At 29.7% G+C, this 101,814-nt stretch overlaps 3 protein-coding genes across 4 annotated transcripts; all 3 read left to right on the forward strand.

Moving 5' to 3' along the window:
* Positions 1-14,587: 14,587 nt before the first annotated feature.
* On the forward strand, positions 14,588-56,829 carry LOC123293381 (probable multidrug resistance-associated protein lethal(2)03659). Of its 2 annotated transcripts, none has more exons than XM_044874184.1 (18): positions 14,588-14,696; positions 37,272-37,382; positions 38,875-39,009; positions 43,453-43,657; positions 48,092-48,317; positions 48,399-48,555; positions 50,544-50,793; positions 50,857-51,318; positions 51,385-51,651; positions 51,715-51,864; positions 52,276-52,466; positions 53,674-54,002; positions 54,912-55,142; positions 55,208-55,438; positions 55,533-55,834; positions 55,968-56,213; positions 56,277-56,437; positions 56,534-56,829. In XM_044874184.1, the coding sequence occupies exons 1-18, from the start codon at positions 14,623-14,625 to the stop codon at positions 56,802-56,804; spliced, it is 3,999 nt and encodes a 1,332-aa protein (XP_044730119.1). In that variant the 5' UTR covers positions 14,588-14,622; the 3' UTR covers positions 56,805-56,829. The 2 variants fall into 2 exon arrangements, with proteins under 2 accessions (XP_044730119.1, XP_044730120.1); XM_044874185.1 differs by lacking the exon at positions 43,453-43,657 and adding an exon at positions 45,456-45,657.
* Positions 56,830-60,366: 3,537 nt separating this feature from the next.
* LOC123293382 (probable multidrug resistance-associated protein lethal(2)03659) lies at positions 60,367-74,267 on the forward strand. Its single transcript, XM_044874186.1, has 18 exons — positions 60,367-60,449; positions 63,928-64,038; positions 64,241-64,375; positions 65,842-66,043; positions 66,629-66,854; positions 67,142-67,298; positions 67,455-67,704; positions 67,774-68,232; positions 68,510-68,776; positions 68,840-68,992; positions 69,587-69,777; positions 70,698-71,026; positions 71,252-71,482; positions 71,543-71,773; positions 72,629-72,930; positions 73,312-73,557; positions 73,642-73,802; positions 73,899-74,267. Exons 1-18 carry the CDS (start codon positions 60,376-60,378, stop codon positions 74,167-74,169), a joined length of 3,996 nt encoding a protein of 1,331 aa, XP_044730121.1. The 5' UTR covers positions 60,367-60,375; the 3' UTR covers positions 74,170-74,267.
* Positions 74,268-77,459: 3,192 nt separating this feature from the next.
* LOC123293017 (probable multidrug resistance-associated protein lethal(2)03659) lies at positions 77,460-88,730 on the forward strand. The gene is made up of 16 exons (XM_044873733.1): positions 77,460-77,533; positions 78,978-79,179; positions 79,978-80,203; positions 81,439-81,595; positions 81,697-81,946; positions 82,016-82,480; positions 82,583-82,849; positions 83,140-83,280; positions 83,860-84,050; positions 84,745-85,073; positions 86,060-86,290; positions 86,350-86,580; positions 87,269-87,570; positions 87,900-88,145; positions 88,209-88,369; positions 88,433-88,730. The coding sequence occupies exons 1-16, from the start codon at positions 77,460-77,462 to the stop codon at positions 88,704-88,706; spliced, it is 3,747 nt and encodes a 1,248-aa protein (XP_044729668.1). The 3' UTR covers positions 88,707-88,730.
* Positions 88,731-101,814: the final 13,084 nt, after the last annotated feature.

Consider the following 101,814-nt stretch of genomic DNA (forward strand, 5'->3'; position numbering starts at 1 on the left):
ACATAGAATTATAGCGGGAAGAGTGGCCATACTAGATCGGAATATATGTATATTACACTGCCTGCGCTTTGGTTCGTCATTCTAAGAAAATATCACATCGTACTGGTGACACGTATATTCCTAACGAAGAACTATCACCTACATATTGCACTTCTCCGTATGATATATTCTAAGAAATTTAAGCTTACAATGACCTAATATATCCAAATTAACAAAAAAATATGATAAAATTTCCTGGAACTCCTAAGTGGAGTACAGGGTTTTCATGAACATTCGTCATTCAAATCAGTTCTTGGTCGGTTTTAGGCCGTTCTACGTTTTACTCTTCTTTAAGAACAACACCTCATGGAGTTTTTTAATTGAACGGTTTTACGAATCAAATTAAAAAATACAGATAAAGAGTGCAAGGGGGGGGGGGGTGTGGGTCAAAACCCACCCCATTGAGAATCTATCACGACTATATTATTGAACTATTAATATAGTCGTGTAAATGCACCCATTTATGAGACTCATTTTCACTGATGAATCAGATATCCATGCATATTTTGAGCTCGGTACATCCTTTGACTTTGTCTTTGAGTCAAGTACTTCAAACAGAATCCTGTATCTTGGCAAGGCTATTGAACTAGCTGATGTTGCGAAACATACTTTGATTGCAAGAAGAGGAAACTTTGGAGTAGAATTCAGGAAGATTTTTTAAAACCATAAGCGGTATTTGCGATTAACACGATATATAAGTGCGGCAGCCAAGGTTTTATCAAATTTAGCTTGTCTGTTTCTCAATAAAATGAAAAATTTTGATGAAAACCCTTGCTCCACCTTTTTTAACTAGAATATTAAATTTATACAATGATTCCCGTGACATCAGGGTCTACGAAATTCAACTTTAACAAAACGCATTGCCAAGCGGGTTGCCGAAAATACACTCGAAGTTTTTCCTGTGACAACAGCGACGAATGAACGCTCCTTTTCAACCTTACGTCGTCTCAAAACATACCTCAGATCGCAAATGTTTGAAGATCGGCCAAGTCCTCTCTCAATATACTTCGCATTTTGTCAGTACTTCTCAGAATTAACTTATTGAAAAATAGTGACTGAATATCACATTTTGATTTAATTAAATGTTCTCTTACTTGAAAAAAGAATTTCTTGTTTTTATTGACCTCATGGTCTAGCATGGCGAACAAAAGTTTGAACCCCTCTCTTGAATAATTTCTGTGCACGGGCCTGATAACTAATTTGTCCTTATATACAGGGGTTTCTTGGTTTACCCCCTAATACGTAGTGTAGAAAATTCGAATAGGAAAAGGATACTACTGGTTTTTCGTCGGGTTTTAATAGTCTGATTAGTTTTGAAAATTTTATTTCTGATGTACTGACGAAAAGTTGATTGAAATATTATTAAAAGTAAACAAATAAGTTTATTAATATTTTTATCATACCTATTATAATGATTTAAGAAGTTATTTAATTGATTATCAGTAAATAGTAAATGATTAGCTGGTAAATAAATACAAGGTAATGTGTGGTACCTAAGTAAGATTATTTGTACCTTGGAATCATTCTTAAGTTCTTCAAAGATATTAGTATCAAAGAGATATATAGGAACTGTATATGAAGAAAAAGTTTATTTATAGCCATGTGCATTTGTTTACAAGTAAAATAGAAATAACAATTTCTAGTTTAGTAGTGAAAATAAAATCAAATTTTTAGCTTTTACACTTCATTTATTTACGTAGACTATTACATTTTAAGTTTAAATTACATTCTATCTAAATCACTGCTTTTTGGTGAATATTTTGTTATGAAATATTTCAGTCCGAACAATCAATAAAAAAAAACCGTTAAAGCTGTTACAGAACGGACGCTCGGAGAAGACGATGCCTGTAGCAATTTTAAGGGTTTTCAATGTTTCAATCACATTTATTATTCAATTTTCTCTAAAGTGGATTGGAAATATTGCTTGTTGAAGAGAGCACCTTTAGATACAAACGGCGGAGAGGGGATGATTTTAGATACAATAGGGTGTGATCCACGGTACATTTTTATTTCGAGTATCGTGGTATTTATTTCAATAATTATGTCTCAACTCGAAGTCAACAAAAATTCATACTTATATGATTATATATTCCTATTAATATATTTTGAGTTTAACATAAATTTGGAGATCCGGTACTACACTCTCTCTTATAGTAAAATTTTATTTGAGCGAAGGCTAAATAATTTTTTACAAGTACATTTTACATAAGAAATTTGTACTAATTTCTGGGAAGAATTGTTACAATTATCTTATTCATTAAAACTTCGGTTATCTTGTGTATGTATTTATGTAGGTATTATCGATTTTATATAAATATCATAGTAATTTCGAATCATTGCTGACGATTGCCAAAATAATCATGAACAAAAGAATTTATTGTTCAAATTATTTTGTTTGAATTGAATCGGTATATTTCGTGGTTATTACCGAATTATATGGAACAATAAACCGAAAGATAGATCGTTCGAAAAGGTATTTCCTTTGATAAAAGAATTTGATTTAATTTAACATTGGTGATTTTGTTCTTTTGTTAATTTGCCTTTCTAGAAATTCATGCAATCAATTAAATCGAAAGGAAATGATTCATTTCGATGAGTAAATTTAAAGAATAATTAACAATCTGGGTTATAAATTGAATCAAAATAGAAAATATTTCTTAAGGATTTACGGTCGACGTGAATTTGGTGGCTAGCACTCCACCTTAAATTCTGTGACGTGGATAATTTCCCTGGCATTTGCTTAGAAAAATAATTGTTACCTAATTACTCTCTCTTATAGTCTAAGTTGTAGTAGCTTCATGATTAAACCAAGCTTGAGTTGTATACAATGTAGATTCTTGGGTTTATTGGATTATTGCTAGTTCATAACTTCAGGATTGCTCGGATAATTGTTTCTGATTTCTCTTCAAGAATTCTAGATGTATTTTCACTTGATTTGAGTGCCACTCTTGATTCTTTCTTATTATCTAAGAATATATAAAGAATAACTTCAAAATACACAGTTCTTCTCCTATTCTATTCTATTCCTATTATTTTTCTACGATTTTATTCTATCAAAGACAAGTAAGTATATTTATTGATCGAACAAAATTAAATTTTTTGAATTCTGATGACGTCATAATGATAAAAAATTCGATTTTTTGATAACACAGGCAATTGATGAAATTTAAATTTCATCCGATTTATCGGAACTTTTTTTTAAACCCACTAATTTAGGGTCATTCTTTTCATCTTCTATGTCAGTTTTTCGCTAGCTATCACTTATGTGCTTAATTCCGGGGCCAGGACTCCACATTCATGAAAGCTATTAGAGCTAGGTTAATTTTGGGTCATTCTTTTCCTCTTCTATGTCAGTTTTTCGCTAGCTATCATTTATGTGCTTAATTCCGGGATCAGGACTCCACATTCATGAAAGCTATTAGAGCTAGGTTAATTTTTATTACAAATTTGAAAAGTATGGCCCAAATTTAGTAGGATTACATACTTGATTTATCAAAATTGGATAAAATTTGGTTGTGATAAAGAAAAATTAAATTTTTTTGATTATCATAAAGTTGTTTTTTGACGTCATAAAGTTGAAAATAAAATGATTGAAGTTAATACTCTCAACTGAGAGCTCGCGAACGATGCTTGCTGATATCAAACATCATAAATCAAATCGTCTGTACACTAATCTTTTAACAAAAGGTAATTACATTTGAAATTGTTTTTAAAAAGTAGATTTTTGTTAAATAAACAAATTGATTATTATATTGCTACCATAATAAATAATCCGGGAGACCATACAATTTTTTCGAGACAATTAGCATCAACCTAATATTTCGTAAGTAGGTTCGTTTCGACGAGGTGCCCAAACGAAAATTTTTGTTAGCGGTATGTTCTCTTTCACAATAATTTTCGCAGATAAAAAAGCTTGATGCTTATCATACCACAAAATTCTTTAGGTCTCCCGGACCAATATTTTATTTAATTTAAAAATAATAATAATGTTATTTTTTATCTATTGAAATAACCCATTAGACCATCAGATAATGATTTATTTATTACTAGCGACCCGCCCCCGCTTCGCACGGGTGCAATGCTGATACTAAATACACTACAGAAAAACTGTGAACGTTGTATATAAAAACATAGCGGCCCGCTCTGGCTTCGCACGGGTATAAAATATATAGCCTATGTGATTAAAATCGATCCAGTAGTTTTGATTTATCCACTACTGCCCGTGGCCCGCACGCGTTAAATTTGGAGTAAAACAATCCCCCTTTCCCTATACCATGAAGATTTCCTGCTATCTTTGGAATATCTAAATTCATACACTACATTTTTACTTATTTACTTTTTACATTTTTAACTATTAACCTCAAAAATAGCAGTACTTCTCCACTATTTAATGGATGTTATTATACATATAAACCTTCCTCTTGAATCACTCTATCTATTAAAAAAACCGCATCAAAATCCGTTGCGTAGTTTCAAAGATTTAAGCATACAAAGGGACATAGGGACAGAGAAAGCGACTTTGTTTTATACTATGTAGTGATGATGTTGTTCAATCGTTGTTACGTCTTTGTGGATAGTAAAATATACAATTTTAGAAATGATATTATGTAGGTACTTGAAAATACCCAAAAAAATTTGTTTTATCACATTTTTCTAATAAAAGTACTTGTTACTTGTTAGAGCTTCTGATAAAATATTTAGCATGTGTATTGATTATTTTGTGCGATATTTATTCAAAAATTCACGTATAGTATATTAAATTTGAAAGGGATATTATACCAGAAAATTTAGGCCTTCTTTAAAATAATATTAGATGAGTAAACTTGCTGGAAGGGGTTAAATTAGAAATGTTTGTTTAACCTACTAGCTGGTTCTATCGAGTACCAAAAAAAAACGACCCTTTTTCGGAGTTAAATATTATTGAAAAAAGATCTGCTGAATGGGACTGAAATTAAATTTTGTTTCTGACGCCGTAGTTATAATGTCACTTAATACTCGATAACACTTAAAAACTTAGGAGGACAGACAATGCTTTTTAGTTGAACATCTCTCAGCAGCCCAAAACCAAATACAGTCAAACCTGGATAAGCGAGAGTTCAAGGGAGCACAATCTCATTCTCGCTTATAGTGGTTTCTCACTAACCCGAGTTTCTCGCTAATGCAGGTACATGGGTAGCGTTTCTCTCTTATAGAGGTACACAGCAATAACAAGTCACAGCAAGTATGAATGTAGTAAATTGTAGCTATAGTTCCTCCCAAATAATATAAATAAAGAAAGCTCGACTGTCGCTTACAGAGATTTCTGTTTCTCGCTAATAGAGGTTTTGGGAGCTTAAAATGACGGGTCCTGGCTATTACTCTCACTTATAGAGTTTTCTCACTTAACCAGTCCTCACTTACCCAGGTTTGACTGTAACTCGAAAATACCGGAATATATATAATAAAAATACAAAAATCGTGTTTGTTTTATGATTGAATGCAGTTTCTAAGCTTCTAAACGTATACGAAGTACGATCTCTCGTTTTGATTTCAGATAATTTCTTAGTAAAGATTTATCTAATAGCAAAATTAACTGGATTTGCATGACTCTTAGGCTTTGTTTATTCAAGAAATTCCAAAAAACCTAGACGAAATATTAAACTTCGAATTTTAACAGTTGATTATTGTAGCCGCCATTTTATCCTAATTAAAAATTATTAAAAATTAATAATTATGATAAAATGGCGGCTACAATAATCAACTGTTAAAATTCGAAGTTCAATATTTCGTCTAGGTTTTTGGAATTTCTTGAATAAACAAGGCCTAAGAGTCATGCAAATCCAGTTAATTTTGCTATTAGAAAATTATGCAAAATGCAGGAAGGAGAGGATGACTACTCGGATCAAAATTTATGGGAAGAAACTGCTTGGAACAGGGATTTCATATTGGCGTCTTTTTTTATTTCTCAAAAATTTTTGTATTCCTTATTTCACAATTATAAATTTTATCTGTCTGAATATGACTTTAAGTAGAATTTTACAAACAGAATGCACAGCTTTGTCGTAGTCAATTCTAAACATAATAAAAAGTTTAAGAAAAAATATGTGTAATAAAAATTACGACTATTTAAAGGTTGATAATCCTTTTAGTTGTTTCAACGAATCCCCTGAGATTAATAGATTAAATATTTTATGAAGTGAATTAAGTAAATTAGTTGTACGCTATTTGTTTTAATAACTTATAGTCTTTGTTTAAATATGACATTATTATAATCTATTATTATGCATCTATGTAATTACCATATTACGTACATTTGAATTCAAAAAACATGAACTACGACTAATGTTAGGTCAATTACAAAAATTATTTAATTATATCCACTAATCCGTAATAAACAGTGGATAGTGGATGTCTAGACTTTATAAAAATCCAGTCAAGTTAAGTATGAATCAAATGTATATAGGGGCGTCCATTAATTACGTGAGGATTTTTTTACTCCTCTCCCGCCATGGTGAGATGTCGTAAGATTTTTGTCGAAACGAATTTCTGTCCAATAAAAGTGCCTCATTTCTAACTTAATATAAGATAAATGACGCCATGACGGTTCAGACGGTTCAAAACTTTATGGTTTATTTACATCAGTTATAAATTCATTTTTCATCCCTATATATTTAAATGTAGTGTACTTTATACAAATAGGTTCGTTGTGTGAAAAATCGAATTTAGCGCCGCACACGAGAATATTAGGAAGTTCTAAATCTTATATATCAGATAATAATAATATTGCCTAAAATTTAAAGAAAAAAAGAATATTATTATTTAACAATATAGGCAATATAATTACACAAATGATGAAATCATTGTGTGCAAACTTATATAAAGAATTTAATGCAGATGCAGAATTTACAAAAAATATACCCACGCGTGGCACTAAATGCGTTTGTGCACGCAACGAATAATAACATGCATTATTATATGTGAAAATTTCATAAGCATGTTGCTAATTGCAAAATTGTTCATAAAATTTTCACATCATTGACCTTTCATTAAAAACATCTTAAATATAAAACAAATGTATTCACTTATATCTTGAATTTTTTTCTAGGACAAAATTTTATTTACTTATATAGAACAAAAAAAAAGTCAGTCACCTGGAAGATATAAAGATTGCTTAGTTATCATAATAAAGAATATGGATCATAGAGCAGATAAAAGTCAATGGATACTAAGTATCAAGGTTCTGGATTTGAACCCATAGGAAAAGTTTGTATGGAAATGAAAATGATTTTTCCACTAGGTTCTTAAGTTGTCTTCTTGTACGTTTTCCGATTTGCCCAGAGCTCAGATCCTTTACTGCATCAATCGACGATACGCGAATAACACGTCTTCTGATTGGTTATTACTGTATTAAACGCCTGTGTTTGCCGTGCCAATGAAATAAAATCTTAATTTTAAGCAATTTGAGGTTTAGATAAAATTTTTGGCAGTAAATATTTGTTGTTCATATGGAAAACTCACGCTTTGGGCTATGGAAATCAATTAGAGTGCTAGAGTTCCCGAATATGAAACTACCATACCAATTACATGAAGCATTTTTTTAGTATACCGTCACTGGTCACTCAACAGCAGAGTTTCAAGTCGCTTGACGCAACCATGAAAGAGCCGTAATTCTGTATGCAATATTTATTTATTTTGTGGAAATATTTAAGAAAGGCAAGCAGTCGTCGTCTTACCTATACTCAGGGCTGGATTTATGAATGGGCACGACTGGGCAGAGGCTCCTCCGTGTGTTCTGGGGGACCCCAAGAATCCAAGAAAAAAAATGAAAAAAAAATTAATCAGCAAATGGCTGATGGAATGAGCGAGCATTCGATTTTCAATCGTAGATCTCCAAAACTACATAACTCAGGGTGCTTATCATAAATACAAAATAAAATTTCTGTAAAATCAGATAGTCAAAATAATTAAAGAAATTTCTGCCCTTACATGCCCTTACAGGTCCCCTCAAATGTTGAATCCAGCCCTGCCTATACTTGAATTATTTTACCGAGGCCAACATTAAAAAAAACAAAGTACGATTTTAAAACACACAGTTTAATTTAAGTGGTTCGAACTTGTAATTCTGATTTAAAATAACTTACATTAAGCATAAATATAAATTCGAATCAATTAAATTGTACTAGTAGGTTCGAAAACACACTTTCAAAGTTCAAAAAACTAGCCTCGGTAAAATTACTCAAGTATCAAGTATTAGCCACTGACGATGGTTGCGTTTCAATCGAAATATCGATATTTAGCGAAATGTAAGTCTGATGTATGTTTTATAAAATTTTTTAATATACAATTTTATTTCGAGTATTCGAGTATCTCGAAGTCAACAAAAATGCATCCTTATATAACTAAAGTATAGTTTATTAGCGTCTTATTTATTCAAAGATTCCGAACTTAAAAATAAATAAAAGTAATCTTCCTGTTTGATAAAACAAACTATGCACATTTAAATTTGCTATCTAAATGACAATAAACAATTAATGATAATTTCTTTTCTAAACAAATATTAACTAAAAGCGGGAAAAAAATAGGTAATGTTTTGTTTATCATTGATTTAAAGACTTTTAATTAAAAAAAATAAATAAAAATATTATGCTCCAATTAATTTCATGATAAATCAAATTTAAAACTTTTTTTAAACTAATATTTTGTACAGCTGCGTTATATATAGGCGCGCTCGTATAATGCGGTTTTATACAGGTTGTATTTTTTAGAAATACGTGTAAGGTTAGGTTAGGTTATAAGGTTATTGGCTGCTCACGAAAGACACACCTAGGCCATAGGGCCCATTTTGAGAAATGTGTAAAGAAAGTAGGGAAATGATGCCCAGTTATACAGTTGATAAATATTTAAAAAAAAACGATGAGTAAAACAAATTAAAAAAAGTTATTTCTATTTGCAGTTACATAAAAATTTAGGGCCTTGTCTTCTCTATTCAGATAAATTTTGATTGCAAATATTTTCAAAAATATCAAAGCTCTATAAAAATCATTTTAAACAGTGTTGTCTATAAAAAAAGGATTCAATCAAAATTTTTGTATTTTGCAAAGAGATCGAGAAAATCGCGAAAATTTTGATGGTAACCTTTTTTTATAGATAAAGCTGCTCGGGGAATACCCCTTTCTATGCTATGTTAGGTGATATCTCGAAAATTAATCTACCAATTGTCAAAAGGACCCGACTTCTATAGTTTTTGACAAACAATTTTTTGCAACTTAATGTTTTCGAAAAAATCGAACAATTGACAAAAAAACTTCCTGTTTACGAAATTTGATGAAACTTGGTACAAAGGAAAATTTCGACCAAAAAGAAGCGAGTGTAAAGAAATCTCGAAAAATATTCATCAAATCATCAAATGAGCTGAATTTTGCATCCACAAAATATCCCAAAACATAACCCAAAATAATTCATAAGCACGAAAAAGTTGTTATATTTTTGATGAAAGACAGTTGTTGAAGTATTATTTGAAGAAATTTCTCCGTGGTATTTCCGCTTCTGTAGGATTTTAGGTGACTTCTCAAAAATTACTCTCCCAATCGTCAATAGGAATCGATTTTTGTATTTTTTGATTCGAAATTACTCTAAGAAATGTTTTGATTCGAATAGAAGAAACATTTTTTCCCCGGATTTAAAAAATAAAGTTTTATTCACCAAGTTTGATGAAATTTGATTTAGAAGGGTAGAGTAATAGAGAAATCTCGAAAATAGTCAATAAATCGTCAAATGAGTTGGATTTTTATAAATTTTGCGATTATTTATATTTTGATAAACATGAAAATATGGTGTTCCTCTTCTATAAGATTTTAGAAGGTATCTAAAAAATTAGTAGTTTTTCCTTTGGAAAAAGCGAAAAATTGGATAAAGCTTGGTGAGATATTCAGTGACTTAAACCAAAAATTAAATTTATATTTTAATATATTATAAAAATAGGATAAGCAAAATAAATTCGATGACCTTCGGTATAGAAAAGATATTTGGAGAAGAGGAAAAGTTCGTAACATACCAACAATCGATTTTCATGAAAATACATAATCATAATCAAGGCTAATAAAGTAAAAACATTTATAATGAATGTTTTAATTAACGATATTATTTCGTATGGTGTAATTTATTTAATGTGTTTATAGAAAATAATTATATTATTGATAATAATTTTCTATTATTTTCATTTTAAATTCAATGAGATAGATATTAAAAATCGATTCCTCGGTCAATGAGATCTTGACTGAGTTTTTTACGATCATTGATTTAACTATTATATAATCGATTAAAATGTAAAGGAATTAAACTTATACGTAATAGTAAAATAATAATTACTTACTAGAGAATTTTATAACAACAAAATGACCACTTATAATTCTATACATATTTTATTTTTATACCATGTATATATGAAATATATCAAAGTATACTAAGTTTAGTCCCAAATTTGTAACACCTAAAAATATTGATGCTACGAACAAAATTTTGGTAGGTATAGGTGCTCATAACTCAAAAACGAAAAGAGATATCAAGTTGAAAATAGCATTTAGGGCATGCTTGGGACGTAAAAAGAACGTAAATGGGCAACAAAGATCAATTGGGTCTTGGATCTGTAGGACCTATCTTGTAAACCATTATATAGTATGTATACAAGTGTTGTAAATATTTTTTTATACATTACATATATTATGTATGTATTTGTTTTTCTATTCGTTGTGTGCGTAGTCATGGTAGGGACAATAAAATCGATACCAGCGATTCTAGTGAACAATTTTGGCGATAAAGGAGGCTGTTATGACTAATTTGCAATTCTTTACATGTTAATGTTATAGTAAATGTTAAATTAAAATTATTGAAAAACACTAATTAATTATACTTAATGCATTAAAAATTGTGAAAATAAGAAATCAAATTGCACAAATATTATTTTTCAAATGTAAATTATCATAATTATTTATTTAAATTTCTGAGACAATAATATTAAATTTTCAATGTAAGTCATAAATGCAATCCATACAATTATATATGCATCCATACAATTCTATAATTAAAGTAGTGTTTCGTTACCATGGAAATGCCTCCAATTAAACTCACTCACTGAGGAAGTGAGAAGAAAGATACTCTTATTACTTTGTGTGTTAGAGTGAATATCTTTCTTTACTTACACGACCTGAAAAAAACAATCGATTTCGTAATTAACACGTATCTGTACATGGTACTTCTACAATTAACTCAGTTAATTTTTTAATTTCCATACTCATTGTGTATAATTAGTTGTTTCTTTCTTGTTATGTTTGTTTTATTTTAAATTTAAAGATTCAAATACACGGTAATTGTAAATTTTTTTTAAATGCATATAAAATTTGCATCAATTTAAATCATTGCCAAAAATGTTCTCAATGATTTATTTTAATAATGATATTTCTCTTTCTTTTCAAAATTAACGTGTGGAACAGAATCAATTTCGATATAAATAAAAAAATTCCAATTTTTACGCAAGTTGGCTTGTCTTTCAAAACAGACAGATTTTTCAATTCGCGTTTTTTTTACTTTACTTTTTATTTTCACTTCCATACATTACTATCAATCTTATTAAATAAGATTGATAGTAATGTATGGAAGTGAAACTTGGGCACTCGCAACTACAACACAGAACTATCTCGTAACATGGGAAAAGAAAATCTTTTGAAAAATCTAAGAAGAAATAAACGACAGTATTATTTTTAAGAAACCAAATAAATTTAGAAAGAATGGAAGAAGTAAGAGTTGTTAAAAAGCTCAACAGCAATCCGGATGAACAAGAAACAGGAGCGCAGAGTAAGAAAGAAATGTTTAGAAAAAGAAGGTGAAGGTCTAACTAAAATTGTTGAACGCTTTATAATAGCTATCCGTGAGCTAAAAGTTTTTGACTGTATTCGAAATTTAAAACAATATTTTGTTTCATTGATTTTAGTGGAGTAATTTTAGCATTTCATAGAGAATTTTTTTGTATCTCAAACATAAAAAATATGGAAAATGTTTTAAAAAGTTAAAAATTAATAGTAAGATAAGTTGATTTGTAAAAAGTAAAATAAATTTAATATAAGTTATTCATTTTAGATGTTATTTTATTTTTAATCTTATACTAGCTGTCAACAACCCGCTTTGCTGGGCAAAGTCCTGCTTTTCTTCACAATTTCATGCGGAACTCTATAGTATTTGGGCATATGCTCTAAGTATACCCTGCCACTCTTCGCTGTTAGACATCATGTTTGCCTAAAAATAGATGCTAGAAGTATCTAGTAAATTTTATGAAATTTGATAAACCCCCGATAAAAAAGTTTAAACAACTTTTAAACGGCTGAACAAATTTTCATGTAGCTCACAGTTTTTTAATTTACACATCATGCCTTTTATTTTATAGCAGACTTGGGTATATTGGAAAATAATCGATCGTTCATCCCCACTTCCACCACCCCCCGTCATATAACATTACGTCGGAGTTACAGTTTTGCAATGTACACGTCACGCTCTTTTATTTAATACCTCACTTGGCCATATTTGAAATTATTCGATTGTTCATCCCCATTGCTGTGTGCGGGAGGCGAATTACCGCAGGAGGGAGAGTGTATCCACATTCTACACATTCAGAATCGTGATCAGCAACGCCAAAAATCTCCAAGTATACTTTTTACAAGATTATTTTGGTCTATTTTGGTTAATATTTACAGAATATTTCTGTGTTGGGCCAGCGAGTGGCAAATAACCCCTGGAGAGGGAGTATATTCCCATTCTTAATTCGGACTCGTGATCAGTGACTCAAAAAAAAAACTCGAGTATACATTTTTTGGTCCATTTTGTTGAATATTTATTAAATATTGCAATTTTGGACCAGCGGGGTGAATTACCACTGGAGAGGGGGGGAGTATATAAAAATTCTGAATAGTGATCAGCGACCCCGAAAACCAGCCAGTATACGTTTCTGGCCCATATTTTCAAGGTTTTAAAATTTTCAAAATTCACCTCAAAAATGGATTATAATAGTTAAGGCAAGAAGTTAGATGTAGATTTTGATATATTCCTGAACATTTAAAAAAAAAAAACTGGCCCGATAGGTTGAGGAGCATAAAAATTCTTCATTTTACACTTTTTCCATCTAAAATGATTCGTCTATTTCTCCATAAAAAATTATCTTTTAATTTTGTTTCAAACTGAACAGATTTCAGCATACACAGATATTCGATTTTAACGCAAAGATCTCAGCGCCACGACAAAAAAAAAATGAAACAACAACTCAGCTGATTTTTTCATTGAATAAAAGGCAAAAGAGACCTACTTTATTCTACATTTTAATGTATCGTACTCTTTTATGTGTATGGTATGTGCATATGGTTTACAAGATTGTAAACAAACATTTCCGTTAAATATTATGTATCTGTGGGCGTTGAAAACTATAGTTATTTTTTTCTATCGCTAGATAGAGTCTTTCTTAGTAGATATTACAATCCAATATTTTATATATTTTGATTTTGTCTAAGGCTACTAGAATATCGATTTTGATGTTAGAGGATCTCAAAAAGTAACATTGCATTAGCTTGTATGTGCTTAATCTTCTTAAAAATAGTAAGAACTAAAACAGACTCAATAAATTTGAACTAAATTTTTTTTATCACTCCAGGTGAAGAATTCTCACTGCGCGGGCAGAAAAGTTAAGTTGGTTTTTGATAATCTTTAGAAGTACGCAAAATATGAACGTTTAAAATTCCTAACTAAACAAAGAGGAACATATAGATTAGTGACGTCATTGTTCGATATCATCATTTACCATAAGTAGATACATATAAAATTTTGTTTTGTAAAATGCGATAGGCAAGAATCTTTGAATGCTTACAACTTCTTCGTTTTTTAATCAATTTTAATTTGACTTTCAAATTTTCTCATGGTATCAGTGGCAGTCTATTTTTACATTTTTATACGTAATATGGCAATTTCGACATCAGGCAACTACCGTATTGTACTTAGTATATAATTCTTTATTTTTGTGCCTTCCATTGGGTAGACAGACACATGACACGACTTTTATCTAGTGATCACTTTATTCATAGTTCTTATTAGAAATGATAATAGTTAAAATTAGGACGGTAAATTAGCTTGGAACCATATAATGTAATACTCCCAAAACATAACCTCTGTATTATATTCTGTCAGACTGAGAACTGAGAAGTGTGAAGTAATTAAGTAAATCGTGTACTTTAGTCTTAATAATTTGATTGTATTATGAAATTGAAGGTTTTTAATATGATTTCAACTAGCAGTATCTATAAGAACTGCAAAGAATAACATGATTAGATCGTTTTTCATAAAAAGTGATTGATATAAAATATTAAAATATATTTCATTTTGAAATCAAAAGCACACATGCTTATTATGTTCAATGAAATGTTTAGCATAATGCTATTTAGTTTTTCTACACTTGAATGAAACGAAATATACTTAATTTTTAAATAAATCAAATTTTTATTTTTATATAATATATTATTAAATAAAATATTGTTTAAGTGAGTGTGTCTTAATTTTTATAAGTAATTAAAAATGGATTTCAGTAAAAAATACGATAATCCAAATCCAGTTGTCAAAGCGAATATACTGTCAAAATTGTTTTTCTTGTAAGTAAAAAATTTGATGATTTATTTTTGTGTTTAAATGTTTTGTTTGAGAAACATTGTGCAAAAAAAAAATTTTAATTAGTTTGTTTGAAAAAACAGTGCCTATATACAAAATCTAACAACAATAATAAAACTTTTTTGTTTTATGCAAAATTGGTCATGAATTTTGCTTTTTGTTTTATTTTCTAAAGATACAAGGTCAACTTTATTTTCCGGATAAAGCTAGTTTTGATTATGTTTCCAGGAAAAAAAAACTATCAGTATATATTGTGCAATATTTGGATGATAACCATGATATACAAATTTCTTTTCCTAGATGAATAGAAATGAATAGAAACAAACCTAAAACTTAGTCCAGTCAAAGACTAATTAAAATCAAGCTATCATCTGAGCGAAAAGTAGTGTTCCATTTTAGAAAATAAATTTAATTTCTAAAAATGAACTTAGAAAATAGACGTGGTGGTGTACTACTTATCTAAATCAAAATTTCGCTTAATTTTTCTGGATATCGTGAAAATTTGTTAATTGTTTATAAGGAGATTTCTTAATTAAATTTATTTTGCTATTGTTATTTTTGGGGTGAGTTGGTTGATTAGATTTCGATTTGTGTTTGGGATTCCGTATTATGTTAGTTTTCTTTCCTTAACAGTATTCACACTATTTACGAAAGTTTTTAAAAAAAAATAAGTATGATTTAAACGTCTTAATAGTGTATTTTTTTGGGGACGCTGATATCGAGAAATATTACCCTTCGAAGTCTTTTAGTTTATTATATGTTTTTAACGCGGTGCGAAACGTAGACTTAACCATTTATTTTTTCATCTCATGATTTCTTACAAAAATATTAAATCGAAAGTTTTTGCTTCAAATACCGCATAAAATATTGTGATACATAGAGCTGCCATCTCAAGTCTCCGATTTTGAAAAATTTTTCTTTCGGATATTTCAATTTTTTCTCGAAAAAATGTTAATTTCATCTTTCTTCTTTCACGGTATTTATATTTTCTTATGGACTTTTAGAATATGTAGGTGACTGTAGTTTTTTCCCCGACTATACACGCGGTATTATTACCAACCTAAAAATGTAAAATCACTTTCGAAATATTTTGACATATCAAATGTCAAAAGGTTAGGATCAAGACAGAAATAAATATAAATAAATTATTTGAGGATTAATAATTATTTAATAAAATAATTATTAATATTTGGAAAATATAATAAAATTTTTGAAATTTTTCATATTAATTTCATTAAAAAACCATAAAATTATATGAATTCAAAAGATAAAAAGTTATTTTGTTATCTATTCGAACTGAACGCAATTAAAAATTAACGACAGATTTTATCAAAATTGAAAAAAGTAATTATTATTTTTTTAATCTAGAGAAAATAATCAGCCTTGTATTATAAAAATTCCGTATTTTTATCATCGTAAATTTAATTTTGATTTTGGGAATTTGTTTTTGTGCTTCATTCTTTGATCTATTAAAAAAAAAAAGTGGAGAAAATTAAAGTCAAATTAAATTAAGTCGATTATTGTAATTTTGAGTCAAAAATTACAAAAATTTGCTTTATGTAATGATTGGATGCATAGTTTTTGAGATATAGCTTACATTTCCTTGTGCAGAGGAATTTTGGATCGATTTTAGACAATTTCTCAGGAAATTTCGTTAAATAGTAAAATGAACTGAAATTTTTGTGAGTAATATTTTCTCGAAAAAATAAAAACACCTCTGACCAACCCTTTTGTTTTGGACTTTTTTCTCTTTTTTTAATTCACCTCTTGGAATTTGTTCCTCAATTTGCAGGCTCTTATACTAAATAAATAAATGAATTGGTTTGAGTTCAAAGTCTATTAATATAAATTATATTGTGTTGAAATTCTTGATTAACTAAAACTCTAAACTCAGTTAAATAGTGAAATAACAACATGTATTTATAATAACTAACAATTTGTTGAATTAAAATTAATATAAATATTATACTCAAATTAATTATAGAGTCTATTCGTACACAAGTGGGTCTCAAGCGTGAATAGAATATTTTCGTTTTTTGCAATAGTATCCCATTTTTGAACGCACGGGTTAAAAACTTCAGAACCCAACCAATTCCACTATAGTTGGCAAACTCAACCCAACCAACTAGTAACGATAATAACCAGCTTTTCAGATAATTTATTATTTTAAAAAGTATCCACGCTAGAGACATGCTTGTGTACGAATAGCCAAATCGAATTTTTTAATATCTGTAAAATAGTTTTATTTCAATGCAGTTTATTGCAATAAATGCACGCTAGTTGTATCTTTCGCGTTGATATTGTAATCGTTTGGCATAAACGATTTAATTAAAGCTATTGGGATTTTGAAAAATAAATTTTGTTTATTTTTTTTTTTGACAAAAATGAAAAGATCATATATAAGTTTTATAACAAAACTGTTTTTATTTTTATATATTATTTTCATAATAATGTTAAAGTTACAAGCAGTTTTAAAAGAATTTGACAAAAGAGAAATGAAAAAGTCCGACAAAAAAAATGTTCGTAAAAGATCGTGTAACGCCATAATGTTTATTAATAATTGCATTTAGTGTATACTATTCAATTAACAATTAATTAATTATTACATCACAACCATGTTTTACGCACATTTTTTTTGTCGGACGTTTTCGTTTCTCTTTTGAAAAATTTCTTTTAAAACTGTCTGTAACTTTAAAATTATCACGAAAAAATAAAAACAGTTTTCAAAATTCCAATTATTATAGTTCCATGTTCCATCAATGAATGTTTTTACTCACAACTCCTCAATATTTTAAAAATGATTTAAAAAAAAGCATCTTTTTGTATATTATTTAAAATCAGAAACCTTTTATAGGGTAGTGGGGAATAATCTGGAGAGGGAAAAAGTAATGTCCCGACTGATATATCGTCGACACTCAGCCTAAATCGCTAATGATAGAAGTTTGAAATTTCTAGAGGATATTGATTGTATACTGTTTAGGTATATACAAACCGTCATTTTTGAGTCACTACTTAACCGATTTTTAAAATTATTTCACTTATAGAATGCTACATTATCAGCAAATAACATGGCCGTATTTAAACTTATCAATTTACGTATATCGTTTTAAATTTGATCTTGCAGAGTTTTTGATATTTAGTGCTGTCGTTTTCTTTGATGTTAAACAAATTTTTTATATAATTATCTTAGAACACTATTTAAGTAATTATTTAAAATACTGTTTGCGGTTTAATTAATAAAAAATGCATTATTCAAATCAATCAAACCAAATTCGATAAATTGCCATCAAAAAATAATCTTTTTAAACGACTAGTCGGAAGAACTTTCATTGAAGACTATATTTAGAACACATATTTAAGTAATTATTTAAAATACTGTTTGCGGTTTAATTAATAAAAAATGCATTTATTAATGGGAGCCTTGATCCTGCCATTTTATAATAGGTTTGTTACTATCAAGTTTAATTATATCAACAATTTGTTTTACTTGAGTTATTTTTTCGTGATGTATGTATAGCACAACAAAATTAAATAAAAAAATCATGGTAATAAAGAAAAACTTGTTGAATCTTTGAAATTTTCCACTGTTGTTTATTTTAGGATGTAAAAACTTTGTACCAAAAAGTCGACCACTTAGGAGCGAGCCTAACCCCCTTAGTTTGAGGGTTTTAATCAGTATTTTACAAATTACAAAAAAACTGCATCAAATAAAAAAAAATTCAACTAAAAGTTCTATGAAATGATTAATTGTGTACATTTTTTGTTTTTTTTCCGATGTTCTAGCTTCAAAATTGACCGAGATATGCCAATTTTAAAATGGTGCATGCTCATTCAATCAAAAGAAAAAGGACCCATCTTGTAAACCATTAGAGATAGAACAAAAGTTTTAATGTAAAACTTAATCCTTATAAAAAAATAAACAACTTTGTTAGAAATATTTTTTCTTAAACATCGCTGTTTACCCGTGAGGGCGCAAATTAGTATAAAACTTTGGTGTCCATTTTCTCCAAAACCTTTAAAAGATACTAGAGAGTTGAAAATTTGCAAGTAGATTCAGCTAGTGGTCTTGTGAAACATTCAAGAAGAACCAAAAAAAATTCTAGAAAACACTTTCAAAAACTTCGAAAAATTTAAAAGCTGCAATAAAAAAAAGTTAAAATCCGATGATTTGCCTGAAATCTACGAGCTGTTGAAATCTTATCTAGAAAATTAGAAAAACTTTTTTTTTAAAATTTTTTATCAAATTTTATGACGTACGCATTTTATTGAAAATTGATTAAAAATTTTAATTTAAAATTTGCAAACTCACGGTAGCATTGATTAAATCTGAGTATTTTACTTACTATATGCAATTTTTTTTCTGAGAACAAAGTATAAATTATTTTTTCTCATGACAATTAAGAATACATTATTCATATTATTGCCAATAATAGTATTTCACAGTACGCTTTTTTGAAAAAGACCTTGAAAAATGTAAGATCATATTTCCTGATAACTTTAAATTTACAATATTGAAAATTATGGTTTATTTTTGCGTGTTTCTAATCCATAAAAAGAATAATTTTTGTTAGACTTCAAAAACTATAGGTTTTAACTTTGGTCTAGTCAACAAGTTCAAATTGGTGAAATATAGAAATAATGGTCGTAAAAATACGTGTGATAGTTCGTTCGATTCGGAATAATGTCTAGAAAAATGTGCCAGATTTTTTCAGTACATAAAAAATTGCAAAAATTATTTTTTGCCAATATTTCATAAAATATTAATATTTAAGAAATTTAAACAAAAAGATTCTTAAAGAGGAGGAAATTTCCAATAAAAAGCTCTCGCTCCCGGAAGTCTTTCTCAATTATTTATAATTTTAATTTAACGTTAAATATATATTTTTTTTTGCGCCATTTTTAGATTGTTGTTATACCTACAAAAACGAGTGTCACACTAAATAATTTTTTTAAGGTATTAAATATTAATTTAAAAATTTGAAAAAATTATGGTGCATTCTTAAAACACTCGATTTATCGAATTTATTACCGTTGGAAATTTGTAAGCAACTCGAATCACTTCAGAAATGTTGCTTGTGTTTTGTTTAGTTTTATTTAAAACAGCTACAAATTTTTAATTTAGTTTATGCTTAAGAAAATTTATTTTATTATAATCTAAAAAAATTCTCTATATCGGGCTATGTGATGAAGCAGCGGGTGATCGCTACTTATTAATGTTTGAGAATGCAAATTGTAATTCTTAAGAAAGAGGTGTGAAGAAATGTACATGGGACAGACAAATAGAAATTTTAAAACAAATAAAAAACATCTTAGATTATATCTATTTGTATTGCAAGAAACTGACTCAATATTTGTGAATCATATAAGAAAAATTAAACCACATTTATTAACCACATGCATTAAGGATGTACGGGCGCCAAGGCAATTTTAAATAAAAAGCTTGATTTTGATATGAAGTTGGACTATGTCTAAATCAATTATGAAAATTTTAGTAAGGTTTGCCCAGTTATTTAAATAAATAAATGATTTCAAAAGTAGGCATACTTAAAATTGTTCTTATGGTAGAACGATAGACGGATGATATGTTTTCATAGATTTCTCCATAACTAGTCGGTCGAAATTAAAAAAAAAAAAACTATTTAAATTGAAATTAAAACTTTATGAGCACGGTAGTGGGGACACAAGTTTAAAAAAATATATATATATATTCAATTTTGATGGTGAATTGTGTTATAATTTGTGAATATAAGACGAAAAGTAAGAATTTTTCGATATCTGGAGTAATTTTCAAAATATCGAAAATTTTGTTTACTTATTTAGTTTTCGATATTTCGAAAACCAAGGCAAGAAAACCAGATATCGAAAAATTTATTCTTATTTTTTGTCTACATTCATAAAGTTATAACACAAAATTCATCATCAAAGTTGAAAATATAGTACAAATAATTTCAACTACAAGTCTAAAACTTGCCTTGGCGATCGTACTACCTTTTGTTATGATGTCAAATGTGTTACTTTTAGTCAACTGTTAAATTTAACTCAAAAAAAAAGTTCCAACTTTGATAGCGAATATATTTTTTACGAGATATTCTGAAGGGTTCACATATTCTTATCAACTAACTACCCAAGATGTTATTACATTCTATATAGATAGGTTCATGGACATACAACCATAAGAAACTAAACCATATTAATTATTAAGATGCCACTTTGGGTAGGCATACTTTGGGAAGGAAAGGCCGTGGGAAATATTTAAATGCAAGGAAAATTTTCCCCATTATACAAGAATTTATTGTAAAAAAAAAACCAATCATCACAAACATCGATGTAAATAATTTCAAAAATTCAAACAAGTAATTATATGAATTTTATTATAATTCTGTTGTTATACCATGTATCTATGAAATAGTACAAGGTATAATAAGTTTAGTTCTAAGTTGGTAACGCTTAAAAAGTTGATGCCACGAACAACATATGTCAATTGGGTCTTGATTCCGTAGGATCCATCTTGTAAACTGTTAGAGATAGAACGAAAATTTAAATGTAAAAAACGTTCTTTATAAAAAAATAAACATATTTTTTTGTAAACATCACTATAGTATGTATTATAAGGGAATATTAGCTATGTGTGTGTATACGTGGTTCTCTAAGAGTGGCTTTCTTTACTTACTTGAGGTAAAAAAACAAACGATTGCATAATCAACACTGTCTATAAATGGTATTTCTATAATTAACTCAATCAATTTTTTGTTTTCACTTCTTTTTAATTGTATTGTAATCGGTTTTTTGATTTCTTGGTTTGATTTGTAATATAATGAAAATTAGTTTGTCAAGCCATCAAATAATTTATATTGTTTAATAGATCATTGACCTTACACAAATTATTATTATAAACATATCTAAAGGTTTATAGTTGTTTTTGTTTGAAAACGTAAACATTTTTTAAAAACAAGTGAAAACAAACAATTGACTGAGTTAATTGTTGAAATACCATGCATAGTCAGTGTTGATTTCTTTATCACATTACATATACAAACATGTGACACATACATAACTGATAATCAAGTATAGTACATATTATAAAATTTCCGCCTAATTGGCGCCCTCACTGGTAAACAGTGATGTTTACGAAAAAATGTTTCAAACAAAAGTTGTTTAATTTTTGATAAGGAACATTTTTTACATTTAAACTTTTGTTCTATCTCTAACGGTTTACAAGGTGTGTCCTACGGACCCAAGACCCAATTGACCTATGATGCTCATTTACGAAATTTCAGCTCGATATCTTTTTTCGTTTTTGAGTTATCGTGTCCACAGACGGACGGACGGCCAACCGGAAATGGACTAATTAGGTGATTTTATGAACAGCTATAACAAAATTTTTTTCCTAGCATCATTATTTTTAAGCGTTACAAACTTGGGACTAAACTTAATATACTATGTATATTTCATATATACATGGTATAAAAATTTATGAATGAATTTCTGGGAACTAAATCTCAATACAATTAATGTTGATAATATTGAAAATTTTATTTATCATGTGCCTGACATTGTTGTTATAATTATGGTATTAAGACACGTAGATATTTTTTTAGCGCCAACACAAATAGCCTTCATGCATGTGAAATTTAAACTATTTAACAATAAAATTCGCAACGCAGCAGGAGTTGCGTAAGCTACCCGATTTTTTTTTCAGTAAAATGTACAGCACTAGTTTGTTATAGTATCTATATTAAAACTCATATTGAGATAGAAAATTTCGTTTAATATAAAAAATTATTTGAAAAATATACATTTTGAAATGTCTAATATCTTTGATACACCCTCTATAATGTTCAATAGTTAGAGAGTTAAGCCAAAATAGAAAATCTGGAGATCATTTTAATAAATGAGGATATTATCGGTTTTTTATTGTTTTTGTTTTTTGGGTGTGTGTTTTTATACCATGCATATATGAAATATTAGTATATTAAGTTTAGTCCCAAGTTTGTAACGCTTAAAAATAATGATGCTAGGAAAAAAATTTTGTCATAGCTGTTCATAAAATCACCTAATTAGTCCATTTCCGGTTGTCCGTCCGTCCGTCCGTCTGTGGACACGATAACTCAAAAACGAAAAAAGATATCGAGCTGAAATTTGGAAATGGGTCAATTGGGTAAATGAGCAATATGGGTCAATTGGGTCTTGGGTCCGTAGGACCCATCTTGTAAACCGTTAGAGATAGAACAAAAGTTTAAATGTAAAAAATGTTCCTTATAAAAAAATAAAGAACTTTTGTTTGAAACATTTTTTTGTAAACATCACTGTTTACCCACGAGGGCGTTAATTAGGTGCAAATTTTATAGTATGTATTAATATAGGAATATCAGTTGTGTGTGTGTCTATTTAAAAGTGAATATGTTTTGTTATTTACGTGACGTCAAAAAAACAAACGATTGCGAATCAACACTGTCTATACATTTTTGCATGTGTTATGTGATAAAGAAATCAACACTGACTATGCATGGTATTTCAACAATTAACTCAGTCCATTGTTTCTTTTCACTTGTTTATAGTTTTGTAAATATTCCAAGGGCCTTAAATTAATAAATTTGACTAAATAATGGTAAATCATTATTAATATACTTGTATTCTTACACTTCAATAATGAATTTAAAGGTTACATTTTTGTAGAATAAATATTAGTACCTGTATTACCGAGCTTTGCTCGGTATTTTTTTAGTTTAATAGACATGATGTCTCCAAACAAATACCAATTTGATTGTCCCGGTTATGTGCTTTATTTCGTTAACTACGAGTACGTATATATCACAATAGCTACCTATCAACCAAAACCGACAAAGCTACACGGACCTCACACTATAAAAGTCATACGAACCGAACCACGTACAATATATATACTCGTCAATAGATGTCAGGAAGAGTCATGTTTTGCAGTTGATGTTTCAGTTTTTCCTGAAAACACAGATAAAACGACGTTTTCTAGAAATAAAACCTAGTTAGATCAATTTTTCGCCTACAAAACCTCCTGTATAATAAATTTCATGAAAATCGTTTCTTAATATATACAAGAATTGCTCGTTTAAATATATAAGATTAATTTCACCAATCTTTGATAATTTATTTTATTATAAAAATCGCACATTACTCTTCGAAAACCGGACAACAGAAACACACCTCGAAACTCGAGTTCAAAACCGGAGAGTTGGCTGCCCTCTAAAGTCAATACAATTCAAGTTTATGATTGGCCGTACCTTTTATATTACCATAGATACCAAACCTTTTTGACTGAGAATTGCGGCATTGTCCTACTTTGGTCCTAACTCTACCATTTGTCAATTCGCGAAACATTAAAATTTTAATCTAAATTATTTTAAATGAACATTTTTTTATGTAAATCTAACCTTTGACTATCGCATAAAGTTTGTTGACAGAGGTTATGAACACCTGGCTTTTTTTGTTAATAAACTTAAGTATTAGTGCATTATCTAAAAAAAAAAAAAAACAAATATAGACGGCAAATATTTTTTTTAAACTTTTATGAATGATTTTGCCATAAAGTAAATCTTAACACAATTAATTTTGATAACATTGAAAATTTTATTGTTCATATTATGTCTGATCTAGTCTGAGAAAGATTATTCCAGACATCAATTATAACAGAATTAAGAGCTTGATTAATTTTTAATTTAAGTCCTTTATCCGGTCAAATTAAACATTTGTAGGTACAAAAATTTACACCCTACTCAAAGTTGGTAGGTCACTTTCGGTCAAAGATTACAAAAGAGTGTTTTTCGCGATTTTCAGGAAAACAGGAAAAGGAAGTTTTATCATAAAATTAGTTGAGACGAAAATTGTAGATCAGGTAATTAAATATAAAAAATGTCTCAATACGTTTTTCCTAAGAGCCACCGTTTCTGAGATATAACGACTGAAAAGTTGGTTTTTTAGATTTCATTCATGATGGTTTTTGAACAGTCCTGCCAACTTTGAGCTGGATGCGAATTTTTGTAACTTTACTCCTATTTTTTTATTTAATTTAACCGGATAACATATATGGTGTCGTCGAATGTCAAATGCCGTACGCACAGAGTCTATTATAAGTAATATTCTCTATAGGTGCTGTGAATGGAGTCTATTCGATAATCAAAGACGTATGTCTTCTTTTTTGCGCATGCGTAAACTATTTGTATACATAAACTATTTGTATACACGTGTGTGCATCATTCAAACCGCTTGAATGATGCATAAGAATAATACGCTTTAGTCAAATATTTACGGTGAAATAGCGTAAGAAAAAATGCATACTTATTCAAATAATTACTTGACTTTAAGTACTAATACTTATTCTTATGTCTTAAGTCGGGGAGAATGCTATCGGATGCACATTTTAATTGAATAATCGTTGTCGGTTTTTGGGATAGCTTTTTATAATAAGCTTCATTATAAATGGAGGATAAAGCTTGGTAAACTATCTCACAGTCGGTCGTGAACACTTAGGGTTGCCACCTCGGCCTCTCGCTTGGCACATAATGAAGGTGGTGTTGTGGGGAAGAGGATTGAAGTGAGAAGCGGGAAATTTAAAAAAGTCTAATTTTGTCATATTTAATTTATTTCAACTACATCAAAAATATAAGTATGAAGTATTAGAAATTATAAGCTGAAAAGTCCTATTAACACTAAAATCATGAACAAAATCAATTATCACTATTCTAGCTGCTGAGGTCAAATCCACCGTGGTGGCGCTTCAGCAATCATAACGCTAATTTTTGCTTTTTCGACCCTGAGCACGCGGTGGCCCGGCAAAATTTTCAAAAACGCAAAATCAAGGGCCGCAGAATATTAAGCTTGTTTCAGCTTAAAACATATGTCGGTATATAAGACCTTGGTTAATTGTCGGTGGTTTAATCAGGTCTAATCCCTCTCCCTTGAAGGTTATCGAGAAACTTCATCATCTCGAGAAACTCATGATAATACTTATTGCTTAAACAATATAAACTATAGGGTATACACCTTTTCGTTCTAAATTTAATACAGATAAAAAATTAATTTTAAATATTTACATTAAGATTTAAAAAAAATTATTATCATTATGTAAATACACTTCAATTTAAAACGTTTTTCATATGCAATTATGAAGTGAGTAATTGATGTTTTTGTCCTTGAATTTTAATGTTATTTTATCTCTAAAAAGCAAACATTATTTCTTATTGGATTTAAATCGCTTATATTAAGGTGATTGATACGAAAGCGAGCAACGATTTCGAGAATTTTTTTTAACACTAGGAATTTGGGATATTTTTTGCTTATCAAACTTAAGTAGGAATGAAGTACGTCTTGTATCTAACAGCGGTTGCGTTAATAAACGCCGATGATAGTCAATGACCGATTTAGGTTCGATTTCGCCCTAGGTCCTACCCGATATGACGCCCTTTTTGCTCTATGCGGAAGTTGAAATTAACCATCTAATTTCCAAATATTTAAATTATTGTGAATTGTATTTTATTATTTTACTAGAGTGATACCCACCCGCTTCGCTGGGTTTAAAAGTAAAGATTGATAAAGATTGCTCTCGCTTATCCCCTTTCTATAACACTCGAAATAATGGTAAAAATGTATGTATGGTTTTCTATTTTTTTAAATTATATAATAGTCGTAATTATTCATTGAGTATATCAAAAACATGCAAACATGCTTACTTTCGCATTTATAATATATAGAGAAATATAACTTTTATTAATCTATATATATATATAAGAAGAAATTGACTGATCAATCAACGCACAGGTGAAACCGCTGGGTCTAGAAGCAAAAAATGTTGTACACACGTTCCTTAAAAGACATTAATGTGAACTAAGAAGGGATTTTTGGAAATTTATCCCCTAATGAGTAAAAAAGGGATGGAATTTTGTACATGGAAAACTCATGAAATAATTTTATGAGTTTGTTCTTCATGTGGTTTATAATATTTACAAAACAGAAGTCCATTTACCCTTCTCACAAGCAGTAGTGTAGAATGCTTTTTGATAAACCGAAAATCTGAAACCATATTTTATCGTTGTATGAAAAATTTTAAATAATGGTTATAAAGGTATATATACAAAGTTCGGATCGGCAGAAAAAGTCGAGGGCAAACCATCGATGATAAAACCTTGAATTTTTTAACAGTTTCTAAAGGAAACACAGTAAAAAATATTTTCTTACAAAATCAAATATTGTAGAATGAATATTTAGTACAGAACTACTAATAGTTACCGATTCTATGAAATATCTACTAAATGTTCTCTTATTCATATTTTAATTATCAAAATTAATATCAAATTTCTGTTCATAAAAATAAATATTACTAATCAAAAAAATAAATTGAACGTTTATAAATATATATTGATTTCTATACTAAGTTTAATAAAAAAAAAACTTTCCTTTACACAAATTCTTGAATACATTTTTTTTTCTTCTTTTTTTATACCATGTATATGAAATATATCAAGGTATACTAAGTTTAGTCCCAAGTTTGTAACGCTTAAAAATATTGATACTATGAACAAAATTTTGGTATAGGTGTTCATAAAATCACCTAATTAGTCCATTTCCGGTTGCTGTCTGTCTTCTGTCGTCTGTCCGTCTGTCATCACGATTACTCAAGAACGAAAAGAGATATCAAGCTGAAGCTGAAGCTTTTTATAGCAAGCTAAGGACGTAAAAAGTGAGGTTAAGTTCGTAAATGAGCAACATAGGTCAATTGCGTCTTGAGCCGTAGAACCCATCTTGTAAACCGTTACAGATAGAACAAAAATTTAAATGTAAAAATGTTCCTTATAAAAAAATAAACAAGTTTATTTGAAAAAATTTTTCGTAAACATCACTGTTTACCCGTGAGAGCGCCAATTATGCGCAAATTGTATTATTATATGGGAATATCAGTTATATATGTGTGACTTGTATGTATGTGTAATGTGGCAAAGTAATCAACACTGTCAAAACATGGTATTTCAACAATTAACTCAGTCAATTGTTTGTTTTCACTTTAATAAATACTAAACATAATTATGGCTGCTTATTTAATATATATCTTACTAAAATTTTTCCGTCCATTTATAACAAAAATAATGCAAATTAATTTTTAAATTTTAATTGTCCTAAATTTTTGTACTTTTGAAATTTTACCGCCCCTAAAATCATGCCGTCCTAAGCCAAGGTCTCACGGTCTTAGGCGTGAATTCATAACTGATGCTAGTAAAGCAATCGAATTACAGTCTGGTAAATTAAAGTCGCAGTCTTCAATTATACAGGGTGGGCCATTTTTATATATACACTTAAATATCTCATTTTGTAGTTAACCAATCAAAAAATATCTCAAACAAAAATTTCAGAGTTTGATTGAAATATCATGTTCTGACATCTTTTGACCTAGTTTTTCGGGTATCTTTAATATCGAATTTAAATCCTAAACGGTAAGAGATAGAATAACACTTTAAATTAGAAAGTTGATCCGTATACAAAAACTAACAATTTTTGTTTAAAACATTTTTCGAAAAAAGTTAGCTCTCGGAAGAAATGCGACTTAAAAATATGCCATTATTGCATTTAATCGAAAGAAAACACGCCAACTACGTAAAAATGTTTAGACAAAAGTTGTCAAGGGCAATAGAGGACATTTGCCTGTGTCCATGACTTTGACCTACAGTTATCGATAAACTTAAAGCATATTTTCTTTCGATTAAATGCAACAATGGCATATTTTTAAGTCGCATTTCCTCCGAAAGCTAACGTTTTTCGAAAAAATATCTATGATTTAATTATTGTTAGTTTTTTATGAGGGAACTTTCTAATTTAAAGTGGTATTCTATCTTTTACCATTTAAGATCTAAATTGATTATAAAGGAAATCCGAAGAACTAGGTCCAATCTGATCTGATCCATCAAACTTTTATTTAAGTTATTTTTTGATTGGTTAACTACAAAACAAGATATTTAGTTGTATAGATTAAAATGAACCACCCTATAAAAAACTAAACCATTTTAAAATTATACCCATACTAAAATGATTTGAAATTTGAATACGTTTTTTTTTTATTATTCAAGACCCGAAATTTAACTATGACGTCTTTGGGGCCAAGTAATTATAATTTTTTTAATTAATTTTTTAAATAATAAAAATGGCTGCAATTTTAGTGAATAAACCTTCAAAATGATTCTCTAGGATCACCTTAAAAATACTTAATTATTCACTTTACTATAGTACATTATAATGTAAGCTTACATAGTTTTTTCACGTTTATCATGATTTCGATGACATAACAATATTTTATCGAAATATAGTTGTAGATAATAATGACAGTAATTGATAATAAAAACGCTACTTATTTTTTGCGATAAGCAATTGTATTTAAATTTCCTGGTTGATGAAATATCTATAGAGTTAATAATACCATAGAGCTGTATAGACACAGGAAATAAGTGAATTTTTGACCGCAGAGAAAGAGATAGAACTTATAGACATTCCTCTCTCTCTCTGTCGCACAGACAATAATAATGGCAACAGAAATCAAGCGCGCAGACGACAATATATGTTTTTTATATACTTTTACGGTTATAGCTGGCGCGGGACGACAACCCATGTTTTGTATATACAATTATGGTTATAGTACGTATAAGAGAGACGAAGACAAGCTATACGCGACTATCTCAAATAGTCTCTCTCTACTGCGATCAACCATTTGGTCTTCGACTTTACAACTCTAAGGTATTATCCCTATGCAAATATCACAAGTGGTAGATTGTTTTTTAAATGGCAGTGCTAGACTGACACTTTTTTGAAAATGGCAGTACTAGACTGTCGTGTCAGTGTGGCGATCTCTATCTGTATTATCTCTATGCCTATTACATTTTTCAAAATTTGAATAGGTTGTAACTACTGGTACGTCATTTTACTGCCAGTTTTGGGCAAAATATGCTTAAATTTATTTTCTTAGTCTTTTTTAAATTATAGTATGCATACAGGGTGTTTTTTTATGTTGACATATGCTTGAAATCCGAAAAATAAGTTTTACCGATAAAAATACTAGATACTCTATTCGATATCTGGTAATAAATATATGTTCACTTTAAATTAGAAAGTTGTTATCAATTACAAAGGTAACATTTTTTATTCGAAACATTTTTCGGCAAACTGTACAGTTTATTCAAAAACGGATTGAAAATTTTTACCCAAAATTGTTTTTTTCGTATGTCTTCTGCGAAATCTAGGCACTCTTCGAAAAAAATTGTCCAACAAAAGTGGTTTGTTTTTCTATAAAGACCATTTTTGTTCAAATTGAATAGAGAGACGCACAAAAAACTATGGTATGTAGTTTCTGATTGGGTATTTTATGTCAAGTTAAAAAAGCACGCTGTACCTCTACGTCACAAAATGTGCACATGTTTTACCATTCTAAGAGATATTACTATATGATATATTATAGCTATATCACATAGAATGGTAAAACATGTGCACATTTTGTGACGTAGAGTATACAGGGTGCTTTTTTAACTTGACATAAAATACCCAATCAAAAACTGCATACCATAGCTTTTTGTGACGTGATCATGAATAAGCTTAAGAAAATAATTAATTGGCAAGCAAAACTTACATTAAAAAATTTATTCATTTTCCAGCGTTTCTATCTTAAGATAATAAAAGACTGTTAGAAAAATATTTTCATATTTCAGTATACATCATTCAATTCTAAAAATAAAGAAAAATTGAATGTATAGATATGTAAAGTCGCGCCTTGACCCAATTAAGGAAGGACATTGTGAAATTATATCTTTTAATTTTTTTTTTATAACTTGAAAATTTTAACGTTTACAACGTTTTTCAATTAATAAACAACTGTCAATCGATGGCATGCAAAAGATGTTTTATTTTGCATAAATGAAGTTTTTTTAATTTTAAATACATTGGTCAAGGATGAAATTTTTAGTTTTTTAATCGACGTCAAAAGGAGGCTCATTGTAAATTCCTCATTCCTGAGAATACAGATTGGTGCTATGTTTAGAAGAAAATCTATAATTTTATTTGTTTTTTTATCAGTTTTGCTTAATCCTGGGAACATTTCCAAGGGAAACATTTCCTAAACTAACATTTAAGTGTATTAAAATTTCCCAGAACCGACGGTATTCATTAAAATATGAAAATATTTTTCTAACAGTCTTTTATTATCTTAAGGTAGAAACGCTGGAAAATGTATAAATTTTTTAATGTAAGTTTTGCTTGCCAATTAATTATTTTCTTAAGCTTATTCATGATCACGAATTTATCTTTCATGATTACCATTTGTATGAAAATGATATGTCTACTATACAGTGAAAATGCTTTAAAAAGTAATATGACAAAATTGTTCAAGCTTCATTTTCTAAACACCGGAAGCGAAAAAATAAGATTTTGTCAAAAAGGCCTATCCTAATAATAAGATCATTTAAAAAAGATTGCAGAAAGAACCCCAAAAATTTTTCTTGGAATTTTTTTAATAACTTAATTCTCTTAATAATTTAACATGAGCTTAAATAATACTGGTGTGAAAATGTCGACCAAAGGGTGTCGAAAGACATTCTCGCTCTAACTAATCAAGAAAGGATGTATATATTTCCAGCTTGAAGTTTTCACTAAAACAAGTGAAAACAAACAATTGACTGAGTTAATTGTTGAAATACTATTCATAGACAGTGTTGATTACTATATCACATTACACATTCTTACATGTCACACATACGTAACTGACATCCACATATAATATATACTATACAATTTACGCCTAATTTGCGCCCTCGCGGGTAAACAGTAATGTTTACGAAAAAAATTTCAAACAAAAGTTGTTTATTTTTTGATAAGGAAGATTTTTTACATTTAACTTTTGTTTTATCTCTAACGGTTTACAAGATGGGTCCTACGGACCCACAGTTCAAGACCCAATTGACTTATGTTGCTCATTTACGAACTTGATCACACTTTTTATATCCTAAGTACGCTGTAAAAATTTCAGCTTGATATCTTTTTTCGTTTTTGAGTTATCGTGTTGGCAGACAGACGGATAGACAACCGAAAATGGACTAATTAGGTGATTTTATAAATACCTATACCAAAATTTTGTTCATAGCATTAATATTTTTAAGCGTTAAAAACTTTGGACTGAAGTATACCTTGCATATTACATATATATGCATGGTATGAATTAAAAAATAGACTCAATAGCTTACGTATATAAATTTTACATTAATAAAAATTTAAAAAAATTATTTTTTAAATAAATAGTGGAGTGCGCTAAAATTAATTGTACAGTGCAAAATATCTATAAATAATTAATTAATATGGCTACCATCGCGAGTTTAAGCGAAATGCTCCAGAAATTTGCGGATGATTGCAGGGCTGAGTTTGGATGCTTAAAGAAAACTTGTAGTGAGACGAATGATAAAATCACTGCCATAGAGCAAGGTATCCTGGATTTGCAACAGGAAAATCAAGAATTGCGAATAAAAGTGGAAACAATGGAGTCGAAAGTTGAATTTATGGAGAGACAATTAAAAAAGAACAACCTAATATATTTTGGAATAGATGAAGGTAATGAGGAAACTATCAACCATTTGGAACAAAAAGCTATATCTTTAATAACTGATAAGCTACAAGTTAACATAAAATCTGACGATATTGCAAGCGTTTATCGTATTGGAAAGCGCAATGGTAGATTTCCTAGACCTGTCTTCATTGCTCTTGCTAGTTATAAGAAGAAGGTGGAAATAATCTCAAACAGAAGCAAGCTAAGGGGAACAGATATCTTTGTAAATGATGATCTAACACCAAAGCAACGAGAGACTCGCAAAAACTTACAACTTCATGCTAAAAGACTCAGAGAGGAAGGTAAGAGAGTATCAATCAGAGGTGAGAAAATTGTGGTGCATGAGGATTCATATGACGTTAATGAGCTAAATAAATCGTACAATGATGTAACAGCAGCTGATGAGGACCTGGGCCTAACACCAAATGCAGGCACGACTGATGGTTTAAGAAGAGATGTTTTAGGGCGAACTCTCCGATCTAGATCCAATAAAAATCAACCACCAAAAAACTAATTGATTTTAAGAAAAACTTAAGTGTAGTGTTTTGGAATATAGAGGGTTTAAAATCTAAGTTACAGGACAATAGCATTATTAGTTATATAAAAAAGTTTTCTTTTATTTGTTTAGTTGAAACATGGTCACAAGGCGACTTGAAATTCGAATTAGATGGGTATGAATGTTTAGTTAAAAATAGAAGTAGAGTTGTAGAAAGAGGTAGATTTCCGGGTGGATTAGCGGTGTTCTATAGTTCGCAGTTTCAAAATAAAGTTACGGAAATTTTTAGTAGTTTACAAGAGGTAATGTGGGTTTTATTTGAGGATTGTGACACAGTTTTTCTGTTGGGAATAGTTTACTTACATCCAGAAAGTTCGGTTTTGGCCAATATTGATTTTTTCAACCAGTTGCAAGAAGAAATAATAAGCTTGTCTCAAAGGTATCCAAAGGCAGAAATAATTATGGGTGGGGATTGGAATGCTCGAACTGGAAATGCAGAAGGTGATGATCAAACTGAAGTGGATAGATATTGTTGTTCTTTTGCGTATGATGTGTTAAATACTAAAATAAGGGACAGGAAAAGTAAGGATAAGGTTTTGAATAAATACGGTAAGCAATTTTTAAAATTTGTACGCGATTTAGATTTTATAATTTTAAATGGTAGAACTAAAAGTGATAAGGCGGGCGAGTTGACTTTTGTATCGAAAAATGGCTGCAGTTTAGTAGATTATGTTATTGTAACGCCCGCATTGTGGAACGACGGCATTGATTTAAAAGTGGGAGATGAAAGTCAATCACAGCATTTTCCTGTGGAGGTACAACTGAATTCGATAAAAACGGAAGGAGAAAAACGCTCAGTAGGATCTAAAATCAGAAAGTTTAAATGGAAGGAAAATGAGAGGGATAATTTTTTATGTAATTTGAATGGAAATGAAACTGAGTTATTTTTAATTGGCATAAAATGGATGCTTGAATCAAATGATATAACCAATACAGTTTTGCTTATGCATAAATGGCTTAGTTTCTTGGGAAGTGAAATGGAAAGTGAGTTTATTGGTCGAGCGCCAAATGCAAACAACAAAAACACTTGGTTTGATGCTGAATGTAAAAGCAAGAAGAAAGATTTAAAATGTAAATTACGAATCATGAGTAAAAATGTAAATCAGGAAAGCATTATAGAATATGTAGAATGTCGAAAATATTATAAAAATTTATGCAGAACGAAAAAATTTGAGCACGGATTAAAATATATTCAGGAAATACATGCAGCTTTAGAGGCAAAGGACAATAAAGGGCTCTGGCTGTTATTGAAAAATAATGATCATAGAGCCAATAATAATAATAATTTTAATAATATTGCACCTCATGAATGGATTCAACACTATCGGAATTTATACGGCGAACAGTGTGATTATGCGAAAGTTAACTTGGGGGAAATTAGCGATGAAAGAGAATATAACACTTACAGCGATGTTTTGGATGCAGCGATAAATATTTCAGAGGTTCGCTTGGTACTAAGTAATTTAAAATCAAATAAAGCTGGCGGCAGAGATGGTATTGTGAATGAATTTTTAAAGTGTGGGTTTTTGAATAATAATGAAGCTTTGATTATTTTTGTGAATTTATTAAACAAGTTGATGGAAGTCAAAATATTTCCAAAGGAATGGAATGTCGGTATAATTTGTAATTTATTTAAAGGCAGGGGAAGTGCACTGGATCCAAATAATTATCGAGGATTGACTTTAATGCCGAGTATCAGTAAAATTTACACTAAGCTGTTGTCAATGAGGATTCAAGAATGGGTTGAGACTGAACAGAAAATTTCTAAATATCAAACAGGATTTAGAGTGGGGTATGAGGTACTGGACAATTTACTAGTTATGAGAACATTGATTCAAAAAACACTTACATTAAAACGTAATAAATTGTATTGCTGTTTCATTGATTTTGAAAAGGCATTCGATTCTGTCGATAGAAATTTATTATGGAAAAAACTGTTAAAAATGAAAATGTCTGTAAATATGGTGGAAATTTTAAAGTCAATATATAAAGAACCTGGATGCTGTGTACGTATTGATAAATATCATGTGTCGGACGTATTTTACACTATGAAGGAATTAAGACAAGGATGTCAATTGTCTGCTATATTGTTTGTTTTATTTATCGATGATATTGTTAATCATATGGAAGGTCTTGAAACTATTTCTCCGTGTATCAGAGGGGATGAAATTAAAATTCTGTTATATGCCGATGATGCAGTTCTGTTGTCAAACTCAGTTGGTGGAATGCGAAGAGCTTTAAAAGGGCTTGAAGATTATTGCGACAAATGGAAGTTAACGGTTAATGTGAAAAAAACGAAAATGCTAACAATCCGAAATGGTAGCAAGCAGGGCAGGAACGAAAATTGGATGTATAATGGTTTCAAAATCGAGGTAGTTGATAACTTTCAATATTTGGGGCTTTTTATTTGCAGCAACGGAAAATGGGGTCTGCATCAAAGCAAAATGATTGAGAAAGCCAACAAAGCATTAATGGTGATTCGAAGAAAAATTTATAGCTATGAAAATTTTCCACCTAAAATTCTATTAAATATGTTTAGGGTGATGGTACTACCCATCTTATTATATGGGAAAGAAATTTGGGGTCTAGAAAAATGTGAAAAGTCTATCGGTATATTTGTTCATAGCTTTTATAAAGAAGTTTTAGGAGTTGCAAAATCATCACCAAACAGTGCGGTTAAGTTGGAGTTAGGGGAAATCTCGATCGAAGCCACTATATTACAACATCTTATAAACTATTATTGTCGAATTCATTTAAGCAACAAAATATTACAGAGAAATTGTTACAGCTTAAACGATACAACTCCAATAATTAAAAACAAACAATTATTTGGAGATCAGAAAACATGTCAAAAGTACAGTGTATGAGTACTTCCTGAAAGAAATGCTATTGGATGTGAGGAATAAGGTTTCATTGGATTTGTATTCAAAATTGGATCACTATGAGGGTGGAGCAATGTATGTAAATTTAACAGACAGAAGTGTAAGAAGAACTATTGCTATTTTCAGAATGAACAGGTTTGCTTGGGAAAATAAGAAAAACCGAAGCGGGGATAGGGTTTGTGTTCTGTGTAACGGAATTGAAACAATTGAACATCTTATAGAGGAGTGCTATGGGACAGTAGGGAATGAAAGAGATAATCTTTACAGTCGCGGATTGAATAATACGAAATTGATTTTGGACGCTAAGAATATTGTAGATCTTAAGGCAGTGTATAAATATTTGCGTTTCATCTTGGACAAGCGCTCACAATATCTTTGAATTTCAGTTTGCCTTGTGTACTTGTGACCATATTTTATTTTATTTTATTCATTTATTTCTGATTGGACATTGATTAGCCAATTGGCATATCAATAAAGTTTATTATTATGTATTATATGCATGGTATACAAAGCGAGATCATATGTATCTTTTGCATATTCTTCTTGATAGTCCGAATGACAATAAAGGAGCGACAGATTAGAGCCTACTAAACTACCAAGTACTAAAGTAGGTATTTTATTGGAAAAAATAAAAATTCCATGGATGAACGGAAAAAGCCTAGTTAATACATTTTCACTGTACTATGCATAAATTTTTTTTACATCCTAAAAATGTTATGAAAATGATAAAATCATTAATATAATCCGACCGTTAGGTTGTCAAGAGAGAGTTGTAAATTTTGCGCGTGCTTAGTTAACAAATGATAAAAATAAGTAATTATGCATTTTTTTTAATTTGAAGTGATAGGTCCTGGGTCTTGACTTATACTATAGTCACACTTAATATATCTGATTTATTTGGGAAAACTGCTAAAATACAGGGCTGTTCTAAAAGATGTTACTATTTTTATGTGAAACATATATGTTAAACGAGGTTAGTCAAATGCATATGAAAAATATATTACTACTTATATGTATCTGAGTATTTTTGTTTAATATACAAATTTCACATTTAGTGGTTACGTCTTTTGGAAGAACCATGTATCATAAAAACACTTCGTTGTAAGAAAATCAGTTATTTTTCCCGAGACCATTGTGGGACTTATCATAAGATCTTTTTTTTTTTGAAGTTTTTTCAATTTTATTCCATATTTATTTCCTAACTCAGGCCCGTACCAGAAACCATCCAAAGGAGAGGGAGGTTAAAACTTTTGTTCATCATGTTAGTTCATAAAGTCAATAAAAACAAGATACAATTTTTTCAAGGAAGAGAACATTTTATGATTTCATAAATGTGATATTTAGTTACTATTTTCAACATTTTTGACTAACCACTGCTATGCCCCTCCATGCGCACAGGCCTGTCCTAAAGCGTCGCATTGCTATAGTAAATTATACAAAATTAAAATGATAGTTTGCTAACCATTTGGAGCGAAAAAGATGTATACTCATTTTGTTTGAATTAATTTCCGAATTTCATTTACAGATGGCAGATACCTTTATTTTGGAAAGGATTGAAAAAGGATTTGGATGTCGAAGATATATACAATGCCAAAAAATCAGATTTATCAGAGACCCTAGGGGATTCGTTAGAAAGGTAAATTTAACTATTTTAACTGTCTATGTCCATTGTGGTGCTAGATATTGGTTCAAAATGAAGTCAAAATGATTAGTTTTATGACACTGTAAAAAATCGAATGATAGATTAAAACAGTTTTACAGAAAACTTTCTTTTCTAAAAGTTAGAACAATGAGCAATTTTTTCTACTTATATAGCAAAGCATGATTAATAGTCAAAGATTGCACAATCTGAATAAAATAGACAAAATTGAAAATGAAGTTGTCCCAAAGGTAAGGAAAGGGAAATGAATAATGCATATGTAAACTGATATATTTTATTATGCATTTTGTTTCTTATCGCGGAACACTTGTTTATCAACTTTACATGCTCCACTGAGTCAATGAATAAATGAATTTAGTTTAAGGGGCTATATCCAGTAGCTAGCTCAAAAAACACGATTTTTTTTTTTTAAGAATATAAAAAACGTATACATATAGGAAATTTCTTTAATTTTAAAATCTCGTTGTCCGATTTCAAAAATTTGATATGGTCCTGTAGGCGATCTCCTGGAGGTCCTCCAAAAAAAGGTGTCCGGCGGTGAGCACCATATCTCTGGTTTGGATTATCCAAAATGAAAAAATACAAAAAATTTCTTTAGTCGATAGATGAATACATGTATTAATGGAAGAAACAGTCAAAATTTATGATTTTTGACAAAATGGGGACTTTCAAAAAAAACAATTCAAAAAATTTCAAAGTGGTCTAGAATACCGAAATAATTTTCAGAAAGCTCTTGACTTCGATTAATACCTGGAGAAAATATCTAATAAGATTGTGTAAAAATTCGAAACCGATCGGTCGAGCCATTTCAGAGAAATCTTAATCACATATTTTGAAAATTCTGTTTCGAGAAAAACGCTTAAAGTTTAAAAAAACGTTTACAGTCAGTTAATTTTTTTTTTTTTTTTATACGTTTATCTTCATGAATATTTATCAGATCTACTAGAAATTTTCAGAGAATATACTTAAATATATGTACATTCCGGAAAAATGATTTTTTGAAAATTCTAACTGGATATAACCCCTTAAGGTAACCTTCTTGTTCTAACACTTCTCTGGAAGTATTTAACCTAAGAATCGCTTCTTTTTTTTTCTTTTTTATATAGAATAAAAAAAAGATAGATGGCGCTAGGCTCTATTGCCCATTCTGCCAATTTACAAATTTAAACTTTTTAACAAAATATTTTTCATACAAAACAGATATAATAATATAAATAGAAATATTATAGCTATTTTCACTTTCCATTTCTAATGAAAAAAAAAACAATAACTCTTATAATCAACATTAAATATTACAGTCGATACTAAGGAATCGTTAACTTTAACAGTATTGTCATCTATTATCGTTTATCCAAATTTATACATGAAACTGTTCGAAAATAAGAACCGAGAAGTCTCGTAATGGACATAGTCCTGGAATGGACTTAAAAACCGTCAAAAAATTATCTTATTTTTCATTTTGTTTCAGAAATTGGAATAATGAATTAAAAAAAGCAAAATTACAAAATAGAAAACCAAAATTTATAAAAGCATTAAATGCTACATTTTGGAAGTCATTCACATTTTGGGGTTTTGCCATATTTATACAGGCTAATATATTGAAGTACGCATAATAATTTTTTCTTTTTTTATGTTTTTCATAGATGCATGATCTAAGAAGCTTTTGCTTTCCTCTAACCTATTATTTTCGCATTCCAAATTATTTTTCTACTCAATTAACGGATTGAGTTTTCTTAATGCTTGAAAACATTTTTCATGCAAAACTAACTGTATCCTTTCGCTGTTGCCAAAGTGGGGTTCCTAACCAAGTACTAAGTTATTTGCAGCATTAATGCACTTGTCATCAGATTTGGCCCATTTTTTCCACAGACTCAGAATAATTTTAGCTGTGAGATCCCGAAGTTACAGATTTTTTTGTCGTCTCGAGATCGCAAGATAATCAATGCAAAGGTCGCAATTTCCCCAATTAAAGTATGTAAAAATCACTATCGTCAGAACTATTTTTATCATATTAAAAAATTCTCTCGACAGAATTGAAAATAAAAAAGTAGGAAAGTTGAAGACAATGTTTTTAGAATTAAAAAAAAAAATAATTAGATATTAATTTTCGTTTTCGAAAGATTTAATTTTGATGAAAATTGGTCAAAATCGAAAACATGGGCATATTTATCTCGTGTATTAAACGGTTAAAATTCCTGAAACTTTGGGAATTATTAGTAAGCTCTATTAAGTTCTTAAATTTAATTTCTGTCGAAAAAAATGTTACCATAGCTTTAGCATAGGAACTGCAAAATACAATGCTGGAAATATCTTAAATTATAAATGGTGTATAATTTTATTCAGGCAGCAGTACTATAGAGAAAGAGTCTTTTCAAGAAAATCAAGGCATTAAATATTAAGAGTCAGTAGGCTTTACTGGACTTACATACTTAATTTATTATTTGACTCCATAAAAAATAGAAAAGCCAAATAAACGTCTCCGGAAAAATTCAACGGCAAAGGATCTCGATGGACTGGTAAATTAATCGAGGCCTTACCTTGAATATTAAGAGTCCGTGGGTATCATAGGGCTTACTTATACTATTAATTTAGAGCCATCCCAACAAAAAATAGTTAAATTTGGTGGCAGTATTTTAGGAAACTTTCTCAGGCATGATTGGAACTTTAAAATAAACGTCTCCGCAAAAATTCAACTGAGAAGGAACTTCACGATCTGGTAAACTAACTTCGAAATGGGATTAAGATAGGCTTTTGAAAATATACAAACGCACTAGTTTCAAAGATTTCCGCGCAGATTTTGTTTTTAAAATACTACATTATTAACATGGGCCAACGGGCGTGCTAGCCATGGAAATTTAAAAATAAATTCAAATTGAAATTACGAAATTGCTTTTAAATGAATAATTTAAACATGATTTTGGCAGAACATTATGACATCTCTCCCAATTAATAAAATTAATGTTTATGAATTTAAACAACAGCTGATCATGTAATTTGACAGTTAAATTTAGTGAATTCAGTTTAAAAAAATGTTTTTATGATTTTTACTTATTAATTAACACATATTAAATTTGATCAATAAAATATTATATTGCTTTATTACTACCTTAATAAAATTGTCCAGAAATAGGATCAAATTATAGCCTGCCTGACAGTAATTCAGTAAACATTTAAATGAAATAACGTAATATATGCGAACAATTTTAAAACCGTTTTGCTGAAAAATGGCCTGCTAGTGTGTTTGTCAACCAATTACCAGTAGAAAGAATTACAATTGTTTATATGTTTCATTCCGAAGTGAATTTACCACATTCTTAGAAGCCTTTCATGTTTTTTAATTTTTCCCTCTTTGTATCTTGTTTTACTGTTGAGCAAGGATTTTTTTTCGCCTTTTCTGCATGTCCACTAAATTTTTTAGTCTGCATGAACGACTATTTTTTTCGCAAGATCTTCAAATTTGAATGAATTTAAAAAAACATATATTTTTGAAATTATGTTTCAATATTCGTATTTTTATGTAATGCATTTTTGAAATAAAGACCTACTTTTGTTAAATGAAAATATAAGTTTGTAAAAAGATTGTTCTAGATCAGAATATTAAGTAGAATGCATGATCCAAAAAATGGAATAATGTAAACTTTGTCGTATTGCATCCATAATATGGTGAGTGGTATTTTTCTCAATAAAAACTTTTATTGGTTATGGTTTAATTTTCTTCGATTTTTTTTAATCCTTACGATATATTTACATAAGCGTAATCTATTTAATTGAACGATTTCCTGAATGTATTAAAAAAAGTGCGAAATATTAGTCCATTTGAACATTTCTCAAATTTGGGTAATATAGTGATTAAGGTCATTTACAAATACTTATATTTTTGGGAAATTGTTTGTCTATTTGTAAAATTTGATATCATTTAGAAGAAAAGCTGCAAACGAAGACAAGTCCAATTTAGTGTTCTGATAACTCATAAAATATTTATCCAATTTTTGTTGAATTTGTCCAAAAACGTCCCGTCCTTGTTTTTTATATTAATGCCAAAGAACTTTCGGCTTTTGGCTAAAATTTCTTGAAACTATGGATTTAGGAAGGTAGTGGCATATTTATTACAAGCTGCAATGGGCGGAATCTCTTAAAATTAGATCCCTTCGTAATTATGTCTTAAAAATGCTAAAAGTATATTGAGTAAGTCCTATTCATGAAGCAGTTAAAAAAATCAGATGAGTCCCTTACAATTGGGTAAGAGCAATATGTTTTTGTGGAGAGTTCTTTCACACGCTGAACAAATTTTTAGCTCTTCAAAAATTGTGTGGGGTATCAACTTACGGTTTTTTTTAAGTCATACTTTTTTAGGCGCGTTATAAAAAAATTATGAGAGTTAATTTTTATGATGCCACAGGGTGACGGGAAAACTACATGTTGAAGTTAATTAAAATTTGTTAACACTATAAAGTTAGTCGATAATATAAAAGGGTAGATGACAGATTATGTGCCATCTATGAACATATAGGTTAATAATAATAATAATAATAATAATAATGGGGTTTCACATAATTATTTTTAATATTTATTTATTTTAATCTACATCCGAATATACAATTTTTATGATGTGGGTGAAGTCGGTTACTTCGTTCTTATCCAAGCAACGATAATGTGATCAATTTACTGCCCCATTATTTATAATTGATCAGACTGCCGCTGCCTGCATTCGAACCTGGTATTTTTATAGGTTTAACTTATTTTTTTACATTATTTATTAAGGTTTGTTTTTTTTAAACAAATAGTTTTAAAATCCAATTAAAACATTTAATTATTCCTATCTTCCTAAATCTATAATATCAATTAAAGGAAAAAATCAATGTTAAATGTGTCTTTTAATTATATTTGGATAAGTATTTTTTGTTATTAATGAGCGAAAATTTCTTAACTTTGTTGGTATAAAAGTTTTTTTTTAAACGACAAAAATTCCATGCCCTTTTTGATAGAATATTAAAAATCGGTAGGTTCTTTGCAATGATTAGAACAAAATTTGCTTTACATAAAAATAAAATATTGGAGTGTATTATACCAATCAAACCATTTTTAGTTTTACGAATTCAAACAATCCACAAAACTCTGGCATTATGCCAAGTCAATATTCTGGATTTGAGCTATAAGATGATGTAATAACTTCATGTACATTTCTTCATTATCCGATGTCTTGTATTGTAAGTTTATAATCCAGGGAATAAATAATACATAAAGATCGAACTTCGGAAAAATTCCCTCAAAGCTGAGTTTTGGATGAACCTTCTATTTGTGGTTCTAAACAAAATCCCAAAAGTACCCATCGATCCATATGCCGCTACAGCTAAGTTACCCGGGGTCAAAGATAACAAAATGCGAATATTTCATTGACGATGACTGTTATCGAAAAAATAGTGGTTATCAAATTTGTATATTAGAAAATTTCCTACTAAACACATCGAATTATTTTTTTTCTGTATTTTTTTATTTACACATTCCATTCTCATAGAAGAGTGAAAATGGAAATGGAGCTAAACCACACTTGAAAAATTTTTGAAGTTGATCGTCCAACCTTTTTGTAATGCTTATTTCATTTATATCTATATTTTATTTATTTTCTTGAAAACCGTTAGTTTCGAAAAAATGTAACTGTAAGTTATTTGTAGGAAATTTCTTAGTATACAAAGATAACTACTATTTTTTCGATAACAGTGGCCGTTAACGAAATATTCGCTAAAAATTGTATATTGTGACCTTTGACTCCAGATAACTCTTGTAGCGGCATTCCGATCGAGGGGGACCTTTGGAATTTTGTTGAGAGCCACAAATAGAAGGTTCATGCAAAAATACAGCTTTCCGGGAAGTTATCCGAAGTGAAATGTCTTTATTCTCTGTATTATTATTTGCATTCAACTACACAAAAAAAATTACAAAAAAATTGGAAACATTAACAACTTTAAAAAAAAAAATGATTTGATTGAAAATTTTTAGGCAGAAATTGTTTAATAAATAACAAAAAGATTTTTTGATTAAACTATAGGGTACTCACTCCAGTAGCATTAGGGAGATTAATAAGTTATTTCAATCCAACGCACCCATTATCGTACAATGAGGGATTAATGTACGCTTCCGCAGTGATCTTACTTACAATAATGTCAACGTTCATCATGTTCAACGCGGGCCTTGCACTACAAGAAATTGGCATGCGTTGTCGTGTTGCGTGCTGTTCGCTTATGTATCGTAAGGTACCTTGTTTCGTTTATCTTGAATGCTGTTAATTCTGTTTTTTCAATGATTTGTTTTTCAAATAATTTCATCACATTTGAAAATGGATTGTTGTATAATATTTGGGCTTGTTTCATTTTATTTTTGTGGGATTAATACATTTGTGAATGTTATTAATGTTTTTCTACCTGTAATCGTTTCTATTAAGTTCATTTAACTGAGTTCTCCTTGAGTACATCATATTATTATCTAGAGAAACAGAGAAACCTTTTGATGAAAGATACTATTATAAGCAAATGAAACAATAAGGTTCTGTTATGTGTCGAGAATAAATGTTTTGAAAATATTGGATACAAATATTATGTACCATCTCTCCTTGTAAGCTTCTGCAGGTACAAATAATATGAAGATTTCATTATGCTTTTTACGACGCCCTATGTGTGGAATCGACTCAGATACTCATATCGGTAATCGGAAAAAATAGACCGAAAATTTTATAAGCCCGAGCATTGCTGTAATTACGAGCTGGTTGGGTTGAATTTATCGATTATAGAGGAGCTGGTTAGGTTCTGAAGTTTTTATCAATTGCATTCGAAAATGGGACACTATTATAGAAATTTTTCGGCCTATTTTTTCCGGTATATTTTTCCTAAATCCACTCAAATCGTAAAGATATAAGAGTTCTGTCAAAATACTCTTGAGCCTTTTGTACTATACCCAAGTCAACCTCAATCGACACAGTTAAATAGCCTATTTGTTTCTATGCACAACTTAACCTGTTGCTTAACTTTAGTCAAATTCCAATAATTAGGCTTTTTGTAGCCACTTACGGAAGTTATATATTTTCGGCTCAGACGAATAATAATAATAAATAAGAGGGGTATCGCAAATAGGTAACTAGCATCTAGACCATGGGATCCTTTGAGCCCTCCTTGAGAACAGTCTGTCACCCGAAGCCGAGACATATCCGGATAAGAGGTGCTATTTTACGCAGGTGAAAGTATAGGATTCTGTCGGAAGCCAGAAATGATGGATCCTAGGTTTCGGTCCCAAACATTCTAAGCCTGACGCCCTGCAAGTTTCTATACCCTATATATGAAATATATCGGAGTATATTAAGTTTAGTAGTAAGTTTGTAACGCTTAGAAATTTTCCTAATTCCAATTTCATATGAACCTCATCCGATAATATTAAGGAGTCACTTTTTCGAGACTGTTTTCTTGTTTAACTAATTAGGTGATTTTATGAACATCCATACACAAACTTTGTTCGTAACATCAATATTTTAGACGTTAAAAACTTGATACTAAACTTAGTATACCTTGATATACATAACATATATACAGGGTATACAAATATTATAATCACTGATATTTAATACTGTCTGTATACGGTATTTCAACAATTTACTCAGTTAATTGTTTAATTCTACTTTTTTTTTATTAATTGATAATTTCAATCTTCCATAATTTTTGAACGAAGGGTGGCCTAATTCGTGGCCCGATAAATGTCTAATTCGAAGGGTTTTGTTTTCTCAACAACGTCCCCTATTATATTAGACTATTTTGCATGAAGGTGGGGGTAGTAATCTGCAAATTTACCGCAATTTTTTGAATTTATACCGCAATCTTATTTGTTTCTTCATTATGTTTTATGTATTATATTTCCAAAAAAGTTTGGTTGATTTTTAATAATAATTTTAGTCCGAATTAAAATTTGTAATTAAAATGTCCATAAATGCTTGTTGTATCATATTTAGTTCCAAATAATATAAGATATTTGTGTCATTTAAAATTAATAAAATGCATTTTTCTGTAGAATATTAGTACCAATTTATTTGGCAGACTTGTTACGATATTTTAACAGCTCTGATATAGACAAGGATGAAGCGTATTTGACTGCAACAAAATTACTTTTAGCTCAATTTGCGAATGCCTTATTTTTTGCTTATTTCAATCAACAAATGAATTTTATGGGCATGCAAATACGAGTAGCATGTTGTTCACTTATGTACCGTAAGGTATTATTTACTTTTTTAAATTTTTAGTTTTAGCTAAATAATGATATCTATTTAGTTATAATTTGGTAATGATAAGAGTAAGAACGAATACACGTGGCAGAAAATGGGTAAACGGAGGGAGTGATTTAAATAAATAGTCGCCAGTATTTTCTGTTGAGGGGGGAGGAAATCCTAATAAATTTTTATGTTGGATTTCTTATAAATAAATGATAAGAGTATGAACGAATACACGTGGCAGAAAATGGGTAAACGGAGGGAGTGATTTAAATAAATAGTCGCCAGTATTTTCTATTGAGGGTAGGGGAGGAAATCCGAATAAATTTGTATGCTGGATTTCTCATAAATAAATGGTTTTACATATTTAAAATTGTAGAACTTTAAACAAATATCATGCAAATTTTTTATTTTTTGGCAATTTTTGTAATATATTATATCAGCCAAATGTAAAACGAAGTTTCGCTAAGAGGCGCGTATGTGAAAAATACAATTTTTTGGTTACTCGATCGCACAGATTCGATTCGATATCATTTGATAAAAGAAGTTCAAAAATTTGCATGCATTGCTCAACATTGCTTGTAATATTGCATGATAATTTTCCCAATAATAATAGGATATTCTACTACAATAAAATATATTTCGGCAAAATAAACACACACGCTTTCTTGCCCTAAAATTACATTAAATTTTAAGCCTTTTTTATTCTCGCAAAAACGTTGTCAGCCATTTTGGTCGCGTAATATTGGTAAAAACCACAGTTGTTTATGTAATCATTTTATGTATAAATAAAGTACGACTTTTAATGACTCAAAATCAGAATATTTAAGTATATTTCTACAAAAATTTTAATTTTTATCAAATTTCGTAATTTATTTTTCTGTACCCGGAGTACTCTATTATATCAGGGTGCCAGGCGAAATTCCTCTTACAAATAAAAAAAAATTTTATGATACGCAAGTAGACTATTTTTTAGGTTTAAAGTTCTATCGTTTTAAATGGTAAGCTCTTTATTTCTAAATAAAGTTAATTATTCAAAATTTCGGCACATTTTCAAATATATAAATCAAAGTGTATTTATTCATAATTCTAAATAAATAATCCATAATGTTATGTACCTAATAAGAATTTTGATGGCAAAGTTCTTGAATAATCTTCTGATTGGGTAATAAAATTGTGACAGCATTTTTATCTTTATCTGCTAATATATGAATTCACATAGTTCTGTTACGTATCAAGGAACTTGTTTGGCATAAAAACCATATTAAAAAAGCGTGGTCGCGTGGTCTGGTTTTCTGTTTGAAATACTCGACTCAAAGACAAAGTCAAAGAATGTCCCGAGTTCAAAATATGCATGGATATCTGACCAGTTAGTGGAAATACTTTTCATAAATGGTTGCATTTATAAGACTATATTGTTAATTCAAATTTTATGGAGTAATTCTCAATTGGGCAGGAGCGTTTTGAATGACTAAGTTTGACTAAGACAATATCATCCTGTTCGTAATATTATTAGCTTCATTTTCGTAAGGAATATTATAAGGAAACTTGATGAGGGCCCTCATCAAGTTTGATTCCGGAATCATCGAATAAAATTTAATTAAGTAATTCTTAATTATGCATGAACTCACGGCAACCCTAAGCCACGTTTTGTAGAAAATATTCATTTCATTAGAAAATTCGACCACAAGCACTTGCTAAAATTTTTCGGGTGAAGTAACCCACCAGGAAACATGTTAAAAAAGATGCTCCTATATGTAAAAGTAAGTTTAAACATCATGCCGTCAGCAGAATATATGTAAAAGTAAGTTTAAATACCAGCTGAATATATGGATGCCACACCCCTTGTTATCTCACCCCTACACCAGCAAATATATACGGCGTTTCTGTAAATTAACTCTGCATAGGTATTCAAAGCGAATAACATAAATGCCGTACAAAAATAAACATGTAGGGATTCGGAAATTGACGGGAGACTAACAGTTTTTTTAACTTTCGGTACCGAAGTTACCGAATTTATTTCTGTACGTCATTTATGTAATTCGCTTCAAATATCTAAGCAGAGTTAGTATACACCAACGCCATATTTGCTGGTGTAGGGGTGAGATATCAAGGGGTGTGGCATCCATATTTTCACCTGTGCCGCGCAAAGCTAACGCCATGGTCCTTAAACTTACTTTTACATATAGGAGCATCTTTTTCGACATAATTCCTGGTGGGTCATTTCACCCGAAAAATTTCAGCACGGGCTTGTGGTCTACTAATAGCAGAAGCCTTTTCTGTGTTGCGCCTAATATTGGATAACATACCACTAGTAGTTTTATAGATATTAGTTAGTCGTAAATAATCTTTAAGTAGTTTAACCTTTACTTCTAGTTTTATCTATTTCCCAATTAATTTGTTGAACTTTTTAAATAATAAAGTTGTAATATAATTTTAGATGTTACGATTGAGTCATACTAGTCTTGGACAAACGTCTATTGGAAACATTATAAACTTAATGTCAAACGATGTAAGTCGTTTTGATCAAACACTTATGTACTTACATTATATTTGGATAATGCCAATTCAGGCTGTGACTTTATCTTACTTTATGTATAATACATGTGGCTTAGCCGCATTTGCTGGTGTTGCTGTTATTACGGCACAAGCAGTTCCTTTGCAAGGTACTTTGTTTTTTTTTCTTTCTAACTACATTTTGAAATTCATATTCCTAAAAATAAAAATATTATTTTTACTTAATCTAGGTTACTTATCGAAAAAAACTGCACAATTACGTGGTCCAATTGCTCAACGTACTGATGAAAGAGTGCGGCTTATGAATGAAATTATTAGTGGAATTCAAGTGATCAAAATGTATGCTTGGGAAAAACCATTTGAACTGTTAGTACAACAGGCTAGAAAGTAAGTACACTTGTATAGTAAATTGCTATGTAATAATAAACTTTATTGATATGCCAATTGGCTAATCAAAGTAATACATAGTTAACATTATATAACTTATACACAAAAAATCAGAATAAAACTGAAAGATAACATATTACAAAAAGAAACATCATGAAAAATATAAATAATAGAAATTTTAAACCAAATGTCTAATCAGAAATAAATGAATAAAATAAAATAAAATATGGTCACAAGTACACAAGGCAAACTGAAATTCAAAGATATTGTGAGCGCTTGTCCAAGATGAAACGCAAATATTTATACACTGCTTTAAGATCTACAATATTCTTAGCGTCCAAAATCAATTTCGTATTATTCAATCCGCGACTGTAAAGATCGTCTCTTTCATTCCCTACTGTCCCATTGCACTCCTCTATAAGATGTTCAATTGTTTCAATTCCGTTACACAGAACACAAACCCTATCCCCGCTTCGGTTTTTCTTCTCAAGCAAACCTGTTCATTCTGAAAATAGCAATAGTTCTTCTTACATCTCTGTCTGTTAAATTTACATACATTGCTCCACCCTCTTAGTGATCCAATTTTGAATACAAATCCAATGAAACCTTATTCCTCACATCCAATAGCATTTCTTTCAGGAAGTACTCATACACTGTACTTTTGACATGTTTTCTGATCTCCAAATAATTGTCATGAGCCACATCCATCGCATTAATTCCTAATTCCAATAATTTGTTTTTAATTATTGCAATTGTATCGTTTAAGCTGTAACAATTTCTCTGTAATATTTTGTTGCTTAAATGAATTCGACAATAATAGTTTATAAGATGTTGTAATATAGTAGCTTCGATCGAGATTTCCCCTAACTCCAACTTAACCGCACTGTTTGGTGATGATTTTGCAACTCCTAAAACTTCTTTATAAAAACTATGAACAAATATACCGATAGACTTTTCACATTTTTCTAGACCCCAAATTTCTTTCCCATATAATAAGATGGGTAGTACCATCACTCTAAACATATTAATAGAATTTTAGGTGGAAAATTTTCATAGCTATAAATTTTTCTTCGAATCACCATTAATGCTTTGTTGGCTTTCTCAATCATTTTGCTTTGATGCAGACCCCATTTTCCGTTGCTACAAATAAAAAGCCCCAAATATTGAAAGTTAAAATGCTATGTGTATTTCAAAACTGAACGGAGAAATTAAAAGTAGATAAAAAGCGGTTTTGCGGTCCTTTTTTTGATGCTTTCCTGTGATATTTATATTTGTTCATTTTTTTATAAATAAGTAATAATATTAATAATACATAAGAAGAATACTGCAAATGGGTCCCCAGCACCTACATCCTACATCAATGGGTCCTCGAAAGTCCACAGCTACTACGCCGGGATTTCTACCAGGATGGATGGATCCAAAATTTCGAACCCAAACATTCTAAACCTGACGATCTGCAGGTTGGAGATTTGGAGATGGAGATTTCATCGTCCTCCATACAGGCCCTATGGGTCTATGAGTATTATCAGAGGTCCCTATGTTATGAAAGTGAAAGTTTAATACCACCGGGGCCCTGTCAAGGTCCCCATCCACCTACGGCCCTGTCAAGGGCCCCACCCGCCTACCATCCTTCTCAACTGTGCTCTAGTGAGTTTTAGGCGAGCTCTGTAGCTGTGGTTATACACAGTTTGGACTGTCACATTCTCTACGCAAAGTCCTAGTAATCAAGATGGACTTGTCGTAGCCATTCCTTGATTCCTTAAATTACGGAGCATCTTGCTATGGAAATGACAGGCTCAAGGGCGTTTAAGACGACTGCTCATTAACATGACGTCATTACATACAACATGAAAGAATATGAACAAAATTTCATTAATTATTAAAACAAGCCAAAGAGTTTGCTAGCTTTCTATTTTACTGCGTTTTAGACCCTTGTAATAACGTGAATTTTATATGAATAATTTTTAAGTGATTTTAATTTTTTTTAGAGCTGAAATCGATTTATTATTAATTACTTCGTATGTTCGAGGATTTTCTGTTGCATTGATGGTGTATACAGAACGATTATCTTTATATGTTACCGTTGTTGCCTTCGTTTTATTGGGAAATGATTTAACTGGAGATGTGGTCTTCTCTTTAGCACAATTCTTTAACATATTACAGTTATATATGGCCATATTTTTCCCCATGGCCTTATCTTTTGGTGGTGAAGCTTTAATTTCTGTAAAACGTATTCAAGTATGTTGTCTAACTCTCAGAAACTTTGGTTTTTGTGAAATTTTCTTATTAATTTTTTTTTAGGAATTTTTACTTCAAGAAGAAAATACAAATATAAAATATATTCAATCCCCAAACGATTACACCGATAATGAAAAAATTGATAGTGTAAATATGAAAAGCGTTAAGGAATCTATTGACGAAAAACTTGGTGGGGTAAATTTGAAAAATGTTAATGCATCGTGGGTCGACTCACAAATTGCACCAACATTAAGTGATATTACATTTCAATTAAAACCAGGGCAATTATGTGCTATTATTGGCCCTGTCGGTTCTGGTAAAAGTTCCATTCTTCAGTTACTTTTAAAAGAACTTTCTGTTAATCGTGGTACACTAGATATTCATGGAAAAATATCATTTTGTTCACAAGAACCATGGCTGTTCCAAGGTAGTGTGCGTAATAATATTCTATTCGGATTGCCGTTCGATAAGATTCGATATAGAAGTGTTGTTGATGTTTGTGCACTGCTTAGAGATTTTGAACAGGTAAAATATCTTTAAAATAATTTGTATTTTATATTTTTAGTTTCCGAAAATATTTTATATTTTTAGTTTCCACACGATGACAAAACATTGGTTGGAGATCATGGTACATCGTTAAGTGGAGGACAAAGAGCTCGAGTAAATTTAGCACGAGCTGTTTATCGTAAAGCGGATATTTATTTATTTGATGATCCATTAAGTGCCGTTGATACTCACGTTGGCAAACATTTATTCGAGAATTGTATAAAAAAATATTTAAAAAATAAAACTCGATTTTTAGTAACGCATCAACTTCAATATATCGAAACTGCCGATTTGATCATCGTGTTAAATAATGTATAAATTTGTCTTTTGGCTTTATTATTAGCAGTTTTTTTTTATAATAAATTTCAATTTTAGGGTCGCATTGAGAAAATGGGAACTTGGAGTGAAATATCTAAGGATTCATCAATTTTAGAAGAAATTAAAATGTCAAATCCAGAAAATGAGAGAGCTGAAGAAGCGAAAGAAGAAGAACGTAAACGGCTATATTCAGTAGCTTCAGTTACGGTTAGCAATAAAAAATTATATTCCATGACCCAAGAGTTATGTATTGGTACTTTTTTGCCTTCTGGCGAAAAGTAGGATGTATCTAATTCGTGTATCTTTTTAATATTAATGTAAACAATCGTGTCAATGATTTTAAGCATCTTTGTTTACCCTTCGATTTATCCCTCAATACTACCAGCTTTACATGCTCAAATAAAGCTGAATTTTGGTACAAGACAACAGAGAAATTGTTTCCTTTTTTTTTATTTTGTCAGCTTGCAATATTTGTTATACAAACAAAGTTTAAAACTGCAGCAAAGATTTGCCTAGTTTTTGAGAGAGTGCTTTCAATTAAATGATTTTTAACAGACCTAGCTTTTAAATTTTATTCGAAAATGGAGTTAAGAAAATTAACTCGAATTGATATTTTAGAGTACAATTCATGAGGAGGAAGATGAACCACAAGAAACTCAAGAATTGATGGAAAAAGGATCTGTGGGTGGTAGTGTGTTTTGGAGATATTTACGGGCACGAGGAAGTCTTTGTTTTTTCATATATTTAATAATTTTGCTATTAATTTCGCAAATTGCAAGTAATTGCTCTGATTTTTTGGTTACGTATTGGTTAGTATGATGTGTTTATTTTAGAATTATAATTTATTAAGAAGTCGGATCAGCGTATTTTCCCCTTTCTGAAAAAGGTTGTGCTTCTTATAATTAGGGATTACTCTACTTAAAAAGCTACCTAGAATTAATAACTATCCTTTTTAGAGTCTACCACCGCGCAAATAATTGGTCAAAACCGCACAAAAATCGTTAATACGAATAAAAAATCGTTTCTAGAGCTCAGAGCAACACTACGTCTAAAGAATATGGACTCGATCCATTTTTCTCCATTATTGAATTAATTGTTTTACAATTTATAAATTTATTAAATAGACGAATTACCTGGTTTCGAGGTCCTAAATCGACACATTTGTAACCGCAACAGCGGTACGCATAATCACTGCGCTGTCTTGTAAAATGATTTGTACTAACTTTATTTGTATTGAAATAATTTGTATTCTTCTAGAAAAACTTAACCATTTCAGGTGCATAAACACTATGAAATGTCAAAATTAACTTATCTTTGAAAATTTTATACAAAATTATAAATTTTTTGTTTCTACAACAGTCAGTTATTTTAGACCAAATTTGAACTGTTTCAATTCATAACCGTTGACCAGCAATCAGTGGTAGTCACTTTGTATAGTTATCATTTTTAGCAAAGTATTAGGAAGAGAAAACCAAAAATGTAAACTCACACTTATATTCGATTTTAACGCTAAGATGTCAGCGCCAATAATAAAAAAATGTAAACCATACTTTAAAAAACTATGTTGATTTTTCATTGAATTAAAAGTTACCTACTTAAATATACATTTTAATGTGCTGTACTTTTTTTATATGTGTCTGGTATGTGCATATGGTTTACAAGATTGTAAACAAACATTTCCGTTAAATATAATGTATCTATGGACGTTGCAAACTATAGTTATTTTTTCTATCGCTAGATAGAGTATTTTTTAGTATTAAAATACAATGTTCTTGTACAGAATTCACTTGAACAGGCTCTAATTACAATGTCTCTAATAAATTATTAACAGAACCGTCCATTGATCAAGGGACAACATATAATTGTTTACTGAAGTCAAACGATAATTGGGTAGAAATAATTTAGATTATAGTATGATACGAATAAACGGGCAATAGGCCTCTATGAAAGATTATTATATTATTATTGTTAGAATCATAAATATTTGTTTAATAAATAATTGATTTGTGTTTGTAGGACAAATAATGAAAATATCCGACGGAGATATTTTGAATTAAGTGGTGAAAACACAACAAGCTCCACGCCTATAAATATAACAACTGTGATAAATTCTACAATTGTAGCAAATGATACACTTTTAAGTAAATATGCAGACTATGTTATAATTCAACAAGAATACAGCATCTATATTTACAGCATATGTATAGCTTTAAGTGTATTCTTTTTGACCTACAGTCGATTAGCTTTCTTTAAGCTATGTATGAATAATTCTATTGGCTTGCATGATACCATGTTTAATAATATTTTACAATCAACGATGAGATTCTTCGATACAAATCCTACAGGTATTTATAATCATTTTGAATTTTCAGACGTGGTTTTTTAACTCCACACTCTTAGACATTTTGTATCATTCACAGACCGTGTTTTTGGTAAAACAGATTTGCCAGAAGTTTTTTCTAACACTGATAGCCGAGACTATTCAAATCATAAATTAACGACTTTTAATATTGTCTTGAAAATAATTAAAAGTCGTTAATTTACGAATCGTTAATTAATTTAATATTGTCTTGAAAAAAAAATATTAGGTCGTAATATCACTTTTACCCTATATTTAAAACATATTTTTATTTTTCTGGCGTGTATTTATAAGGAGGAATAATTAAGCAATAAGCTAATTAGCGAGCACCAAGGCCATTTTAGATTTAAGGTTGAAATGATTTGTACCTTATGTTCATACTTTGATAATGAATTTTGTTACAACCTCATGAATGTAGACGAAAAATAAAAATAAAATTTTTCGATATCTGCCTTGATTTTCGAAATATTGAAAGCTAAATAATTAAACAAAATTTTTAATTTTCGATATTTTGAAAAATACTACAGATATCGAAAAATTTTATTATTACTTTTCATTTTATATTGTCAAGTTATAACATAATTCACCATTAAAATTGAAAAACATATTTTTTTAAATTTGTGTCCCCACTACCATGCTCATAAATCCTTAAATAGTTGGGCAGTTTTTTTTTCACCGGCTATTTTTGAAGAAATCTATGAGAACATCACCATCATCTACCGTTTTACGATTAAACCTTTTGAAGTCATTTATTTATTTTAATAATCAGGCAACCTCCCCTAAAATTTTCAGAGTTGATTTAGTCAAACCTCATAAAAATTATTTAAATCTAGCTTTTTATTTAAAATTGCCTTGGTGCTCGTACATCCTTTAATTTTAATTTTATTATTTCTAGGTCGTATTTTAAATCGTTTTTCAAAGGATATGGGATCAGTCGACGAACTTTTACCAAGAGTATTGTTGGATGCAATTCAAATATTTTTAGTAATGGCAGGAATTTTGTTTATGGTGGGCATTGTTAATCCAATTATGATTTTGGCAATGGTTGTCATGGGTATCTTATTTTATGCTGTACGCTATGTTTATACAAACACTGCCCAAGATTTGAAACGAATTGAAGGAATAAGTAAGAGTGACGATTTTTACCTATCTTTTCTTAGGACTATGATTCAAATTTACTTCTTCTTTCAGCTCGTAGTCCAGTATTTTCACATGTAAGTGCATCGTTGGATGGTATTACAACTATAAGATCTTGTGGCGCACAAAGACTTTTAGCTAAAGAATTCGATATCCAGCAAGATGTACATACTGGTGCTTGGTATTTAACAATCGCCACTGGTACAGCGTTTGGTTTTTGGTTGGATTGTGTCAGTATTGCATTTTTAGCTGCAGTAATATTCAGTTTCATTTTAATGGATGATGGTAAGTTGGCTAAAAAATATATCGTATCACAGACGATTTTTATTTATCTCCTTTGGCCTTTGGACTTGAAAATTCAATTTAAAACGTGTTTCAGGTACAACGTTTAGTGGTAATGCTGGTTTAGCCATTTCACAATCATTAATTTTAACTGGCATGCTTCAGTATGGTATGCGACAAACCGCTGAAGTTATGAATAATTTAACAAGTGTTGAACGAATTTTACAATATACAAAATTAGAAAAGGAAGGTCCGTTTGAATCGGAACCTGGTAAGAAACCAGTTGCAGCTTGGCCACAAGATGGAAAACTTGAATTTAAACATACATATTTGAGCTATGTTCCAACGGAAGAACCAGTTTTAAAAGATTTGAACTTTGAAATAAAAGCTGGCGATAAAGTAGGTTTTCATTTATTTTGTATTCTCCTTGAACTTTTGAATATTCTATCTGATTGTTGATTGTGAGCATTTTTTTTATTGATTTCGCTTTATCTCAAAAAGATTTGATCATTTATAAACTGTATATTACTAGGTTGGAATCGTGGGTCGAACTGGTGCAGGAAAATCATCCTTAGTACAAGCCATTTTCCGTTTAGCACCAATAGAAGGTGAAATTGAAATTGATAATATTGCAACAAAATCAGTGGGATTAACAGATCTACGTTCTCGAATATCAATCATCCCTCAAACTCCAGTATTATTTTCGGCAACATTAAGGGATAATTTGGATCCGTTTAACAAGAGTGATGATGCAAGTTTATGGCAAGCATTGGAAGAGGTAAACATTGGAATTATTTTGAAATAATTTTGTATGGTTAATTTTGTTTATTTGCATCTTTAGGTTGAACTTAAAGATTTGGGAGAAAGTCTGGATTATAAAGTAAACGAAGGTGGTTCCAACTTCAGTGCTGGCCAACGACAACTTTTATGTTTGGCTCGAGCTATTGTTCGGAATAATAAAATTTTGGTATTGGATGAAGCTACAGCAAATGTTGATCCTAAGTAAGTATTTTAGAGAGGCTTTATTTCTTCAATCCTGGGCTATTGTGCAAAGTTCGCTAAAACTGTTTACTAACTTCGTTTATTTCTACTTTTCAGCACTGATTCGTTAATTCAAACTACAATTCGAAAGAAGTTCGTGGATTGTACGGTATTAACAATTGCTCATCGATTAAATACAATTATGGACTCAGACAAGGTGATTGTTATGGAAGCAGGACGTATGGTTGAATATGATCATCCGCATATATTGTTACAACAGAATAATGGATATTTCACAAAAATGGTTGCCGAAACTGGTCGAAGTATGGAAATGCATTTACGTCAAGCGGCTAAAGAAGCGTATGAAAGGAAATTTAAAAGCGAATAATCTTAATTATAATTATAGAACAAATTTAAACAAATGTTACTTAAATCTCATTATTATAGAATAAATATTTTTTGTAAAGAAATTGAAAGTGTTCTTTTATTTATGAGTGAGAATTTAGAAGCTAAAATTGAATGAAATTTATAACTTAAACTAAAGTTTTCTATACGTATTAAACTAATATTTTCTATACGTATCAAGAATTTGTTCAACCCTAGGCTAGTCTTCACTGCATACTAGCCATGATGGGTTGGTTAATGCTTACAATTATTATTGCTAGATTGCATTAACCCTGTTTATGAAATTACGTTTAATTCAAATTTTTTTCGCTATTGAGTCTAGTCGAGTTTGGACGTGTTTAGCAAAGTGTTTAGTGAGGATGGTTTCGTAAATATACAACATAGGTCAATTGAGTCTTGAGTCCTTAGGACCCATCTTGTAAACCGTTAGAGATAGAACTAAAGTTTAAAAAATGTTCCTTATAAAAAAACGACAAACTTTTTTTCCTAAACGTCACTGTTTATCCGTGAAGGCACAAATTAACTTGACTGTGGCTTTCTAAGAGTGGCTATTTTTCTTTACTTACATGAAGTAAAAAAACAAACGATTGTTTAATCAACACTGACTATACTTGGTATTTCAACAATTAGCTCAGTCAATTGTTTGTTTTCACTTGTTTTAGTTAACACAACCTTGGATCGCTATGGAATTATGGTAGTTATATACGATTAATTGTATAGCATATATCATTTCAGGTTGAAAATAAGAAAAAAAATTTGAAATAAGATGAGTCGACTATTCTGAGACTCAAGCCTGGAACTTATGACTACAGTCTCTAATAATAATTAAAATGTCGTCTAAAAAAATACAGTCTGCGTCAACCAACAATCAGAAACTAGTTACCACTTATCACGGTCGAGCACTTCGGTCTTTGTATATCAAAATAAACAATAATTTTAGAAATGATTATACACTTGAAAATATGGCCAAAAAATTGTTTTATGTAATTTTTCTAAAAATACTTGATTGCCAAAGCTTCTGATAAAGTAGATTATATTTGTGCGATATTCATTCAAAATTTTATGTATAGCAAACATAGGTACTGGCTTTCCCATCTAAAACATAAAATTCTCATCGAAAAAGAATATTAGGGAATAATTTAAAACATAACAAATTCTATAGCTCTTCGGTAAAATGATCGATTCTGGATTTTCAACCGCTTATTTAGTAGTTTGTATTTTCTAATTTTCAAATCAAAGGCTTGGAAATTTTTCATTGAACTTATGTAATTTGATACAATAAGAACTTTTATAATTTGAGCTTTGAGTAATTTGAACTTTAGAAAGGGTGAACGCACCATTCTGCAAGCTTTTGTCTCTCGCGTTCACCCTGTGATGGCTTCCACCCTCTCATCCTTCAATTTTCTGAAATTCGAATTGCTCAAGATTCAAATTGTAAAAGTTATAATTGTGAAAGGTTCAAATTACCAAAGTTATTTTGGTATGGAACTGTCCTTCATTATATTGTATCGAAAGTAGAATAGGTAAATTTTTTATGAATGTTAAAAGTGCAAAATTTTGAATTTGAATATTTTTTTCTAAATCGTAAAACATTCAATAATTGGATTAATTGTAATATTTTACTAAAATTAATAGAAATAGAAATTCTCAAATTAACAAGTGAAAACAAACAATTGACTGAGTTAATTGTTGAAATACCATGCATAGTCAGTGTTGATTTCTTTATCACATTACACATACAAACATGTGACACATACATAACTGATAATCAAGTATAGTACATATTATAAAATTTCCGCCTAATTGGCGCCCTCGCGGGTAAACAGTGATGTTTACGAAAAAATGTTTCAAACAAAAGTTTTTTATATTTAAACTTTTGTTCTATCTCTAACGGTTTACAAGATGGGTCCTACGGACCCAAGACCCAATTGACCTATGATGCTCATTTACGAACTTGACCTTACTTTTTACGTCCTGAGTACGCTGTAAAAATTTCAGCTCGATATCTTTTTTCGTTTTTGAGTTATCGTGTCCACAGACGGACGGACGGACGGACGGCCAACCGGAAATGGACTAATTAGGTGATTTTATGAACACCTATGACAAAATTTTTTTCCTAGCATCATTATTTTTAAGCGTTACAAACTTGGGACTAAACTTAATATACTATGTATATTTCATATATATACATGGTATAAAAAGGATAGTTAACTATATGCACTAATAGTTGTTAACTATGCCCAGTTGGTAAAGGCACTTTGCCTGAATCGAAAGGACCCGGGTTCGAATCCTGATATGTGTTTATTTTTTTCAATTTCCTTTAATTATGCGAGTATCTTACACCAAATAATTTTTTTGAGGTATTAAATATAAATTAAAAATTTTTTTTAAATGCATGATTTTTCATTTTTTATGCTTTTTTTGTTAACTTTAAAGTATTAAATTTTTTTTAGCTCTTTTACCGTGATCTGGTTAAATAAATATATAAGAAAGGCTCTACGAAGCCGAAAAATTTTACGACAAATATTTAAACATATTTTTAGCTTAGAATGTAAACGAAATTCAGAACATTTTCTGAATAAACAATTGTCTAACTTGTTGAAAAATTAAGTTAAAGATCAATTTCCAACGATAAAAAATTCTTTAGAGTGTTAAGAATACTCCATAATTTTTTCAAATTATTAAATTAATATTTAATATCTTAAAAATTATTTAGTGTGATACAGTCGTTTTTAATGATATTACAACAATTTAAAAATGACCCAAAAAGGTCTATTTTCAGGGTTAAATTAAGATTATAAATAATGGAGATAGACTTCCGGGAGTGGAAGTTCTTTATTGGAAATTTTCTCCTCTTTAAGAAAGAAATATTGGCGAAAAGCAAATACCTACCTTTTTTCATCTTTAATTGTTTATAACTTTTGCAATTATATGAGCTGAAAAATGCTTCTGGTATAATTTTTTTAGACATCATTCCGAATCCAACGAGCTATATCAAACGTAATTTTACGACCAGTATTTCTATATTTCACCAATTTGAACTTGTTGGCTTACTTATTACTATGTAATTTACTACCATCAATGTAAGATATGAATAACTTATTAGTAATAAATGCCATACAAAAAAGAAAAGTAAAACAATTGTACGGCTTGTCATTACCCATGGATTTTGGGACACCCCGTATAATTCGTATAAAGGTACAAAGTAAATCGTGTACGTACCATATTTAAACTTAATTAATAAATTTGATTGAGTATGTAATTGAAGGTTTTTTAATATGATTTCAGCTGGTTATCTTTGAGTGTTGCAAAAAAATAATACGATTATATCATTTTTAAGTGATTGATATAAAATATAATTTTGAAACTAAAACCACACTCGCTGCGATTATTATGTTAAATGAAATGTTTAGCGTAATGCTATTCGGTTGTTCTAATCTGAAACGAAATACTTAATTTTTAATAAATCAAGTTCAAATTTTTATAAAATATTATTAAATAAAATATTGTTTAAGTGAGTGCGTATAATTTTTATAATTAATAAGTAATTAAAAATGGATTTCAGTAAAAAATATGATAATCCAAATCCAGTTGAAAAAGCGAATATACTGTCAAAAATATTTTTCTTGTAAGTAACAAATTTTGTTAAAATCAAAATCAAAACTGTAAAAAATTTCCGTTAATACCTACATATCGTTTCAAAAAGAAAGCGCTTCAAAGAGAAAAAGCTAGATGAAACATTTACCTTTCTCAAATTTAGGTGCTCCAATATTTTTTTATTCACGCATTTGCTAATTAATCTATCTCACGCTTTTTAACATTGAATTTTATGTTACAATTATAATTATTTAATTATTTTGTATTTAATAAACACTTTTCCAATTTTTTTATCTCCGGTAGGTGGACTTTATTTGAGTGTGACCTAGAATTTTTTGCGTGGCCCTGAAATTTATGGGAAATATTCTGTAAAATTTTTATTGAAATCTGATATGGTTTTGCAAATTTTCTACTTTTTCCTTAAGGATTTCAGGACATACGAAAAGGATTAGGAATTTTGTATCAAGAAAATTATGCTGGTTCAGAAATTTCATTAATCTTTTTTTTTTAAAACTTCCTCAAAATGCATTCTTAAAAAAAATTTCATATTTATTAGGTAGTTATTGTTGATTTAAAAAAAATTTGTTTAGGTTTTTAAGATAAGATTACATTTAATAAATACTTATCGAATTTTTACAAGTGTGACAATAATTTCAAGGTTTTTGGTACAAGCAAGGCCACTGATACTTAACTCTATTATCTATGGCCACGAGATTCTTTAACAACATAATCAATAACGCAAACATTTGGTATATTATTTTTTCTAAAACTCTTTATGGCAATCGTTTTTATACCTTGTATATATGAAATATATATCAAGGTATACTAATTTTAGTCCCAAAAGTTTGTAGTGCTTAAAATATTGATGATATGAACAAAATTTTGGTAAAGGTGTTCATAAAATAAACTAATAGGCGGGGAGCCGGTAACACTGAAAGTCCCGTCAACGCGGAATCAAAAAATGTTTATTTAAATAAATAGAACGTAAGTATAGGAATAAATTAAGCTCGGTATGCGTGGATTCCTATTGCCGAAACGATGTGAAAAAAAAAAAAAATTATTTAAAAAATGGAAAAATGTTTTACCGTCATCGCGGATATTAATTTTTTTTTATGCATTCGACAGTAAATTTTATAAGCTTTTAGAAAAAAATCACGCAAACCACTTTTTCTTGCCGGAAGAGTCTGGCATACCTATTTGAAGTGTGTGATGAGGGGTAAAATTTCTCCATCATGCCGGAAACTTTTTTTTTTTTTTTATTTTATTCATTTTTATGTAATTTTTAAAAATAGCTTGGTATGCGCGCTCAAAAACTGCCGGAAAAATCCCGCATACCATCTTGAAGTGCATAAACTATATTAGCATCTACTCCAAAATGTACGATGTTCAATACATTTATTTTGGAGTAAATGCTTTTTGTCGAATAAGATGTCTTTTTCTCTGTTTACATTTAAAAGAATATGAGGATTAATATGATTTAAGGAATAATAGTAGAATTTTTATTTTAGATAAGTGAAACAATAAAATAATATTGAAAAAATTGACAGGAGTTTATTCTCAAACTTAGTATATTTATTGATAATCATCGAAATCAATTTCATCTATATCATAACGGTTTTCATTTTCTGATTCTTCACTTTCTTCTTCATTTAATTGGCTACTAAGAATTTCTTCAACTTTTGAAGGTGCTGCTGGGCCTTTATACCACAATGGTTCCAACTTATTTTCTTGATTTACTTGCCATCCACATTCTGTTGGTTCGAATAAAATACAAATTGGCTCAGTGGCATTTTGCCACATTGCATTTATAAATATGGTGCGTAAAACTTTTTGTGACAGAGTTTTCCAGCATGGAGGAATATTGCTAGAATTGAAATTATAAACTATACTAAACTATATTATGCATGTAAAAAAACATTCATCAACAAGAATAATTTTACAAGAAACATAATTATTATTGATGTAATATACGAGATCATAATAATTATGTAACAACGGTAATTCGACAAAAAGCATTTACTCCAAAATAAATGTATTGAACATCGTACATTTTGGAGTAGATGCTAATATAGTTTATGCACTTCAAGATGGTATGCGGGATTTTTCCGGCAGTTTTTGAGCGCGCATACCAAGCTATTTTTAAAAATTACATAAAAATGAATAAAATAAAAAAAAAAAAAGTTTCCGGCATGATGGAGAAATTTTACCCCTCATCACACACTTCAAATAGGTATGCCAGACTCTTCCGGCAAGAAAAAGTGGTTTGCGTGATTTTTTTCTAAAAGCTTATAAAATTTACTGTCGAATGCATAAAAAAAATTAATATCCGCGATGACGGTAAAACATTTTTCCATTTTTTAAATAATTTTTTTTTTTTTTCACATCGTTTCGGCAATAGGAATCCACGCATACCGAGCTTAATTTATTCCTATACTTACGTTCTATTTATTTAAATAAACATTTTTTGATTCCGCGTTGACGGGACTTTCAGTGTTACCGGCTCCTGGACTATAATTAGTCCATTTTCTATTGTCCGTCTGTTGGTTTGCCTGCCTGTCCATCTTTCCAAGCTCAAATTTTTATAGCGTGCTAAAGACGTAAAAAGCGTGGGATAGAACAAAAGTTTAAATAAAAAAAATTTTCCCTATAAAGTTAGGGATAGAACAAAAGTTTAAATAAAAAAAATTTCCTTATAAAGTTAGGGATAGAACAAAAGTTTAAATATAAAAAATTTTCCTTGTAATTAAGTTAGGGATAGAACAAAAGTTTAAATAAAAAAAATTTTTCCTTATAAAGTTAGGGATAGAACAAAAGTTTAAATAAAAAAAAATTTCCTTATAAAGTTAGGGATAGAACAAAAGTTTAAATATAAAAAATTTTCCTTATAAAGTTAGGGATAGAACAAAAGTTTAAATAAAAAACTTTTCCTTATAAAAAAACACAACACTTTTTTGAAACATTTTTTCGTTAACATCATTGTTTACCCGTGAGGGTGTAAATTAGGACAAAATTTTGGTGTTAAATTTTTCCAAAACTATAAAAGATAGGGAGTTGATAATTTGCAGGTAGCTTCAAGTAGTAGTCTTGTGAAAGATTCTCGAACGAAGAAAATTTCTAGAAAATACTTAAGAAGAATACCAAAACAAAAGCCTTTCGGCCGTCATTTGTATAATTGTGTTGGTTTTTTAAACTTTTCTAATTTATTAAAAATAATGCAAGCACCTGCCCTTCAACACTTTCTATACATAGTATTTCAACAATTAACACAGTCAATTGTTTACCTTCTTTTGTTTTTCTCGGATATAAGTTTTACCATATTCTACTAAAAAGCCGATCTAAGAAACATTTATTTTTTTTTTTGGGTTAATTCTTAAGCATATATATTCTTGCAGAAAAATCTGGTAATAGCAAAAAGTTTTCAAATCACCGACCAACAAGATCTTCTTTTTCTAGCATTATAAAACCAGATATTTTTTATTTAAGATTAATTTTCGAATTTTATTTATTAGGTGGCAGATACCATTATTTCGGAAAGGATTGAAAAAAGATTTGGATGTTGAAGATATATACAATGCAAAGAAAGCAGATTTATCAGAGCCCTTGGGGGATACGTTAGAAAGGTATTCTTAACATTTTATAGGGGCCATGTGCTAGACATATTGTTCAAGATTAGTCTAAAAGAACATAAGTTTCCAATCTTAAAATGGCTTCCCATATCTTCTTTCTGTTAAGATTTTATTATAAAAATCTATATTAACATAGAACGAGATTTCTTAACATGCACATAATTTTAAAGAGTAATAATCCTGAATTTTTTTTCAGAAATTGGAACAATGAATTAAAAAAAGCAAAATTACAAAATAGAAAACCAAAATTTATGAAAGCAATAACTGCTACATTTTGGAAATCATTCTCATTATGGGGTGTTGCATTATTTATACAAGCTAATATATTAAAGTACGAATTATATTTTATGTCATGGACGCATTATTGATGTTAGAAACTTCCGCCTTTCGCTCATTTTTTATTTTCGCTTTCTAGACTTGGTTTAAGAATTTTGCCATTTTGTTGATCCATCGTGTTTCTGTTCGCTTATGCATCGAAAGGTATCCCGTTTCTTTTATCTTAAATGGTGTTACTCCAAAGTATTGCTTTTCAAATAATTATTATTTGAAAATTGTTTGTTAAATTTGTGGGCTTGTTTTGTAAATTTTTATGGGAGTAATATCTGAACATAATGACATTCTATTTTACTTTTAATTTGATTGCTTCATCAAAATTTGGAATTTTGTGTTTCAAAGTACGTAGCGAATTCGAAAACAAAAAAATTTATGCTACTTATACGCCTTACTCAATATTATGGTTCAGAATCATATATCGTACACCGTGAGCAATTTTAGTTTCAGAACTTTTACTAAAACTAAAAGGTAGAAAAAGATGGTTTTGTAAGTATGCTTCAAGTTACTCGATTACTTTCCAAATTTCTTACCAAAGTCATCTGACAATATATAAAAAGAGTTAAATCTGGAGATCATTAAACATTCTTTTTGTTTTTTGAAATCTACATGTTTTGAAACCAATTTTTACATATTTTCTAAGATTATGGCTCGTAAAAAACTCCTTGAACACTAACTTTCTGCCGCGTGATAAGTAAAGCTCCTGAGTCCATGTGGAGCATTTTCTCTCATAGGACATTTATATGGCACAGCGACCATTTTTGAGATAGAGGGGAAAAGGGAAATATAATTAATAAAAATTGAGAAAAATTTCTGCTCCTTACCAAATAAGCTCCCTAATGCTCCTAGCAGACACTTTCCCCCAAGATGAAGATGGTTTGATTGATATTAGTCGAGAAGGGAAAGTGGGATATGCCTGCTTTACGTAATATTTGTGTGGTCGTTAGGAAACTTATTTGGCAAGGCGCAGAAACTTTTTCGATTTTTACTCATTTTACTTTCCCTTCCCCTCTATCTCGAAAATGCTAGTTCTGCCATATAGATGATCCACATCGACTCAGGAGTTTATTTATCACGCGGAAAAAATTTAGAGTTGGTGGGGTTTTTTACGCCCATATCCTAGAATAATAGATATAGCTTTCTTTTATATTATATCATAATAGTACAATCAAAGATGTAACAGATAAAAGGAAAATAAAATTCATTTTTTGACAAACACTCACATATATGTAATACAAGTTGCCTATTTGTTAATTTTTTTAAGTCAAATTTTACATGAACTGCGAATGATATTTGGCACCTAAGAAACACTTTTCACCAGATTTTAGCAAAAAGTGAGCGATTTTTTTTATTTTCTTTAATAAAACGACTTTTGTTACATGCTTTACTGTACTATCATTTTATTTAAAAAAATTTAAGAGATTTGCAGTTATCATTTGAAAATAATAAAATTGAATTTTTCTGTAGAATATTAGTACCAATTTATTTGGCTGACTTGTTACGATATTTTAACGAAACAAATAGAGACAAGGATGAAGCGTATTTGATTGCAACAAAATTACTTTTAGCTCAATTTGTAAATGCTTTATTTAGTGCTTATTTCAATCAAGAAATGGCTTTAATGGGCATGCAAATTCGAGTAGCATGTTGTTCACTTATGTATCGTAAGGTATTATATATTTACTTTTAAAATTTTTAGTATGTTTAGTTAAATAATATCCAAGAACGAATATTGTCTGTCAAAGAAAGAGTCTTCAGGCAAAGTATTGTGTGTGATGCGCCCGTAATCATATTATTTGATCTGTAGTTGTATATGTGTATACATGAACACAGCCGGTCAGTCTTATCACTTGTGCATCACTTGAAGTTGTACACATACGATACAGCGCACATCACACACAGTACATTCCCTCTTTGCTTTATACATAAGAACGTCCATAGAATTCTTCTTACTTCATATATTTTAAATGGCTAACGAGATGGTTGCCAAACTGTATAATTTGGCAACGATGAAACATAATAAGTCTACTAAGGGCTTATTTACGTGGTAGAAGAGCAAGAAAAAGAAAGTCACACTCATGGAAATAGAAATACATAAATCTCTAAAGTATTCTGATCATAGAGATAGAACCAATCAAATATATCCTACCCATTTTCAAGTTGTCGATATGTTATTTTCATTTTTGTTACAGTTATTTAAATTTCAATCTTTTGCTTAGTTTTGACGTAATAAATTTTCTTTACATAATTTTAGATGTTACGATTGAGCCATACCAGTCTTGGACTAACGTCTATTGGGAACATTATAAACTTAATGTCAAACGATGTAAGTCGTTTTGATCAAGCGCTTTCATACTTGCATTATATTTGGATAATGCCAATTCAAACTGCGATATTTTCATATTTTATGTATAAAGCGTGTGGCGTAGCTGCCTTTGTTGGTGTTGCTGTAATTGCAGTGCAAGCAATTCCTTTGCAAGGTAATATACTCAAATCGATAGAGGCATAATATTACAAATGGTAACAAAGTAGGTAATCATTTTTCGGAGTCATACTTCTTATTAAAGAAATTATTTCTATTTGAAGTTTCTATACTGAAGTTTTGGAGTTTTTAATACCACTCATACCAAGTTTTAGCTTTTTACCTGTAGAATAAAAATTTTCATATTAGCAGAAAAGCAGTGTAATCTTAAAACGCGTGGTTTTCGAGTAAATTTTCATCCACTTTTCGCTGTCCATATAATTTTTGTTTGTTTTATGTATTTAGGTTACTTATCGAAAAAAACTGCACAATTACGTGGTCCAATTGCTCAACGTACTGATGAAAGAGTGCGTCTTATGAATGAAATTGTTGGCGGAATTCAAGTGATCAAAATGTACGCTTGGGAAAAACCGTTTGAACTTTTAGTACAACAGGCTAGAAAGTAAGTGCACTTGTACCAGTAATCCATCACCCTGTATGACTGTGCAAAATTTAAAATCGATATTTCTTTAAATAACAAAAATATGAGGGTGTCTTCATCTTAAATGCGACACATATTATAATAATTTTTTGAGTGATTTTTTTTTTTTTTTTGTAGAACCGAAATTGATTTATTATTAATTACTTCGTATGTTCGAGGATTTTCTGCTGCATTGATGGTGTATACAGAACGATTATCTTTATATGTTACCGTTGTTGCCTTCGTTTTATTGGGAAATGATTTAACTGGAGATGTGGTCTTTTCTTTAGCACAATACTTTAACATGCTTCAAGCATGTATGGCCATATTTTTCCCCATGGCATTAACCAATGCTGGAGAAGCTATAATTTCGATAAAACGTATTCAAGTATGTTATCTTTTTTAGAAACTCCGTGGTTCTTGATAAATTTCTAAACTAATTGTACATTCTTTGTAGGAATTTTTACTTCAAGAAGAAAATACAAATATAAAATATATTCAATCGTCTCCAAACGATTACAGTGAAAAAATTGATGGTGTAAACATGAAAAGCGTTAAGGAATCTATTGACGAAAAACTTGGTGGGGTAAATTTGAGAAATGTGAATGCATCGTGGGTCGAATCACAAATTGTTCCAACATTAAGCAATATTACGTTTGAATTAAAACCAGGGCAATTATGTGCTATTATTGGTTCTGTCGGTTCTGGTAAAAGTTCCATTCTTCAGTTACTTTTAAAAGAACTTTCTATAAATCGGGGTACACTAGATATTCATGGAAAAGTATCGTATTGTTCACAAGAACCATGGCTGTTCCAAGGTAGTGTGCGTAATAATATTCTGTTTGGATTGCCATTCGATAAGATTCGATATCGAAGTGTGGTTGATGTTTGTGCATTAATTAAAGATTTTGAACAGGTAGAAACAGTTTTAATTAAAAGTCTTCGTAAACTTCTAAAAACTCTTTTGACTCTTGAAAAAGCTTAATCGTATTATTAATTGATTTGGTCGATACTTGACGAAAATCCATTATAAATGAAAAATAAAAAACAGTTTTATAATTTTTCACGGAAAAATTGATTTTTTTTTGAAATTTTTCATAACGTTGCTATTTTTCATAAAGCTTGAATGGGATCGTTTTCAATACTTTTTTTTTTTTTTTTTTTTTTAAATATAAATTATTTTATATTTTTAGTTTCCACACGATGACAAAACATTGGTTGGAGATCATGGTACATCGTTAAGTGGAGGACAAAGAGCTCGAGTAAATTTAGCACGAGCTGTTTATCGTAAAGCGGATATTTATTTATTTGATGATCCATTAAGTGCCGTTGATACTCACGTTGGCAAACATTTATTCGAGAATTGTATAAAAAAATATTTAAAAAATAAAACTCGATTTTTAGTAACGCATCAACTTCAATATATCGAAACTGCCGATTTGATCATCGTGTTAAATAATGTATAAATTTGTCTTTTGGCTTTATTATTAGCAGTTTTTTTTTATAATAAATTTCAATTTTAGGGTCGCATTGAGAAAATGGGAACTTGGAGTGAAATATCTAAGGATTCATCAATTTTAGATGAAATTAAAATGCCAAGGGAAGAAAATGAGAAACAAGCTGAAGAAGTGAAGGAAGAAGAACGTAAGCGATTACATTCAACAGTTTCAGTTCAGGTTAGTAGACGAAATTTATAATCATTGGCTTAAGAGGTATTCAGTAGTGTATAACCAGAGATTCCTAGCGTTTCTGCAATGTTTTTATTCTTTCGCCAGCATTTCTTGGGACATGTATGATATTTTGTTCTAAAATAAAAATGAATTCTGACGTTGGCATAAAAAATAATGTTTCTAAATTACAAGTGAAATTAACATATTTAAAAAATCCCCGACAAATGCGGTTTTTACCTAGTAGCTCTCTCCAAACTGAATCAATTTTTTTTGAAATGTAGCTAAGAACACTCTCCATTAAATTATCTTTCAAACAAAAAAGGGACAGACATACAGATAGACAAGCATACATAGTGGCCTGCAGACTTATAACACCCCTCTTTTTGCGTCGGGGATTTCCACTAAACTAAATAAACCAAACGTGGTCTAGTGGGTTAAGTGTTTGTCCGGAACACTAGAGGTTTGAGGATCAATTTTTGGTGTCTGCTTAATTTGTTTCTACTTTCTCACACCATTATTTCGTGTTTCGTGTTTTCTACTTTCTCACACCATGTTTGCGTTATAAATAAAGTAATAAAAGTTACTTGTATTAAATTTTAGAGTACAATTCATGAGGAGGAAGATGAACCACAAGAGACTCAAGAATTGATGGAAAAAGGTTCAGTAGGTGGTAGTGTACTTTGGAAATATTTACGAGCAAGTGGAAGTCTTTGTTTCTTCATATATTTAATAGTTTTGCTATTACTCTCGCAAATTGCAAGTAATTGTTCTGATTTATGGGTTACGGAATGGTCAGTATAAAATGCATTTTTTTTTCATTACTATTTATGTTTTCCCACATTTAGCCACAGAGTTAGGAACTTCTCATTCTATAAGCACTTTCAGGGCCTAAAATTTAGGTATAACATATTAAGGAAAGAGTCTCGAAAAAAATTATAAAAATAAAGCTATAAAAATTAAAATTTTACCTTCAAGTAGTCAGAGACGGAGTAAGAAATACAAATAAGAAAATATATATAAAATCGTGTTGGTTGCTCGGGGAAATTTACTGTAAAAATTGCTGTACAATTCTCGCCGCTTTTGAAGTTCAAACACAAGTCTGTCAATAATTTCTTGGTACAATGTTACTCTGAATGTTTGCCGACCAGATAATGAAGAAGTAATATCTTTTTTGCGAGCTTCCTCTTCCGTATTCTCTTTGTGTCTTTTCATATTATTTTACTATTGAGACTTCCAAAGCTTACCTAAAATTTTATCTTTCTAGAAAGTCCTTATGCCGGATTCCCATTAAGCGGGCAGTTGAGTTTTTGTTGAAAAACAAAAATAAAACTGAAACTGTAATTTCCATTTCATTGCCAGTCTTCCAAAAGTTTATAAAAAGTTGCAGTTTTGTTTTTTTCGAAACGAGTTTCTATTTTGTTTTTGTTTGCCAGTTTAGTGGAAAACCGGCTTAGTAATTTATATGGATTAGACTGTTAGACTGTTTGTGTAACTGCTTAATCAACGGACTGTAATTTTATGCATACTTACACAAATAATTTTATGTTTGTTTAAAAACTTACACGCGCACACCTCTTTGTAACCTTGGGCCCACTTGCCCTTATAGATAATCTGCCTCTGCAAGTAGTCCTATGCATTTTATTTTTTCATTGTATGGCATAGAGCCCTAAGGAGCATCAAAGTCTAAGAAATCAATGATTTGTGTTTGTAGGACAAATAATGAAAATATTCGACGGAGCTATTTTGAATTAATTGGTGAAAACACAACAAAATCAACGCCTTTAAATGTAACAACTGTGATAAATTCTACAATTGTAGCAAATGATACACTTTTAAGTAAATATGCAGACTATGTTATAATTCAACAAGATTACAGCATCTATATTTACAGCATTTGTATAGCTTTAAGTGTATTCTTTTTGACTTACAGTCGTTTAGCTTTGTTTAAGCTATGCATGAATAATTCTATTGGTTTGCATGATACCATGTTTAATAATATTTTACAATCAACGATGAGATTCTTCGATACAAACCCAACAGGTAAGTTTAATGTTATTTTAGGTATAAAATAACATGGTTCTGGTTCGATCGTTGGCCTTAATTTTATAGCTTACTAGTGAAAGAATTCCACAATAGGACCTCAGTGTGAACTGTCAATTGCAACAATATTCCACATTCAATCCAGCCATTTTGGTTGTTTTATAGAGATTTCTGAGCATTTGTAAAGATAGGAATGATTGAATGGCTTAATTTTATTACTTCTAGGTCGTATTTTAAATCGTTTTTCAAAGGATATGGGAATAGTTGATGAAGTTTTACCAAGATTATTGCTGTATTCAGCTCAAGTATTTTTGGTAATGGCAGGAATTATGGTTATGGTCGGCATTGTTAATCCGATTATGATTGCAGCAATGCAGATCATGGCTGTTTTATTTTATGCAGTACGCAAAGTTTATACGAGCACTGCTCTAGATTTGCAACGAATTGAAGGAATAAGTAAATAAAAATTTTCTATAACTTTGATAGAATTTGATCTTAAAAACCTTCTTTTGTTAGGTCGTAGCCCAGTATTTTCACATGTAAGTGCTTCTTTGGACGGTATTACAACTATAAGATCTTGTGGCGCACAAAGTCTTTTAGCCAAAGAATTCGATATCCAACAAGATGTACACACTAGTGCTTGGTATTTAACAGTCGCTACAGGTACAGCGTTCGGTTTTTGGTTGGATTGTGTTAGTGTTTCATTTTTAGCTGCGCTAATATTTAGTTTCATTTTAATGGATGATGGTAAGTGTTATAAAAATATATTGTTTATGGGGAATTTCTGTTTTATTGAAAGCATGAAGGTATCTGTACTCAGTTGATTAGAGCTTTTTTTTACCCGTTTGCGCCAATCAAAGGATATGGCGTCTAGTGGTTGCCATATTGAATTTTCCATACTGCCATATCTTCAGTAACTCTCTCAAAATTACGACAAATCGTTTGGCGTGAGAGTTATCAAAATCGGTCACGTGTTTGGTCTTTAGTGAGCCACAAAAGGTCACTGAAGATCAATAAGTAAGGAAAATTATTAAAGACCAACAGGCACTATATTGTGAAAAGATGCCAGATTGAATAGGTATTGAAAATCCTAATTACTTAAAAAAACCAACTGAGTTAAATAAAAATTGAAAAGAAAAAAACAAGTCCAGTATTTGTATAGTGACATTTAACAGTCAGGACGCATTAAAATTTAGAGTGGCTCATGTGTTCTCAATAATGCGTCCTATGTAAACTTCTGGACTAGTTTTTTTCTTTACAGTTTTTATTTATCGCAATTGGATTTTTTGATCATTTAAATTTATTTGTTTATTCTATGAATGTAGAAATCTAAGGCTTGAGTCAAGGGTAATGTACACAGCATATAGAGCTTCCTTGAAGTTGTTTCCTTACGTTTCTAGATGGAAAATTTAGAGTAAAACGACGGTAAATATATACAGAAGTTAGATGCTCCGCTAGGCTACTAGTATTCTATCTAACATGATAAATAGATATGCTACTCGTACTGAAACGTCAAATCATCCTTCATGTTTTAGTAAACTATTTTTGAGAATAAGCGCAGGAGCTTATGAATATTAAACATGAGTTTGAAACATATTTCAGGTACGACATTTGGTGGTAATGCTGGTTTAGCTATTTCACAATCATTAATTTTAACTGGCATGCTTCAGTATGGTATGCGACAAACCGCTGAAGTTATGAATAACTTAACAAGTGTTGAACGAATTTTACAATATACAAAATTAGAAAAGGAAGGTCCGTTTGAATCGGAACCTGGTAAGAAACCAGTTGCTGCTTGGCCAGAAGATGGAAAACTTGAATTTAAGCATACATATTTGCGTTATAACCCAACGGATGAACCAGTTTTAAAAGATTTGAACTTTGAAATTAATGCTGGTGATAAAGTATGTTTCTAAGAATTTTTTATTTTTAGATTTAGAAGGTCAGTTTCTCTCTTTAGCTCAGTTTCTAGTGATTACTGAGAAGTGGCTTAGTAGAGCAGTTATAAATCCTGGACCATAAGAGCTAATCATATCATTTCTGCCATACCTTTTACTTCTTTTATCCTATAATTTCCTCGATAACTTCCTTTATTGATAAGATTGATAGTAACAATAAGTCTATCATCTTAGCACTGTTCCCATTTGTGCCTCTGTTGGTACACCCGCTTACGTTTCCCTAAGAGCAATATAATGTGCGAATTCTAGCACATAAGATATGCGGAATTGCCGCCAAATTATTTTTTTAATAAAAATAGTTGCTTATTAAGAAATTTATTACAATAGGTTGGAATCGTGGGTCGAACTGGGGCAGGAAAATCATCTTTAGTGCAAGCCATCTTCCGTTTAGCACCTCTAGATGGTGAAATTGAAATTGATAATATTGCAACTAAATCAGTAGGATTAACAGATCTACGCTCTCGAATATCAATTATCCCTCAAACTCCAGTATTATTTTCGGCAACATTAAGGAATAATTTGGATCCATTTAACAAGAGTGATGATGCAAGTTTATGGCAAGCATTGGAAGAGGTAAAAATTGGAATTTTTTTTTTTTTAATTGGAATTATTTTGAAATAATTTTGTATGGTTAATTTTATTCATTTGCACCCTTAGGTTGAACTTAAAGATTTAGGAGAAAGTCTGGATTATAAAGTAAACGAAGGTGGATCCAACTTCAGTGCTGGCCAACGACAACTTTTATGTTTGGCTCGAGCTATTGTTCGGAATAATAAAATTTTGGTATTGGATGAAGCTACAGCAAATGTTGATCCTAAGTAAGTATTTTAGAGAGGCTTTATTTCTTCAATCCTGGGCTATTGTGCAAAGTTCGCTAAAACTGTTTACTAACTTCGTTTATTTCTACTTTTCAGCACTGATTCGTTAATTCAAACTACAATTCGAAAGAAGTTCGTGGATTGTACGGTATTAACAATTGCTCATCGATTAAATACAATTATGGACTCAGACAAGGTGATTGTTATGGAAGCAGGACGTATGGTTGAATATGATCATCCGCATATATTGTTACAACAGAATAATGGATATTTCACAAAAATGGTTGCCGAAACTGGTCGAAGTATGGAAATGCATTTGCGTCAAGCTGCTAAAGAAGCGTATGAAAGGAAATTTAAAAGCGAATAAACTTATTATACAACAAATGCAAACAAATGCTTCTTAAATCTCATTGTTTTGATTTCAAAACTTAATTATTATAGAATAAATAATTTTTTTTAAGGAGATTTTAAGTTTTTTTTTATAATCATGCCCATATCTACCTTACATTCATAAGAAAAAAATTTCCTATTCGGATATTTAAATTTTAGGTGAAAATCAAATGAGACGGTTGGCTTTTTTTACTTGCTCGAGTTTGCAGGAAAATCTAACTCTTTTAATTTCTCAAAATAGAAAAAATATGTGTGAAAAGCTATTTGTTAACTATAAAATTCAAATTTTTATACTTTAGTTTACTAATTAACTTACTGTACAGAACAGTACCTGATAGCTAAACCTCTAATATTAAGAAGAATTGAATACTAAATTTTTGTAATGAAAAATATTTTATTTCCTAAATAAAGCGTGGATAAATTTGTTACATCTGTTTGTATAGCAAAATAAACAATTTTATAAATGGTATTATGCACGTGGAAAATCAAAAATTATTTTATCAAATTTTGTTTGAAAATATTTAATTGTTTGCGTTTCTGATAAAAAAGTAATGTTTATTCAAAATTTATAAAGGTATAGTATACATATACTTGAAAATGATAATTCAGTCAAATTAAACATGAAAAGGACCTGAACGCTGCTCAAATCAGTTTTTGTTTGTTTGTTTGATATGTTGTTCGTAATGTAAAGACATTATTAAATCCAAGTTTTGACCACGACAGACATTCTCATTTTTGACGATTTTGACTCGGAAGAACTATAGTTTTTATACCCTGTATATATGCAATATAGGTATATCAAGGTATACTAAGTTTAGACCCAAAACGCTTAAAAATATTGATGCTACGAACAAATTGGTATAGTTGTTCATAAAATCTATCTGTCTGCAAATTTTTATAGTCCGTGTTAATATTTTTAAATTAGGACAAAACTTTGGTGTCCATTTTCTCCAAAACTATAAAAGATAGAGAGTTGAGTTCAACTAGTGGTCTTGTTAAACATTCTCGAGAAATGAAAAAAAATTTAAAAAAAATACTTTCGAAAATTAATAATTAAATGACGACCGAAAGGTGTTTTTAAACTCTTCTAATTTATAAAAAAATAATGCAAGCACTGATATTTAACACTTTCTTTACAGGGTATTTCAACAATTAACTTAGTCAATTTATTGAACATACATTTTTAGAGTAAGCTAAATTTGTTACAACTTGAACGGTTTTTTAGGACCGATAGTTTGGAAGATACAGCTTTTCAAAATTTGGCCAAATTTTCAAGTTATACGATGTATCAACAGGTGAAATGCCAGGCGAAGACGAAGTAAACTAAGTGAAAAAAAATTGTCGGCGACGAAATTTTCGAAAACCTAATAAATGACTGATAATTGTGTTGGTTTTTCAAACTCTTCTAATTTATAAAAAAAATAAATAATGTAATCACTGGTATTCAATACTTTCTAGAGAGAGTATTTCAACAATTAACTCAGTAAATTGTGCTTTCACTTGTTTTAAATATCGACTTTTTAAGAAAAGCATTAAAGTGTATAAGGCATCTTGATCCCCCTTAGCTAGATCAATGATAATCCATAGATGCAAAGATAGAGACATAAAGTGAATCGTATATCACATCCTTAATTTGAATACATTGTATAATTTCAATGAATAAAAATTTGTAATAGGATTTACGATGAAGATTTTTAATATAATTAATACAAGTCTATTGTATTACATTGTAATGACAATGTATTTATATAGAAAAGCACATGAGTTCGCATTCATCCCGAAAAAATTTCAGTTTCGTTTTTTTTTGTATATTCGCGGTCGAGACAGATGTCCCTGAAAAAGATAAAGTGTCCCGGACAAAAATATGGTTATAATTTGTTTCAAACTAAAACAGTTATTTTGTGGCTGATTCTGGAGATATTTCAAAGAATATTCATCTAATCGTCAAATGTTAGTTGAACGTTTTTGTTTTTTTTGGACTCTTTTTACTCTTAAAAATTCAACCAAAATCTGATAGTTATTGGAGATGAATCGATATGTATGTGAGGTATATGACCATGAAACTGCTCCTGGGTATATCGCCATTCGTATATGATTAAGATAAAATAAAAAAATTCATAAAAAAATTGATGATACTTGGTATATAAATATCTAAAATCCGGTTCATTTAACAATCAAATGAGTAATTTATGAGATATTGCCTTGTAACTAGTTCAAAAGTTATTATTTCGAAGCGATTCGGGAAATATCGAAAAATACTCAACTAATCGTCTAATGAGCTGGATTTTTTGTTATAATTACTGTTAAAATCCATAGACACGAAAACTTGTTGAATTTTGTGATTGAGCGATAAATTTCGGAGAACTGAATAAAATGGCTCCGGGATATCGCTTTTTGTATATGACTTTTTTTAAAATTATAAGTCTTATCATAAAATTGACCAGTTTTTTGTATTTTCTAGATCAAAAATGATTTGTATCCAAATCGTAGACAAAAATAGTTTCTAATTGTTTACAATTTTCTTAAGTGGTATCCCAAACAAATCGAAAAATCTAAAAAATATTATTGTTTCGGAATTAGCTAATCGTTCAATGAGTTGGATTTCAGTTTTTTTCACAAATTTCTAAGCTATCGAATTAAATTGCTCTGGGATATCTTCGCTCTTTTAATATGATTTTGTCCTACATCCCCGAAATTATACGCCTTATCATAAAATAGACCCAATTTTTGTATTTTCTTCTAGGTCAATATTTCCATAGGAATTGATTTTTATAAAAATCGTGGACTAAATTGTTCCTCGTTTTCTTACAATTTTCTTAAGGATTACATACCTCTTTGAAAAGAATCGACCACATAAATATTTTTTTCAGAATTTGATGCAGGTTGGTAAAGAAGGTAATTTTGATCAAAAATATAATAAAATTTTGTTAATTTAACGATGAGGTATTTCTCGAACAATAACCAGTCGGAAATTTTTCCTAAAGAATGCTTATTTATGTACTCCTCTAATAAAAAGCTGCAAAGATTAAGTTGCGCAGTTCGGTTTTATAAAAAGTGATATAAAATGTATTTAATTTTGAAATCAAAAGCACACACACGCGTTTTATGTTAAATGAAATGATTAGCGTAAGAATGCTATTTGGTGGTTCTATACGTAAATGAAACGAAATACTTGTATATTTAATTTTAAATAAATCAAATTTGTATTTTTATAAAATATTATTAAATAAAAGTGAGAGCGCCCAATTTATAAATACCTAATTAAAAATGGATTTTAGTAAAAAATATAATAATCCAAATCCAGTTGTAAAAGCGAATATACTGTCAAAATTATTTTTCTTGTAAGTAACAAATTTTATTGTTAAGAGATTATTGAAGTTGATTCTTCTATTTTTACCCGACTGCACGACGCAAAGGAGCGTCCATGTCATTATCAGTCTATACATGTATGTATGTACGTGTGTTCCTTAGACACCAACTACTAGAGACCAAATGATTCATACGTCAATCGATTTGTTTTAAACTTGCGAGTGGTATTGAAAATATGGCAGTAATGAAAATTCAATATGGCGACCCCCAGAAACCTTATTGTGAACAAGAAAAAAATGAAAGACGCAAACTATGTCTATAAGGGCTATCATTGAATAGATGTTTGAAAATTCGAACTAAACTTTCTATTCAGCTTTTATTTAACGCAATCGTGTTTTTTGATTTGTTAAATTAATTTTTGTATTATTGTACTCTGATTATGCTTGCCAAATACTACATTGAGATTACATTTTGGGGCGCTTATCAAATTTTTGTCGGGCAATAACTTCCGTCGATTTTATTTACAGATGGCAGATACCCTTATTTTGCAAAGGGTTGAAAAAAGATTTGAGTGTTCAAGATATATACAGCACCAAAAATGAGGATTTATCAGAGCCCTTAGGAGATATGTTAGAAAGGTAACTTTTTAGATATAATGGAGGTTTATGTCCATTATGCGAGATACTGATATTAGCTAAAGTTAAAATAAGTTATCTATTTAAATTGATTTCTATAAAAATCGAAAGAAAAAAAAAATGGTTCTACTGAAAATCACCAACCTTTTGAAAGATCTTTGGCTAACGCCCAGGGTTATTGTAGAGTTAGAGATACTGGAACCATGTAAGGCCTACTTAACTTCAAAACTGATTCTCTACATTAATTTTTACTTGTTTCACTAGTAATATAAATTTTATAAACTTGTTATATTTAAGGTAGTACGAGCATCAAGGCAAATTTAGATTTTAATTTAAATTATGTTTCAGAAATTGGAATAAAGAATTAAAAAAAGCAAAATTACAAAATAGAAAACCAAAATTTATTAAAGCAATAAAGACTACATTTTGGAAATCAGTCTCATTGTGGGGTTTTGGATTGCTTATACAAGCTAGTATATTAAAGTACACTATAATTTTGTATATGAATTTCATTCTCGCAACTTACTTGATTGCCGGGAGAAGCTTTTACCTTATTGTCTAAGCTTTTATTTTTGCTTTTCAGACTTTACAGGGATATTCATTTAAGTGTTTCGTTTTGTTCGTCTATGTAGCGTAAGGTACTGTTTTCTAATCTATTGGATTTCAAATAATTTCAAATTATGTCGTTAAATGTCGGTGTTTTCTTTCATTAATTTTTTGGGTTTAAACGTATGTGAATGTTATATAATATTTTTTTTCTATCTATTACATTTTGTTCCAAGTCGTATTGTTTTTAATATATTTTTGTCATTTGAAAATAATAAAACGAATTTTTCTGTAGAATATTAGTACCAATTTATTTGGCCAACTTGTTACGATATTTTAACGACACTAATAGAGACAAGGATGAAGCGTATTTGATTGCAACAAAATTGCTTTTAGTTCAATTTGTAAATGCTATATTTTTTTCTTTTTACAATCAAGGAATGAATCTAATCGGCATGCAAATCCGAGTAGCATGTTGTTCGCTTATGTACCGTAAGGTAGATATTTGTTATATATTTTTTTCATTTTTAGATTATTACTTTTGGCAACGATAGAGTAGAGTAAGTTTACCTAAGGGCTAGTTTATATAGCCCTTAGCAGACTTACCTACTCTACTTCCGTAGCGAAAGAGCAAGAAAAAGAAAGTCATAGATAGATAAGAGTATATAGGTCGCAGTCAACTAGCTTAATCAGCTGTTCAATTAACAGCCTACTTTTTGTTAACTAAACGGAGCTCAAATGGCCACTCTATTGTATGAATGGCCGAAGCATCAGTTTAGCCAGTTCATTAAAAGTTGTATTGAACGTTACGGCTTATTATAATTATTGCCGCTAGCTGAAAAGGCTAGGTTGTTAATTTAACGGCTAATTAATGTAGTTGGCTGCGACGAATACGTGTAACAAGGGAAATTAAAAAAACCCCGACAACCCGACAAATACGATTTTCGCTTTAGCTCTCTCCAAACTAAATCGATTTTCTTGGAACACAGTTAAGAACTCTCTCGACAGACAGGCATATGGCGGTCAAATATTGAGACATAATATTCTATCTATTCATAACTTTCTATCTATTTTCAATTTATTGTTATGCAGCTTAATTATTCTGCGAATTCAAATAAAATGACTGTGAAAAATACGGAAGAACAGCTTCATATTAATGGCTCGAAAATGAGAAAGATAGAGGAGGGTGTATTGAAATTTCTAAGATACTTTTGGGATTTATGACATCTTTTTCTAGTTTTTCTGCTGCGTTAATTAGTCATTTCATTTTAATAAATTTTTTTTTCTTCATTTAGATGTTACGATTGAGTCATACTAGTCTTGGACAAACGTCTATTGGGAACATTATAAACTTAATGTCAAACGATGTAAATCGTTTTGATCTAGCAGTTATGCATTTGCATTATATTTGGTTAATGCCAATTCAAGCTGTGATATTAACATATTTTACGTATAATGCGTGTGGATTAGCAGCATTTGCAGGTGTTGCTGTTATTGCAGCACAAGCAGTTCCTTTGCAAGGTAATTAATTACTGAACCGTTCGAAATATAATTTTAGAAACTGTAAAAAATAACCGTATTGAAGCATTTATCTTTACTTAGCTTTGCTAATAGACAAAGTAATTTGATTTTTCCTATCCGATTCTTTACAAGCTGAAGTTAAAACAAAAATGTTCTTGAGGCACTTTGAAACTTACACCATTTTAAAGTCTAATATTCAAGTATACGATTTATCATCGCCTGGCATGGTTTGTTGGGGGCTTTAATAGCCTGGTAGGTGAATTTAATTTGCAATTTTTCCTATGCAAAAAATGTTCTTGAGGCACTTTGAAACTTACACCATTTTAAAGTCTTATCTTCAATTATACGAGTTATCATCGCCTGACATGATTTGGTGGGGGCTTAAATAGTCTGGCAGATTGAAGTTTTTTGATAATGGATCGATTTTGATCTATCATGGCACATTTTTTTCGTAATTGCACTTAAGAAAAGCTCCTAAAATTAGTTGGTGACCCTTCCCTACTCCCTTTTTCGGGAATTCGACTTATATGCAACAAAACTCCCGAAACGTTTTTAAAATAATAAATGAGGATGAAAATACCAACACGGGGTCTTTTGGGACCGCTGAATTTGAATCTGACTATAAAAAAGAAAATTTCAAATGTCGGCCGGAAAATTCAATTTTCAGCTACTATATTAAAAAAGGCACACACATTCGCAAGTTATCAACTTGATTATTTTCAATGTGCCTCAGGTATTTACTCAAAAAAACCATTGAGCTCTCTGGCTATTAAGTACATATATAAGAAGGGCGGCCACGAAGCCGCAAAGTTTTACGTCAATTATTTAAACATTTTTTTTTTAGTTTACGATGAAAGCGAAAATTTCAGAAAATTTTTTGAACAAACAATTGTCTTACATGTTGAAAAATTAACAAGTATTCAGAATACTTACACCATAATTTTTTCAAATTTTTAAATTAGTATTTAATACCTTATTGGTGTGAGATACTCGTTTAAGATGCAATATAACAACAATCTAAAAATGACGCAAAAAGACGTACTTTCAGCGTTAGATTAAAATTATGAATAATGGAGATAGACTTTTTGCTAAGATTTTTCTCCACATTTCAGAAAACTATTTGAAACAAAATTTATTGGCAAAATAAAATTATTAATATTATCTTTTCGGTATCCACATTTTATATATCTATGACCTAAAAATACCATTAATTTTTGTGCGTTTTATTTATTTAGGTTACTTATCGAAAAAAAATGCACAAATGCGTGGTCCAATTGCTCAACGTACTGATGAAAGAGTGCGGCTTATGAATGAAATTATTAGTGGAATTCAAGTGATCAAAATGTATGCTTGGGAAAAACCATTTGAACTGTTAGTACAACAGGCTAGAAAGTAAGTACACTTTTATAGTAAATTAGCTTGAAAAGTAGATAAATGACTGCTTTTTTGTAAAATTTTTTTTAGAAATTTTAAATATTTTTTTCTTTTTGTAGAGCTGAAATCGATTTATTATTAATTACGTCGTACTTTCAAGGGTTTTCTTTTGCATTAATGGTGTATACAGAACGATTATCTTTATATGTTACCATTGTTGCCTTCGTTTTATTGGGAAATAATTTAACTGGGGATGTAGTCTTCTCCTTGGCTCAATTCTTTCATTTGCTTCAAGCGTATGTTGCCATATTTTTTCCCACAGCATGTTTTTTTGGTGGTGAAGCTTTAATTTCTATAAAACGTATTCAAGTATGTTGTCTAACATTTAGAAACTTTGTAGGTTTACTTAATTTTTTAACTATTCTTTTTGTATTGTAGGAATTTCTGCTTCAAGAAGAAAATACAGATATAAAATATATTGAATCATCTCCGAACGATTTAAGAGATAATAAAAAAAATGATGATGCAGACATCGAAAGCGTTAAGGAATCCATTGACGAAAAACTTGGTGGGGTAAAATTAAAAAATGTTAATGCATCGTGGGTCGACACACAAATTGAATCAACATTAACTGATATTACATTTCAATTAAAACCAGGACAAGTATGTGCTATTATTGGAACCGTTGGTTCTGGTAAAAGTTCTATTCTTCAATTACTCCTAAAAGAACTTTCTATTACTTGTGGAACGCGAGAAGTTCATGGAAAAATATCGTTTTGTTCACAAGAACCATGGCTGTTCCAAGGTAGCGTTCGCAATAATATTCTATTTGGATTACCGTTCGATGATATTCGATATCGAAGTGTGGTTGATGTTTGTGCATTAAATAAAGATTTTGAACAGGTAGAAACATTTTTAATGAGAGCTCCTTCATAAACTTTATGGAAAATTATTATCACGTGCCCTTTCCATTATTTAATTTAATAATTTATTTTATATTTTTAGTTTCCACACGATGACAAAACATTGGTTGGAGATCATGGTTCTTCGTTAAGTGGAGGACAAAGGGCTCGAGTAAATTTAGCACGAGCTGTTTATCGTAAAGCGGACATTTATTTATTTGATGACCCATTAAGTGCCGTCGATACTCACGTTGGAAAACATTTATTCGAGAATTGTATACAAAAATATTTAAAAAATAAAACAAGAGTTTTAGTAACGCACCAACTACAATACATTGAAACTGCCGATTTGATCATCGTGTTAAATAATGTAAAATAAAGGATTTTTGTACTTAGGTACCCTGGTGGAAAAAATATTTGAAGAAATAATAAGTTTTAATATGTCTTAGAAACTCTAAAAAAGTCTTAGCACTTATAACTCTGAATTACTCGCAACGTTTTTGGACTGTCTAATTCAGACTTGACGTTGAGAAATTCGAGTTATTCAGATTTGGTAATACTTTTTCAGAGTTTCTAAGACTTATTAAGACTTATTATTTCTTAAAATATTTTTCCACCGGGGTAGTTTGGCAAATTTTTGATAATAAACGTCAATTTTAGGGTCGTATTGAGAAAATGGGAACTTGGAGCGAAATATCTAAAGATGCATCTATTTTAGAAGAAATTCAAAGGTCAAGTGAAGAAACTGAGAAACTGACTGGAGAAGTTAAAGAGGAAGAATGCTCAGCAGCTTCAGATCAAGTAAGTAAACAAAAATTAGTAATCGACGACTCATGTGACATGTTAGACCGTTATTATACTTACGGGTGAAATGTCGAGTGGCATAAATTCATATTCAGTAAAGTTCTTAATCTTTCTAATTTAAACAATTTCGTTGGTGATTTGGAAGCTCTCTGGGTCTATCCTTTACAATTCGTTTTTTACGTGTGCAAAGAAAAAGGGGATAGAGAGAAAATAAATAGTCTAACGCAGTAGGCAATCGAAATATTAAGCAGCTAGGTGACGACTAGTTGTGAACGTTAAGCCAAGCGTGGAAAAGGCTGTTTTATCGATTTGGGACTCAAAATATGCCTGACTTTTCCGAAAAGAATTTCTGGTTGCCAAGTAAGACAAGGCTCTTAGTCTATTAAAAATTCTAAATTAATTGAACCTGATTATATAATAAATCTATACATCTTAGTTTATTTTATTTAAATTTGTTTAAAAGCGGAGAAAAGTGTCTATGAAGTCTAAAATCACGTTTAAAAGCGAAATGATTATATATGTTATTCAATTTTTATTTAAAATGAGGAAGGAAATTAACAATCATCCAAATTTTAGGATGTTATTAATGACGATGAAGATGAAGCCCAAGAAACGCAAGAATTTATGGAGAAAGGTTTGGTACGCCGTAGTGTTTTTTGGAAATATTTACGAGCACGTGGGAGCCTTTGTTTTCTCATATATTTAATAGTTTTGCTCTTAATCGGACAAATTGCGAGCAATTGTTCTGATTTTTGGGTTGCAATATGGTTAGTTTGATTTGTGTTAATTTAAAAATATTTACGATTTCAGAATTTTAGTGATTCTCAATGAACCACCAGTGACCGATTAGACAAGATATGACGAACCTTTATGTATCAACGTGCCTTTTTTCTAAAATAATTTGACTTCGTAATTATTGGGATTGGCAATAATTTCTTCCTACATTTCCGAGCAGTTTTAAGATTCTTTTATTTTGTTTCTAGATCGAGGAGTATTGATGCGCCGAATTATGTTACTTTTATTATCGAAATCATCAAAAAGTGAGGATGCGCATGCTAACTAAGCTTACTTCAAAAAAATCTCCCTCTTGGAGAGGCTTATTATGACCACAATTATTGCCATTATATTTAAGCATAGATTAGGCCTGTTTATTTTTGCTTTTCATTGCAATTGAAATTAATTCCTTTTGCTATGGTTCGCTTTTTACGGAGTTGTTCTAGATGTAGCTACATTAAGAAATGCGCACGTGTTAGTAGGATCACTTGCGTTAGTGCGTAGTATAATACTTCATAGTGAACTTGGTGATCGGTGGCGTGCCTAAAATATTGTGTCACGTGCTATTGGTTCTACTCAAATCATGCGCTTACGGGAGAGTAAATGACGAAAATATAATTCTGCTGGTTAATGGCAATTAGACCAATTTTTTAATATTTGTTTAAGAAATAAATAATTTGTGTTTAGGACAAACAATGAAAATATTAGACGGAGCTTTTTTGAATTAATTGGTGACAACACAACAAGCTCTACGCCTATAAATGTAACAACTGTGATAAATTCTACAATTGTAGCAAATGATACACTTTTAAGTAAATATGCAGACTATGTTATAATTCAACAAGAATACAGCATCTATATTTACAGCATTTGTATAGCTTTAAGTGTATTCTTTTTGACGTACAGTCGATTAGTTTTCTTTAAGCTATGTATGAATAATTCTATTGGTTTGCATGATATCATGTTTAATAATATTTTACAATCAACGATGAGATTCTTTGATACAAACCCAACAGGTAAGTTTAAAAGTTTTTAGAGGAGAAATATGAAATTCTGAGCTCTTTTGGTCATTTCTTTAAAATATTTGTTCGAGAACGCGGTAGTTCATAATTCGAATTTGATTTCATGTCAAAAGACAAAGCCTCTGGAACAGAAACTTATCTCTACGACTTTTTTTCGAAAGCACTGCTCATATGGGAACGATGACGTCATATTTAAGCTATCGGTGTGAAAAAACGCAGCAGGGATTTTTTCGTACACTATGACCACTTGATTGCATTAATAATTATTTAAGAATAGGGGATCGGAGTAAATTTTATATATCACTTCATATAAAGACTTCTCACTTTACGAATAGAAAAGTGAAGCTGGTTTTTAAAAATCTTTACTAGTATGCAGGATCGTTTAAAATTCCTAATTAAACAAAGGGGAAGATACTCACTGGGGACGTCATACCTGGGTATCGTCATAGCGATTACATAAAAACTTTGTTTTGCTAAAAGAAGATGGACAACCTTTGAATGCAATCTTTGATTGCGTATAACTTCTTCGTTTTTTAATCAATTTTAATTACACTGTCAAATTTTGTCATGGTATCAAATATAGTTTTACATTTTTATGGGAAATATGGCTAATTCGACATCAGAGTTACCCCTTATTCAGCAAAAATGAACTAAGTATAGGTATTGAAAGGCATAAATACTTAGGTTCGGCATGTTCGAGGTCGCTCATCGGGGCATTATTTTTGTCGCAAAAAATATTTTATTGTTTAATAATTATTAATGTTATCAAGTGATCAAGCGCAGCGTTTTTGAAAAAAGTCGTAGAGAAAAGTTTGGTGGACTCGCCAAAAGGAAGCCATTTACGAAATTTCAAGTATGTATTAATCACTTTACAAAGCACTCTTTCTGTCCCATGGTCAAACATTTATGTGGTTTCACAATAACTTTTTAACATTTGTACAGACAGGAATAATAAATTATTTCATTTTTATTGCTCGTAGGTCGTATTTTAAATCGATTTTCAAAAGATATGGGAGTTGTCGACGAACATTTACCAAGATCATTGTTATTTACGCTTCAAGTATTTTTAGTAATGGCAGGAATTATTTTTATGGTTTGTATTGTTAATCCGACTATGGTTTTAGCGACTTTTGTTATGGGTATCTTATTTTATGTTTTGTACTATATTTATATAAACACTGCACAAGATTTGAAACGAATTGAAGGAATAAGTAAGAATCATAGCTTTTCTTCTTTCCTTACTGCATTTTTGATCCTAATTGTTCTTCAGCACGTAGTCCAGTATTTTCCCATGTAAGTGCATCGCTGGATGGTATTACAACAATACGATCTTGTGGCGGACAAAGTATTTTAGCTAAAGAATTTGACAACCAACAAGACGTTCACACTGCTGCCTCGTATTTAACAGTCGCTACAGGTACAGCATTCGGTTGTTGGTTGGATTGTGTTAGTGTTTCATTTTTAACTGCACTAATATTTAGTTTCATTTTAATGGATGATGGTAAGTGGGATACATATTTATTATTGAAAGCATGAATGTGTCAGGAACTGCCTACACTGTACGTGGTACTTGTAGGCTGTAGGGTAACCTTAACATTTTAAAAATATATTAAAAAAATTGTAAAAAAAAAATTCGAAATACAAGCCGACCGATTTGAAAAAAAATTTTTTTAAAAATTCGCAATAAATAAAGAAGTAGCTATCGTCTGGACTACAGCAAAAAAAAATTCACTTAATGGTGTAGAAATAAAAAAAATAATTTGTTTTGACCTCCTCTTTTGACCTTTTCAAATTTTTTTAAAATACTCAAAATTAAAATTTTTAAAAATCCAAGGTTTAGACGATAAAGAAATTTATTAAGAAGATTTCCTCCAAATTTCAAAAAAATCGATCGAGTAGAACTTGTATATCATGTTAACCACCTCGAAAAATGTAGTTTCAAGGAAAACGCGTTTTTATCTTGTGAGGCAATTTCGACAGAGCAACTCGGATAATAATATTTCTCACTTTGGATTAATCGGCGATCCCAGATCCGTCCATTGCACAAAACTAAAAATCGATTGCTTCAAATTTCTAGACCAGAATAGTGCGTAAATATAATAATTAACGTTGTTTTAGTAAAATGTCAATGATTAAATTACAGGAAGGTGTGAGCACCTATTAAAACTAAAATTTGAAACATGTTTCAGGTACAACATTTGGAGGTAATGCTGGTTTAGCCATTTCTCAAGCATTGATTTTAACCGGTATGCTTCAGCTTGGTATCCGACAAACTGCTGATGTTTTGAATAATTTAACAAGTGTTGAACGAATTTTACAATATACAAAATTAGAAAAGGAAGGTCCGTTTGAATCGGAACCAGGCAAGAAACCAGTTGCTGCCTGGCCACAAGATGGAAAAATTGAATTTAAACACACTTATTTGAGTTATAATCCTAAAGGCGAAACAGTTTTGAAAGATTTGAATTTAGAAATTAAAGCTGGTGACAAAGTAGGTTTACATTTCCTTTATACTCCATGTACTGAAGAGTATTACCAGGAGAGTTTCTTGCTCTTATTTTGAGATTAATGCCGAGCCAAAAGTTTTGAGCGAAGAGTCAATCTTTTGATTTCTCAAATATCTACAACTCACTTTTCGCAATTTCTTGATTTCTTCGACAGTGTTTTGAGAGTGTTTTCGGTGATAGCTTAAGATCTATCACCATTGTATTGTCTTTGGAACTTCTTGACCTTACCAGAATCCTTGCCAATGATTTCTTTTTAATACGTGTGTGTATTAGTTTGAGAATAATTTCTTGATATTAAATTGAATATTACTAGATTGGAATTGTGGGTCGGACGGGAGCAGGAAAATCATCTTTAGTGAAAGCTATCTTCCGCTTACCACATCTAGAAGGTGAAATTGAAATTGATAATATTGCGACAAAATCAGTGGGATTAACAGATCTACGTTCTCGAATATCAATTATCCCTCAAACTCCAGTATTATTTTCGGCAACATTAAGGGATAATTTGGATCCATTTAACAAGAGTGATGATTCAAGTTTATGGCAAGCATTGGAAGAGGTAAGCATTGGAAATATTTTGAAATAATTCTATATGGTTAATTTTATTTACTTGCATCTTTAGGTTGAACTTAAAGATTTAGGAGAAAGTCTGGATTATAAAGTAAACGAAGGTGGTTCCAACTTCAGTGCTGGCCAACGGCAACTTTTATGTTTGGCCCGAGCTATTGTTCGGAATAATAAAATTCTTATTTTGGATGAAGCTACAGCGAACGTTGATCTTAAGTAACTATTATATATAATGCTCGATAAAACTAAATGCTATCTTGTTTTATATCTTCTTTACAGAACTGATTCGTTAATTCAAACTACAATTCGAAAGAAGTTCGTGGATTGTACGGTATTAACAATTGCCCATCGATTAAATACAATTATGGATTCAGACAAGGTGATTGTTATGGAAGCAGGACGTATGGTTGAATATGATCATCCGCATATATTGTTACAACATAATAATGGATATTTCACAAAAATGGTTGCCGAAACTGGTCAAAACATGGAAATACATTTACGCCAAGCGGCTAAAGAAGCGTTTGCAAGGAAATTTAAAAGCGAATATTAGTATTATTATAAAACAAATTTAAAGAAAAGTGTATCTTTTATTCATTGTTTTAATTTGTTTACATTTCCTCATTTCAAACAAGCATCACAAGCCTTTGCCCAGTACATGTTTAGTACAAGTAAAATTTACAAAATTTAAAAAACCCTCCAGTAATTTTTCGGGTACGGAACCCTTAACTCGTATTTGAAATGTATCTAAGAACACGCTCCATTAAATTAACTTTTTCCTTAAAGCTTTCTCCAAACTGAACCGATTTTGAGGATCAACGCCTATTTTAGTAGGATTAACACCTATGTTGTTTCGGGTACGGAACCCTAATCTCGCACTTGAAACATAGCTAAAAACAATCCTCTTTAAATTACCTTTCAAACGAAACAAGAAAAAATTCATATCGGTTCATCCGTTTAGGTGCTACAATGCCACAGACAGATACACATAGCGGTCAAACTCACTACGGGTCCTAGGTAAAATACAACTCCTAGAAACTAAATTTTTTGCAATTTTCTCTTTCATTTCTTTCTCTTGGCGAAACAGAGAAAAAAAATTTTTTTGTCGATTTCGACGGTAATCATTTTTTAGGGTACTTAGGTGCCTAATAATTCCAAAATTCGCTTTCATTAGGAAGACTTTGTCTTATATAAGATATTTTAAGAATTATTTTAAGAAAACTGAAAATCTTGCTTAATTGTTTGGGCTTAATAGAATTGTCATCTGAATGACGAAACCTTTTCTTTTGTTGGTTTATTGGTTAATTTTACAGCTAAATTTTAATTGCTTTGTAAATAATTTGGCTAGTTTTTCGCTATTTCTGAATCGTATTTATAGAAAAGTTCAATGTTTTATTACCAGATGATCAAACAATACGTATAAAAAAAAAAGAGTAATTTCCTTCAAGAGATTTTACGATGTTTAATATAGAATTTATATAACTTTACGTTTCACTCATAGATGGCTAATTATGTCCACGAAAAGTATTTCATATTTAGATTATCATACATTTTATAAGGTAGTTGAATGATTTTCCCAAAGAATGACTACTTCTTATGTTTGGAATGATTTTATGGACATAACTCTCTATTTTTTGAGGAAATAAAAATTTATTACAAAATATTTAAGGGCTACTAAAAAGCAAGAGCACTGAATATAAAAATTACTTTTAAGATGAATTTAAAATATAAAATAAGAAATTATTTTGAAAAATTAAAAGCTACTAGGATGAGACCTTCCAATTTTATTTTCCCTTTATAAATTATCATCGTAAAAAATGCTTTTTATCAGTTTGTATGATTTTGTGTTATCGATTTTAACTTTTCTGACAGTAACGCTTTCTAATTTAATAAGGAAAATTAGTAAGTTAGACACATATTTCATTTAAACTTAAATAATAAAAATCGGTTTTTTTGGATATATCGACAAATATATCTTATTAAATTTATTAATTCGTTCAACGTTTTACTGATATATCATTAAACATTTTTTTTCTATTATTAAAAAAACAATTTTGGCTATTTCTTCTAAAAAAAATTAAATTAAAAAGTTTTCAATCTACAAAATACATTTGAACCTCTAACCTAAAAACTACGAGTTAAGTACTACGATTCTTTACAGAAAAAAATATAGGTAAAAAAACTTTAAGTTTTTCATATATAGAAAGAATAGAATAGAAAGTCATTAGTGATAGTAAGGAAAATACTTTTTCATCATATATAAGGTAAAAAGTTTTCATCTAGAGGTCACTTATTGACCAGTTCATTTCGACGTCTACGTATGGAAAACTCTGCATAGATATGCGAGGTCATACATTTATGTCTGCATACACACAAAAAAAAACAACAGAATAACCTCAATTATATAAGTCTTTATTTATATATCCGTCTATAAAGTAAAACTATTAGAAAATTTGATAATGATTTTAAGTAGATATTTGAAAAAAAAATATTACGTATAATCGATAATTATTGAATAAAAAAATTGATCTTTAAAAACTATGAAATAAAATAATAAGTGAAATATGAAAAAATATTAACAAATTATACACGTCCAATTGGGACTCGAACTACAGACTTTTTGCTATTCACTAAAATGATTATTGACTAAAAATAGAAATAATAGAATAAATAGAAAAAAAAGCCGATTATAACTCGAAAAAAAAAAAATGTTATACAGGTATTTACTGTTCATCGAGGTAATAACCATTTTGCAAAGCTTTTTTTAATCAATGATCATAAGAATCAATTTATCGATTTTTTTTAAACAGTAAGTTCTACTTTTCGAAAAAGGAAGTTGCTTGCATATGGCTCTCATAAATACCTATTCACAATACATGACTAATAATAAATACAATATCAATACTATTCAAATACCTGTTCACAATTCTAGATAAATATGGTGGCTCGCAAATAAGTTGCGAGCTAAATTAATATTTTGTCTTAAATTTTCTAATGTTCGGCTCAACTTACTCAACTTAATTAGCTTAATTTTTTCTTTGATAATAATCTTCTCCTTATAGAATGACCAGGAGATATAGGAGTTCATTTATATATATATATATATATATATATATATATATATATATATATATATATATATATATATATATATATATATATATAGATAGATAGATACAGGAGAAAAATTCGTTTAATATTTGGCTTCAACTGTTTAATTCCTTAGCACAGTAAAAAATTAAATATTAAATAATTTATTTTGATTCATATTCTATTCATATTAAAACTCGTTCACATTAGAAATGTTTCAGCCGTAAGATTTATTCTTTTTCATTTCAATTCATTTAGGCATTCAAGTGCTTTTTGCATTCCGAGAGTATGATTGGCAAACGGTTATTTAAGCAGATCATCTTGTATCTGAGGGTAATTGCGGCTTGACAGCAAAAAGTAGTTTTGGCTGCTTGTCAGCATTCTGCTGAGTTAACACCAGATAAATTGAGATTATGGGCTATTTACAGTAGATGAGTAAACATAATTTGGATTTTTCTCAATTGCCATACCGCAGGACACGCGGAACAGTCAAGTATGTACAGTACCAAAAAAATTAGCTGCAAATGCCAAAATCTCAAAAAAAAATCGATTATAATTAAAATTATCGTCACTGTACTACCGTGGCCTCTTTTTTTAACAGCGGCATTAGCAGTACGGTTAAATAAGCACGCAAAATACGAAAAAGAGCTAAAAACTAACTATGCGTTAGAAACTTATGCTTTTAGAAAAGTTAGTCAAATAAATGGTTTTTTATAATATAAAGCCTCCGATTTACGGGCTCCCTTGTAGAGCCTGAGCCGAGGTGGTTTCCCTTCAGTAACAAAGAAAATGGATGTGAGGTAAAGTAATACACGGAGGGGGGGGGAGAGAATATGGGAAAAATCTATTAATGGTTTATTATAAACTTTGAATAGATATAAAATTTTCGAATTCAATAGGCAATCTCGTGGTAAAAAATAAATAACTAATTAAAACGATAACCATATACCTACCCGAGAGAATGTATATTTTCCTACTGGAATTTATGGTAGGATTTGAATGATGTCTTTTTTTCATAATTTTTATCATGAAAAAGGGCTTTTTGTAGTTTCTGCATTATTGTACGATTCAATTATATGCAGCATTTCTTTATTTGACATCAAAACACAATACCACAATACCCTACTACTGTCAAATAATATATGGTATTGAAATGACGTCACAAAGTGTGTAAACAAAACACGTTCTGTAATAAAAATGTCATTTATGTTTTTCTATACAAATTATGAATTATATATCTATACAGTACGCTCACTTTTCGATTACCTGTATATAGTCACTTTAACGATAAAAAGGTGGAAGCGACGGGAAGTTCACAAAGCATAAATAGTATAGTCAAAACTCATTCATATATACATGTATATTTGTCAGGTTTTATGTTTTTTATACATAACTAGGTGTTAACTACCCGTTTCGCTGGGCAACTTCAATTTTAAATACAAAGATTATTGTGTTCTAACCTTCACTTAACATGCCGTTACTGACCCTCCTTTTGTTCACAATTTCATTAACCTCTAAAATTATCAGTGTTTAAACATCTAAGCATACAGAGAGACAGACAGCGGGAAGCGACTTTGTTTTATACTATGTAATATATTGATCATTATTGAATAAATACACTTCATATAGCGTCCATTATCGTAGAGACCATAATTGAGACTTTAGAATTAAACAATCAGTAATTACTCTTATGAACTTCATTTCAAAGATCATTTTAGAATTTTGATAAGCTCAAAAATCATTTTAAAATTTTAATAAGCTAAAAAATTTAATTTTTTGGTAATGATTTTTTGAAAACAGTGGACTTTGTAAAGTTTGATAGTGGACATCGTGTTCTGACATCAGATTGGACCTAGTTCTTCGGGTTTCTTTAATAGTCAATTTATATTCTAAATTGTAAGTGATAGAATAACACTTTAAATTGTTAGGTGAAAGATGATCCTCATAAAAAACTAACATTTCATATTTTTGAGTTTTTAAGTCGCATTTCCTCCGAAAGCTGACGATTTTCGAAACAATGGTTTTGATGAAAAATGTTTTTTTATGAGGATCAACTTTCTAACATAAAGTGTTTTTCTATCTCTTACCGTTTGCGATTTAAATATTAAAGAAGGACTGAGTACTAGGCCCAATCTGATGTCAGAACATGATGTCCCTCATCAAACTCTGCATCTTTTGTTTTAGTTATTTTTTTATTGGTTAACTTCAAAACGAGCAATTAGCCATTATAGATTGAAAAGACCCATAAATATTTTATTGGATTTATAACTTTATTGGCTGGGCATTCAACTAAACCATTATTTTAGTAATTAATATCTTTTTAATTACTTAAACTTAATTAATAAAAGTACAAATTTAGTGAGAGAAATTCAAATTTCTAAAACGGAAATTCGAATTTTAAAACGGACGTGACGTCTTAGTATGTGCTTGTCAGATTTGTTGACATACTGTATGATATTATATACTTATATTTTGTATGGTATTACATTGAATTATATTACTCTACGACTTCTTGTTAGAAAAATTAATAATAACTTGTGTAAATTCATTTTTTTTAATGTAAATTATGCATTGAACTGTCACTGACAGGTCACATATTAATACGTCATCAACAAAGAGCGCCTCAATCTTATTATTAATCTCAATATTATTCACTATTTTAAATTTTTTTTTACACTTAATTAACGTATTTTAAAATATTATTTAAATTTTTTACTATGTTGTAACGGTGTAAACAATGAATTAAAAATATAAAAAATACATGAATATTCCCTATTCTTTCACTCATTTAATATTTAAGTCCCTATATTGACAAACGAAAAGTGAACGTACTGTATAAATATACAATATAGAAGATATATGGAAGAAAAACGATGTATTTTATAGTATAGTATAGTATGGTATGTACCGCAATGCGAAAGTTCAAACCAACAAAACAGAACAAGACGAAGATACCTGAAAAACTATTCATTAAAATATAACATTCTAAGCTAAAATAAAGGATAAAATTAAACACAACTAGGTATATACAAGTATTTGTAGGTATTTGCATATATTTTAAAACAATATTTTTATTGTAAAATTGTAATTGTATAAAGAGATGTACGAAAACAAAAGTTTTGTACTATATGTATAATAAAATTAATAGAAAATAAAAATTTTAAAAAAAAAATAAAATGTTCTATATTTTAAGGAAGTACGAGCGACGAGGCAAGTTCATGAATGTAGACAAAAAATACGAATAAAATTTTTCAATATATGCTTTAGTTTTCGAAATATCGATAGCTAAATAACTAAACAAAATTTGCCATTTTCGATATTTTGAAAATTACTCAAATATCGAAAAATTCTTACTTTTCGTCTTATATTGTCAAGTTATAACATTCACTATCAAAATTGAAAATATGTATTTTTTTAAATTTGTGTCTCCACTACCGTGCTCATATATCCTTAATTAGTCGGACACAACGGGTTTTTTTTATAAAGGTTTTAACGTTAATTTTTTTAATTTCTACCGATTTGTTTTGGAAAAATCTATGAAAACATATCATCCATTAGTCCAACTTCATATAAAATCCTTAAAAATAGGGAATATTCATGTATTTTTTTTATATTTTTAATTCATTTTTACACCGTTATAAAAAAGTAAAAATATAAATACTGCTTAAAAATGCTGTATTTAAGTGTAAAAATATATTTAAAATACATTATAATTTTGAGATATTTAAACGCAGTTTTTTGGCGCTCTCTGTTGATGACGTATAAATACGTGATCTGTTAATTGGTGACTGTTCAATGTATAATTTACACTTTAAAAAAATGAATTTACAACACAGAATTTACACACGTTATTTTTAAGTTTTCTAATAAAAAGCCGTAGAATAGTATAATTTAATGAAATACCATATAAAATGTAAGTTATTAATATCATACAGTATATCAACAAATTTGACAAGCCCGTACTTTGATGTCACGTTCATATAAAAATTTGAATTTCCGTTTTAGAAATTTTTAAATGCCCTCACTGAATTTTTAATTAATTTTAAGTAATTAAAAAGATATTAATTACTAAAATAATGGTTTAGTTGAAATGTTCAGTCATTAAAGTTACGGAAGAAAAATATTTGAACCTAATTTAAATTTCATGAATATTCCCTATTGTCTTCGATACGATATCTTTTATTTTTAATATGCCTATATATTAACTTCACTTGCAACTAATAAACAATATAATAAAATCTTAGAAGTCAAATTTAATCTACTTCAAAGTCCTACTCAAAGTCCGATGACAATACAATAATTTTATAATTTTATTATTGTATCCTGACCTAGATTACAAGGATAAACGATCGATCTTTTTCTACTTTAATAATTTTATCTTGAAATATTAGTAGTAATCTCAATGATATTTGATGGTGCAGGGGCTAGGAAATCCGTTTCTCATTTGTACTCTGCTATATGTATATGTAATATATACGAAGGTATGCTAACTAAGCTTAGTCCCGATTTTGTAACGCTTACAAATATTGGTGCTACGAACAAATTTTTGGTATAGGTATTTGTATAAAATCACCTGATTAGTCCATTTCCGACCATACGAACGTTTGGCTCTCTGTCCGTCTGTCTGTGAACACGATAACTCAAAAGCGAAAAAATTTATTAAAAGTAAAAGTAAATAAAAAGTTCAAGTTTTAAGAGCTTGCTCAGGAGTGATGTAGAGTTTGTAAATGGATACCATAGGTCAATAAGGGCATTTTGTAAACCGTAAGAGGTAGAACAATAGTTTAAATATAAAAAATGTTCCTTATAAAAAAACAAACAACTTTTGTTTGAAACATTTTTTCAAACAAAAACAATGAATGTTTGAATGAATCAATGTTTTAAACAATGTTTACAGGGGAAGGTGCAAATTAAGTCAAAGCTTTGGTGTCCATTTTCTCCAAAACTATAAAAGATAGGGACTTGAAAATTTGAAGGTAGCTTCAACTAATGGTCAGTCAGTGTCAATAATGATTTAAAGTTAATCAAAATTTGGACGTGGACGATTTGGATGTAATCTATAGGTATTTTAACAATACCGCCAGCTTAATTGCATTTCATAAATTTTTTATTCTTGAATAAATTTTCTATTCAATGAGGGTCAAGAAATTTTGCTTAGCTGAGAGTTTCCAAGTCGAAGACATTAAACATTTTGAGTTTAAAAAAAGTAAAACAAAATTAAGAGAAATCTAGAAAGATTAGCTCAACCAAGAAACATTCTATAAAATGAAGTGAAAATTAAACTAGATATAGAATATTTTTAAGTACTAGTAGTTAGAATATGTTTTAAAACAATATTTTATTCTAGAATTGTAATTGTAGGATATGTACAAAAACAATGTTCAGAATTTCGAAACAAAAGTTTGTACTATGTAGAATAAAAATAATTGAAAAAAAGAATTATTTACAAATCAAATAAGATATTGGTGTAGGTATATATTTACAAAATTAATCGAGTACCTATATATCGACTTATATCATTCACCGAGAACATAATACTGAATTTCAGTCGAAGGACTTGATATTAGAGCTTCGAGTGGCGAAATAACTGCTAGATCAAAAACAAATATGATTTGCTCTATATTAACCAATAACTACTGGACCATGTTTTATCAAATAAAATCTAATAACATAAAATACATCAATAAGTATCGATATGAAGTAGATCAAATTAGTTTAGTGCTTCTAACCTAAAATGCTTTTTTTTTATATTTTATCTGTTATTTTAGTAGTGCTTTATTATTATGAGTTTTTTTTGTAGAATCAAAACTTTTATGTTGTTTATTTTTTAAGATTGTAATTATTTGATAAGCAGAATTTCTGTGAATCAATTATGAAATAAATATCTTCTTCTTCTATATATATAAGCGATTTACCACTGATTGGCTCATCACAAAATTCCGAAACTATCAGTTTCCGATTAACTTCAAATTTCGCATAATTACCTCTTTCGTAACATAGACGTCCACTAAGAACGGATTTTATGGAATTCCTATCCCAACGGATTTTTTGTAGTTTATAAGTCTGTAGATATAGTCATAGAGGTAGAAGATACTGTGAAGACACTATCCTGTCGAGTTTCTACACAAACTCAACCCACCGGAATTACCATCTCATATTCTTCATCTAGAAATTGGTGCACCATCGAAATTGTTGCGTAAATTAAATCAACCAAAATTAATGGCACCAGACTAATACCATGCAAAGAAATGTTACCGAAGCAACAATTTTTACAGGAGAGTATGAGCGTGTGCAGTTTGCCGGTTTAAACTCACGAAGTGACTATTTTTCTCATGGTCAATTTTATGTGGCGTGTTCAAGAGTGAGTTCACCTGAGGATCTCATCGGTCTCCAACCAGATAAACGTACGAAGAATGTTGATTACAGAGAAGTTTTGTAAATGTAAGTAAAGTATTTTACAGGTTTATATATCTTTATCCATTATTATGAGTTTCATGTACATGAAATGGTTTTAAATGTTAAAATTAAGAGAAATAAATTAATGTGAAGAAAAATGAAAATGTAGTTGTTATTTATAAAAATTGTCATACATAAAAAATAAAGGATGTAAACATATAATTGATTACAAAATTTTATTTAATAGATTTAAAAAATGAATAAATAATTTTTATAAAAAAAAATTTGCAAAATTTGTCCTTAGTTTTATAATAACGGGAACGCATCCCAATACACACTGCCTCATGGGTGATGTGGAAATCTTTGTATTCACTGACTGACACTATATTTTCCTATTTAAAATTTGAAAATTTGTTACAATAAATATCAAATCGAAATTAAACATTTCGTTAATAAAAGAAAGCTAGTGTATAGGGGGGGGGGGGGAATCAGCTAGTATATACATAATAGACATTTTTTGAATTGATAAACTTTATTATAAATATTTTTATTATTTATTGATGAACATTATTAATCACCATAATTAATGAATAATATATTTTAGAAGTCACTTGAAATTGTTATATATACCTAATTTATTAAAAAAATTATAACAAGTGTATTATAAATTTATTATAATTTATCATCAATAATAATTAGTCTACTATTAGCTAAAGTGCCTGTCAGTACATGAATCAAGCTTGTCATTTATATCTAATAATCCTCTAAAAATTCTCTTGTGGCTTAATTATAGTTAGCTTTAATAAGTTTTTCCTTTACGAAAATTCTCCTAGTTGGTGTTTCTCTTTGAGGAACCTCGAAAATTTTGGATTCCATAAACAAAACATAAATGTATTGGATATACGTCTATTTAAAGTTTTTCTGACTGCTTGTCTTACTGTACCATTTTAGCTACTAAAAATAATTTTATTTGAAAAATAATTTGATTGAGATAGTTCTTAGCCATGTTTCAAGTGCAAATTTAGGATTCCGAACCCGGTAACAATTAGAAAACAGGTGATGATTTTTAAACAACTGAGCATTTTTTCCTGAAACAAAGCTAAGAATACTCTCGCTTCAATAAAAATCGCTTCATCTGTTTAGGAACTACGATGTCGCAGACGAGTTTTTTGTCGAAGGTTTCTTAATATTTTTAATTTATGTTTTATTGATTTTCTAATTGGAAGATAATTAAACTAATAATATTTTTTACTGTTTGAAAATATCATAAAAATATTGTGTTTTTATACAATGTTTATATATTAAATATATTCATGATTTGTAACGCTTAAAAATATTGATGTTGCGAACAAAATTTTGAAAAAGGTGTTCATAAAATCTAGTTCCGGTTGTCCGTCTGAAAGTCTGTCTGTCTGTCTCTCAACATGATAAACGAAAAGATATATCAAACTGAAGTTTGTATAGCATGTTTAGAACGTAAAATTTTAGATCCGTAGGACTAATCTTGTAAACCGTTAGAGTTGTAAACAAAAGTTTAAATGTAAAAAAAGTTCCTTATAAAAAAATAAACTTTTGTTAGAAAGATGTTTTTATACACATCACTGTTTACCCGTGACGGCGCAAATTTGGTTAAAAACATTATATGTATTGTATATATTTTAAATTTATACGTTACATATATTCTGTATGTGTTTGTTTGTTTATAGCATATACTAGAAACTAGATCCACTGAGTAATTGAGAAGAAAGATACTCTTATTACTCTCCGTATGAGAGTGGCTATTTTTCTTTACTTACATGACGTAAAAAAACAAACGATCAACACTGTCTTTACATAATATTTGAAAATTAACTCAGTCAGTTATTTGTTTTCACTTCTTCATTAATTATTGAGGCGATCCCAATTTTTTAAAAATTGTACCTTGATTCGTGAATGGTACCACTACAAAGTTGCTGAAATCGCACATTTCAATTTTTATATTGTATAAACATTGAAGTTTGTTTCTGTTTGCATGTTTGTTTGAGTTTTTGTGCGCAAAATTTATCAAATAAATTTAATAATTAAATTTATAAATAAATTTAATTATTAATTAACTGTGAATTATTAACTTTATTTAATTATCAACTACGACCCGCCCCGATTTTAATGACCCGCCCCGGGTGCAATGCTGATATTAAATATACTATAAAAGAATGCCTTTATATATAAAAATGTGTTTATTTACGATATCTCATTAGAAACCTATAAAATTATCAGTGTTTCCCTACTATATTATGCATGTATTTATTATACATATAAAACCTTCCCCTTGAATAACGCATCAAAATCCGTTTCGTAGTTTTAAAGATCTAAGCATACATGGGGACAGACAGACAGCGGGAAGCAACTTAGTCATAATAACATTTTTGAATTGGAACGTCAATTATTTTTTCTGATGTAAAATATCAAAGTATAACTTTGGATGAGTAGGTACTATTTATGAGACTGGATATCAAAATTGTACTTTTTTGTGGATTTTTAATGGTATTTTTTGGGAATATTAATAATAATTGATAATAAAACAATTTTTTGCTCGAAAACGTAAAGAAAAATCCTAACATTCAATAAAAAAATTTATTGATTCATTGTCTCTTTAAATTTAAGAAGTACCTACTATAATGACCACTCTCCTGTATTTATGTCTACAATATCTACAAATTTTACAAAACCTATTACGATTCCAAAAAGAAGAATATATATATAACATAACAGAAAATTATTCGAATTATAAATCATAAAGCTTTGCATTATATTTCGAATATAATTTCTAATATTGTGGTAAAAGTTTTATTTTATTTGAATAAAAACCAAAGAATGTCAATACAGAAGAAATGTCAATAAGTCAATGTTTGTAATAATGCTCACTCAATGAGGAATTGTAATAACTTTTATCATCATACACAAACATTGTAAAGATATTCAAACATTTTCTATAAAGGTCAACAACGCAATTATTCGATGTTCGAGTGATAAAAAGCTCGTATCTATCTATAAATTCCACCGTTATCAACGAATGAATTTTAAAAAAACAATGTTCCTTTCAGAATATTAAACATTGCTGACGTTACTAATTTATATAAAAAAAACAACACAGAAACAAAATAATAAAATAACAAAAACAAAATTGATTATCGACCATTCTTTTCAACGTAGAGCTTCTCGTAACGCAGCTCTCTGTTATGATATATAAAAAACCTTACTCAGGTACATAATATATATATATATTTTATACAAACAAAAACATATCGTAGTACTCGAAAGAAGAATTTTCCTTTCTCTAAGTAATGTATAATATAATATTCGAAAATATAGATGGCTCGTCGACCGTCGACAAGCAAACCTAAACAAAAATTTGTAGATATTAACTTTCTGATAGAAATGCCAACGGTTTCATCGTGAAAATCGATAACAAAAATTTTATGATATCTTTACGCTTTGAACTGTACTTTGAACTGAAGCAAAGGAAAATTTTTTTAACACAAAATTTTACCAAAATTTCAAACAGCTGAATCATTGCGAAAAATTATCGAATGTGGAATAACTATAGCTCGTTTGAATACTTGAATTTTCTAGTTTTAGAATCTATTGCTAAAAAATTACAAATCACCCCTTGTCGCTTTGTACGGAGAGTGGAAAGGGAGAGAAATGTTATTACTAAATTTTGTATAACTAAATTTTGTAAAAAATTGTTTTACAACAAATTTTTTAAGACCACTCAAAAGCTTGTTTATTTTTCTTGAAAACGAACTAAGAAAAAGTTTCCATTCTAGATTTTTGAACTAAGATATTCGCTTTCCAAGCAAAACTGACACTTCTGGATTTATAATCCTGTATCATCTGAAATAATCATAGCACTGCAATTTTTCTGATATAATCCGAAAACTGAAACTGCCTTCTTTAAAGTCCATGCATATTGTTTAGTAAAAAATTTTACCACTCTCCAAATTTTCGTTTTTAAAACAAGTCATAAAACTGAATTTTTCCTTATTCGATTTTATCGCTAAGATGTCGGCACCACGAGTAAAAAAAATGTAAACCATACTTTAAACACTCATTTAATAAAAAGAATAAAGGTGCCTACATATAAATCTGCTGTGCCATATTTTCTCCCCGAGTATTTTATAATTGCGACAGTT

This window comes from Chrysoperla carnea, chromosome 2 (assembly GCF_905475395.1).
Source record: "Chrysoperla carnea chromosome 2, inChrCarn1.1, whole genome shotgun sequence".
NCBI lineage: Eukaryota > Metazoa > Arthropoda > Insecta > Neuroptera > Chrysopidae > Chrysoperla > Chrysoperla carnea.

Bases quoted from the DNA above. Each gene is read 5' to 3' on its own strand.
- LOC123293381 (XM_044874184.1), top strand. From the start codon at position 14,623: ATGGATTTCAGTAAAAAATACGATAATCCAAATCCAGTTGTCAAAGCG. The intron at 37,383-38,874 runs GTAAATTTAACT...ATTTTGTTTCAG, and splicing joins CTAGGGGATTCGTTAGAAAG to AAATTGGAATAATGAATTAA. The intron at 55,439-55,532 runs GTAAGTTGGCTA...AACGTGTTTCAG, and splicing joins TTTCATTTTAATGGATGATG to GTACAACGTTTAGTGGTAAT.
- LOC123293382 (XM_044874186.1), top strand. From the start codon at position 60,376: ATGGATTTCAGTAAAAAATATGATAATCCAAATCCAGTTGAAAAAGCG. The intron at 68,233-68,509 runs GTAGAAACAGTT...TTATATTTTTAG, and splicing joins TAATTAAAGATTTTGAACAG to TTTCCACACGATGACAAAAC. The intron at 73,558-73,641 runs GTAAAAATTGGA...TTGCACCCTTAG, and splicing joins TATGGCAAGCATTGGAAGAG to GTTGAACTTAAAGATTTAGG.
- LOC123293017 (XM_044873733.1), top strand. From the start codon at position 77,460: ATGGATTTTAGTAAAAAATATAATAATCCAAATCCAGTTGTAAAAGCG. The intron at 77,534-78,977 runs GTAAGTAACAAA...ATTTTTCTGTAG, and splicing joins CTGTCAAAATTATTTTTCTT to AATATTAGTACCAATTTATT. The intron at 81,947-82,015 runs GTATGTTGTCTA...TTTGTATTGTAG, and splicing joins TTTCTATAAAACGTATTCAA to GAATTTCTGCTTCAAGAAGA.